We start from the raw sequence: 106,629 nt of genomic DNA on the forward strand, positions 1-106,629 counted from the left end.
ATGCTTTTATTTCAGATCATGAGATGGTATGTACACAACACTACAGCGAGATGAACAGAGACAGTTCGTGAAAGTATGCCTTATCTACGTTGAAGAACTAGTAAAATGATTGTCAGATACCTCTGCAGCGTAGGCTACTTAGGTAGGCTAGGCTAGCTAACTAGGATGACTAAATACAGCACAGTATGGGGAGCACATAGATAACATTAGGTTTGGCTGGCAGACTGCTACTGCCTGAGCAGAAATTATGACTTTAAGGAATGAAAAACAAAGTCATCAAATAAAAGTAATTTACACAATTGAAACAGTATTATTTAATTATAATTTTCTATTGATGTCCTACCCAATGTGGACCTGACAGAGACAATGGAATATCTTAAATGTTTTGGCAATTGAATAGCATAAGCATAAATGCTCACTATCCTTGGCTTTGGAATTTTCATAAAAGCTTTATTTCATAATGTATTTCATGTTTAAAAGAACACATTAAATTTGGACATCGAAAAATGCGTTAATTGTCTTTCATCTAGGCACCACTTGGATACCATCATCTACTGTACCTGCCCATTGTCCTCATCTGAAGCACTTCATTCCCAGGGTCATGTTAATGGATAACCAAGGTATCTGACCATCCTTACTTTAAAAAAAGTGAAAGACTGAACAGGCCTCCAGCAGAAAGTAAATAGCAGCTCTTTATTTCACAATATCATATACATTACCAAAATAATCAAACAGCACACATTTCCTTACATGTCAACAAACATCATTTCTTTCTTGCAATAGTGGAGAGTTAGTTGAATAGAGTTTATTTCATGACCGAGTGGCTCATCTGTCTACAGTAGGTATTTATCCTAACATGGTGTCTTGTTATGACGCACAACACCCTCGCTCAAACCAGTGATGTCACACCTGAAGGAAAAACAACCAAAGACAAGGTCAATTCATTTGTAAAATAACAATCTGCAAATCATATTCCAAAACAGTTAGTATTTATCATTTTCTGAGCCCTAAGTTGATTTAAAAATGAAATAAAGCACAAGCACATCCATGTCTTGTGTTGAAATACACATAGCCAAGTCTTAACTTCTAAATCTGACTAATACTGTATCTTATGGTTATACCACAGAATTATAGATCATTCTTTTGAGCAGAAATTGAGTAGACTTGCATGTTCTATTTATTCTAAGTCATTGGTTTAACCAAGTGTCCTGTGATACAATTGGGTGTTCATAATTCCTAGCTACCAATCATTAAGGAGAGCCTTACCGTGTGAGCCCTTGCACTGTTTGAGCGCCTCATTGAAGCCCTCACACAAGCTGAGGTCAGCCTGAGTGGTGGCGCAGTCCAGGAACTGTCGCACCTCAAACATGCATGGGCCCGGCTGGGATGAGGCAGGTCGAGGGGCCTCCTGTAATGGCACAGACATACCCTTAATAAGTCACCTGTCAAAGGTACTGTAGACATCTGCATTACCATTAACAAGCACTGATTTGACTACAGTGTGACAGACATTATCTAAATCTCCATGCCATCTCAGGTACATTACGCAAGATTTCCACCTGCCCTTTATATCTATGATATAGTAGTGAAGTGCAATTGCTTGAAGAATACAAATATTCAACACTGTTGAAGCTATAAAAGTGCTAGTTTACTGAAGAGTGACAGGTTCCAAGCTGTATTCTTTCATGTAAAATCATTTCTGCATAGTTCACCTTTAAACTGGTTCTGCAGAGATTTCATAGGACAGTATTGACAAGCTAGCTTAAAAATGTTGCTTGTGTATCTAGAGCCTTCCTTTGCTATGGCTAGGCCTACATGATAGTCAGCATCCAAAACTGCAAGGGCAGGTTGACATGATTTAATACTTAGCGCAGTCAAATTCATAAACTATAACATAGAATCAATACAACAACCACTTGTTGGAATCATGGCACTTTTCAAGACATCCCATGCTTCCTTTAAAACAATAGATCCTTCATTGTTTGCAACTATTAGGTATAGATATTGTAACACTGTCAGCGCCAGATGATGCTCTGTTTTCGTCTAGACTCAATGTCTGACATCAAGGAGTCTAATGTGACTCTTCTTGGGCGGCAGGCAGCGGGGAAGCTAAGAGCGTTAGGCCAGTAACCGAAAGGTTGCTGCTTCGAATCCCAGAACCGAATAGGTGAATCTGTCTGTGCCCTTGAGCAAGGCACTTAACCCCAATTGCTCCTGTAAGTCAGGCTGGATAAGAGCGTCTGCTAAATGACTGAAATGTAAATGTAGCTAGCATGAGCTCACTTAGCTGAAGAAAGGAGTTTGGGCTTTCTAGGGCAGGTCTAGTTCTATTTTCAGAAATTCTATCAAGGAATCAAACTGCAACATATCAAACTGCGACGTCACATTTTTAAATACCCAAGATCCCGCCATCTGTTTTTTGCACACTTAAGAGAGAGTTCTTTCGGTTCTTCAACCACACAATACTGAATGTCCAACAACATTGTTTGGTTACATTTTAAAATGCAATTTGAAAGCTGAAGGGTCAAATCACTTAGGGCAGTAGCTTATCTTCACCATGGCTGCCAAAGTCAGTAATGCCTCTTAGAGACATCCTCTGCTGTCCAACAGCCACACCAAATTTGGTACTGTCAGAACAGACAGAAACAGTACATCTTATTTTGGGCTGTTGTTCTTTCCAGACAACATACCTACATTCAATTTGTTTGACAAAAAGGTAAGAATTTGGGATGACCTCACCAGTGCAATGTCCCAACCAGAATAGACCAAAACTTCCTTCTAGTCCATTGCTTTGGTGAAAGCAATAGCCTACAGTGAAAACTAATCTAGTTCTATCCCCTGTCAATGTTTCTGAAGAATAGAAAGCCATTTAGGAGTATTGTAACACTGCCTATTTCCGTTCACAGTTTCTTAACAGCCCCCTGACCTGCTCACCTGGTATGTGCTGGCGGTGGGACTGGCTGTGTCAGGGCTGCCACCACTGAAGGCGCCAGTGAGGGCACTGCCCATGACATGGCCCATGGCAGAGCCCACTGCCACCCCGGCCGCGGTGGTGGCCATCTGGGCCATCAGGCCGGGTCCTTGGGGTGCAGCAGGAACAGCCAGGGCTGACGGGGCTGGAGCGACTGGGGACGGGGAATTTTGGGACGGGGGATGATAGGTCGGAGCTGAGCTGGAAATATAAAAAAACACAATGAAGCCAACATGGCCTCTAAAACAGAACAGCTACATAACTAAAAGGGGGACGGGGGTCAGACTGATGCAACATCGTCACTCTGACATCACTTGCACTGATTACAATTGTTATTATGTTGCATCAGGCATCCCTGCACATCACCTGATACATTAGTAAGCAGCTGAGCTCTAATCATATAAACCCAAATAGATTACCATAATCTAGAATGAATACAGGCAAAACATCTTCTGAATGACAATAAGAAACAACATTTGTTGAAGTTGAATGGCATAACTTGGTATTTGGCTTGTGCAAACTTCACTAGGAAATGTTGACCTACCCAGTGCCCTTGGGGTCAATAACTGAAAAATGACAGGATCTCTGCTATTAGAAGTGTAAAAGTGATTTGGCAGTAGTTTAAGGCTGTATTTCTAAAACAGTTGTGTGTCATCCAATTACAATTGTTATATACTACAATAACCTGTAAAATGCTACGCAAACGTGGCTGTAACTTTGTAATTAAACCGTCATCTGAATCGGTTGCATAATCGTTGAAAACACATTACCTGGCTGGTGCCGAAGAACGACTGGCACTGCGACTTCCTCTTGCCATTTTTGATGCAGATGTTCTTTACCACTTCAAGCTGTTTCTGCCAAGGTAAACTTGTCGTCGTTTATATAAAGTGTCTTCTTCCAAGGGCTGTTGTAACGTGATTGGGTCTTGATGACAGCCTGCACACGTGCCAGTGACCTTGTGTGGATTGTCTGGAGCGCATGCGCATGTATACGAGTAGGTATAAGTAAAAATAACTTTAAAATGTGATTACCGATTTCCTGGAGTTCAGTACAACGATGCATTTTTTTTTTTTACAATCACGTTACAAACAAAATAGGTACTTTGTTAATTCTTAATTCTAAAACTCTGACAACAGTTGTAGAGAACAGGTAAACAGATTATGAAAACTTTCTAGACGTTTCTCTGACTGCATAATAAGATTAGGCAAGCATGACAAGCTTTCAGTGACGTTCCAGTGTCCCCAAATCTCTGTTGAACTAGCCAATCCCTTACAAAAAAATGCAGTTTTTAAACTGCAGTAAATGTGCAGTAACTGCAGTCGACTGTAGTATTTTGTACACAGTAATTGCAGAATAACTGCAGTTGAACTGCATTCTAATTGCAGTACACTGCAAAATTACTGCAGTAACAAAAACTGTGTTTTTGGACACAGTATACTGCACTCTGACTGGTCAACAAAGTATCTAGCTACACATACATTTTCATCAGAACCACATGCACACTAATAATTTGATATTAAACTGATTATGGCAGTAGGCAGATTATACAATAGTCATGTAACCACTTTACTCTGCTCATTTTAAATCAGTGTACGGGCAACATCAAAGTAAGCATACACCGATTAAACACGTGGTTTTCTGAGCAATCTTTCTAATTATTAGGACAAATAAACAACTTAATCAGCATTCCAGCAGTGTATTTGATCTGCACATATGCTAGCACCAGCCGAGCGAGCCTCCCTCTTTAATAAATCCTCTACAGGATCGGTGGGTCCCCCGCGGTACGGTTGAGCTAACGTAGGCTAATGCGATTAGCATGAGGTTGTAAGTAACAAGAAGATTTCCTAGGACATAGACATATCTGATATTGTCAGAAAGCTTAAATTATTTGTAATCTAATTGCACTGTCCAATTTACAGTAGCTATTACAGTGAAAGAATACCATGCTAATGTTCGAGGAGAGTGCACAGTTATGAATGAAAAAAGTTATTCATAAACCAATTAGGCAAATTTGGGCAGTCTTGACACAAAAATTATAACAGAAATACAATGATTCATTGGATCAGTCTAAAACGTTGCACATACACTGCTGCCATCTACATTGCGCCTGGGCTGGAATAATATATTATGGCCTTTCTCTTGCATTTCAAAGTTGATGGTACAAAAAAACGCATGTTTTTTCTTTGTATTATCTTTTACCAGATCTAATATGTTATATTCTCCTACATTCATGTCACATTTCCACAAACTTCAAAATGTTTCCTTTCAAATGGTATCAAGAATATGCATCTCCTTGCTTCAGGTCCTGAGCTACAGGCAGTTAAGATTTGGATATGCCCTTTTAGGCGAAAATGGAAAAAAGGGGCGGATCCTTATTAACGCGAGTTCGGAACATTGAGCTATAATAAGCTTCCTAACAAGTGGTTGTATGCGTTTTAGAAGTAGTTTTCGCATATAAACTTTAATGTCCGAAATCAGAATAAAATATGCTTCACAAAAATAACATGGTCGCTGTGGTAGAACGTCTATTTTGATTGGCCATTTTCTGCATTTATCAGCGTGGCATCAGGTTGCCTGATTTCAGATGTGTCCATGTAAACAGGATTATTAGGGAAATCGTTATTCTTGCAAAGCATGTAAACGTTTTAACCGAACTATTATATTAATCTGACTATCCACAATAATCGCATTATTGTGCGCATGTAACCGTACTCACTTTACTGTAGTCAAATAAGAAAATCTTCAATCGGTCATTCGCTGATGTATTGCCTTTGATGGCCACTTGATGACGCTGAAAGTCTAGCGGAAAATAAGTCAATCCTCAGCAATTTATCAAACTGTAATTAAACGAAAGAATATGCCATTTCAAGGTTCTGTAATATAATAACAACTCCCAAGTTGTTAATTATCATTTATTTGTAATATGTGTGTTCTGTAAAACCCATTTTGAAGCATATTAAATTGTATTTGTCACATGATTCGTAAACAAGTGTAGACTGACAATGAAATGCTTACTTACGGCCCTTCCCAACAATGCAGAGAAAAAATAGAAAAATAATAACACGAGGAATAAATAGACAAAGATTAACGATAACTTCGCTATGTAGACAGGGTACCAGTACCGATTAGATGTGCAAGGGTAAGAAGTAATTGAGGTAGATATGTGCATATAGGTAGGGGATAAGTGACAAGGCTGCAGGATATACTGTATAATACACAGTAGCAGCAGCATATGTGATGAGTCAAAAGAGTTTAATCCATCTCAGTTAAGCACTTGTTTTGTTTATAGAAACCCATAATGAATGCGATGTTTATAATGTGCTGTACTGCAATCTTGGCCAGACAGAAAAATAACTACAGTAAGCACATATTGTATTAGGAGAAGGTAGAAAGTATGGTTCAGTATAAACACAAAGAGTGATGAAAACAAAACGTTCCCTTAAGGCTTAATCTTAAGCATGGATGGCTTGTAAATATTTTTCCATACATTCTTGCAATTCAAGCCTCTGAGGTGGTTGTGAATGCCTGGAGAGAGTCGTCGCCATAGGAGACACATTAATTAAACATCAGTCGGGTATCGTAAGTAAATTGAACCTGTGGGCTGCAGGAAAAACGCACAAGCAGACAGAACCATTGTTTGATGTGTTTTTGGTACAGAGCAAACCAGCATGTTTGCCTCTCATCTATAATGATGGTGGGTAATTGGTGTCTCTGTGTATGTGTCTCTGTTTATTTTCTTTGTGCCGTGGTTGATGTATTTACAGGGGCCCAATTCCATTGGGATTGCACTTGTCTGTAACCTTTGACCTCTTTATCCTTTTGCCATATTCATTTGCCACTTGTGTCCTGTTTTGTGATTTTGATGAGGAGCACCACCACAGTTACACAATACCCCCATGGCTCTTAGAGATTTAATATTGATACTGATAGTAAGCCAGGCACTTTTCTTCAATTCCAAGTGCCTCTAACCCTAGGAAGCTCTTTGCTACCTTCTCCTCCCTCCTGAATCCTCCTCCCCCCTCCCTCTCTGCGGATGACTTCGTCAACCATTTTGAAAAGAAGGTTGACGACATCCGATCCTCGTTTGCTAAGTCAAACGACACCGCTGGTCCTGCTCACACTGCCCTACCCTGTGCTTTGACCTCTTTCTCCCCTCTCTCTCCAGATGAAATCTCGCGTCTTGTGACGGCCGGCCCCCCAACAACCTGCCCACTTGACCCTATCCCCTCCTCTCTTCTCCAGACCATTTCCGGAGACCTTCTCCCCTACCTCACCTCGCTCATCAACTCATCCTTGACCGCTGGCTACGTCCCTTCCGTCTTCAAGAGAGCGAGAGTTGCACCCCTTCTGAAAAAACCTACACTCGATCCCTCCGATGTCAACAACTACAGACCAGTATCCCTTCTTTCCTTTCTCTCCAAAACTCTTGAACGTGCCGTCCTTGGCCAGCTCTCTTGCTATCTCTCTCAGAATGACCTTCTTGATCCTAATCAGTCAGGTTTCAAGACTGGGCATTCAACTGAGACTGCTCTTCTCTGTGTCACGGAGGCTCTCCGCACTGCTAAAGCTAACTCTCTCTCCTCTGCTCTCATCCTTCTAGACCTATCTGCTGCCTTTGATACTGTGAACCATCAGATCCTCCTCTCCACCCTCTCCGAGCTGGGCATCTCCGGCGCGGCCCACGCTTGGATTGCGTCCTATCTGACAGGTCGCTCCTACCAGGTGGCGTGGCGAGAATCTGTCTCCGCACCACGTGCTCTCACCACTGGTGTCCCCCAGGGCTCTGTTCTAGGCCCTCTCCTATTCTCGCTATACACCAAGTCACTTGGCTCTGTCATATCCTCACATGGTCTCTCATATCATTGCTATGCAGATGACACACAATTAATCTTCTCCTTTCCCCCTTCTGACAACCAGGTGGTGAATTGCATCTCTGCATGTCTGGCAGACATATCAGTGTGGATGACGGATCACCACCTCAAGCTGAACCTCGGCAAGACGGAGCTGCTCTTCCTCCCGGGGAAGGACTGCCCGTTCCATGATCTCGCCATCACGGTTGACAACTCCCTTGTGTCCTCCTCCCAGAGTGCTAAGAGCCTCGGCGTGACCCTGGACAACACCCTGTCGTTCTCCACTAACATCAAGGCGGTGACCCGATCCTGTAGGTTCATGCTCTACAACATTCGCAGAGTACGACCCTGCCTCACACAGGAAGCGGCGCAGGTCCTAATCCAGGCACTTGTCATCTCCCGTCTGGATTACTGCAACTCGTTGTTGGCTGGGCTCCCTGCCTGTGCCATTAAACCCCTACAACTCATCCAGAACGCCGCAGCCCGTCTGGTGTTCAACCTTCCCAAGTTCTCTCACGTCACCCCGCTCCTCCGCTCTCTCCACTGGCTTCCAGTCGAAGCTCGCATCCGCTACAAGACCATGGTGCTTGCCTACGGAGCTGTGAGGGGAACGGCACCGCCGTACCTTCAGGCTCTGATCAGGCCCTACACCCAAACAAGGGCACTGCGTTCATCCACCTCTGGCCTGCTCGCCTCCCTACCTCTGAGGAAGCACAGTTCCTGCTCAGCCCAGTCAAAACTGTTCGCTGCTCTGGCACCCCAATGGTGGAACAAGCTCCCTCACGACGCCAGGACAGCGGAGTCAATCACCACCTTCCGGAGACACCTGAAACCCCACCTCTTTAAGGAATACCTGGGATAGGATAAAGTAATCATTCTACCCCCCCCTTAAAATATTTAGATGCACTATTGTCAAGTGGTTGTTCCACTGGATATTATAAGGTGAATGCACCAATTTGTAAGTCGCTCTGGATAAGAGCGTCTGCTAAATGACTTAAATGTAAATGTAAATGTAAAGTCAATACACAGCACAAGGTCTGGGAAAACAAGGGCTAAAGACATGGCCTGTCTATTTATGCATTCATTTAGAACTAGCAGCACATTTAATGTAAGCTCACGGGATCAGTCGGCTTTGCAAGGCTAATGGGATTGGTGATTCAGGGAATTTATTTGAGACTGTTACATCTCTTATCAGGTAGACGTGCTTACTCATCTCAATGACTTGCAGCTGGGCTACAGCATTAAAGCTACAGTCTGTGATTAGAAAAACAACAAACTGGAGTCCCCACCATGCACTTGTTTTGGTATGCATCCCAAATCCCAGACTGTACAGACATAGGATCTTCATTTGTGCCAGTTTGCTACAGCAAGAAAATAATGCCTCAGGATCAGAACATTTTAATTATTATGTGGATTATAATGCATGGACATATTTGTAGGGGTTGATACCTTTCTCGTAAGGGAAAATCAAGTCTGAAATTTCAAAGTGGAAATTAGAAACTTCAAAGGCCTTTTTAAACCTCAAATATACTACACGTTTTACATTTCCTGCATTACAAGAATGTTCTCCTGCAATAGGGTGATCAAATTAAGATCCTAAATCTGTACACAGCACAAGGTCTTTATTTAGAACTAGTGTCCAAAGTTACTCTGTGGTTATGTAGCCTATAACTGGACTAGTTCATTTCTTCTCAGTTTGTGGCATTGCTTGGGGTGTTTAATCGAGGAGGAAATTAGTAGGATTTACCCACTTTTAGTTTTCTGAGGTTTGGGATGGTATTGGTGATCCAGGGCATTTATGTGAGACTATTACATCTCTTATCAGGTTGACATGCTTAGTCATCTCAATGACTTGCAGCTGGGCTACAGCATTAAAACTACAGTCTGCGATTAGAAAAACAACAAACTGGAGTCCCCACATCGCACTTGTTTTGGTATACATCGCAAATCCCAGACTGTAGCTTAACCAAACGCCAAGATCACAAGTGTGTTGAACCAAAACCCAGTGATGCTATATGGAGTGTGACCAAAAACATCCCCTTGAGTGTGATATCAAATGCTGATGTTGATAAGTTTGCTTAAACCAGCAACTATATCACAGGTGCTGAGTTTCACAAGTGATATGTTATCATTAGAGAATAATCCCATTCCCTTCACATGACCACAGTGCCTCCCCACAGAGAATGACTCACAAAGGCTTACAGGCTAATAAACTAGTCAAAAGGCCCATAAGCCATCTCTTTCAGTTAGACCAGCCGGTGGTGACCAACTCCTGGCCATGAGACCACCTGGTACAAAAGAGAGAGAGTAATTCTGGTTATAAATAACCGAGGGACTTTTGATGTGTTGACTCTCCATATGAGTAAACCTCAAAGATTCCCCCATGTAGGGCAAATGGGGAAATACCAAAACATTGAGAGATGAAGACAACAGTTAGCCTACTGTAGCACGTGATTGATGAGCTTCAGTGGACCATAAAAGACTTCACTAAGCATATTGTATTCCTCACTCCCTCCTCGGTGGACAGGAACTGCATTGTATTCACTGAAGCACTAAACAACAGAAGGTGCTTAAGGCCATACTGTGACATCACTCCTGGAAAAGTATGTGTACTGTACTGTATGTGTCAGTGGGGCTGCATGCCTGGGCAACATCTTTTCATGATCACAGTGCAATAAAATAATCATGCCAAATTCACAATCCTATTTTTTGCCATGGACCGCTACCTCTCCAGCTGAGCGAGCCAGCTGCACCCCCAATCTATACCCCGGCCCCACATCCCCTCCCCTCGTCTCAGCCCCCAGGTCCTTTCTTGTGGTCAGCGGCACACAGGCTGACTGGGGAAGGGGAGTGGGGCCAGGGGGGTGATTAGATCCTCAGGGGCGAACTTTCATGTTGGAGCCCATTCCCTGTTTTACTGAGCCTCTGGGGGCTGGTTGGAGCGGCGTCTGTGGCGGGACCACTCTCTTATGGTCTGGCTGGAATTTGAGAGAGCATGGAGACCCCATGTCATTAAAAAGGGCTGACATTAGCACAAAGAAAAAACCCACTGGCTCTGTGCAAGGCAGCGAGAACCAACTCACTCTCAAAGCAACACCTCAATGAAAGGTGTCCTGATTTGGCTTGATGGTAGTGGAAAACCTCTCCCTACTCATCTCAAAGCGACATTGGAGGCTGCTGAGGGGAGGATGGCTCATAATAATGTCTGGAACGGAGTGAATGGAAACCATGTTTTTTTAAATGTATTTGATACCATTCCACTGATTCCGCTCCAGCCATTACCATGAGCTCATCCTCCCCAATTAAGGTGCCACCAACCTCCTGTGCAAAGCACAACACTTATGGGTGGATACCTGGTGGACACACACACACACACACTTACTGCAAAACAGAAACACCAACAAAAGAATGGGAAGAATACATGGGTCCTTTGTTGACGTTTTAAAAGCAGCATCACATTAACACAATAACCTCGAGGTTCTTGCTCCCGGTTGGACGTGGAAGTTACAACCTTGTTATTTCTTCACAGGCTCCTGACAGATTAAAAAGCTTTATGTGAAATGACGGCTTCAGGTATCTGTTTTGGTAGCATTTTGCCCAATGTCCTCCAGCACAGTTTTCATTGTAAACCTCCACCTTTTCTCTTGACCTGTTTACCTCCATTTATAATGACTTCAGAACAGGAACAATTTATAGGTCTGAAGTTATTTCTTTGCAAAGTCTTATGTTTGTGTTTTCTGCTCATTTCTTTGGCAGACAGTTACAGGCTCAATGTTCAGATAAAATAACAGAATTCCACCAACCTAGCTAATCCCCATGTCAAGCAACCGGCTCCGAGGCCCGTATGACCCATGAATCCCCTATTGCTGCACCAAAGTTGAGATGACACATAGGCCTCCCTTGGATAAAGGTTGAATAAAGGGTGATAAATAGTTTAAAGGTGCTACGCTGAATTAAGACAGTATACGGGAAAAGGACCTGAGGGGGTTGAATAAGGGAAATTCATGTCTTTGAAGACTGTCTGAAACATAATTACTTTATCATACCCTTGCCTCCATTATCTCAGCTTTTTATGACTTAATTTGAGAATATTGACCCCAATGAAATACATAAACTGTCAAATGAATCAAATGCATATGGAAAGCTGTGGCATTAGACCTGAGACCCATTCCTATTACAAACAGAGATTTGCAGGTTAGTTGTAAAGTGTCTGAAATACCATATTTGACTCATAGCCACTAAAGCCATTTCATGAAAGGTCTCATTTGATGACAGTTAACACTGAATAGATAAACTTTTGCCTACAAGGCTACCTGAGGGTAACGTCTAAGATCACAGGTGCAATTTACAAGAGTACCACATGAATCCATAGTATTCAATAGGTCTCTTGAAAGATGTATTTTATTCCAGAGACTAATAAATGTTGAATAAACAGGGCAACATAATAACAAATATAAAACAAAGTTGTTTCTGAGACAGGGTATGGGAATTATACCACACTTGTTTCACTTCAACTGTGTAAAACAAAATGGATTCCACAGCACCATGGGACCGATTTATAAGCTTTTATGTGTCTGTAGGATATGACATTTGTGAATCACTTGAACTGCTATTACCTGTGTTGGCACTTTTTCTGAACATTCCCTCTGGGTTAGCCCAACAGAAAGATGTCCTAAAAGAGACCAGATGGAAAAGACCCTCAAATCCTCAGCTTTGGGTATTAGATCAATCATTTTAAAAGCAAAAGTCTCATGTCTTATTGGATTTGATGCAATTGGTCCCACTATCGTTCTAACAGTTGTTTCCCCTCCTCTCTTCCTCTCTCTGTCTCTCTGTAATTGTGTAGGTAGAATTACAACAATGTTTACCTGCACAAAGGGAATTCACACAGGTGTCCTGTGTGAATTTAAGTATGCTCCCTCTAATTCTTTCGCTCTCCCTCAGGACTACCTGGCCTAATGCCTCAGGACTACCTGGCATAATGACTCCTGGCTATCCCCAGTCCACCTGGTCGTGTTGCTGCTCTAGGGAACCCTGACCGCTTAGCCGGACGTGCTACCTTGTCCCGGGCCTGCTGTTTTCTACCTTCTCCTCCTCTCTACCGCAACTGCTGTCTCGACCTCTGAATGCTCGGCTATGAAAAGCCAACTGACATTTACTCCTGAGGTGCTGACCTGTTGCACCCTCTACAACCACTGTGATTATTATTTGACCCTGCTGGTCGTCTATGAAAGTTTGAACATCTTGACTAACAATCTGGCCTTAAATGGCCATGTACTCTTATAATCTCCACCCAGCACAGCCAGAAGAGGACTGGCCACCCCTCAAAGCCTGGTTCCTCTCTAGGTTTCTTCCTACGTTCCTGCCTTTCTAGGGAGTTTTTCCTAGCCCCTGTGCTTCTACATCTGCATTGCTTGCTGTTTTGGGTTTTAGGCTGGGTTTCTGTATAGCACTTTGTGGCATCTGCTGATGTAAAAAGAGCTTCATAAATACATTTGATTGATTAATTGAATTACTTGCATGATCTGAATGAAAATAACTCTCAGATAACTGAAAACTGAAAAGTCGGTTGGTTTGCATTTCAGAAAACCACTCATCAAGTATACTCTCATCCAAAGGATTATTACTGTAATAATAACCACATATTTAAATTATAACAATATGTGCTCTGTTTGAAACAATTTTTCAACCAACACCATCGCCCGTATTCATGAAACTGGGCTGAAGAAACCCTTTAGAAGGCAACCTTTGGTTTTATGACCTTGTAACTTAACCCAGGCATTAGGAAACTTGAGCCACAGCCTGGTCTGTGGGGGACCATTATCTCAGTAAACTGTGCCTTTGGAACTGGATGGCTGCTATTAATAGTTTTTCACTGTTTGTCACTATTGAGTCATTCAGGGGAAATCCGTCCCTACAGGCTCGTTACCTACCTACCTATGTGATCTGGTGTGTGTGTGTGTGTGTGTGTGTGTGTGTGTGTGTGTCTGTGTGTGGTGCAACAAGATAGCTACAGCAGGAGGAAGACAATAGGAACATCTGTATCAGCGATAATACAGGTATATTTTGCAATATCACGGCAAATGAGATTCAACGATATGACATGACATGAATAGGAAACCTTTACATCTTTTGGGAACCTTTTTGTGCTGTCTTTGTTTTGCCAATCCTCTTTGGGAAACACAAACACAGTTAATTGGCAGTAAAATGACATCCAGGTGTGAAGGAAAGCAAGCAGAGGGATGTCCAATCCACTGTTGATGATCAATGAACACTGAAGTGGACAAAGGGCTGGCTTGGAGAGGTGTGATTAACATGTGGTCAGCTTTAAGATCCTCTGATGAACAACACCGAGCCCGCTGGAGGAAGTTTATGGATGTCTGACGACTATAGAAAGGCCATTGAGGTCGGTCCACTAGCCACCTTGACCTGGTTGCCCCCCCATTCTAACTCGTTAGCCTGTTCTTCACTGTTGAACTATCTCTGGACGAGGTATTGCTTTGTGAGGTCTTGATTGGGCTTAATCGGTGCTTGAACATTGCTCTAATGACCGGCTAGCTATTATTCGAGTCAAGTGCAGCCAAAGCCAGGTGCGGGTGAATCACACAATTTATTTCAAAATGAGTAGATGGCAGTTGAGCAGCATGGCGGAGCACGGAATCTAATGTATATAACAATATGATTGTGTATCATGGTGATTTTTGATGGAACTACAATGACCTCACTATTTATCTATGGCTCTGCTTGAACTTTGTGACTGCATCAGTCAAAAGAGGATGGCTTTCCTCTGCTCTCTTTAAGGCTTCTTTCAAGAGGATGAACTGAGCCTTTTTTCGTAGTTAAAGTTTCTATGGGACAAAACAAAACAAACTCCCAACTAAAGGTTTTATGGTGGATTGATGGATTTTACACAGTTCTGACAGAAGAAGAGGAACCTTGAACCAAACTTACCACAATCTACTGTGAGGTTACCTATCCAAACATCCAAAGTTTGGGGGTCCAGTATTTACCAGCCCCCTCCACCCCTGCTGGACACGCACCTGGTTCCCCAAGAAAATATAAAACACTTTTGTTTTTTCTCCTTTTAAACTGGTTATCGAGTCAACCGGTAATTTGAGATGACTCAACTTTAGTGTTGTTCTCTGGAAAAAAAAGGAAAGGGGAGTTTTTATGTCTTTTTAGGGAAACCTGCCAGCGATTAAGCCGGACAGCATGCCTCTTTGCTCTACCGTCCATTTGGGCCCATAATTGACCATAAGTGGGTCCTTATGGGTGAGGGGTGTTGCGTGGCAGCTTGCCTGTCCATCTGGCTTTGTTGTGGCTAGCAGGCCCAATAGATTCCCAGGTCCAGCAGCCCGATCCAGGGGATTGGGGTCAGGGGAGAGAGTTGTGTGTGGGGGGGTTAAGAATGACAAACTGGCTTGGCTGATCAACCCAAAGCTGCACCTGACAATAAAGGGCAGGAAAACCATTAATTAACCACAGGCCAGGGTGACTCAGGGGTGCGATTTCAACTGGGTCTCAGTTACTAGGTCATCCATCTCCAGAGGGGTGAGAGGGAATTTTAAGAGGACAGAATCGTCTGAGTTGCCACTGGACCATCAGTTGCATTTACTCTGCAACCAAGAGGTGGTGCTGGCTTGCAATGATAACATATCAGTAGTGAGGTGATGGTGTAGGAAAAGGCTTCTGGGGAGACACAGACAAGGAGGAGCACAGTGACCTATTCTTCTGAACAAGGTTCACTATACCGCCCTTCTAGCCTTTAGCCCCCTTGCTGCCACACCACTCTAAAGTGTGGATCCACTTCAAGGTTTTAACAAATCAAATCAAAGTTTATTGGTCGAGTACACAGATTTGCAGATGTTATCGCAGGTGCAGCGAAATGCTTTTGTTTGTAGCTCCAACAGTGCAGTAATTAATACCTAGCAATCAAAAATAAATACAAATAAAAACACAATACACACATAATAAATAAAAGAAAGAAAGAAATATCAGAACGAGCAATGTCAGAGTGCGGAATATAATGTATAAGTATATGATGGTGTATAGACATTATGGACAGTATATGAATAGAAAAGGTGTGTACAGCAGTAGTTATATAGAATGAGCCTTGACTAGAATACAGTGTATACATGTAAACATGATTAAAGTGACCAGTGTTCAATGACTATGTACATAGGGCAGCAGTTTCTAAAGTGCAAGGTAGCGTACCGGGTGGTAGCCGGGTAGAGTACCGGGTGGTAGCCGGGTAGTAACAGTGACTAAGGTTCAGGGCAGGGTACTGGAGGCCGGATAGTGGTGACTGTTTAAAAAAAAGTTGCGTGATGCACCGGTGTGTCAATCTAAGTTACATAATAAAAAAATCCCCATCAACATCCGTCAGTTTAAGCTAGAGATATCTGAGATATTGTCTCAATCCACCGCATCCGCCTATGTTGCACTTCCTCATCTGTGGTGAAAGGTGGCAGAGCTATAGTGGTGTTAGTCAGACCATGAGACATCCTGAAAATCGGTATTTTCACGAAAACGTCTGTAGTGCCCGAACAAACTAATATGACCCCACTGTGGAAAGGGGAGATTCTCACAAACACAATGGTGTTCTCCGTTTTGATCTACGACCCCCACAAGTGTCCCCACCCCCCAGCTTTGATGCACCTGTACTGTCTCCACCTTCTAGATGGCAGCAGGGTGAACAGGCTGTGGCTCGAGTGGCTGAGGTCCTTGATGACAGGGGCGAAAATCTGATATCAACTTTGGGGGGGACAATTACATGACATTTTCTCAAGAGCAATTCCTGAGGGGGACACCAAAAGTAGTGCTGTAACACATAGCCTACATTGTAATATGGTAAATGTATATTGAGGAACCAAAGAAATAAGGTGTTTGCCGTACTCCTAACTACCGGTACCCAAAACTACACAACTATTCACAACAGCAATACCATTGCCTTTAACAAATCTTAGTTCAGTCACCAGTTTAAGTTGAGAGTGGGGGTATCCATGGCATTTTCCAATTATGTTCCTATTTTACAAGTAAAAAAAATGGAGAACCTTTCATAATGTTGCCAAACAAAGACTCAACAAACTTACCTGAGACTCCCTGTCTCTGACAGTACCTGCATATCTGTCCCCAACTCTGCTGTCTGTGTGCCATCTGTTGCCTGCTCTGCCTAATGACATCATTGTGAAACATTTCCATTAGAATTTCATTTCTTTCTTATGAACATTTTATCAACTAGTCTTTGAGATATTAGGCTACTAGGGTTCTTACTTTGCGTTTTGGTGTACTGAAAAATACTCTGATGTCCGTCTTTTATTTTTCTGCCATTTATCTACCTGGCTGGCTGGCTACACACACACACAGTGTGTTGGTTATTTACAGTAGGAGATGGGCTTCTATCATCTTATCTTTTATCATTCTATTTGGGCTTCGATCTAAAAGGTAGCTAGCAAATGTTAAACGGATTAAAATGACAAGAGTTGACAGCTGTATGAGTTCACCATTTACACAACATATGCTGCAACCTTTTGTAATTTTAATAGTTTGTTTCATATTGGCTGGCTTCCAACAATAGCTGAATTTGCAAAGCTTGCGAACACCAATTCAGTTTCAGTGGTGTTTGCTATAATCTTTGCTACCTGGGTTAAATCAGTTTATCGCTAACCTTATCACAGGGACTTTGAAGCACTAACTTACGTCATCTGCATGCTGATCTCGGAATAAATTGACCATAGCAAAGATTCCATCTTTGACGAGGCCACATAAATGGAATAGGTACTAGCTAGCTTAATAGTTAATATTTGCGCGCTAGCTGTGCATATTCAGCTAGTGTGTGTGCGCGATTGACTGGATTAACCTCACGTCAGTTACGTTCATTGAGTGCCTTTCAGACAGTGGCTACGACCCCTCTGTTACCTTGCCAGTGGATCAAACCATTGTGAGGAAAAGGGTGGGGGGGTCGCAATCTTTTGAAACTTAAAAACGCGCTGTTAAGTGTCTATAATCAGCACAATTGCTTTCATTGCGTATTATTAATATTATTTAAATTACATAGTTATGTTTCAGTGATATATTGGGGGGGACAAATCATATTTTTCCCAGGATGGGGGGGTCGTGTCCCCCCCGCGATTTCCGCCCCTGCTTGATGATCTTCTTGGCCTTCCTGTGACACCGGGTGCTGTAGATTCCTGTGGGCTCCTGAGTGGCGCAGCCTGTCTAAGGCACTGCATCTCAGTGCAAGAGGCGTCACTACAGTACCTGGTTCGAATCCAGGCTGCATCACATCCAGCTGTGACTGGGAGTACTTTTGAGTGGTGCGCAATTGGCCCAGCGTTGTCTGGGTTTGGCTTGGGTAGGCCGTCATTGTAAATAAGAATTTGTTCTTAACTGACTTGCCTAGTTAAATGAAGGTTAAATAAATAAAATACATTGAAAAAATCCTGGAGGGCAGGAACTGTGCTGGGCTGACCGAGCCACCCTCTGGAGAGCTGTGTGGACGGTGCAATTGCCGTACCAGGCGGTGATACAGCCCGACAGGATGCTCTCAATGGTGCATCTAAAGATGTTTGTGAGCCTCTCAGAGGCCAAGCCAAATTTCTTCAGCCTCCTTAGGGACATGACGGATTGCAGCTAATAACCGAACCGGCCTCCAACCATAAAGACCAGGTAATAAACTCTTAACCCAGTGGCCTGTTTGTTAGAGAAGAAAATAGTTGTCTTCTCCATTAGCGGACATCTCAAGTTCATACAATCACAGGGGGAGATTGACTGATGAACTCGATGGGGAGGCCCATGTCTGGTTTGTGGTGTGACTGGTCTGTGGTCAGGGTTCACCAGCCACACAGAGAGGGAGGTGGGGGGGGTTAGGGTTAATCACTAAAGACCCTTGGCGAGCCGGAGTCCATCAAGACCAAGAGAAGAAGAGGACACAGCTGACCTAGTCTTGACATGAGCAGAAGAACATTGTAAACATTGTGTAGTCTTTTTGTAGTCTTATTGTTCCCCAGGGGTTTTGCTTGCTAGCTCACCTTCATTGGACAGGGCTTGGGCCCCTGGGGACGTTAGGAGGACTGTATTTAGCCTCTTTCTTACAGAACGGAGGGAATGTGGCAGTTACAATACAGTTCAGTTTCAATTAGCCTGTTTCCAGTAAAGATATCCTCTCAGCACAAGGATTCTATTGGATATTGAACATCGTCTTGAACAGTTTAGTGATACCCACTGCCAAGAGCAATATGAGATCAATTAGAAGTGTGTATCTTGGCTTGCCGCGAGCTGTACATTTAGTCCCCTTCACCCCCTCCACTTTAAGTCTGCATCCAGACGCATGCTGCATAATTACACAAGATCCTTTGTTAAAATGATATACAAAGAAACAGTGTTTGATTAGTGATTTGGCTGGGGTTCTGAAGAGGGAAATTTATATAATTTGATTTATAGGGGGTTAATACCAAATTCTCGATTGTAACGCTTAACCTCATAGTATAATGGGGAAGATTGGATTGACATAAGTCTGACTGTCACTGGAAAACTTGATGCTGGTACCTTTAAAAATGTTCTAGAAACTTTTCATGATACTGTAGTGACCCTCAGCGGGTATGGTGGGCAAGCTGGCAGCATCAGTCATGAAAATTGTTTATGGGGTTGTCATGGTAATAGAAGTGTGTGTGTGTGTGTGGGGGGGGGGGGGGGTGTTCAAAATAGGTTTGTGGGGATATAACTATCTCTCTCTTGTGATTATCTCTCTGGGGAGATACCTCCCGCTGTACTGTGATTTATGGCTAGCTAGTTCAGGCTGGGTTTGTTGTTTTGTGCACCTCCCCTTTACCCTGTGCAGTGTAACATTAAAATACCTGTTGGCATTAACTGTATTTCCCTCGCTGTCCGTTTGTTATTTAAGCTAGTAAAGTTATAGCTAAGATCGGGAAACCTATAAATGCCACAGTACCTTGGTGGAAATCTTGGTGGATGGTTCAGTGGAATGCTAGTTGGTGTTTTTTGGGGGTACATTTTGTTCAAGGGTAGATCTGTCCTCTGGGCAGGTTTGTGGATAACCCTTATTGAACCATTCACTAATGTTTCCAGTTCCACTAAAGTTTCCTGAGAAGTGTCAATACCTGCACCCATGGTTGGGCAAAGATAGTCTGCATCAACATTCATCTTGTTACAAAATACTTCATAGGCTACCACAAAAACAGAAAAAGTCACTTTGCATGTAACCATCTTGAGTTATTAAAACAAATCTCAATCAAAGTAGCCTATAAATGAAGATTAATAAACATGTTATGAATTGCATATGTGACCAACCTATCAAACCCTAATGGTTTACTCTGCGCCTAAAGAGCACATTAACTGAGTTGATGCCTATACCCCTAACCCTGGGATCTTTCAGGTCAGAGTTCTGAAAAGGTTTACAAGGCTTCTTGCACATGAGCATTGATGCAGCGGGAAACGGGTTAAATCACGTGAGCGCCTGTGTACTTGGCTTGCCACCGAGGCCCATAAAAAAGTGTAATTTGAAGAAAGAGAACAAAGAAATAAGCGAGTATAAAATCCCCCTGCGAGACACATCTCCGTCATTCCCTGACTCCACTTCATCCCGCTCACATCCTCCGCCCTCTCTCTCTATACCCAAGGTATAGCGCGGTCAAACTGAGAGTCCGCTCCGAATCAAAAGATGATGCCGTCTCTTTGGTTTTTCTGTAGCATCTTTGCGTTGCACCTCTTGCTCTGCGTTCATTCTCTGCCAGTACCGGAGGGGAGAGACAGCAACAGGTACAAAGCCGCGGCGGTGAGTGACGATATAAATGCAGATGATGTGGAATTATTTTACATTTTGCAGAGCAAGCGCGTTTTATGAGTCTAAGTTATGGAGTATGTGGGTCCAGACTCACTGTGTGTGTGTGTGTGTGTGTGTGTGTGTTATTCTTTTGAGAGAGAAAGATCAGAAGAAAGAGAGGGTAGCCTACCCATTGGGTAAAAACTGGTTGAATCAACGTTGTTTCCATGTAATTTCAACAACAAAAATGCTATGTGTCATTTTTTGACCAAACTGTTAACTTCATAATGTAAATCAAAAGTAGACATTGAATTATGTCTGTGCACACAATGAGTACCGTTTACTTGTGAAAGAGTGTACTAAATCAGTAACTTTGTTCCGCAACAATTTACAGGTAAAGTGCCTGCAGAAAGTATTCATATCCCTTGACTTGTTCCACATTTTGTAGTGTTACAGCCTGAGTTCGAAATGAAAAAGTGAAAACATGTTTTAGAAATGTTTGCACATTTATTGAGAATGAAATACAGAAATATATAATTGACATAACAATTCACACCCCTGAGTCAATAATTTGTAGAAGCACCTTTGGCAGCGATTACAGCTGTGAGTTTTTAAGTTTCTAAGAGCTTTCCACATCTGGATTGTGCAACATTTGCGCATTATTCTTTTCAAAATGATTCAAGCTCTGTTAAATTGGTTGTTGATCATTGCTAGGCAACCATTTACAGGTCTTGCCATCAGTGGCGATTTTAGCATGTAAATCTTCGTGGGGCAAACAAAAAAAATGTGTGATGGATGCCAGCAACGCCATAACACAACACTAAACAATAACATTAGTTGGACTATAACGGTGACAAACGGTGCCCACAAACTGTTAGGGCCTAAAGCTGTCCCAACAGCAGAGTCCCAACAGCAGTCCCAACACCTTACCACTGCTACAGTTCATTCAGCCTCATTTACTGCCTCATTTACAGCCTCATTTACTGCCTTTTATAAAAAACAGAGCTGATATGGCTGACTTGCTTAATGTGGTTTCTAATGACAATTGAGATGTTCAAACTATGGTATAAGGGGACTACAAGCGGATAAGAGGCGAAATCCGTCATTTCGATTATGACAATAATGAGCGAGAGATGACGGACGTAACAGTTAATCAATATAACTATTTGTTCAGCACTTTTTAAACGTACAGCGACATAATTCAGAACATGGGCCGTTCTTACACATAAACAGACAATGAAATCTCTTAGAATATTCGATGATTACATTTCTCTAAAACAGTTTATAGGTAAACAATCACACACCGGCCACGAACGATGTGTTTACAATACCGCGTTGGTGAAAATAGACCAAATGATTAGGATGAGGCACATTGGCTACTAACAGTTCACTACACAACATACACTTAGTATTACTTTCTTAACTACAGTATACATAACGTTATCTATCTGGCATCCTACATCATTTATGAAGCAGTATATCCATTTTTGGACTCACGTTGTTGTGATGTGCTTGAACAGGAAAGTGGCGAGGCGGTCCATTTTGGACACATGTTGTAATCAAAGAGAAATATGCCGGATTTACAATTCTGTGTTGAGTGGCCGTTCAACGCGTATTTTCCCAGTCTTAGCTCGTTTTCCCGAGTTCCCAGTTGTCTTGAACTCACAGTTAGCCACTGATTCCTTCCCAAACCACTCGTTGTTGGATTTGCGATTTCCAATTTGTTGTGTAATGTTTATGTCCAATGGCCGATTAGCACCAAGACGTTGTATCTCTGATTTCTCTTCATATGACAAAGATCGAAAGGGATTTGATTGTCGACTTGATTCATGGTGAGGACTGCTAGCTTGCTAGCTAAGATGTTGAAAGTATGATGTTGACATGATCAGTCCAATCAAAGCTCCTGTACATATAACCCGATTTGATGTCATTCTGTGGACAATGACCTTGAGCCTTCTTGGATGGGCACTTCTAATATAACTCTATTGCAGAACCCAAGGGGCAACATTTTTCGAGCTCTAACCTTAGAATTGGGAACGAGTACTGTCCCATGAGTGACAGAAAACTGAGCCAATCAGGCGCAACACTCTTTATTTTCTGCAGGCTAGCCCCACCACCACCACAGAAATCACTGAGCATTTTTGAAACACCTGCATTTTGGAGCTGCCTTACTCAATAAAGCAAACAAGAGACAATGTTTGTATGCAGTTTTATCAACTCAATGACGTTTTTTTTATTTATTTTTTTACATTGTTTGCAAACTGATATGTGACACATATTAATGCTAAAATAACAAGCAAAACAGGGAAGGCCCCCCCATTTTTGATTTTGTATTTACTTTTTTAACTAAAAGTGTGGGGCTCAAATGACGGATCGCCACTGCTTGCCATAGGTTTTGAAGTAGATTTAAGTCAAATTGTAACTTGGCCACTCAGGAACATTCATTGTCTTGGCATTGTGTTTTAGGTAATTGCCCTGCTGAAAGTTGAATTAATCTCCCAGTGTCTGGTGGAAAGCAGACTGAACTAGGTTTTCCTCTAGGATTTTGCCTGTGCTTAGTTCCAATCTGTAAAAAAAATGTATCCTGAAAAACTCCTAGCCCTGAACGATAACAAGCATACCCATAACATGATGCAGCCACCACTATGCGTGAAAATATGGAGAGTGGTGCTCAGTAATGTGTTGTATTGGATTTGACCCAAACATAACACATTGTATTCAGGACAAAAAGGGAATTGCTTTGCCACATTTTGTGCAGTATTACTTTAGTGCCTTGCTGCAAACAGGATGCATGTTTGGGAATATTTTTATTCTATACAGGCTTCCTTCTTTTCACTTTGTCAATTAGGCTAGTATTGTTGAGTAACTACAATGTTGTTGATCCATCCTCAGTTTTCTCCTATCACAGCCATTAAACTCTGTAACTGTTTTAAAGTGTCACGTGTGCTCCCTCTGGCCTCTAGGTCACCAGGCTGCTCGTTACCTGTCACCATCGTTACGCGAATCAGCGCATTATGACACTCACCTGGACTCCATCACCTCCTTGATTACCTGCCCTATATGTCACTCCCTTTGGTTCCTTCCCCAGGCGACATTGTTATGTCTGTGCGTTGTTCGTGGTTTCTTGTTCTGGATTATGTTACGTTTATTTATTAAAACCCTCACTCCCTGAACTTGCTTCCCGACTCCCAGCGCACATGTTACATAAAGTCACCATTAGTGAAATCCCGAGCGGTTTCCCTGGTCTTTGTAATTTAATCTTTGTTGGAAATTCACTGCTCAACTGAGGGACCTTACAGATAATTGTATGTGTGGGGTACAGAGATGAGGTAGTCATTCAAAAATCATGTTAAACACTATTATTGCACACAGAGTCCATGCAACTTATGTGACTTGTGAATTTATTTTGGCGTGCCATAACAAAGGGGTGGAATACTTTTACATTTTTTAAAATCTTTATTTAACTAGGCAAGTCAGTTAAGAACCAATTTTTATTTACAATGACGGCCAAACCTTAATGATGCTGGGCCAATTGTGCGCTGCCCTATGGAAGTCCCAATCACGTCTGGTTGTGATACAGCACAGGTTTGAACCAGGGTCTGTAATGACACCTCTAGCACTGAGATGCAGTGCCTTAGACATCTGCACCACTTGGGAGCCCTGGCTCAAGACATTTCAGCTTTTCATTTTTTATTCATTTGTAAAATGTTTGAAATATATCATTCCACTTTTACATTATGGGATATTGTGTGTAGGCCAGTGACAAAAAACATCTAAATGTAATACATTTTAAATGCAGGCTTAACACAACAAAATGTGGAAAAAGTCAAGGGGTGTGAATACTTTCTGAAAGCACTGTATGCATGATCAATGTTTTTTATTATTTTTTATTATTGGCTGCATGTCAATCAACTGGCGCTGAAATACCCTAATATGTTAAGCCCATGCTCTCTTGAAACATGGGTTTCAACTTAGGTTTCGTTTACATTTAAGTTATTTAGCATACACTCTTATCCAGAGCAATTTACAGGAGCAATTAGGATAAGATTAAGTGCCTTGCTCAAGGGCACATCGATTTTTCAACTAGTCGGTTCAGGGACTCAAACCAGTGACTTTTTAATTACTGGCCAACGCTCTTAACTGTTAGCCTAATTGCCGCCCCATTACCGCTAGATTTAGATATTCAGGCGAACGTGTCATTTCTCTAAAAGGTGTGTGTGCCTATGTGTGTGTGGGAGGCTGAAGGTGACCAGAGTGGAATGTTGACAGAGCTTGTATGCCATTGTTGTAACGAGTGCGCTGAGAGTCAGGAAGCAAGTTCAGGGAGTCAGTGTTCTAAGAAATAAAAACAATGAACATGAAACAGAGTCAATAACACCTGAGGAAAGAACCAAGGGGAGTGACAGATATAGGGAAGATAATCAAGGAGGTGATGGAGTCCAGGTGAGTGTCATGAGGCGCAGGTGCGCGGGATAATCAGCAGCCTGATGACATAGAGGCCAGAGAGGGAGTATCCGTGACAATTGTATGAATACTTAGGATGCAACCTACTTTCTCTATGATTTGTAAGACCTTGACAGCCCTCAATCTTTCCAATTGGTGGACAGACATGACAAAGGAGAAGCCCTACACACAATGTTTGCCTCTTGGATACACATTTCAGATTGGCGCTGGGCTCTGCACAGTTGGCGACAGCATCAAGTGGCTCTTTGCTGAGAGAGAGAGAGCAAACATAAGGACTCTGATTTGTTTATATTGAAAGGGTGTGGGAGGGGTTTGGAATGCTTCAGACCATTCAGGTGAAAAATACTTATGTACTAGGGTCCGAACTCAAGTAAAAGTCTCCACGCACCGGATAGGTGCCGTGAAAAGTGTTGTTTTACAGGATCAGCCATAGTAGTACGGTGCCACTGGAGAAAATTAGGTTTAAGTGACTTGCTCAAGGACACATCAGCAAATTCTTCACATTGACAGCTCGGGTATTCAAACGAGTGACCTTTTAGTTACTTGCCAAATGCTGTATCCACTAGGCTACCTGCCGCCCGAGATAGTGTGTGTCAGTGGTGCATGCAGTCAATTTGTTCCCTGCTGTTGACAAAGCGCGAGAGAGGGAGATTATGCAGGCTGAGGCAAGTCATCTGGCATCTGGTGCAGAATAACAAACCCCTATGTCTGCTGACACAGGGAAAAGGGAAAGAACAAGATAGCTGCTGCGCTGAGAGAGCCGGCTCACCTCCGTTGTGTCTTCCATTGTGCGTTCTTCTCTATCACAACTTCCCTTTGTGCTGCCAAAAAAGGCACCCCCAAAAGCATCTGAGAGTGCAGTTGGTTGGAATCAAAGTGACTGTCAATAGTATAGTCGGTAGGGATACAGTTAAGTTGTTTTCATGCAAATATGACCACCAAATATAAAGCGAGACTTGTGTTCAAGGTTTCCTTGCATACCATGCACATACACTATAAATACAAAAGTATGTGGACACCCCTAGTGGATTTGTCTATTTAAGCCACACCCGTTGCTGACAGGTGTATAAAATCAAGCACCCAGCCATGCAATCTCCATAGAAAAAACATTGGCAGTAGAATGGCGCCTTTCCAACAAGTCAGTTTGTAAATCAGGCCTTCATGGTCAAATTGCTGCACAGAAACCACTACTAAATGACACCAATAAGAAGAAGAGACTTGCTTGGGCCAAGAAACATGAGTGATGGACATTAGATTGGTGGAAATCTGTCCTTTGGTCTGATGAGTCCAAATTTGGGATTTTTGGTTCCAACCGCCGTGTCTTTGTGAGATGTAGAGCAGGTGAATGGCTAATCTCGGCATGTGTGGTTCCCATCGTGAAGCATGGAGGAGGAGGTGTGATGGTGTGGGGTTGCTTTGCTGGTGACACTGTCAGTGATTTATTTAGAACTCAAGACACACTTAACCAGCATGGCTACCACAGCATTCCGCAGCAATACGCCATCCCATCTGGTTTTAGCTTAGTGGGACTATCATTTGTTTTTCAACAGGACAATGACCCAACACACCTCCAGGCTGTGTAAGGGCCATTTCATCAAGAAGGAGAGTGATGGAATGCTGCATCAGATGACCTGGCCTCTACAATCACCCGACCTCAACCAAATTGAGATGGTTTGGGATGAGTTGGACCACAGAGTGAAGGAAAAGCAGCCAACAAGTGCTCAGCGTATGTGGGAACTCCTTCAAGACTGTTGGAAAACTATTCCAGGTGAAGCTAGTTGAGAGAATGCCAAGAGTGGGCAAAGCTGTCATCAAGGCAAAGAGTGGGTACTTTGAAGTATCTAAAATATAAATATATTTTGATTTGTTTAACTCTTTTTTGGTTACTACATGATTCATATGTGTTATTTCAAAGTTTTGATGTTGTCACTATTATTCTACAATGTAGAAAATTGTGAAGATAAAGAAAAAACATTGAATGAGTAGGTGTGTCCAAACTTTTGACTGGAACTGAATATATTTTAATATTTTACCCCCTTTTTGATCTTGTATCATCGCTGCAACTCCCCAATGGGCTCAGGAGAGATGAAGGTTGAGCCATGCGTCCTCCAAAACATGACCCGGTTCTTTATGCCCACCCACACCAATTTGCTGGAGGAAACACTGTTCAACTGATGACCAAAGTCAGCCTGCAGGCACCTGGCCCGCCAGAGCGCAATGAGCCAAGTAAAGCCCCCCCGGATGACACTGGGCCATTTGTGCACCGACCTACGGGACTCCCGGTCACAGCTGGTTGTGACACAGCCTGGGATCAAACCCAGGTCTGTAGTGAAACCTCAAGCACTGTGATGCAATGCCTTAGAACACTGTGCCACTCGGGAGGCCCTAGCACCAGAATTGTTTGTTGGGAGCTACATGAAATGTGTTTCCATGGCCGAGCAGCCGCACACAAGCCTAAGATCACCATGCGCATTGCCAAGCGTCGGCTGGAGTGGTGTAAAGCTCGCCACCCTTGGACTCTGGAGCAGTGGAAACGGGTTCTCTGGAGTGATGAATTATGCTTCACCATCTGGCAGTCCGACGGACAAATCTGGGTTTGGTGGATGCCAGGAGAAAGCTACCTGCTCGAATGCATAGTGCCAACTGTAAAATTTGGTGGAGGAGGAATAATGGCCTGGGGCTGTTTTTCATGGTTGGGCTAGGCCTCTTAGTTCCAGTGAAGGTAAATCTTAACACTACAGCATACAATTCAATTCTAGATGATTCTGTGCTTCCAACTTTGTGGCAAAAGTTTGGGAAAGGCCCTATCCTGTTTCAGCATACAGAAATGGTTTGTTGAGATCAGTGTAAAAGAACATGACTGGCCTGTACAGAGCCCTGACCTCAACCCCATTGAACACCTTTGGGATGAATTGGAACGCCGACTGCGAGCCAGGCCTAATTGCCCAACATCGGGGCCCGACCTCACTAATGCTCTTGTGGCTGAATGGAAGCTAGTCACCGCAGCAATGTTCCAGCATCTAGTGGAAAGCCTTCCCAGAAGAGTGGAGGCTGTTATAGCAGCAAAGGGGGGACCAACTCCATATTAATGCCCATGATTTTCGACAAACAGGTGTCCACAAACCTTTGGTCATGAAGTGTATGTTATAGTCTACAAACAGAGTGGGTACTTTCTTTTCAAATAACTTTGCTGATTTTGACTGAATGATAAACAGACAAAGGTTACCATGGCAAAGCATAGATTAACGGTTAGAGGGCAGTCACAGACATATGACTAATGGGGAGCATGCCGACGCTCCTTAAAAACCTGTCAATTGAGAAAGAAGTATGGTTGAAAGCAACGCTGGCAGCTCCGCTTTGAAATAAATGCTACTGAGAATTATCTAGTGGTATCTGAACATGTAGATGCTTGTGTAGATACTGTAATTTAAGCTCAGGAGGTGCTATACTGGAACTTGGCAAGTCTACATTCGCATCCCATCATTTTTCAGAGACTGAACCGTAAAGCTTGAGAGACTTCGTGAGATACTTACATGTATTTTACAATTCAAGTCATTGGAAGCAGGATAAGTAATTAAGTCAAGGTTCCAAAATGGGTCTGTTGGAGTAGTCTGACGTAGTGTGGCAACATAGACAGAACTGTGAGTTCACCAGAGAGCTCTTAAAATATTCCCTAAAGTTGTTGGAACGTTCACTCATGAGATGAATCTACACTACAGAATTAGTTTTGAAACCTTTTCGTTTTGAATTCTTTCATTGTTTCCTTTGAGACACACAGACTAGTGAGCCAGAACCCAATGTCTAACTGGGAAACATTGATTTGACGATTTGAGGAATCTCTTCACCCCAAGCGAGACCTGCCATCAACATACTTTTCCTAAGCAGTGGTCTTTGGTGTTGCAACCAATTCATTCTTCGCTAACAAAGCAACTTAGATACACCATTGTCAATGCCTCATTCTTTCTCTCATTTCCCATCATATTAAATCCTCATCCTCTTCCTGCTAAACCATTTCTTCACTCAGTGTAATCACTTATTTTGTGTGTACAACCTCTCAAGGCGTGCAGAATGCAGCTCTCTGGGGCTCGTTGTGTATAAATATTTATCCTCGATGGATTTCCTCCAGCGTGCACATTCTTTATCTTTTTGGCCTACTTGTTATCTACCAAAGGGTGTCTGAGTTAGTGGGGATAGTGCTCATACAGTGCATTCAGAAAGTATTCAGACACCTTGACTTTTTCCACATTTTGTTACGTTACAGCCTTATTCTAAAATTTATAAAAATGTTCCTTCATCAATCTACACACAATACTACATAATGACAAAGCAAAAACAGGTTTTTCAAAATGTTAGCAAATTTATTTAAAAACTAAAATATTACATTTACATAAGTATTCAGACCATTTACTCAGTACTTTGTTGAAGCATCTTTGGCAGCGATTACAGTCTCGAGTGTTCTTGGGTATGACGCTATAAGCTTGTCACACCGGTATTTGGAGAGTTTCTCCCATTCTTCTCTGCAGATCCTCTCAAGCTCTGTCAGGTTGGATGGGGAGCGTTGTTGCACAGCAATTTTCATGTCTCTCCAGAAATATGTTTGATCGGGTTCAAGTCCGGGCTCTGGCTGGGCCACTCAATGACATTCAGAGACTTGTCATGAAGCCACTCCTGAAATGTCTTGGCTGTGTGCTTAGGGTCGTTGTCCTGTTGTAAGGTGAACCTACGCCCAAGTCTGAGGTCCTAAGCGCTCTGGAGACAGGTATTCATCAAGGAACTCTCTTTGCTCCGTTCATCTTTCCCTTGATCCTGACTTGTCTCCCAGTCCATGCTGCTGAAAAACACCCCCACAGCGTGATGCCACCACCATGTTTCACCGTAGGGATGGTGCCAGGTTTACTTGAAACGTGCCGCTTAGCATTCAGGCCACAGAGTTGAATATTGGTTTCATCTGAACAGAGGATCTTGTTTCTCATGGTCTGAGAGTCTTTAGGTGCCTTTTGGCAAACTCAAAGCGGGCTGTCACGTGCCTTTTATTGAGGAGTGGCTTCCTTCTGGCCACTCTACCATAAAGGCCTGATTGGTGGAGTGCTGCATAGATGGTTGTCCTTCTGAAAAGTTTTCCCATCTCTAGAGAGGAACTCTAGAGCTCTGTCAGAGTGACCATCGGGTTCTTGGTCACCTCCCTGACCAAGACCCTTCTCCCCTGATTGCTCAGTTTTGCTCTGGGAAGAGTCTTGGTGGTTCCAAACGTATTCCATTTAAGAATGATGGAGGCCACGGTGTTCTTGGGGACCTTCAATGCTGCAGACATTTTTTTGGTACCCTTCCCCAGATCTGTGCCTCTCCACGATCCTGTCTCGGAGCTCTACGGACAATTCCTTTGACCACGTGTTTTTTTTTTCTTATTTCTTCTTTGACAGCAACTCTGTGGGCCTAGTCGTAAAGATTTGTCATTTCACTTTTAAAATGTATTGTGCCATAAACACAACCAGTCATGATGTTTTCATCTGATTATCAAACATTCACGTCAAAGGGCTCCTTTACTAGGCTACCTGCACACGTTCATCCACTCACAACATATTACCAGCCTCCAAACAGTGGTGAATGGAAAGAGACATCTGTTATTCAAAACACCACAAAGTGTCATAACATTTGCCGATTGTCATTAGGTTAGCATTTATGCGTCCACTGCTGTCCTCGCGGGTCTCAGTGTCGGCCACTCATCGCTGCCTTGGCAAAATGTCTGTTTTTCTCGAAACCACGTCACATTTTGGATCGTAGGCTATAACAGCCGTTTTCAAGTCCATTTGCAAATTTTTCATGCCTCTGACTGGTACGGCGTACCCCCACGATTTATTTTGCCAGGACGCCGTACCAGACCGTACCGCCTTACTTTCACCCCTTGGTTCTAATCTACAGTAAAGCAATCTTTAAATTTCAATTGGAGCCCGACCGATATATCGTCCGATAATTCCAGCGATAGCTGATATTCAATAAATGCGATGAAAAAAAGAATCTCATGCTGATCTGAACACTTGCAACCATTCTCATGATATGTCATTATTGTCACAATGTAAGAAATCAACATAACGTTTTTTGTTTTTTGTTGTTGTTTAACGGTATATCGGCAGATATATCGGTATCGGTAAGTTTTGTCCCCCATAAAATCATAATATGTATCGGACCCCATAAAACTATCGGTCGGGCTCTAGTTTCAATTGAAGACCAATTGTTTTCAGATTGGCATGGTAACAGCATCATAAGTCACTTTCATGACAAACTCCTTTGTTGTACACCAGACAGACATCCAGATGTTGTCTATGATCAGGATGAGAGGGAATTTTCTAACACCTGCTTCCCTCACTCCAGCTGTGTGTTCAGGGTATGAGGTAGGGATTGGGGGTGGGTAAGGTGGCGGTTTTTAGTGAATGAATGACATAGACAAAAGCCCCTTTTATAGCAACAGACGCCACCAGGGAGATTACCCCACAGAGCCATGGTCTGTAGGCGGGCACATTTTGTTGTCGTGTTTCACCGTTAGCTGTGGTTTGCCAAGGTGAGCAAGACACAGCTATCCAGAACTGTCCTGTAGGGACATGTCAGCTCTCTTTTCCTGGGTTTTTCCCCAGTTTCCATCTGACAGACTGCGGTACTGTGTTGTTCGACCTCATTGGATCTTTAAGCCCGTTGTTGAAATGCAACCCAACATCCACCACCACATGCTTGACTAAAACCAGTCACTTAGTCAGTTCTATTGGACTACTGTTGATTCCAGTTCAGCTGATTTCATCAACCAATCTGTGTGCAGTATGATGTGGTGTTTCCCAGGGTTGGGCTTTATTCCATCTGAACTCAATTCATGTAAGAAATACATGTGCATACAAATCATGAATGGGGAAAAATGTGGAGCCATTTAGGGTTATGTCAAGTGTTGAGTCTAGACATGATGATGCAAGAACAGATCAGTGACCACCATCCTACTAGAACAAAAAGTTACCACAGGCTACAAATCAATTAATTGGGTTTTGTATAAAATCACAAAAATACCTTCATTCAAAACTAAAATGTTTGTGTAAAAGTATATCTCCCTGAATATGTGAAATATTTTCCATTTTAGGTTGAGAATAAACTAAGGCAGTGTTTTCCAAATGGAGGGTTGGGACCTATTGTTTGGTCACAGTAAAAACCTTCTAGGCTGCGGTTCAAAGTTGGGACTTGGCTACAAATGTGGTATTCTTAATGTTAAGTGAAGGAAAGTAAAGTAAGGATAGAAGTCAATAGGCTATAGTTGGGTGATGTCTCCAAAAAGTTATCATATCTCAGGCTATCACAGACCAAAACATTGCTATCAGGTGATAAATACATCTGGTGTAAATCTGCCAGCGGCATACAATGCTTCACATAGAATGGGGCAGTCCTCAGTTTTTATGGGGCAGACCTAGAGTTTGGCTTTCTCTCTTGCACAAGTACTATGTGTTCTCTAGTGTCTTAGTCAGTTGAGGCCTGTAAATGTAGCCTATTGTCTGCAAATCTGAACAATGACATATTGGGCCTTTCTTTGAAACTCACACCCAACTAAGAAAATCAAACCCATGCATCACTCCCTCACATAAGGATGACATCTGGTCCAATGTCACCTGTTTCTAATAAGCATGGAACTTGTAACTCCCATTGGACCAAAAATATTTCAAGCTCTTGATGGTCCTGAGTTATGAGTAATTAATTCATCTGCGTGTGGTTGTTATGAGCACACTGAATTAGAGGTCGACCGATTAATCGGAATGGCCGATTAATTAGGGCCGATTTCAAGTTTTCATAACAATCGGTAATTGGTATTTTTGGCCACCAATTTGCATTATTTTTTTTTTCTTCACTTTTATTTAACTAGGCAAGTCAGATTAAGAACACATTCTTATTTTCAATGACGGCCTAGGAACGGGGGTTAACTGCCTTGTTCAGGGGGGATTCGGGGATTTGTTTTTGCAACCTTCTGGTTACTAGTACAATGCTCTAACCACCTGCCTTACATTGCACTCCACGAGGAGCCTGCATGGCAGGCTGACTACCTGTTACGCGAGGGCAGCAGGAAGCCAAGGTAAGTTGCTAGCTAGCATTAAACTTATCTTATAAAAAACTATCAATCTTAACATAATCACTAGTTCACTACACATGGTTGATGATATTACTAGTTTATCTAACGTATCCTGTGTTGCATTTAATCGATGCGGTGCCTGTTAATTTCTCATTGAATCACAGCCTACTTCGACAAACGGGTGATGATTTAACAAGCGCATTTGCAACAAAAAAAACACTGTCGTTGCACCAATGTACCTAACCATAAACATCAATGCCTTTTTTTAAAATCAATACACAACTATATATTTTTTAACCTGCATATTTAGTTACTATTGCCTGCTAACATGAAATTGTGTCACTGCTCTTGCGTTCATTGCCTGGCTCGTTGCGAACTAATTTGCCAGAATTGTACGTAATTATGACATACCATTGAAGGTTGTGCAATGTAACAGGAATATTTAGACTTAGGGATGCCACCCGTTAGATAAAATACGGACCGGTTCCGTATTTCACTGAAAGAAAAAAACGTTTTGTTTTCGAGATGATAGTTTCCGGATTCGACCATATTAATGACCTAAGGCTCGCATTTCTGTGTGTTTATTATATTATAATTAAGTCTATGATTTGATAGAGCAGTCTGACTGAGCGATGGTAGTCACCAGCAGGCTCGTAAGCATTCATTCAAACAGCACTTTCGTGTGTTTTGCCAGCAGCTCTTAGCAATGCATTGCGCTGTTTATGACTTCAAGTCTATCAACCCCCGAGATTAGGCTGGTGTAACCGATGTGAAATGGCTAGCTAGTTAGCGGGTGCGCGCTAATAGCGTTTCAAGCGTCACTCGCTCTGAGACTTGGAGTAGTTGTTCCCCTTGCTCTGCATGGGTAACGCTGCTTCGAGGGTGGCTGTTGTCGATGTGTTCCTGGTTTGAGCCCAGGTAGGAGCGAGGAGAGGGACGGAAGCTATACTGTTACACTGGCAATACTAAAGTGCCTATAAGAACATCCAATAGTCAAAGGTATATGAAATACAAATCGTATAGAGAGAAATAGTCCTATAATAACTACAACCTAAAACTTCTTACCTGGGAATAATGAAGACTCATGTTAAAAGGAACCACCAGCTTTCATATGTTCTCATGTTCTGAGCAAGGAACTTAAACGTTAGCTTTCTTACATGGCACTATTACTTTCTTCTCCAACACTTTGTTTTTGCATTATTTAAACCTAATTGAACATGTTTCATTATTTATTGATTTTATTGATGTATTATATTAAGTTAAAATAAGTGTTCAGTCAGTATTGTTGTAATTGTCATTATTACAAATAAAGAAAAGAAATCGGCCGATTAATCGATATCAGCTTTTTTTGGGGGCCCTCCAATAATCGGTATTGGTATCAGCGTTGAAAAAACATAATCGGTCGACCTCTATACTGAATAGCTGACAACATGCTGGAGGGCTGTTTTCTTCTCATTAGATTTGGCCAAGTCTCACAAAGATGCTATTTTGGCTCTGCTGGTGAGTGGTTGTTCTCACCGTAGTTAGCATTTTTTCATCATGAATCTTGTTCTGGAGGCAGCTCTGCAGAGTGGTCACTAGCTGGCACAGCCACAATATCATAACATTTGATTGAACTTGAAGAGAGATATGTGGGAAGGCTTCCTCATTCAAAGGCTGAAAAAAGCAGAAGTGTACCTGGTTACTTATTATGTTAGATCGTACAACTGATAGACATAAATGGGATTCCTCTCTTAATGTCCATCTGCAAGGTTTGGAATGATGAGTTTTAGCAAAGAAGGTAGTGTGTACTAGTCCCTGATCACAACATCCAAGTCTTTCAAGCCTTTGTGAAAATGCACCACTGCATCAAAGCCTCTCATGTTAGACTTTTAATGGCCATTTAAAAATAGCTTGTTCACAAATTACAGCTTTTAAAAGGTACCCTTAGGCTGTCGGACGCGGAAGCATTTTTAAGACCGTTAAAACAAGAAAGAAACTACAATTCACCCTATTTCACCTCTACAACTGTCATCCCCTCCCCCCATAGAAAAAAGCCAGAGAAGGAAAAGTTTCCAAGCCTTCACAGCTGCTTTTTAGGAAACCAGTAAACTGTAATAAAGCGAAGCCAAAGATAGAGCAAGGATAAAGTGGTGAGAGGGTTCAGCCGTCCCCCCTTCCTCTGACCCCTCCCTGTCCTCCACCCTATCATCTCTCCACCCATTCAATTGACAGACCAATTCCCTCTAAATTCTCTGGAGGAAATTGACTAATAATGGCTTGGAGATTTATCTGGGTCCCGGAAGCCCAGCTCCTTCTGAGGTTCTCTATTAGAACGTTAAAGTAATGTACCATGCTGCCATTTACTGTGATGACAATGTCTCGCCATGCAGCTATCTAAAAACATGAATTCTATTTTCCATTTGATTTAGTTGAATGTAATTTTGTTGGTAGCCTAGATGTATGTGATTTTGTCAAAACAATAGCTTAATTTACATTCTTTGAATGGTACTTAGTTGCACATACCTCTTTTCACAGGGATGGCCTCAGAAGACTCACCCATATGGCCTGAAGAAGACGACAAGATTTGATCAAACTCAGGACACTCTGAAGGAACCATTGCACCTGTCGGGAGGTGTCTATCCAGAGACTGTGTTGCCATGGAATGGCACAGAGTCGGTCTGGAATCGGCCTCGCTGTGGTGTTCCAGACTATCCTACTCAGAAGCAAAGTGGCATCTCGGACTACCACATGCAGAAGGGGGGCACATTTGGAGGAAAGCAGCGGCGGAAGCGCTTCGTTGTCTTTGGGGGGCGCTGGGACAAGACTGACCTCACCTACAAGTAAGGTTATTGTTCTTTGGTCGATCTAAACCAAGTATTCCCAAACTGGGGTATGCGTACCCCCAGGGGTACGCCAAATAAAAATGTGATTCACATAAAAAATAAAATAATAATAATAATAATAATAATAATAATAATAATAGTATTTTAGAAGAAAAAAAATAAAAAAATATCTTCACATTTTCAAACAGGACATTTATATTTTCCAACGGGGCTATACATTTGGGTGAAGTTTTTTTCCCGCCTGAGTAGCCTCATTTCACTGCCAAAAATTAAATTAACCATCTAGTGTTCAGTTAAATAACAACACAATGTCAAACACAGGTAGCCTAGTCAAATAATTAACATCCAATCACATTAACTGTTACTCTCTCGCAGGAAACTTTCACTCTTGCGCAGACATTTAGAAGCGAAACATGACAATTTGAGAAATAAGCCACAGGAGTTTTTTGACCGAGAATAAAGACGACTTTCGAGTAGTAAGACATGTATAAAAGCAACAGATACCATTAATAAGAAGGGGCTAGAAGCGTCTTATGGTGAGCTACCGAGTGGCTAGGACAGGCAAGCCCCATACTATTGTGGAGGACTTAATACTTCCTGCTGCCGCGGATATGGCTGGGACAATGTTTGGGGAAAAGGCCCAAAAAACTATACAGACAATGACTTCATCAAACAACACTGTTTCACGGCGCATCAGTGACATGGCAGAAGATGTTTTGAAACAATTACTGCTTTGCATACAAGCCAGTGAATTCTATGCGTTACAGCTGGATGAGTCAACAGACGTGGCGGACCTGACACAGATCCTGGTATATGTCCGTTATGTTTATGGGGGGTCAATTGAGGAAGACATCCTCTTCTGCAAACTACTGGAAACCAGGGCAACATGAGAGGATATTTTTAAAGTACTGGACAGCTTTGTGACATCAAATGGACTTTGGTGGTCAAGATATGTTGGTATCTGTACTGATGGTGGAAAAGCCATGACAGGGAGACATCATGGAGTGGTAACGCGCGTGCAAGCAGTTGCTCCCGACGCCACTTGGGTACACTGCAGCATCCACCGAGAGGCTCTTGCTGCCATGGGAATGCATGACAGCTTGAAAGACGTTTTGGACACTACAGTGAAAATGGTTAACTTTGTTAAAGCAAGGCTCCTAAACTCTCGTGTATTTTCTGCATTATACAATGATATGGGCAGCGACCGTGTAACGCTTTTATAACATACAGAAGTGCGCTGGTTATCAAGGGGCAAAGTATTGATATGTTTTTTTAAATTGAGAGACAAGCTTGAAGTTTTCTTTACTGACCATAATTTTCACTTGTCTGACCGCTTGCATGATGACGAGTTTCTCACACGCCTGGCCTATCTGGGTGATGTTTTTTCTCACCTGAATTATCTGAATCTAGGATTACAGGGACTCTCCGCAACTATATTCAATGTGCAGGACAAAATTGAGGCTATGATTAAGAAGTTGGAGCTCTTTTCTGTCTGCATTAACAAGGACAACACACAGGTCTTTCCATCATTGTATGATTGTTTTGTGTGCAAATGATATCAAGCTTACGGACAATGTCAAATGTGATATAGCGAAGCACCTGAGTGAGCTGGGCAATTACGCAGGTATTTTCTGAAACGGACGACACAAACAACTGGATTCGTTATCCCTTTCATGCCCTGCCTCCAGTCCACTTACCGATATCTGAATAAGAGAGCCTCATCAAAATTGCAACAAGCGGTTCTGTGAAAATGTTATTTAATTAGAAGCCACTGCCAGATTTCTGGATAGGGCTGCGCTCAGATTTTCTTGCCTTGGCAAATCACACTGTTAAGACACTGATGCCTTTTGCAACCACGTACCTATGTGAGAGTGGATTCTCAGCCCTCACTAGCATGAAAACTAAATACAGGCACAGACTGTGTGGAAAATGATTTGACTAAGACTCTCTCCAATACAACCCAACATTGCAGAGTTATCTGCATCCTTTCAAGCACACCCTTCTCATTAACCTGTGGTGAGTTATTCACAATTGTTGATGAACAAATAAGGTTTTATATGTAAGATGGCTAAATAAAGAGCAAAATGATGGATTATTATTATATTTTCTGCCCTGGTCCTATAAGAGCTCTTCGTCACTTCCCATGAGCGGGGTTGTGACAAAAACTCACACTCATTCTTATGTTTAATAAATGTATCGCATAGTGTGTGTGTGGCAGGCTTACAATGATGGCAAAAACAACATTTGAGAGTGTGCTGACCCTGGTGCTAGAGAGGGGTACGCAGCTGGAGGTTGAATGTTTGAAGGGGTACAGGACTATATATTTTTTTATTAGTATTTTTTTATGTAAATCACATTTTTATTTGGTGTACCCCCGACGGGGTGCGCGTACCCCAGTTTGGGAATACCTGCTCTAGACATATCCATGCATTGCTTTTTCACTGGGATCTGCTTTTCCTGAGTTTGCTCTGGAATTTTTATACATGGCGTGCAAATTCAAGAGGTTATCACTGATATCTGTAGTTTAGCCAGCAAGGACAGAGACACAAATGCAACCCCTGTCACAGGAAGACTGGTTTACTTATACAGTACACTGGCTGGCAAAGGCCGCCACTGGCTGGCAAAGGCCGCCACTGGCTGGCAAAGGCCGCCACTGGCTGGCAAAGGCCGCCACTGGCTGGCAAAGGCCGCCACTGGCTGGCAAAGGTTGCTACTGGCTGGCAAAGGCCTCTACATTGTTCTGAATGAAAGGCGGGTAATGTGTACATCATATGTATCACGCTGGTCCCCAACCCAGCACCTCAGCTTATTTTATATGCTCAAAATCAAGAATCATTTGGGTTAGGCCACCCAGGTTACAGCTACTGAGAGGAGAGAGGAGCCTTTACACTGAAGCCAAAACTTCTAAAGAGACACATTTCAGTGAATGATAATTGACTTTGTTGTAAAGGATAGGCTGCCCAGTCTATGTAGATGTGTATTCAGTGTTTGGCTGAGTTCATGTTTTTGATAGAATTTCAAACCAGACATGGCAGAAAACTAGGAGGCACTACTTCAATTTACTTTGGGATTTCTTTGCCTTTGAAGCACCTTTTGATTGACACGGTGACCTCGTGCCCTCGGGGTTATCTGCACTCCTCCCTGTGTTTGGACTGCCTCTCCTCTTCCATTAAAGTCAAAAGACGGGCCACACCAGACATTTGCCACCCACCCCCTCTGTCATTTGGAGTCGGGGGGTCGCGACCTGAAAAAACACAGCCATTTACAAGACAGTGTCAGAGCACTCAAGCATGTTACAGCAGAGCAGCCCACATGCTTCCTGTTGTCTCCACATACAGCTCAGTAGGAACAGGGCTGGAGAGGGGAAAGGTCAAGCTAATAGTTACTTCCAGAGGAGTGTTATCAGAAGAGCAACACTGAGTCTTTGTTACAGAAAGCTATTTCCTTTTCAGCACGACAGTAAGTGTCACTCGTATTTTTTTCATAAGTCCACTGTTAATACAGGCCCAAAACATTTCAAGATATAGGATTTCCAAGAAGCAAAGTGTCACTTGCCACATCATGATGATGCCTGTGGGAAGTGTCACTTTGCTTCTTGAAAACTTGACTGCTGACATGCTAAACATTTTTGGGACTGTATTAAAGAGATGCTCCGGTACTTTTGGATAATTTTTAGCCAGCAGTTCTGAAAGTAGCACTCATGAGCCAAAAAATTGCTTAAGTCACATATGTGCAGATATGTGCGCCACGTCATCTCTCTCTCTCTCTCTCTCTCTCTCTCTCTCTCTCTCTCTCTCTCTCTCTCTCTCTCTCTCTCTCTCTCTCTCTCTCTCTCTCTCTCTCTGTGTCCACTGTGCCGTTGGGCCCGCCCTACAACTTCATTGGATAACGCTGGGCAGGCCTCTTGCTGGCTGTCCCTCAAATGTGAGGGGCTGAAGCTCATTGGCTTAAACTCAAATTGCTAGGGTGCTGACCCATGTGGAGGTAAAAATGTAGGAAACATGGCGCGGCACATCTACAAGAAAACAATTGCTTTCAAACTAGGGATTTTGTGGCTAATTGAGGTAAAGCAGTAATTCTGCTCAAAGCAGGATGTTTAAAAAATACTTTTTTTAGTTGTCAAAGTACCGGAGCATGTCTTTATCAGTGGACTATTGAAAAAAATACAGAAATATAGTTTTTGAGTGGATTTTTCCTTTAATGGCGTAGAATTGTTATATTATGTTGTATGAAAAGTGAGCTTATGTTTTCATGTGAAAAATGCCATATGTATTGATCAAGCGTAAAAATGCTGTGTATGATCAACCACCCTTCCCCAAACAAACACCAATATATTGCATCATAAGTCATCATTACTCATGATCCCTTTGAGGTAGCCACTTACTCAGTGTCCCTAAGTATAGCTTCATTGTCATTTTGCTGATTGTCAACAGGCACTGAACCTCCCGTGCCCTGCACTCCCTCTCACACAAAATCATTTCTGCACACACAGCTTTTCAAGAAAGGAACAAATAATTGTACGATTGTACAGTACTGTAGGGGTGTGTACTGTACTCTGCTGGCTCATCACATTTTTACCTCAGGAGACACACAACAGCACAGAGCTGGACCTGCCTCTTTTGGCCTGCGAGCCAGCAATCAGCACTGTTGTCCCCGCTCTGGTTCCACTCCTCTTTTCCCAGAGTGGCTATGGTGAGGGGGATCATTACCAGGCCAGCGTTTTGCTGCCTCCTCTGTGATGACTAATAATAACGGGCCGTAGCATTAGCAACACAGTGACTGTTCCACATTCTGGAACTGAACTCCCAGGGCACAGGTTTAATGGGTGTCTGCTGCAGGCGTCGGGGGCTGTGGTTAGAATCGGGCCCCGGCATGCATCCACCGTGGCAGGGTTAGGGAGGTTGTTGAAGTAGAGTAGGGTAATACAGCAACAGCACAAGGTTGGCCTCTCCTGTCTGGGCATGTATGTAGAGCCTCCACACAATGAGGCGCAATCCATTTCTACAACCCCCGCCCATTCATTATGAAATCTAAAATGAAGAATAAAAGTGATAGCCGCCATGGCTGGTATCCAGGGAGGCACCAGGGGAAATGTCTGCAGGGCAGGGGGGTAACGGATTGCAACAGAAAGCGGGGGGGGATTGTACTGGCGCCCACTGAGAAACCCATAATATGCAACATGAGACGGACATTGAGACTGAACATGTCACGGTTGTTTAAATGTCCTCCATGGGGTGTCGCCTGGTAATAACAAGCGCTGCCCTTTCTGTCTGTCAACGCCTGTCATAATAATGCAGGTCCTACTGGTTGGACGGACGCACACACAACCTCTGTCAACTCAGCATTCAGCCTTGCTGCATGGTAATCCACAACAACTGTGAACAAGTTAAAGTTATGTTTCTATGTACTGCACATTACCTATGCCTTGAATAAATGAAGTATGAATCCAAATACAACAGGTGTACCCTTTACCGTGAAATGCTTACTTACGAGCCCTTTCCCAACAATGCAGAGTTAAAAAGTACGAAAATGTGCAAATAAAAATAGAAAATAATAACGAGGCTATGTAGAAGGAGTACCGAGTCAATGTGCAGGGGTACGAGGTAGTTGAGTTAATATGTATATGTATGGCTATATGTATGGCTATGTAGAAGGAGTACCGAGTCAATGTGCAGGGGTACGAGGTAGTTGAGTTAATATGTACATGTAGGTAGGAGTAAAAGTGACAAGGCAATCAGGATAGATAATAAACAGAGTAGCATCATTGTACGTATGTGAAGAGTGTAAAAATGTGTGTGTGGCGTCAATATGCATGTGTGTGTGTGTGAGCATGTGTGTTTGTGTTGGAGTGTAAGTTATTTATTTTATTTTTTCGTTTAACTTTTATTTAACTAGGCAAGTCATTTAAGAACAAATTCTTAAGTATGCGTGAGTGTGTGGGTAGAGTCCAGTGAGTGTGTGGGTAGAGTCCAGTGAGTGTGTGGGTAGAGTCCAGTGAGTGTGTGGGTAGAGTCCAGTGAGTGTGTGGGTAGAGTCCAGTGAGTGTGTGGGTAGAGTCCAGTGAGTGTGTGGGTAGAGTCCAGTGAGTGTGTAGAGTCAGTGAGTGTGTGGGTAGAGTCCAGTGAGTGTGTGGGTAGAGTCCAGTGAGTGTGTGGGTAGAGTGCAGTGAGTGTGTGGGTAGAGTCCAGTGAGTGTGTGGGTAGAGTCCAGTGAGTGTGTGGGTAGAGTCCAGTGAGTGTGTGGGTAGAATGCAGTGAGTGTGTGGGTAGAGTGCAGTGAGTGTGTGGGTAGAGTCCAGTGAGTGTGTGGGTAGAGTGCAGTGAGTGTGTGGGTAGAGTGCAGTGAGTGTGTGGGTAGAGTCCAGTGAGTGTGTGGGTAGAGTCCAGTGAGTGTGTGGGTAGAGTGCAGTGAGTGTGTGGGTAGAGTGCAGTGAGTGTGCGGGTAGAGTCCAGTGAGTGTGTGGGTAGAGTCCAGTGAGTGTGTGGGTAGAGTCCAGTGAGTGTGTAGGTAGAGTGCAGTGAGTGTGTGGGTAGAGTGCAGTGAGTGTGCGGGTAGAGTGCAGTGAGTGTGCGGGTAGAGTGCAGTGAGTGTGCGGGTAGAGTCCAGTGAGTGTGCGGGTAGAGTCCAGTGAGTGTGTGGGTAGAGTCCAGTGAGTGTGTGGGTAGAGTCCAGTGAGTGTGTGGGTAGAGTCCAGTGAGTGTGTGGGTAGAGTCCAGTGAGTGTACATAGAGTCAGTGCAAGAGGGTCAGTGCAAAACTAGGTCAATGCAAATAGTCCTGTTCACAACTGTTCAGCTGTCTTATGGCTTGAGGGTAGAAGCTGTTCAGCCTTTTGGTCTCAGACTTGGCACTACGGTACCGCTTACCGTGCGGTAGCAGAATGAACGGGTCTATGGCTTGGGTGGCTGGGGTCTTTGACAATTTTCCGGGCTTCCACTGACACCGCCTGGTATAGAGGTTCTGGGTGGCATGTAGCTCGGCCCCAGTGATGTACTGGGCTGTCCGCACCACCCTTTGCATCCGCCTTGTGGTCAGATGTCAAGCAGTAGCCATAACAGACGGTGATGCAGCAAGTCAAGATGGCAGCTGTCAAACTTTTTGAGGATAGGTATAATTTTTTTAATGATTCTGCATAAAGAGTGTTGGTTGGTTAGTTGGGTCAGTATGCAAGCAAGCACCTATCATAGTCTTTGTTCATGTTGCTGTATACTTAAGTTTATTACTCTTTTGTCGCTGAGAATTTTCCTGCATTGCAGAAAATGCAACTTGTAGTGTATTTGACTTGTGGTTTCCACTTGAAAATTTCAGACTTGATTTGCCCTAACAAAAAATGTATCAACCCCTTCAAAAATGTTCATAATTTATAATTCACATAATAATTCACATTTCCTGTTGCTGTAGGATTATTTACCTTCTGTAGCACACTGGTTCAAATTAAGATTCTACATCTGTATGATTGAACCATGCCATCATGGTGATCTGGCATTGTGCAGACAGTTAATCCATACAACCCATTCAGCAACATATTATATCAGATCCTTTTGTTGATGTGGGACGTTTGACAGCTCCAACCCACCAGTCAAGCTGGGTGGCATTAGACTGGGCCTTGCACCCACTTTAGAGAGGCTTCTTTCTCACAACAACCAGATTATCCTAGACCAAGGTCACCCCGTGGCCCATGAAGCAACTAGAGAAGGGTGGCACTCACTTTGCCCCCCGCAAAAGAGGATTATGGGTAGAACACAGATGGCGATCGCGCTGGTGGTTTCTGATGTGTGTGTGTGTGTGTGTGTGTGTCTCACAGGATCATGCGCTTCCCCTGGCAGTTGAGTAATGAGAAGGTCCGTCACATCTTGCAGGAGGCTCTGCGTGTGTGGAGTGAAGTCACACCCTTGAAGTTCAATGAGGTCAGCAGTGGGAGAGCTGACATCATCATCGACTTTACCAGGTAATAATCATACTACAGGTTTAGGATCTTAATTTGACCAGTATTTTCGTAACAAAATAGATCAACGCTGGTAGACGAGAAGCAGGTACAGGGAGTGAACTTCTAATTAACAATGGACAAAAAACAGGACATGACAGCGTCTGGACATGAACACATAACGACATTAATGCAGACACAGGGAACAAACGAGGGAGCAGACAGTTACAGACAGGGCAATCAACAAAGGGAAGGACTCCAGGTGAGCCCAATGAGCGCTGCTGCGCGTAATGATAGTGACAGGTGTGTGTAATGAAGGGCAGCCTGGCGCCCTCGAGCCCCAGAGAGGGAGAGCGGGAGCAGGCGTGACAATTTTAATGTTTAGTTTAGTCCATAATGTGGCTTGGTCGATGGTTAGACTATTAGCTGGCCATAATTAGGCTACATGAAAAGTGCAATACTGTAAATATAACAGTGTGTGTTAGTGTGGGTTTTCAGTGAATTTATGTAAATCACAAAGCTCATCTGCATTTCCTGTGGCGCAGAACACTCTGAGAACCTGAGGCAAGCTTGGGATGAACTCTATTTCAGCTCACTTATTTCAGAAAATCTATTGAAATTCCAGTCATGCACTGGAAAATGTCTTGTTGATTTCTATTCGTTTTTCAATGTACTTTCAATATAACAGCATTACTGGTCATATGACTCAGTGTGGCCATCATCAAAATTATTGGTATGTCTTGTATCACTTTCCTGACTCACTCAATATGTCTGTGTTTATCTGTGAAGCACTCAACCTTTACTATAAATATTACTAATGCTAACACACAGGACATCCTATTTCATCTGTCTAGTGCTTCTTATCAGGTTCATCTTGTTGACTTAGAGAGTTGAAGTTCTCATCTTATCAGACAAAAACACAAGGACCTTTTCAAAAGAGAAGTTGAGGGATTAGCGTTGATGGTTGTACAGATAATCAGCTTTGCTGTTGGACATTCATACAGCTATGTTCATGGCTTGTTATCTGTTAGGGAAAGAGGTGGGAAATAAGGGAGTGGTGTTACAGCTAGTACAGGTGTAGCATTTCTCACAGGCCAACACTAGTGTTCAGTTATCTCGGTCCAATCACCAACCTTGAGGGCAATTTCTATTTACTCAATCAAATCTAAAAATGTGATGCAGGTGTGCATGAATTTGTGAATGTCCATTTATCTTCAAAGAAGTGTAATTCCTGAATTACATTTCCTAATTTGGACCCTGAACTCACCAACTCAGTTAAACTGAGTTGAATTGACCCCAACCATGCCCATCTCTCATCCATGTCTATAATAAGCCATGCTCATGGACGAATCACCCCCCCCCCCCCTCCATCCTGAATGCACTTGAATGTTACAAAGCAGGACTTGTTTGCTACGGATTATTTGAATGAAAATCCTCAGGGCACATTTCTTCGACTCTCAATGGATTTGTTGTGTTGGCATGAGCACAACAGCATCACATTTCCTTGTTTTAAATGACTGCAGCTTTAGAGTATCCACCTACACACCAGACCTATATACATGTTTCTTCTCTCAGACGATACTGTATCCGCCCTCGAGACCTTTGCCTTTGTAAGTAGAGATTAACTGACGTTCTGTCTCATCCCGCTGCGGAGTTCATTTTTCCAAGGTAATGTACAGAACAGAGGTGTTTATCCTGCTTATACCAGTTGTAAAATAAAAAAATACTAAAGGACATATTTACCGGAAGAAATAACATGTTTTCGTAGATATTACAATTTTTTGGTCTTTTTTATAAGTGAATTCATACTTTCTCATCATTTGACCCTACGTTAGTTCTATCACTATGCAGGCTGGCAACATTAATTGGATTTAATCGCTGTGGTATGAGCCATAACTCAATGCCCCCACAGTGTGATGGGTCTGAGCGATGGCATAGTTTAGGACCTTGCACCTTATATCAAAAAGATGCCTCAGTAATGACATGATGTTCAGTTACTGTACTAGGTTGGATCTTGACATTGAGAGGGTTATGGAGCCCCAAGATTTATTATAGACCCAGATTTTTTACTGTCTGCAATGACAGCATTACTTTGATTATTTACTGTACAGAAGGTCCATGGAGCCTACTTGAATATCGGAGCAGAAAGGAAAGGATCAAATGTCAATTTCCCCTTTGAATGCATCTTCATTAATGTTGAAATGGATACATGGATGCATACCTTGTATATAAGCAACAGTACAAACATAATAACAAACATATGGGAATCAGATTTGTAAGAAGCCCATAAAGCAGGGTTCCCAAACTGGCGGCCCGCGGTTGGTTTTACTTGGCCCCCCAAGTTTTCTGAGCAAAGAAAATGTATATTTATATATTTTTTTTTATACTGAACAAAAATATAAACGCAACATGCAACAATTTCAACAATTTTACTGACTTACATTTCAAATAAGGAAATCAGTCAATTGAAATAAATTCATTAGGCATGAATCTATGAATTTCATATGACTGGGCAGGAAGCCCAAACAGTTGGGAGCCAGGCCCACCCATTGGGGAGCCAGGTCCAGCCAATCAGACTGTGAGGTTTTCCCGATAAAAGGGCTTTATTACAGACATAAATACTCCTCAGTTTCATCAGTTGAAGAAGCTGGATGTGGAGGTCCTGGGCTGGCGTGGTTACACATGGTCCGTGGTTGTGAGACCGGTTGGACATACTGCCAAATTCTCTAAAACGATGTTGGAGGCGGCTTATGGTAGAGAAATGAACATTGAATTATCTGGCAACAACTCTGGTGGACATTCCTGCAGTCAGCATGCCAATTGCACGCTCCCTCAACACTTGAGACATCTGTGTGACAAAACTGCACATTTTGTGTGACAAAACTGAACATTTTAGTGTGGCCTTTTATTGTCCCTAGCACAAGGTGTACCTGTGTAATGATCATGCCGTTTAATCAGCTTATTGATATGCCACACCTTTCAGGTGGATGGGTTATCTTGGCAAAGGAGAAATGCTCACTAGCACAAAATGTGAGAGAAATAAGATTTTTGTGCATATGGAACATTTCTGGGATCTTTTATTTTAGCTCATGAAACATGGGACCAACACTTTACATGTTGAGTTTATATTTTTGTTCAGTATAGAATTTTCATAGTTTGACATAAAAGACAGTAAAAACACCAGGAAATCAGCTCCAAGTTTTCTATTCCCAAGTATTCCCACGCATAATAGAGAGACGTGATCGTATACAAATCTAAGCAAGGTTTGAAATGATCTGTTTGGGATTCTTGCAGTCAAATTGCAGTCTACAAATTATTTGTAATTAAGTTCCGGGCCCTCCGACCATCCGCTTAAGAATAAAATTTGCCCGCAGCTGAATCTAATGCCCTAAAGAACTTGGTCTAAAATAAAATGGCTGACCACCCTGCCTTGTGCCTCTGTGTTTGTTGTGTAGGTACTGGCATGGTGACAACCTGCCTTTCGATGGTCCTGGAGGCATTCTGGCCCATGCTTTTTTCCCCAGAACTCACCGGGCAGGCGACATCCACTTTGACTATGATGAGAGTTGGACAGTGGGAAACAGCATGGGTGAGTGAATAGCAGAAATAACCTATTTAATTTACCGGTCTATAGCAGTGGAGGCTCCTCGCAGGAGGAAGGGGAGGACCGTCCTCCAGAGTGAATTTAATAAAAATAAAAATAGTGAAACATTAAAAAAGATACATCTATACTAAATATGTTCACGTCACCAAATAATTGATTAAAACGCAATGTTTTGCAATAAAGGTGTACAGTAGCCTCAGCAGCAGTTTGTAGGGTATCACCATGGTGTTGCCGGAGGACAGCTTCTGTCCTCCTCTAGGTACATCAATTTCAATACAAACCTAGGAGGCTTATGGTTCTCACCCCCTTCCATAGACTTACACAGTAATTATCACAACTTCCAGAGGATGTCCTCCAACCTATCAGAGCTCTTGCAGCATGAACTGACATGTTGTCCACCCAATCAAAAGATAAGAGAATAAATCTAGTACTGAAAGCATAAGCTACTGCTAGCTAGCACTGCAGTGAATAAAATGTGGCGAGTAGTTGACTCAGAGAGAGAGAAAGACAATAGTTTAACAGTTTTTAACAAATTTCTTCCAAAATTAAAGAGAAGCAAGAGAGCGAGAGAGAGCTAGCTATATTTGGTTGTATTATTTTTTTACTTTCACTTAGCTAGCAAATGCAGCTAGCTAGTTTAGCCTATTCAAACACTCGGCTCAAACAGAGAGGGATGCTATGTTTACTAGCTGGCTATGGCTATCCAACACTGGAACTCTTCCAAGTAAAGGTAAGCTTTTGGTTTTATTAATTTATGATTGTAGTGGCTAATGCATTAGTTCTAGTAGCTATGGTGACTATGACGTGGCAACGATGTAGGCTGTGTGTCGCGTTTAGCGGTCATGATATGAAGGTTTGGCTTGGAAAGGTTTTTTCGCCTGGTCTACAAGGGAAGGGAAAAGGTGAGAGGAGGAGAGCACGTAGATAGTAGTGAGAAATAATTATATATACAACGAGCAAAGAGATCATGTTGTTTTTATGTGGCTGCTATGAAAGTGAATGTGTTTGTGTGTGATCAGGGGTGTATTCATTCCACCGATTCTATCGAGGATAAACATTTCTTAAACGGAAGCAAATGGAACGAAACGGGGATAAACGTACCTGAATTTTTCCAATAGAAACTCACATTAGCAACTCTTGGACTAATGATTACACCCTAGATCAGCTAAATGCAGGCAAGGCGATTTTGAATGTGTCAATGTCTGTCACTTTGATTACTCAAAATTCTCTCGACCTGTGCACCTACACTGTAAACTTCCATTCATAGGCTAGGTTGTAGCTACCTCATGATGGATATAGGGAAAATGTGAGTATCATGTAGTAGCCTAAACCTATCGATGTTACATTGAGCTGGGTGAATGGAATAAGAATGAGAGTCATCCAATATGCTGTAATAGGCCATCTCATGAAAAACATGATCGTCCTCTCTCATCTTAAACAGCACCGGTCTCCAGGTAGTAGTTTATAAGTGAAGATACTGAACAAACATTGCTAAAGATACTTGCCTAAATCTTGCTCAGGCAAGTATGGTTGATGCCCTCTGTCTCAATGTCACTGACCCTTGTCCCATGGTGGTCCTGCAGGCACGGATCTCCTGCAGGTGGCGGCCCATGAGTTTGGCCACGTCCTCGGCCTCCAGCACTCCCTGGTCGACGGAGCCATCATGTCCCCCTTCTACAGCTTCTCCTATCCCCTGGAGCTGAGCGACGATGACAAGCAGGGCATCCAATACCTGTATGGCCCGCTGCGAAAAGCCCCGCCTGTCATCACAGAGACCAATGAGATAGAAACCACTGTGGTGAGGACTGAATATGACAAGAAATGAATAGAAGTTCAACTTATCAGTGAACACATCCATTGTTGGGAGCAAATAGGTAACAACTGGAATATTAGTAGGTTAATACGCAATGCTCGTTTCAGTGACTCAATTTGTTGAGATTGAAGAAAGTTTCCAGGCTGAGTTGAGATTCCGCCATTTAGATTTTGCATGACATAACCTGTGCTCACTCTGTATCTTTCTCCATGACTTGGCCACAGCCGGACCCCTGCAGGACTAACTTTGATGCCGTGTCCATGATCAGAGGGGAGATGTTCTTCTTCAAGTCCCGCTACGTGTGGCGTATCCGTGATGGCCAACTGCAGGCAGGGTACCCGGCGCTAGCAACACGCCACTGGAGGGGGATCCCCGACAACATCGATGCGGCCTACGAAGACAAGACTGGAAACAGCTGGTTCTTCCAAGGTGGGTTCCACCATAGAAATAGAATACCTGCCATAGTCTGGGGTTTTACCCATTGTAATGTGTATTTCTATGGGCTCCACTGCTCTGCTGGTAGCAGTTGATTTTGAGCTCTGATATTTGGCAGGCGTGGTAAGGAGTACAGAAGTAGCTCATCATAGGGCAATGTGTCTAATTGTTTTTAAATTAGCTATTTTTATGACAGGACAGTTCAAAACAGACAGGAGAGGCCCAAAGTGAGAGTCAAACCCCTGTCGCCAGCGCGTATGTGTGGTCCAGAGTCGGGACCTTAGAGCGCAGTACCAGACTCTGGCATGTTGGTAGCAGTTCCGAGTGGGACCATAAGTGTTTCGCTTTGAGACAGCCATTTTTCTGAAAGTCAGACACAGGAGACTTCTGAGGGGAGGACGGCTCATGATAATGGCCAGAACAGAGCAAATGGAATGGCATCATACACCTGGAAACCATGTGTTTGATATATTTGATACCATTCCACTGATTCCGCTACAGTCATTACCACGAGCCCATTCTACCCAATGAAGGTGCCACCAACCTCCTGGGAAGTCAGGTTTGGTCAAACTTCTAAAAAGAAAGAATTTGACAGCAGATCACCAGAGGGGTAAATGTAAAGTGATATTAGTTGCTTCACACAAACAATCCACGGCTTAACGACTCTGCTCTGGTTTAGTTTATTTAAACAGCGTTGATCATAGTGATGACAGATGGCAGAAACATGGTCTAGTCTTGCAAGGGTGTATAGTGTGTGTGTGTGTAGATATACAATTGTCTGCGTGTGCATGTGTGCAAAGGCGTGTGTGTGTGAGTGCGTGTATGTGTCTCTTTTTGTGTCTGTGGATGTGTGTTTTTTTATTGGTGTCTAAACTCTCCACCTCCCACCAGGGCTCAGCCAGTGTTTGGGTGGGCCAATTAGGCCTAGCAGTTAGCAGAAGCTCCTATAAGCACAGCAGCAGCAGTAGGGAGAGAGAGGAAACAGCAGCAGTAGGGAGAGAGAGGAAACAGCAGTAGGGAGAGAGAGGGAACAGCAGCAGTAGGGAGAGAGAGGAAACAGCAGCAGTAGGGAGAGAGAGGAAACAGCAGCAGTAGGGAGAGAGAGGAAACAGCAGTAGTAGGGAGAGAGAGGAAACAGCAGTAGTAGGGAGAGAGAGGGAACAGCAGCAGTAGGGAGAGAGAGGGAACAGCAGCAGTAGGGAGAGAGAGGGAACAGCAGTAGTAGGGAGAGAGAGGAAACAGCAGCAGTAGGGAGAGAGAGGAAACAGCAGTAGTAGGGAGAGAGAGGAAACAGCAGTAGGGAGAGAGAGGAAACAGCAGTAGGGAGAGAGAGGAAACAGCAGTAGTAGGGAGAGAGAGGAAACAGCAGTAGGGAGAGAGAGGAAACAGCAGTAGTAGGGAGAGAGAGGAAACAGCAGTAGGGAGAGAGAGGGAACAGCAGTAGTAGGGAGAGAGAGGAAACAGCAGTAGGGAGAGAGAGGGAACAGCAGTAGTAGGGAGAGAGAGGAAACAGCAGTAGGGAGAGAGGGAACAGCAGTAGTAGGGAGAGAGAGGGAACAGCAGTAGGGAGAGAGAGGGAACAGCAGTAGTAGGGAGAGAGAGGAAACAGCAGCAGTAGGGAGAGAGAGGGAACAGCAGTAGTAGGGAGAGAGAGGAAACAGCAGTGGGAGAGAGGGAACAGCAGTAGTAGGGAGAGAGAGGGAACAGCAGCAGTAGGGAGAGAGAGGGAACAGCAGCAGTAGGGAGAGAGAGGGAACAGCAGCAGTAGGGAGAGAGAGGAAACAGCAGCAGTAGGGAGAGGCACTCCTAGAAGTAGGGAGAGAGAGGAAACATCAGCAGTAGGGAGAGAGAGGGGACACCAGCAGTAGGGAGAGAGAGGGAACAGCAGCAGTAGGGAGAGAGAGGGAACAGCAGCAGTAGGGAGAGAGAGGGAACAGCAGCAGTAGGGAGAGAGAGGAAACAGCAGCAGTAGGGAGAGAGAGGGGACACCAGCAGTAGGGAGAGAGAGAAAACAGCAGCAGTAGGGAGAGAGAGGAAACAGCAGTACTAGGTCCATTCACCAGGTACATGTTTCAGCCTGAGCATCTGGTTTATATGACCCACCGTCTACCTAGCACAGATGTCGTCCCTGACAGCTGATACAGGCTCTGGTCCAGAGGGGTTGGGTTAAATGCGGAAGCCACATTTCAGTTGAAGGCATTCAGTTGTACAACTGACTAGGTATCCTCCTTTCCCCCTTTCCCTTTCTTATATTATTTAATCCCCCTAATAGTTAACATTAGGACTGACTAGGCTAATCCCAGATCTGTGTCTAAAAAGACATGTGACATCATCAACAGGCGACAGTTACTGGGTGTTTGACGCGGAGAGGAGGATCACGGGGCCGGACTCAGTGCGTCGGCTGGGCCTTCAAGTGTCGGACATCCAAGCAGCTCTCATGTGGGGCGAGGACAAGGCCCAGAAGACCTACTTCTTCAAGTCAGGCACCTACTGGCGCTTCAGCCCTCTGGAGAACCGGGTGGACACAGCACACCCGCGTAGCATGCAGGACTGGAGGGGCATCCCCAAGGACATTGACGCAGCCTTCCAGGACCGATATGGTGAGAGTCAGAGATATACAAAAAGAGTCAAAGGCAAAATGTATTTGGACAGGATCCATTATGTTGTGTTGTGTTCCCAGTTTTATTGATAGCAAGCATGTGGATATCTCTGAGTATTGTGTGTTTCTGACAGTTTGTGTGTGTGTGTGCATGTAACCTCATGGTAATTCCATTTAATTGCGTTGAGCTAATTGTTGACCTCCTAACTTCCTAATAGGCTTTGCTCATTTCCTGAGTGGGAGACAGTATTGGAAGTTTGACCCCGTGGAGGTGAAGGTTCTGGAAGGATACCCCCGCTATATCGGCATGGACTTCTTTGGCTGCCCTGCTTCCTTTTATCGATAAAGCCAGGAAGAGTCCATATCGCCCCAAGAGGTGAATGGAATATCAGGGCCATCTTTATTTTTTTGCTCTTAAGACTAATGTTGTTCCACTGGGACATTAGACTGATACAATTACATCATTGTGTAACATAAACAGGATGACTGTTGATTTTGGTCTACTGGAGGTCAGGACTTGATGCTATTGGTTGAAACCGTCATTATGACCCCAGTCTGAGGTCCGGGGCAGTCTGAAGACCAATAGAAATAGAGGTCATAATTCAAAGGGTGAATTGAGTACATTTAGTTTCATCATCATCCACAATATGATAATAGCTGGTTTGAAATCGATGCACACTGTTTGAGAGATTCGTTAAAGAGCGACCGGCCAGCTAACAGAAAAACAATGTACGCAACTGGTATTTGTAAATGGACATTTTCGTTCAAGATAAGTAACTTCAATACTTTTGTTCACTATAATCATAACCCAATTTTAATCAATAGGCAGCTTTTTCTCAAGACGAATGCTTACCTCTGCATCAAATAATAAGTTGTGGTATGCGATATGTTTTTATTTTTTCAGAACAATACCTTTTGTAACTGTCTTTAGCCTCTGGTACATACTATTTAACAGTGGCATTTAAAAGTAACATTTTACATTGGCTCATCATTTCAAATCCGTAGGAACAGTCTAGTTCCAGTAATATTTCAATACTCTATGAGTACTTTTCTCTATGAAGGGAAATGTGAAAACAATTCTACCTCATATTCATCATCTCTAGCACTAACCCCAACATCAACATATGTGAAAATGGCGCGTTTCTATGTTTTGTAGTAAAAAAGATAGAGGAAGCTTAAGTGTGTCACATGACATCATCGGTGTGCATCATGTGATTTTTAACCAATTATGAGTAGGCATTGCCTATTAATTGTCTACTAATTGGTTGATGATGTCATTGGAAACACTTATTTTCCTCTATCTTTTTTAATACAAAACATAGAAAACCACAATTTTCACATACAGTATGTTGATGTCAGGATGGTGCTGGAGATGATGAATATGAAGTAGAACATTTTAGATATGTCCCTTTTAAAAACTACAACCGGTGCACTACAAAAGTGAGGTGATAGTTCCATGTTTCTTATTGGTGCTCATCGCCCTTTCCATCGACAGCCAATGATACTCTTCTCAGGAAAAAGTACATTTAACAAACTATACCCTCTGAATTGTTTTTTTTGCTTGATGTTTAGCCTTGATTCTTATTTATTGCTGTTTATGTGTTGTCAAAAATATTTTACCCACAGATGAGTCTCAAGTATTTATCTGTGCAGTCCTGCTTTCTTTTCTGCCATTGTTTAGACAAAACCCATCAGGTGGCAGTGTAAACCTATTTGAGAGGGACACACATTTTCTCTCCGGCCTCACTGAGCTTTCTATTTCACACACAGCTGCTAAAACTGACTCAACAATGAAGATAAAGATGTACCTCAAATAGAGGGCTTTATCTTTAACAGTTAAAGGGATATTTCACTCCAAAATCAATGTTTGATAGACATTTTTATACCTCAAAAGTAGGCCATCTGTTTTGTAGATCCAGCCATATGCCACTATCCAAAATGAATGGTGTTGATGCATATAGCTGGAGGAGTGTAGATTCATCTTGACATTAGACTAGTTTTTTTTGGTCTGAAAAGATCTGACAAAGTTTGATTTGGCGGTATAACGTCCCTTTATTGATGTGATGATTTTACAGTGGTGAAAGCCAAGCATTGCATATCCAAAGTTGTCACGGTGATACCTCATCAGGTAAAACGTCCTTCAGTTCTTTTACAAACTGCTCCTTCCAAGATGGTGCTGTAAACCTTATTCATGTTGTAGCGTGGAACCATTTGTCATGCAGCTAGCCTCAATTGCTAGTCATTGATGCTTCAATGTATCAGTGCAGGCCACTGATACCATTTCCTCACTCTTTTTGATATATTGTGATGTCATTGACTGCAAGATAACTATTTCATAAAGCTTGCACTGGTAGTTTTGGTGTCAGAGCATTGTCTGTAGAATTATGTCTCGTAAACACTGTTTTTTTTTTACCATGTATCCTGCATAACAACCTGACCATTTATCTTTCCTAGAATAGTTTTTTTAACCGAAATATATATTTACTATGTAAATCATTTAGTATAAATTCTTTGGTACCAATAAAAAGCCTCTTGGTTTAAATGAAATGAAATTTTGTTTGGTGAATGAAATGTTTCACTTGCATACACTTGCATACAGTAACATGCCATGTTTTGTTGAAAACATCAATTCCGTGCCACAAAATGCTAACATTTCAGTCTCGTATAGTGCTGGATCAGTATCAGTAATGTTATTAATCATTGCAACATAATACATGTAGATTGCATCAGCTGCATGATATTGAAGTACAGACAATGTAAGGATTGTTCTGGACTAATGCGGACTGCGCTCATGTTTTTGTTTATGAGCTGGGGGCCCAAAGCCTTCATCCTCTAAGTGCCAAAGCAGGTCTGGTACCAATCTATCCTCCTCACAGTGTTGGAAATGGAACCCGGCTGTTCCATGCTCCTCCCCTGCGGACCACATTCCACAACCATGTCATCTCTGGCCCCCAACGCCACCAATTTGTTACGTGTCAACGGCTCTATGTTTTGATTGGATATTTCTGCTCATAATCAACTTTGAGAGATACAATTATCTTTATTTCCCAAACACAACAACACAATTGTTTTTTTTTGTCTTTTTAACAATTTAAACATAGGCCATGTTGTTACCTCATATCCCAGTAATAATGCCTTGCTTTAGGACTGGGAAGAAAACACTGCAATTGGCTCAACCATTGGCTCAATTTACCCCAAGGCAAACATTTTGACTATATTAGCCCACACAGCTACAAGGAGGCATTTTCATGCTAGGTTTAGGACCTCATATTGAAGCTTATAGAGACCCCAACTGATGTATAGAACACTCTTAAAATGATATACTTTGGTTTAGATACATGCATCATGAAACCTCTAAAACTCTAGTACCGAAAAAAAAATAATAATAATAATGAAATGTATGAAATGTATGCATTCACTACTGTAAGTCGCTCTGGATAAGAGCGTCTGCTAAATGACTAAAATGTAAATGTAAACACTAATTTGATGACTTTTTTTTTAACCTAACTTGCTTACTTTTTCCATGTAGTTTTTCCTTCACAGACTCCTTGAAATGATGACGTCTTCCTAAATATTTGGTCAAATGGTTTTCTAGAAACAAGGGTGACTCAACTTAACCTTTTGGCTGAATTTACCCCACTCTCCCCTAAATCCCTATCATCCTTGTGTAGGATGATGTCACTTGGCATAGTGAAAGCTGCAGGAAGTCCAAAAAAAGAGACTATTACTTAAACTTTGCGGCCATCGCAGAGCGAGGCTGAGTTGAATAACTGTAAACCTGTATGCTGCCAGTATTCTTCCCTGTTAACTAAAACCTTCTGCCATAAACAAAACAGAGTGGGGGTTGAAAAGATGATAAACGGTAGTTGAAAGGATTAGCCTAACTCACACATACACACTATGGAAAAGTGGTGGACAGAACCTGACAGAAAGCAGAAATGAATCGAAGCGTCCTTTCTTTTATTATCCATATGTGCCTTACAGTAAATATCCCTCCTTTGATGTGGGCAGCAGGAGAACAAGCAGATGCTCTCAATACAAGCCATTCCTTCACTCTTTTCTCTTTCCTTAAACTTCAATGTCTTTTCCTCAATACGTTTATAGTGGCTGAGCTCTCTCATTAGGCGGTGACTGCAAGGGCTTACAAGGATTGCCAAAGGCCCCTTGTAAGATTTGGATATGAATACAACAATGCACTGAGGTGGATAACTGATGGGTCAGATGGGGAGGGAACAGGAGTAGGCTTGGTGCCTTGCGAGATAGTGTTGGTTTTGGACAGTTCAAACAATCATTTGAGTCCACACTGTACAGTATATTGCATCACATTCTAAGGCATAAAATGATAAAGCACAAAACTAGGTTTCTACAGATTTCTGATATACACTGAGTGTACAAAACATTAGGAGCACTTTCCTAATATTCAGTTGCACCCCCCCCCTTTGGTCCAAACATACCAAGACAGTCATGAAGAGGGCACGACAAAACTTTTTCCCCCTCATGAGACTGAAAAGATTTGGCACAGGTCCCCAGATCCTCAAAAGGTTCTACAGCTGCACCATCAAGAGCATTCTGACCGGTTGCATCACCGCCTGGTATGGCAACTGCTCGGCATCTGACCGTAAGGCATTACAGAGGGTAATGCATATACCTATATACCTATATACTAGGCCGTGTCAGAGGAAGGCCCATAAAATTGTCAGACTCCAGTCACCCAAGTTATAGACTGTTTTCTCTGTTACCGCACGGCAAGCAGTACCGGAATGCCAAGTCTAGGACCAAAAGGCTCTTCAACAGCTTCTACCCCCAAACCATTAGACTGCTGAACAATTAATCAAATCGCCACCGGACAATTTACATTGACTCCCCCTCCCTTTTGTACACTGTTGCTACTCGCTGTTTATTATCTATGCATAGTCACTTCACCCCTACCTACATGTACAGATTACCTCAACTAACCTGTACCCCTGCACACTGACTCGGTACCGGTGCCCCCTGTATATAGTCTCGTTATTGTTATTCTTATTTTGTTACTTTTTATTATTACTTTTTATTTGAGTCTACTTGGTAAATATTTTCTTAACTCTTCTTGAACTGCACTGTTGGGTTAAGGGCTTGTAAGTAAGCATTTCACGGTAAAGTCTACACTTGTTGTATTCGGCACATGTGACAAATAAAGTTTGATTTGGCCCTCAGAACAGCCTCCATTCGTCGGGGCATGGACTACAAGGTGTCAAAAGCATTCCACAGGGATGCTTACCACAGTTTTGTCAAGTTGGCTAGATGTCCTTTGTGTGGTGGACCATTTTTGATACACACGGGAAACTGTTGAACGTGAAAAACCCAGCAGCGTTGCAGTTCTTGACACACTCAAATCGGTGCGCCTGGTACCTACTACCATACCCCGTTCAAAGGCACTCTGAATGGCACACATACACAATCCATGTCTCAATGCTTTAAAATCATTTAACCTGTCTCCTCCACACTGATTGAAGTAGATTTAACAGGTGACATCAATAAGGGATCACAGCGTTCACCTGGATTCACGTTCTCAGTCTATGTCATGGAAAGAGAAGGTGGTCCCAATGTTTTGTATATTCAGTGTAGATCAGTTTTTACAGAATTTCACAATGCAGTCCAGATCCTTTCATTAGGAATGTCTCCGGAAGGGAATATGGAAAGACAATAAGGCACTGAAACAGCGTAAACCACAATACTTCACCTTCACCCCTCATCACTCTCTGTGCCGGTCACTGTGGAGCATCACAAGGAGATACGCCTTTAGAAGTGAACCCGAGTTATTGCTAGTATCCTGCACTTGTCCTTATGGTGACACTGAAGAGAGAGAATCATATCTGCATGTCGAGCAGGAGGAACGCAGCCCGAGGATACAGCAAGCCTGTACTGGCTCAGACACATACACATGACCCCTAACCTCTGCTATTTTATACATGCATTATTCAGGCGGCAAGAGGACATTGCCAAGTTCCTAAAAGTTCAGCTATGTACAGTTACAGTTTTAGAGTGTATTATGTGAGCAAAGGAGGAAATTAGATGGGGGGGGGGTACTTTGGGGAATAGGGAGGCCTTTCAAGTTAACATTTATTTCAATGGATGTTGTTTCAATCATTCCAAAACATGTATTTCTCAGTTCTCATGGTGCTCACTAAATTGTTATGCCATGGCCAACGTAGCTGCAGTAATGTCAATTTGTGCTTCAAGATTAAATTTGCAGTTGATCTTTTTATTCATTATGGTATGAATTACCACAATGTATTTGGTTCCAAAAAACGAGTGTGAATTTGAATCTATTTTCAATGTTTTGAGTGAAACAGATGGCTTTCGGAACTAGCGATGTAACCATTTTCCCCAAACCAGATTCAGATGACTTCCTATGAGTTTGATGGGGTTCTCTTTCTTTCTGTTTCGCTTAGGCAAGCATTAGTCATAGATCTGTCATCCTTTTGTGGTCTGCTTCAACCAATCAAGCATACAGTAGGAATCTGAGCCCCCAGATGCTGAACGATGGTTCCAATAAGAGCCATCCTGTCTGTGTGGTATGAAGCCAATAGGGGAACTCCATGGCCTAGATTAGGAGGACCCATAGGGGATATAAGACACAGGAAAGACCCCACTTTCAACTACTCTGAGCAGAAATGTTTTTTGGCCGTGTTACAAGGCTTTTAATGCCAGTTACAGAAAGATGCGTCTTCGTTATTCATATTAATTCACATACTGGTTTGTCGCTAATGAAGAAAGTGGACAGGTATAATGCGTTAGATGTTGTAAGCATGTACAGTATGAGCATTTATGTCATAAGGCTTATATTATTTCGCAATACTCTTTAAAATGGCAGTTCTTTAGTCAGTACAAGACATTGAAAGGGGGTCATACATGTTTATGACAAGTATAACAATGCATTATAACCACAATGCATTATACCCGTTAGCTTTGATGTTGTGTTACCAGCTGGTCTATTCTTTAACAAACACAGCTAGTAAAGTCGTTTTTCTCCACATTTATGTAAAATTAATCTGGAGATACTCAAATGCATTTACAATGCCCTTGGAGGCATGTCAAGTGCATACTAGTGTGATTTCCTGTAGTTTAGCATGAAACTTACAATGTGGTGAATGACACACAGGAACGTCCAAATATCTGAAACAGCCCTTACAGCTCATTCATCAGTGCCAACACTGCCACCAATGAAAGAAATGGGATCGGTTGCCAAAGGATTGTGGTTTTTTGTTAATCTTTTCAGTTTCATGTGAACGATCTCCAATTGCTGGACCGTATAAAAGATATGCCATCTTGAATTTCAAAAGGGTCACACTGGAAAATCTTACCCTGAGAACACAATATCTGAAATGTGAAAAGTGTGAGTATAGAGATTAGTCCCCATTTAAGCTGATTAAACTGAACCAGAGTTAAAAGTATGTTTAACCAAGAAACCATGCAGATTCAGCACTTCAGTATGGGAGATTAGGTCACAAGGAAGAGCTTGAGCGAACTGAAGAGAAACAGAATCGACTCGCTGGCCTTAAAGCCACACAGACTGAAGCAAATCTACTTTAAGTACCTCACAGTGACAATGAATAATAGCCCACTGTTGACGATTGTAGAGCAACAAACTAGACATTTGTAATGAAGTCTATGGCATTTTATTAAAAAAGGAAACAAAACAAAAACGTTGACTAAAAGTATCAGCACCTTTACAAAAAGAAAGCACAATACATAAGTTTACATTATTTGCAAGAGTTGAGTCTGCTCGAGTGTAACATTAGTTTCTATTAAAACGGACATGTCAGTCAGTCGTCCATCTGCATTGTCCATCAAGAGGGATACGAGTGCACCAAAACAGCATTACAGTTTGAGCTCACTTAGATGGTGAGTCCGTAGAAACAACAAAGGCTACAATTCATACGGACCCATACACTCTACCCATGGCACCTTTCATTTACCACCTCGTCTCATCAGAGATGAGTAGCGGCTTGAACCACTACAGGGACTTGGATTCGGCAATAGAAATGGATAAGGCTCCTTCAACAAAAGTCTCTGTTCCTGGATCAAATGTAATTCTTGTAATTAATGGAATTAGGTATGTGACAAAGGTCCTGGATCAGTGTCCAGAGGACATGACAGCCAAGCATAGAGTTAGTTAACATTATGGGGGCTGTAAGAAGGGATCAGTGGAATGCCTATTGTTGAGTTTGTGTGTGTGTCTCTCTCTCAGAGGGCCCATTGGGGTTGACCGTTTGTTGACCAGAGGCTCTGTAGTAGCTTACTGCTGCTTCTCTCTACCAGGCAGGGGCAGTGTTGGCAAGTCGTCTCATTCGTCTGAAAGGAAAACACATGGAATTGGTTATTATGTGGCCGATGACAGATCGGCTGGATGAATAGAGAAGATTCTTAAATGCGGAATCTGATGACGTAGGACAGGGGCTGTCATACCGCTGACCAGATACCCTATTCCAAATTAGAAACTGGTTTTGCCCAGAAAAGTTTTCAAATGGTCTGACTGGTGCAGACCAAAAGCAATGTGTCTGATTCTGAGGCAAAACCATCTCGTGGTTTCTTCCTCAACCTTCCAGTTTACTGGTCTGTCTAACGTCTGGGCAGCCCACTTTCTTTAATGATCTCTTCCTAGAGGACAGGGTGGGTTCTAATAAGTTCCACTACAATGCTCCTTCGCCCATTAAAAGGAATACTACACACAAAAAACATATTTTAGTATTTTGTTCATTAAAACAATCCCCAAAAAATGGTGCATGTCAGCAGTCAAGTTTTCAAGTTACAGAACAGTATAGAGCAAAAACTCATGATGATGCGTGTTCTATCTTGAAAACCTCATTGATGACATACACAATCATTTGGACTAATGAACAAAAAAGGAAACTTGAGCGTAGGATTCCTTTAAGCCCTTCTACAGCAGTGGACAGAGACAAGGAGAGGGCACTAGTTGTAAAGGAAGGCTCTATGTCCATGTCTTTCTGTGAGTCCTCCCATCTCCTCACCTCCTTCTCAACCGTAGAAGGTCCAAGGTCTCTCCCCTCGAACCTTCTTCTCCAATGGGTTTTGAGAAGTAGGCAAGTAGAGAGGATGCGAGGAATCAAAAGGAAAGATGAATTGAGAAAGAACCCCGGTTTTGAATGGCAGGCCATCTCTCTCTATTAGCTGGCATTCCTGTCAGGTTTTGAATGGCAGGCCATCTCTCTCCATTAGCTGGCATTCCTGTCAGGTTTTGAATGGCAGGCCATCTCTCTCCATTAGCTGGCATTCCTGTCAGGTTTTGAATGGCAGGCCATCTCTCTCTATTAGCTGGCATTCCTGTCAGGTTTTGAATGGCAGGCCATCTCTCTCCATTAGCTGGCATTCCTGTCAGGTTTTGAATGGCAGGCCATCTCTCTCTATTAGCTGGCATTCCTGTCAGGTTTTGAATGGCAGGCCATCTCTCTCTATTAGCTGGCGTTCCTGTCAGGTTTTGAATGGCAGGCCATCTCTCTCTATTAGCTGGCATTCCTGTCAGGTTTTGAATGGCAGGCCATCTCTCTCCATTAGCTGGCATTCCTGTCAGGTTTTGAATGGCAGGCCATCTCTCTCCATTAGCTGGCATTCCTGTCAGGTTTTGAATGGCAGGCCATCTCTCTCTATTAGCTGGTGTTCCTGTCAGGTTTTGAATGGCAGGCCATCTCTCTCTATTAGCTGGCGTTCCTGTCAGGTTTTGAATGGCAGGCCATCTCTCTCTATTAGCTGGCATTCCTGTCAGGTTTTGAATGGCAGGCCATCTCTCTCTATTAGCTGGCATTCCTGTCAGGTTTTGAATGGCAGGCCATCTCTCTCTATTAGCTGGCATTCCTGTCAGGTTTTGAATGGCAGGCCATCTCTCTCTCTATTAGCTGGCATTCCTGTCAGGTTTTGAATGGCAGGCCATCTCCCTCTATTACCTGGTGTTCCTGTCCTGGTCCCTGATCTTCTTCTCCATCTCTGCGTCTGTCAGGGTCTCCAGCAGGGGGCACCATGTGTCAGCGTCACCTGTGTTGCGGATGGCGATTTCCACCGTAGGCAGGGGATTCTCACTGCAGGAAATTACATCAGAGCGACAGGTAATCAAAGACACAAACGAGGAAGAGAGCACCCAGGATGGCACATGCTGCAGTAATGGTGTGTTGAAGAAGTGGAAGAGCAAATAAGAGGCATCTTGGGGGAGAAAAAAAAAACAGTCGCTCTTGTGGGTTAGTCCCATTTTGATGAGGAATAGACATACCCTTCATACAAAGGGACAAAAATGTGACTTATTGGAACTTATTTCTACCATGTATTTTTTTTTTCACGCACAAGATGCCATGTAAAAGTAGAAAAGTAAAGCACACTTAACCAAAGCATTGAAACAGTCATAAAGCAGCCATCAATCAAAAGCTGCTCGGACCACTACAGCATTTTACATACCTCTAATCAAAATGCCTACAAAACATTATTATTCCACCTGGTAAAAGGGATTCAAAATAACACATTCAATTTCAGTTTGACAAATGAAGAACTAGGACAATAGATAAGGCACCAGTGGAACTGTTTTGTCTGATACTTCCTGGGTTTCTGAACCTCTCCCTACGTAGTGACAATAAGCCACACAGTACTTGACTATCCTTTCCACTCTATGTGCAGACTGCAGTTTGTAGACAAACCAACAGCGATAACTACAGTTTTCCCTGACTTGGCAGAAACAGAATACCTCATACTACTTCATAGGTTTTACTCTTCATAAACAGTTCATAGGGTTTCCATACTGGGGGGGGGTGTCCTGCAAAGTTAAGGAAACAGACGAGAGAGAGAAAGAGATATAAAGTGTAAATGTACTCAGCTTCCCAGGGCCGACCGTGTCAAGAGAACGTGGGTGGGTGGTAGAGGGTTAAGCTTGGGGGAAGAGGGGGGGGTAGTTCAAGTAATTCAAAAGCATATTGACCTGAAATCAGACCTATAAGGGACAGACAAGTGGGGGGAGAGAGAGTAGAAAGAGAATTAATTTGCAATGCAAAACAAAAAAAGCCATGATGATGATGTTAGCTAAACTCCTCATTTCCCATTTACACACAATCAATGGCTTGAAATGACCCGAAAAGCATTTGCATCAGGGTTTGGCTCAAAACCAAAACCAGTTGAATGTAAATCGTTTACTAATAAAAAATCTGCCATTTCACAATTTGTTAAATGTGCTTTTTCCAGTTCATTTCATGAAATCACCATTAATGAAATGGAATTGAGCCCAACACTGATTGATAAGCAGGTCCCAAATGATCCAAAAGTCCCAAATGAACTGAGCCAAGCTGATGGGATGAGACAAACCATGCAAGGCAGAGTGGGAGAGGAGCACATACACAAACAAAAGGGCTGTATGTCTGTGTCACTGGCAGGGGGAAACCTATACAACGTTAAGATATTCAATTTGTAAAACGAATGCCATTACACGCTACAAGGAACCGTTTCAGGGTTCAAATGGCTGGAGAGTACTACTTCAACAGATGAGGGGGTAGCAAGGTTTTTGTTTTGGTGGGAAAACACATGGTACTCGTGCTTGTAAATAATGGATGTGTGTGTGTGTTTGTGTACTCAGTGATGTAAACAGGACGCAGGCAGTCTATGTGTTTGAAATCTAAATCCACTTTGTGAGTCACAGGTAAGCAGCCAACTGTTAAACCCTCCACACAAACACCTTAACCTGACCCCAGTCCATGTCACTGAGATACAGAACATAGTAACATGAAGTGAACTAAATGCATCCTGGCCTCATTCCAGCAGCGTTCCATGATGCAGGCGACCACACATCTTGAGTATTTAAGACATGTATTCTACAGGACAGAATGAGACTCTGGGGAATGCTGTGTTTAGGCTGAAAATGTGTGTGGGTGTTGCGACAAAGACACTGCAAGCAGAATGTGGACAGGTATTTCTACCACTTCAACTTTCAATTCCATCAGTACTCCGGGCAACGCATAGGACATTAATATGTCTGAACGAGCATGAGTGTGTGAAGGTTCTTGTCTGGGCGGGTGTCCTGTGTGTGTGTTACCTGAAGGCGTACGTCCTCTGGTGCCAGCTAAGCTGGCCGCGGATGCTATAGGCGATGGTGGTGACAAACTCTCCTCCCAGGCCCAGCTCGGAGCACAGCTTGAGGGCAAACGTCTCCGGAGAGTTCTCCCTCTCCGACATGTCCCACTCAAACTGGTCCACCAGGGAGATGTTCCCCACGTGGATATTCAGCTGAGGCGCACACACACACACACACACACACACACACACACACACACAAAACAACAGTTTAAAGAGATACATTATGTATCCGAGTGATGTGACAAAGAGTGGTCTCAAACTGGCGGCACGTGGGCCAGATGGAGACACTGAATTTACTATTGAGATGGTCTTTGACCTTTGCAGCAGTGAAGTCTCTGGTGTGTGTGTGTGTGTGTGTGTGTGTGTGTGTGTGTGTGTATAAAATCCACGTTGCGGAAAACACGGACGGAATCAAGGAAATCCAGACATTAAAATGGAACATTTAAAAATGTTTTGAACTAAATAGTCAACTTAGAAAAGCCATTAAATTTGTCGAAGTTAATCATAAGACATGAACAAAATGCATAAGTTATTTGTATTTTCCTGTAACTTTCTGAAAGGGCACAGGAATGCCCATCTGTGTGTGTTTTGTGGTGCTCGTATGTCTGGTTATCACCCTGTGCAGCCGTTAGCGATAATGCTAATGATAACCATCTGCTGGTAGATGGAAAGGCTTTCCCAAAAACCTTGTCAATCATTTTTTTCACTACAAAGCAGCCTATGCCTACCTTGGAGAATGATTAGAGCCCGACTGGTAAATCGATTAATGGCCGATATTAGCCTTTCGCATAAATATTTGTATCGGCCTTTATTCCACAGATAAAAGCGTTGATATTATATACATAGGATAAACAAATACGTCTGCTCATTTGTGTTAAACATTTTTATATTTCAATGGTTGCCTGAAGAGGGCGCTCAACGAGCTGCTCATTGAACATTCAGTCCTAGGTCACAACGTGAAAGAGAGTAGACATGGTGGTTTTACAGTGAGTAGCATGCCACAGCCAGCGTATTTGAATAAGTAAATAATCAAAAGTACACTTCACCAAGCAAGCAGCCCTGTCCTCATCATATTCGCTTAGTTATAGATCCTGAACAGTTATTCTGAAAAGTTCTCTCTCTCTCACGGCTACCAGGAAGTTTGAAAAGAGGCTGAGTGGGCGGGGAGCTTATTTTGACAGAAATGTATGTCTTGACTGACAGCTCTTTGAAGCGCCTACAGTGCATTTGGAAAGTATTCAGACCCCTTGACTTTTTACGTTACAGCCTTATTCTAAAATGGATTAAACAACATTTTCCCCTCAATCTACACACAACACCCCATAATGACAAAGCAAAAGTGTTTTTTAGAAATGTACGCATTCATGATTTGGAAAGGTACACACATGTCTATATAAAAAGGTCCCACAGTTGACAGTGCATGTCAGAGCAAAAAACAACCCATGAGGTTGAAGGAATTGTCTGTAGATCTCTGAGACAGAATTGTAACGAGGCACAGATCTGGGGAAGTGTACCAAAAAATGTCTGCAGCATTGAAGGTACCCAAGAACACAGTGGCCTCCATCATTCTTCAATTTAATAAGTTTGGAACCACCAAGACTCTTCCTAGAGCTGGCTGTCCGGCCAAACTGAGCAATCTGGGGAGGGGGGGGGAGGGCCTTGGTCAAGAAGGTGACCAAGAACACGATGGTGACTGACAGAGTTCCAGAGTCCCTCTGCGGAGGAACTACCTAGCCAGCAAGGTAGTTCGCTTAGCTAGCTAGCAACCTGTGCAACTTTTTATTTTACCTTTATTTAACCAGGTAGGCTAGTTGAGAACAAGTTCTCATTTGCAACTGTGACCTGGTCAAGATAAGGCACAGCAGTTCGACACATATAACAACACAGAGTTACACATGGAATAAACAAACATACAGTCAATAATACAGTAGAAAAAAATAAAATAAGTCTATATACAGTGAGTGCAAATGAGGTAAGATAAGGGAGGTAAGGCAATAAATTAGCCATGGTGGCGAAGTTAATTACAATATAGCAATTAAACACTGGAATGGTAGATGTGCAAGTAGAGATACTGGGGTGCCAAGGAGCAAGATAAATAAATGAATACAGTATGGGGATGAGGTAGTTGGAAGGGCTATTTACAGATGCAGTGATCTGTGAGCTGCTCAGACAGCTGGTGCTTAAAGCTAGTGAGGGAGATATGAGTCTCCAGCTTCAGTGATTTTTGCAGTTCGTTCCAGTCATTAGCAGCAGAAAACAGGAAAGAAAGGGGGCCAAAGCAGGAATTGGCTTTGGGGATGACCAGTGAGATATACCTGCTGGAGCGAGTGTTACGCGTGGGTGCTGCTATGGTGACCAGTGAGCTGAGAACTCTATCAGAGAAGCAGTTGGTGAACCAGGCCAGGCAGTCATTTGAGAAACCAAGGCTGTTGAGTCTGCCAATAACAATGTGGTGATTGACAGAGTCGAAAGCCTTGGCCAGGTCGATGAATACGGCTGCACCGTAATGTCTCTTATTGATGGCGGTAATGATATCGTTTAGGACCTTGAGCGTGGCTGAGGTGCACCCATGACCAGCTCTGAAACTAGATTGCATAGCGGAGAAGGTACGGTGGGATTCGAAATGGTTGGTATGTGCCATCTCCCTTTTGTGCCAACACTGGACTGGCGCCAAAGTGAACACTCGTCCTTGATACAAAAAGAACACTGCTACTGTCTGGGCCTATTACGTTAGCTGGTGGGATTATTTAGTTTGTTTCTACAAATCTGCAAAAAGCAAGACAGTTGGTGCAGAGCTATCATTCAGGCCATGTGCTTGCATTCACGAGATAAGTAGCTAACATTAGTGAGCTAGCTAAATTAGAATGTGTGAGTAAAACCAGTACAGCAAGCATTTGCCTGCATAAATGTTCAGTCATCAGTGCATGACATTTGCAGTTTAACTCTATAGCCAATACCTTTTGTATTGAATTACGGTGTAATGTACATATGGTTTCTGTAAGGAAACACTGTCGTAATGAACAGCTAGCTTGCGCTTGATCTAATGTACCCTCACTGCTAGGTTGCCATAAAGTGTGTTACTTTTGACTGTTGTAAACACTAGTAAATCTACTCAAGACAAATGCTGACACCTAGTTACGAATGGCATGTTACTGCATTTCAATGCTTATTTGTGAACAGTGCAGTTTCAGATTGACTTTGGAGACAAATTTAAATTAATTCATCCAGCCACCCCTTGTGGTGGTTTAGCACAAACACTTTTGCATACTTCTTATCCACTGCCATAGATACACATCTTTTAAGTTGTACCTAAGAAGGTAAACTAAACATGTTTTACTATCGTATTTAGAGGTGGATATCCTGTAAGCCACAAATAAAATGTTCTTAAATAATTTGTAACTTAATATTTAGTTAAGAAATCAGAGTATCTGTTAATCCTTTGGAGCACAATGTGTAAAAGATGTTTTATGCTTTTCTCCACCTCAAAAAAAATAAAAAACGGGAGATAGTTGCTAATCGTGACTTTTGCTTCCCTAAAATCAGTATCAGCTTCCCTAAAATCAGTTAAAAAAAAATATCACATATTGTTCGGGCTCAAAGAGTGATATCATGATTATTTGCATAAATCCAGTGCAGATTTGTTTTCCCAATCTCTGCAATTACATGAGCGCTACAGAAACACCGCTAACCAAACAACGGTCTCTGGCTGGTGGCACTGGCATTAAAGGGTAACTAGACCCAAAATGTGAACTACATCATATTTTTCCTAGACATCAAAAGTGGTCTCGTGAAGTGGTTTAAGCATTGTTGTGGACTAAAACAAACTTCTGTGATTTTGAGAGTGAAAATCTGAAAAAAACGAAACAAAGAAAACGGAATCATGCAAAAAATATACAACTAATTTTATTAAGTCCCTAGTGTGAGTGTGTACCCACCTTGATGATCACCCTCTGGTCGGTCTGCTCGTCCAGGATGCTGTCTGTGGGGTAGGACTCTATCTGCTGGCGGATGGCTGAGGCAATGGCCGGGACGAAGGCCAGTGGGTTCAGGTCCAGGTCGTCACACAGGATCTCTGCAAACATCTCCGGGGTCATCAGCTTCTCTGGAGGAGCGGGAGAGGATGGTGGGAGAGGATGGTGGGAGAGGATGGTGGGAGAGTGAAGGGGTGAGTCTCAATAGTCTAAAGAGGCTTCTTCATCTACTTTCAGAGAGTGCAGGGGTGAATCTCAATACTCTATGAAGAGGCTTCCTATGTGTATGTTAATGCATCTTCAGATCAGTGTACATAAAACAAAGGGTTCACAAGGATATTTCAGCTTCCATCAATGTAATTGTCTCAACGTCAACAGTGAAGAGGCAACTCCGGGATGCTGGCCTTCTAGGCAGAGTTCCTCTGTCCAGTGTCTGTGTTCTTTTGCCCATCTTAATCTTTTCTTTTTATTGGCCAGTCTGAGATATGGCTTTTTCATTGCAACTCTGCATAGAAGGCCAGCATCCCGGAGTCGCCTCTTCACAGTTGACGTTGAGACTGGTGTTTTGCGGGTACTATTTAATGAAGCTGCCAGTTGAGGACTTGTGAGGCATCGGTTTCTCAAATTAGACACTAATGTACTTGTCCTCTTGCTCAGTTGTGCACCGGGGCCTCCCACTCCTCTTTCTATTCTGGTTAGGGCCAGTTTGCGCTGTTCTGTGAAGGGAGTAGTACACAGCGTTGTACGAGATCTTCAGTTTCTTGGCAATTTCTCACATGGAATAGCCTTCATTTCTCAGAACAAGAATAGACTGCCGAGTTTCAGAAGAAGTTCTTTGTTTCTGGCCATTTTGAGCCTGTAATCGAACCCAAATGCTGATGCTCCAGATACTCAACTAGTCTAAAGAAGCCCAGTTTTATTGCTTCTTTAAATCAGCACAACAGTTTTTAGCTGTGCTAACATAATTGCAAAAGGGTTTTCTAATGATCAACTAGCCTTTTAAAATGATACACTTGGATTAGCTAACACAACGTGCCATTGGAACACAGGAGTGATGGTTGCTGATAATGGGCCTCTGTACGCCTATGTAGATATTCCATAAAAAATCTGCCGTTTCCAGCTACAATAGTCATTTACAACATTAACAATGTCTACACTGTATTTCTGATCAATTTGATGTTATTTTAATGGATAAAATGTACTTTTCTTTCAAAAACAAGGACATTTCTAAGTGACCCCAAACCTTTTAACAGTAGTGTATATATATATATTCAAAAATCTTGCATCTTATTTTCCACCATTAACAACTAATATGCGTAATAATAATCGACAGTTCACACAAAGTATTGTTACCTTTGACCATTGCATTACATTTTTGTCAAGCAATTATTTTAGCAAACAATTATTGTGATTCATCCTATATTGTCCCTAACATCCTTACCCCGTAGCAACAGATGTGGGATACACACACACTCAACCCCTTTCCCCCACAATCAACCATAAGCTCAGATGCTCAACAGTTGTTCCATCCCAGAGCCCAACTCAAGAAAGGACTTGATTTACGAATGCATATACAGTTACAGCTGTTTGAGAAAGCATGCAAGATTGAGCAAAATTGGCAAGAATGGTGAGATTCTTGCCCCCCCTTCCCCGCCTGTTGTGACCATTTTCCCAAGCATCTCTGAGCAGTCAGACCTTTTGATTATTTTGTACCGCCAGGGTCACAATAATTTGCTCCCTCTCTGATTGTCCGAGTGTGACCCCCTCCCCATGGGTTACTGCAGCTAGTGTCACCAGCACTGCCACTACCTGGGTGGAATACCCACCGACTAGGTACAAGGTCATCAAGGTTCTCATTAGCAGCTTTGAGAATTTCCTTGTATATTATGCTCGTCCATCAGGGGGTTCTGGCTTTGTAGGACCAACCCTGCCAGGCAGACTCAGAATCTTGAGGGGGCTGTGCTACCTCTATTAGGTCTCTGTCCACATTCCTCTTTCTGTTTTGGCTGCATATAGGCAACTTACAGTAAGCCCATAAAACAGATAAAGACTTCTCTTTAGTGATGGGCCGCTCAAGTGGGTGTCTAGGGTATAGGCTTGGGGACCGTTCCATCATGACAGGAAAATAAATAACTTAAACGTATAACTTATTTTAAAATGTATATCCCTCATCTGCACAAAATTGAAAGCTCTCTCTCGCAACCCCTGCTCACAGACATACATTGATTCTGGGATACACAACCTTTTCCTTCCTTACTCACTTAATACCACACTTTTCCAAACACAAAAACACACGCCACACCTTCCATCACAATACATCCACACATACTGTGCCATATGTCTTTTGTTTGCTATGCTTATCTCCACCATGTTGAGTGCTTGTGTTCCAATTCGTTATATTTATTTTGCTATATATCCTTTCTTCTAATAGCGTCTTATCCATTTATAAAATACTATAAATAGAAAGTTCAATAATTATTTTACTACATTCCCTATCTTGAATCGTATAGTGTAGTTGTAGTTTATTTAACAATTACTTAATTGTAATTGCTTTTCTATTAATTTTTTTAAATTATAACAATCCCTACCATGGCTAGTATTTGGTGTTCCATTCTTCGACTCCTCTATGAGAACATTGTAATTTTTAGAATAGCCACGGAGTGGTCTTTGATTCTCGGAACATTTGGTTGTCAATATACAATTTATTGACTACGAGAGCTACATGCTTCCCTTTTAATCTATTCTCAGGAACTTCTCTTTCTTGAATACCAACCAGTATGTACTATATTCTCTCATAGATCTAGTCTGTATGTCAAGTAAGGCTTCTCTCAGAAAGATGTTCTCCTTTTTAAGTTCATTAACGTCTGTTTCTCTCATTTCTATGGTAAGCCACTTTAGATTAATGAGATGCAGTGTGGCTTTCTTTTGATGCCGGTTCTGTTACAGGCAACGATTCTACAGCCTTTTAGGTTGTTTTCACAATAACACCCTTAACTAGAGTTTTTTGCTCTAAAGCAGTCTTCCGCCCGGCGGATGGAGAGTGGAGCAGTACCGTTCATGTTCCAGGTGAACGCATCTCTGAGCTTCTGCCCATCGATCTCCATGTCCAGACGGATGGGAACCAGCACCTCGGCCTGAGACGCGTTCTCGTGGATCACCGCCGGGTCGTGGTCGTCAAAGCTTTGCAGAGGGAAGAAGACAAGGTGTTAGACTAAACTACAGTCTACGAAACGTTAGTACGACATTTGTTGGCATTCCAGTCATTGGAGACCCCATTAAAGACATTTATCGTGAACAGCAGGCTCTAAAACCTACCGCTAATTTAGCTTATACTCACTTCCAACAGGTCATTGCTAGCAAAAGATGAATCCAATCAGCGTCATTGTACAGCGGTGGCCATATTTGATACACCATTGGGAATGATGAATTGATGCTTATCACATGGGAATTCTTTGTCTCTCTGTCAGCATTCTACTAGCCTGGTGGTCTAGTCTGTTTGTACATTAGCCAACTCCTTTCTGTGTTTGTTCATTTGTCATGCTAACCATATGTATGGCTTGGCAACAATAGGAGAGTTGGCTCCACACAAAGAATTGGCCAGGGTAGTAGTCTACGCATTCTAGTAAAGTATTTTTAGTTCTGTGTTGGACCCCAGGAATATTAGCAGACTTCAGGACTTCAGCTAATGTGGATCCTAATAAAATTATAAACTGGGTGGTTCAAGCCCTGAATTCTGTTTGGCTGACAGCCGTGGTATATCAGACCGTATACCACGAGTATGACAAAACATGCATTTTTACTGCTCTAATTACATCGGTAACCAGATTATAATAGGAATAAGGCACCTCAGGGGTTTGTGGTATATGGCCAATATACCACAGCTAAGGGCTGTATCCAGGCACTCCGCTTTGCGTCATGCATAAGAACTGCCCTTCGCCATGGTATATTCGTCATATACACCATACCCCCTCGTGCTTTATTGCTTAATTCAACAATGGCAAATTCTATTGTCCTTCCCAATTGGGTGGACTGTGAAAGATTCAGGGATCTGTCTGCTCTACTGATTTGTAGGGTATTTCCCAGTCTAGATGTCCATCAACACTAACATTCAGAGTGCAGCGTGCACAACATGCACTGTTCAACAGACCACATCTGTGCCAGAGAAAGGAGATGTTCACTAAAGAAGCCACAAGATGGGTCTCACCAAAACCACAGCAAAAGGAGCAATGCTTTGAGCCAGACATGCTTACGTTGTGTTTTCAAGGTCTTGAATAAAAGGAAGATGTGATTTCTAGCATTGTATAGGCCTTTTGGAGACTGTGTCAACTGTTGACAACCTAGCTGGGAAAGTGATACTAGGTCTACATTCTTTTAAAAAGGATTCAAAACCCACAGAAGTGGTAGACCTCCGAAGTAAACAACTGTTGTTTATTATCCCACCCTGTTGCCTTAGCAACTTAAGCTATACGAGGTGAAAAGGCATCACTGTTTATTCACCCAGTTTGCGTCACTCTTTGTTTGTTCAAATAATTTTGTTATTTAGGCCTACATTTCACAAGTTAAGGGTGTCCTATTACAAAACGAACTTTTCTACCATCAGATAAACAAGACCCTAACATAATGGGGTATGTACTTCCCTATTTATTATCTAAACCGTAGTTACAAACGCAAACAGCAACTAAACAAAGATGTCTGCCTTGCAATTCCGGCATGAAAACAAGAACTACGGTCAGAGACCCTGCCTGTTGAAAACATGGCAACGGCACTTTAAAGCCTCCATCTTTCAAGGTCAGCAAAAAGTGCCCCTGTATAAACAGATGTGTTTTGATAAGTTCCAGTCACACAATGAAATGCTTGTGTGATCTAGACAAGTGGACTGTGGGAAAGGGGAGAGATGTTTTCATAGACGGTCATGTCAGGACAGGAGATAGTGGTTGCTTTCTGGAAGACCATCGGAAAAGCAGCTGATGATGAACGAGCAACTCTACGGAATGTAAAAACCAGAGGAGTCCCAGTGACCCTGGATGACCTCTGTCTCAGACTGCATCTCCTGAACCCCAAATAGCTTGAGAGCATGAGGTTGATACAGAGTGCGACTGAAGCATTCGTTCCATTTGCCCACACTCAGAAGGTTTCCCATAACGATCACGTCTATGCAGTCATCCATTCACTGATGAGAGCCGTTGAGCAAGCAGATCTGAGATTCATCATCTCGTGTGGACATATCGGGACTTTTCTGAAGGCTTATTTTCACAAGGGAAATGTAGAAAGTACCTTGCAGTGGTCAATGAGAAAAAGAGAAGACAGACAGTTCCGCAAGAGTCAGAGCCTAACCTGGCCTGAAAAATGCAGCAATGTTTCTCAATTTAGAAGACAAGATGCATTAAGACTATAAAAAACAACTCTTCGTTCTAACAATTTTTTAAACAAATCAAAACAGAACTAAAAAGAAGAAATGGACACATCTTAAAATGTTACGTAATTATGAACTCAAATTTATTGATGTGAAAGTTGGACTTTATTTTTGTAAAGTATATATATATATATGATTTTAAAATGTGAAAAACGTGCCCTTTATTTTTTATAATCTTTACGTCTATATAAATGGCACACAAGTAATCAAAGTTTATTTGTGGCTGTATTTAAATGAATACAAACACTGGCCAATGTGGGTGGGCTTTCCTCACCACAGGGGGAAGGTCCTCTTCTTGTCGCGGCCCATGCGGTTGCGGTTGATGGTGGTGGAGCAGGGAACAGCGTCCAGGTGGTGGGAGCTGTTGGGCAGCGTGGGGACCCACTGGCTGTTCCTCTTCCCCTTCTGCTCCCTGAGATGGACAGAGAAGTAGGAATTTTTGAAAATGCAATACCGTGACCAATGAAACCCATTTCGGTTTGTTCACACGCCAAGGTGCCTGTAGGCAGCTTGAAAAGGCACATTTTGCATACATACTCCCAAAATTTGGTAGTCAATATTGTCATGCACTAGATGTTATGCAGGACTCTTATGCAATTGGGGTGGCAGGTAGCCTAGTGGTTAGAGCATTGGGCCAGTAGGTTGCTAGATCAAATCCCCGAGCTGACAAGGTAAAAATCTTACGTTCTGCCCCTGAACATGGCAGTTCGTTCTGCCCCTGAACACTGTACCTAGGCCATCATTGTAAATAAGAAGTTGTTCTTAACTGACTTGCCTAGTTAAATAAAGGTTAAATAAATACAAACAAACAAAAAAATCATCCAGTCCGGCTCAGTTGGTAGAGCATGGTGCTCGCAACACCAGGGTTGTGGATTCTATTCCAATGGGGGACCAGTACGAAAAGTATGAAAATATATCCACTCACTAGTGTAAGTTGCTCTGGATAAGATAAGTGTGTCTGCTAAATGACTAAAATGTAAAATATGTAAATGCAAATAACAAGGAGGCATCACCTGAGGTAGGCCGGTGGTTCTGTGCTGATGGAAACAGCTTTGTACTTCTCATCGTTCCCCTCGAAGATCTCTTCACATTCAGAGGCCTTCAGCAGAGTCACACTTGTGGCTAAAAGTTATGTAACCATGTGTTGTGTTAATCCTTTTTTTGCACTAACTCACTTTACCCCTACCTAGATGTACATAGCTACATCAATTACCTACTACCCTTGCACATCGATTCGGTACTGGTACTCCCTGTATATAGCCATGTTATTTTTACTCGTTATTGTTATTTACCGTGTAATTATTCCTCGTGTCACCATTTCTATTTTTTATCTATTGTTAAAAAATGACAAATATGTGAGCAGTTAGTCTACACCTGTTTGTGAAACGTGACAAAAATGGATGCTAACGTTACTTGCTGTCTGTGCGAATAACAATAAAATACCTATTTGTGACAAGAGCGTATCACTCACCGTGCGATGATGCTACGATCTTCTTCCTCTCCTCTACTGAGGCTAACCTCCTCGAGAGTGATGGGTACCTTTTATACAGGGAGCCCCTGAACATACGCAGGTAGTTTCCAACCTGAGAGCAAGGAAGAGAGTCAGCTATTCTGGGCTTACTAGTAGAGTATAGGGCCCAGGCAGTCCAGAAACAACCCGAAGCCCTTACACGTCATGTAGCCAAGTAGTGACTGAGCACGTAGCTAGTTAGCCGACGAAACTCAACGATTTACGATTGTACATCGTGGAGTTGAGTAGGCTTGTTAGTTAACCATGTATACAGTTGTCTACTTTAGTTAGCTAGATCTTGTTTCTGCCTATGATTCATATCTCCAATAGTGTTTGACTATAATATGGGCAGAGAGTAGCTGTTTGGAGTTGTTAAATGAACAATGTTGGGAGAGAACCACCCAGCGCACAACTCCAGACGGTCACAACAATACCTAACGTTAGCTTGATAGAAAGGAGTTTGTCCATTGAATGGGTCAATGGTGCGCTCAGTTGATTTTGTGCTTTCTACTACAATACACAGCATTATCGTAGGCTACACTGTAACTGCATGCAATATTGACCGTGGTAGTGAACTAACGTTAGTTAACTAGACATTGTTAATTCTGCAAAGCGGGATGTTAGCTAGTTTGAGCTCTAGCTAGCTGCTAACGTTAGCTTTCAGAACAGACACAACAATGCAATGGCACAGGCTGATGATGGCCCAAATGCTGGCTGCCAGTACGCTGTGTTGCCAGCTAAATATTCCCGTTATCATACAGCTCATACATACCTCTGATCCAACCATGTAAAAGTCTCCATCTTGCTCTAACTGAAATTTAATCGGTTTCTGACCAAAGGTTTTGCTTAACGCCATTTTTACAGTCGCTAGCTAGTAACAAAGCTCCACAGCGCATGCTCACACTGCCATGTTTAAAAGTGTCAGTTCGGCGCCAAGGTGCGATGTCTTGTGAAGATAAGATAAAAACATATAAAAACTGTATTTCTATGGTCTATAACCTGGCATTTGACCGGTGATAAAATGTTTGCCAAACATTTTTTTTTAAATAAATGTAGCTACCACCTTTGTGGAGAGTTGGTGGTCTAATGAAACTTGTGCATCTGTGACTGATTCTTTGTAGTGTCAGCTGTATTTGGGTGATTGTCAATTTCGGACAGTAGACTAGCCTTCTTCCTTCAATAATAATAATAACGTATTTTAATCAATGTTTGACATATTTACCCCTCATAAACTACACTTGAACAAAATGATCATCAATCTAATGTGTAAAACCACAGATCATGCCTTTATAAGGTAATTGACATTGTAATATTATGGTCTGCTGCCAATTTCACGTTTTTATTATAAAAAAATGTATTTGTAATTTATGTATGTATACTGCACATGCTAGCTAACTACTGCCTACTGTAAACAGCCCATCTGTAAACAGCCCATCTATCTACCTACCTCATCCCCATACTGTATTTATTTATTTATCTTGCTCCTTTGCACCCCAGTATCTCTACTTGCACATTCATCTACTGCACATCTACCATTCCAGTGTTTAATTGCTATATTGTAATTACTTCGCCACCATGGCCTATTTATTGCCTTAATTTACCTAATTTGCACTCACTGTATATAGACTTGTTTTCTTTTGTTCTACTGTATTATTGACTGTATGTTTTGTTTATTCCATGTGTAACTCTGTGTTGTTGTATGCGTCGAATTGCTATGCTTTATCTTGGCCAGGTCGCAGTTGCAAATGAGAACTTGTTTTCAACTAGCCTACCTGGTTAAATAAAGGTAAAATAAAACATTTAAAAAATAACTACCAGGGTTGGGGAGTATCGGATTACATGTAAGGGATTACAAAAAACGGTAATTGTAATCGGTTACATTACCAGCAGAAATATTGTAATCAGATTACAGATACTTTTGAAAAACTAGATGATTACTTCGAGGATGACTTTTAAATTCGGAAAGGATATTTGCGAGAAAAAACATATTTGACACTTCCCTGTTTTCTCAATGACATTCAAATCAGCATTGAAAAAATAAGCAAATTGAAGTTTGTTCCACCTGAGCAGTGATAGAAAATGTACCCAATTTTCATACATCATAAAAGTAAAGATACCTTTAAAAAAAGTCACCCAGTAAAATATTACTTGAATAAAAGTCTAAAAGTAGTTGGTTTTAAATGTACTTAAGTATCAAAAGTAAAGTATAAATTATTTCAAATGTCTTATATTAAGCAAACCAGAGAACACGATATTCTTGTTTTTAAAATTTACGGATAGCCAGGGGCACAGTTCAACACTCAGACACAATTTACAAACGAAGCAGTTGTGTTTAGTGAGTCTGCCAGATCAGAGGCAGTAGAAGAGCGTGAACAATTTCCCTGTCCTGCTTGACATTCAAAATGTAACGAGTACTTTTGGGTGTCACGGAAAATGTAAGGAGTAAAAAGTACATTATTTTCTTTAGGAATGTAGCGAAGTAAAAGTAAAGGTTGTCAAAAATATCAAGAGTAAAGTAAAGTACAGATACAGAGTATTTTTACTTAAGTACTTTACACCACTGCACCTGAGCGAGTCTGACCACAAGTCAGAGACCACTATGATGACACACCAAATGTGTCTGTTATAATCTCCACCCGGCACAGCCAGAAGAGGACTGGCCACCCCTCATAGCCTGGTTCCTCTCTAGGTTTCTTCCTAGGTTTTGGCCTTTCTAGGGAGTTTTTCCTAGCGACCGTGCTTCTACACCTGCATTGCTTGCTGTTTGGGTTTTAGGCTGGGTTTCTGTACAGCACTTTGAGATATCAGCTGATGTAAGAAGGGCTATATAAATACATTTGATTTGATTTGATTGCTGGTTCGCGGGAAAAGAGTAGGAATAGGCTTTTGTAAACTACAGTTCAAGCTATGTCTTCCAACGGTGCGACTGCTGTCGGTATCCAAAGATTATCCAAATTGAATAAATGCTTGGAGGTAAGGATGACAGCACTGGTGTAGTCTATGGCGATGCTTATTATTGATATCTACATAGGCATTGATGTGAATCACACTGCTGCTCTCTCATTTAGCTATTTGCGCCTTACAGAATGTGGTTGTTGTGGATGGCTGTTCACAAATCTAAATGTGTATTTGAACCCAATAATGGTTGAATTAAAGAAGTTTAAGCTGCCTATCAATCATTGTTTTTGAAACCAGTGGACAGCCACTGAAAAATGCACTGTTGCAACAGCTGCATAGTGCGGATCAAAGCTTTTGGAATAAAAGTGGGGCTTTTATTGCTCTATCTAATTCATGCTGATAAAAAAACATCCATAGGCCTAATGGATACATGCTCAGACTTGCACACTTTTGATAGACTTAAAGGGCTAATCTGTAGTTGCTGCATCCATTTTTGGATTTATAAATTATATATATACACTAACGTTCAAAAGTTTGGGGTCACTTAGAAATGTCCTTGTTTTTGAAAGAAAAGCATATTTTTTGTCCATTAAAATAACATCAAATTGATCAGAAATACAGTGTAGACATTGTTAATGTAAATGACTATTGTAGCTGGAAACGTGAGCAGTGATATACACATTAGACATGGCAAAATATATAGAATTGCAAGAAAATTAGCTTTAAAACGGCACATTTTTCTTGGCACCCAGTGGCAAAATTTTTAGAATTGTTGGAAATAAGCTTTAAACCTGCAACATTCTCTCTACCAACAAGAGGGGTGTGAACAGTTTGTGCTTGTGCCCATAGAATTAGACGTGGTGTGTGCACAAGTGTGTTCCCCAATGCTAGAAGGGGGACCCCAATTGAAAAAGTTTAGAATCGTCTGCTCCGTAGGAATGAATGGAATTGTACAGTATTTCAACTCAATGTTTCAAGAACAAAATTACCTGTATTTAAGTATTTTTTTGTTGTAGTTGGGGCAGTAACATTATAACTTTCAAAATGTATACTTTAAGGAAAATGTTTTTTATTATTTTGTATTTTTATGTTTAGCTCACTTAATGTCATTTAAAAGTATGCATTAATATGTGTGTAAAAGAATAAACATGGCCAAAAGAAATGTAGACATTAATACATGCATTTCTATAGCTTAAAAAAAGTTTTCGCGTGGGGGAGTGCCAAGATTGAGGTGTTGTGACTTGAAAACAGCGCCCCCTGTTAGTCATCTAGTGTATATATATATATATATATATATATATACACATATATATATATATACACACACACATTTTTCCCCGTACATTAAACAAATGAAGAATAAAAGCCCTCTCCCCTTTATCTGTGGTGATTTCTTTGTTAGGTTACAGCATTACAATGACGTAAACACAACACTTGAAATCTGTGAGTGGTAGTTTTATTTAACCTTTTTATCAGGGAGTCATACTGAGACCAAGGTCTCTTTTACAGATAAGCCATGAATTACACAAATTACAGAAAATACACACTGAACAAAAATATAAAGGCAACATGTAAAGTGTTGGTCACATGTTTCATGATCTGAAATAAAAAATCCCAGACATTTTCCATACACACAAAAAGCTTTATTCTCTCAAATGTTGTGCACAAACTTGTTTATATCCCTCCTTTGTTCATATTTCTCCTTTGCCAAGATAATCCATGCACCTGACAGGTGGGGAATATCAAGAAGCTGATTAAACAGCATGACCATTACACAGATGCACTTTGTGCTGGGGCCAATAAAAGGCCACTTTAAAATGTGCAGATTTGTCACACAACACAATGCCACAGATGTCTCAAATTTTGAGGGAGCGTGCAATTGACATGCTGACTGCAGTAATGTCTACCAGAGCTGTTTCCAGATAATGTCATGTTTATTTCTCTATCATAAACTGCCTCAAATGTTGTTTTAGAGAATTTGGCAGTACATCCAACTGGCCTCCCAACCACAGACCACGTGTAACCACGCCAGGCCAGGACCTCCCCATCTGGCTTTTTCACTGGGATCGTCTGAGGTGGGTGGGGGGTGATGAGGAGTATTTCTGTCTGTAATAAAGCCCTTTTGTGGGGAAAAACTCATTCTTAGCTATCCAGTGGGTGGGCGTGGCTGCCAAGTGGGTGGGCCTATGCCCTCCCAGGCCCACCCATTGCTGCACCCCTGCCCAGTCATGTGAAATCCATAGATTAGGGCATTTGAATTGACGGATTTCCTTATATTAACTGTAACTCAGTAAAATCTTTCAAGTTGTTGCATGTTATATTTTTGTTCATTATAAATACAAAATGCAAGCAGAAAGAAAAACACGATCATAAAAAACAAAACATATTCATCAGTAATAAGGTCCTCAATCAGCTTTCTGAATTGCCCTAGAAACACCAAAACATTGTTCCACAAATAAGGCGTAAGAAAAGGTGATTTACCTAACTCAGTAGATTAGAGACCAAAGGAATTTCTAGAGTTCACCTCACTGAGCCCGGGTGTGGTAACTTGTATGTCTAAAGTTTGATGTTTGGTACAGTGAGATTGCTATATCCAGGAAACCTGATTTAATACCATCAGTAGATACACATTGAGTTCTATCTAGTGATTTTTAAACCAGTTACATGCAGCCTGATCTAAGACAATTGAGGAAAGCATCTGAATTAGCAGTGAGTGTCGCCACTCAGTTTTAGTTTAAAATGTTAATGTCACATGCACAGGATACAGCAGGTATAACACCGTACAGTGAAATGCTTAACTTATGAGCTCTTTCCCAACAATGCGCAATAAACGTTAATATAGATAAGAAATAGAAATATAGATATGAAATAAAGCACGTGAACTGCGAGAGAAGAAATAGAAAAGAAACAGAAGAATGTAGTTAAAGTATACTATATACAGGTGAAAGGAGTTAAGGTATACTGTACAGGAGAATGCAGTTAAGGTATACTGTATACAGGAGAATGCAGTTAAGGTATACTGTACAGGAGAATGCAGTTAAGGTATACTGTATACAGGAGAATGCAGTTAAGGTATACTGTACAGGAGAATGCAGTTAAGGTATACTGTATACAGGAGAATGAAGTTAAATTATACTGTATACAGGTGAGTGCAGTTAAAGTATGCTGTATACAGTTGAGTGCAGTTAAGGTATACTGTATATATGTGAGTGCAGTGCCAATATCATTGTTACAATGTGCAGGGTTACTGGAGTGATTGAGGTAGGAATGTACATATAAACAAGGGGTAGCCCTTTCCTGCAGTCAAACGACCTAGTGGCCTGATGGGTGGAATGTTATTCATCTTTTTCATAATTTCATATTTAATAGAACTTTATTTTGTTTTAACCTGAAAAAATCTGGTGTTTCTACATCAAACATTTTTGTTAAATTTCAGACTTTTGTGATGTATATAAAGTGTAATATTGGGATGCAAACTCAAAATTGAATATATTTCAACTCCATATCTGACATGGTACAGATGTCTTCTTTTTTTAAGCCCATAAACATGTGTGAGGTGTATACTTTTGTTTCAAGGTAGATTTGTTGAAGACTACCAATAAAGACTTTGTGTGACCCTGATTTAGCCCACTGCAGTAAAAGGTTAAAGTGGCTGGCAGCAGGATAAATAATCCTGACAAACAATATAGCAGCATCGGATGGTAATATGAATCCCTATAATCAATCAATCAATTATGGCAGCAGCATATGTGGTGCGTGCATGGTAATGAGTGAGGGTGAGTGTATGTGTGAGGTGTCAGTGGGGAGTGTGTGAGCATAGGTGCATGAGTGTGTATGTTGGTATGTGTGTATGCGTGAATGTGAAGAGTGTCAGTGTAGGTGTATGTGGCTAAGTGGTAGAGACCTGAGGATGGGCATAGAGTCCGTGCAGGTAGTCATGGTGGATAGTCTGTGGAAGAGAGAGGGCAGGGGTAGTCAGCTATTAAAGTTTTATGCTATTAAACAGTCTTATGGCCTGGGAAAATAAGCTCTTTTGGAGCCTGTTGGTCCTCAACCCGATGCTCCAGTACCACCTGCTGGACGGGAGCAGAGGGAACAGTCCATAGCTCGGGTGGCTGGAGTCCTTTTCAGGCCTTTCTCAGACACCGCCTGGCATGAATGTCTTGGATGGCTGGGAGCTCAGATGTCTGTGTCAGGTAGAGACATGCTGTCGCCTAGTGGATAAATAGTAGAACTTGAGATCTCTGAAATGTAATTACTTGTTTAATAATAATTTCATGGGCGCTTATATCATTCCTATTTCACAAATGTAGAAGTGTGCATTACGATGCATGTGTGAATTGGAAATGTGTTATTTGCATATCCCAACTCTCCCTGATACACCCTCAGAGAGTGGGATCATTTATTTATATAACCTTTTTTTAACCTGTTAAGGACAGACGTTCCGCTAGCGGAACCCCTAGCCAACAGCCAATGGCATCGCACGGCGCGAAATACAAAACCAACTAAAATACCACAATTCAATTTTCTCAAACAATCAATTTTACACCATTTTAAAGACAAGACTAGACAAGACTTAATCTAACCACATTGTCCGATTTCAAAAAGGCTTTACAGCGAAAGCAAAACATTAGATTATGTCAGGAGAGTACCCTGCCAAAAATAATCACACAGCCATTTTCAAAGCAAGCATATATGTCACAAAAACCAAAACCACAGCTAAATGCAGCACTAACCTTTGATGATCTTCATCAGATGACACTCCTAGGACATTATGTTATACAATACATGCATGTTTTGTTCAATCAAGTTCATATTTATATCAAAAAACAGCTTTTTACATTAGCATGTGATGTTCAGAACTAGCATACCCACCGCAAACTTCCGGTGAATTTACTAAATTACTCACGATAAACGTTTACAAAAAACATAATTATTTTAAGAATTATAGATACAGAACTCCTTTATGCAATCGCGGTGTCAGATTTTAAAATAGCTTTTCGGCGAAAGCACATTTTGCAATATTCTGAGTAGATAGCTCGGCCATCACAGGCTAGCTAATTTGACACCCACCAAGTTTGGTGCTCACTAAACTCAGAATTACTATAAGAAAAATTGGATTACCTTTGCTGTTCTTCGTCAGAATGCACTCCCAGGACTTCTACTTCAACAACAAATGTTGTCTTGGTTCGAAATAATCCATAGTTATATTGAAATAGCTCCGTTTTGTTCGTGTGTTGAGGTCACTATCCGAAGGGTGACACGCGGGCGCATTTCGTGACAAAACATTTCAAAATATTCCATTACCGTACTTCGAAGCATGTCAAACGCTGTTTAAAATCAATTTTTATGCTATTTTTCTCGTAAAATAGCGATAATATTCCAACCGAGCGACGTTGTATTCATTCAAAGACTGAAAGAACAAAATGGAGTAGTCTCGTGGACGCGCATCTCCAGTGTCACTGTCCCCAGGCAGGCCAGTAACAAATACTCCTGCTGTTCTTAGCCCAGAGACTGCAGGGGCTCTCATTCCACTTTCTGGCGCCTTCTGAGAGGCAATGGAAGCCTTAGAAAATGTCACGTTACAGCACAGATGCTGTATTTTTGATAGAGAGGCTACAGAAGGACAATAAATTGTCAGACAGGGCACTTCCTGTATGGAATCTTCTCAGGTTTTGGCCTGCCATATGAGTTCTGTTATACTCACAGACACCATTCAAACAGTTTTAGAAACTTTAGAGTGTGTTCTATCCAAATCTACAAATTATATGCATATTCTAGTTTCTGGGCAGGAGTAGTAACCAGATTAAATCGGGTACGTTTTTTATCCGGCCATGAAAATACTGCCCCCTATCCCAAACAGGTTTTAACTAGGCAAGTCAGTTAAGAACAAATTCTTATTTTACAATGTCAACCTACCCCGGCCAAACCCTCCCCTAACCCGGACGACGCTGGGCCAATTGTGCGCCACCCTATGAGACTACCAATCACAGCCGGTTGTGATACAGCCCAGAATCGAACCAGGCTCTGTAGTGACGCCTCTAGCACTGAGATGTAGTGCCTTGGACCGCTGCGCCACTCGGGAGCCTTTAATGGCCAGGGTCTGCCATTATCAATGGCGACCCTGGAGCAAGCGCTTTGTTCAAGGGCCCAATGCTCTAACCGCTAGGCTACCTGCTACCCTACTCATTTACTGATCTCTTTAATTCAAAGTCATATAATTCGACATAACCTGACATGCAAGCGTTTTTTATATAAAATTGTGGATCTGACTGTTTTCATAATATTTTTTCTAGTAAACAATCTCAATCAAAACTTTTTCAAATAACTTTTTGCCGCGCTGCAGAAGGCTAGGTAAAAACCTTGGCTTTGCGTGAGGAGGAAGATACAGAAGAGAAAGCTATGATGTAACCTCGAATATATCTAGACAAAGCTTTTGTCTGTGATGTCAAAGTCACTGCCACTGTAAAACTGCAATAAGAAATTGGCATATGAACTGTTTAGCTTATTTATTGTTTATTTATTCATGACTCTAGCATCTTGGGTTCCTACTAGTTTGACTTATGACAAATTTATTAGCCTAATAAAGGATGCAAGACAGTGACGACTGATGAGGGATCAAAGTAGCCTCTCCTGTGTGCCTCCATAAAAACCTATTTGTGATGTCATAAAGGTAGTCCATGATGTAGCACGTAGCCCTAAATTAACAGAGCCCGCAAATATTGTCCTCCAATCATCCTCACTCGATTTGGATCAGTGTGAATTACGGGGGCCCAGGGTGGTAACAGACCCCCTGAATGTTTCGAGTCACCTAAATACAACATAGTAAAACTTTGGGAGGGGGTCTTTCAATTATGCTAATTTAACCATTCTCCTATTTATTTAAAATGCAATTCAAATTGTATTTGTCACATGCGCTGAATACAATGTAGACCTTAATGTGAAATGCTTATCTACAAGCCCTTAAAACCAACAATGCAGTTTTAATAAAATAGAGTTAAGAAAATATTTACAAAATAACTAAAGTAAAAGAAAATTAATAAAGTAACATGATAAAATAACATTAATGAGGCTATATACAGGGGGTACCGGTACTGAGTCAATGTGCGGGGATACAGGTTAGTCGAGGTAATTTGTACGTGTAGGTGAGGGTAAAGTGACTATGCATAGATAATAAACAGCGAGTAGCAGGGGGGGGGGTCAATGCAAATAGTCCAGGTGGTCATTTGATTAATTGTTCAGCAGTCTTATGGCTTTGGGGAAGAAGCTGATAAGGAGCCTTTTGGACCCAGACTTGGCACTCCGGTACCGCTTGCCGTGTGGTAGCAGAGAGAACAGTCTATGACGGGTGACTGGAGTCTTTGACATTTTTTGGGGTCTTCCTCTGACACCGCCTAGTATATAGGTCCTGGATGGCAGGAAGCTTGGCCCCAGTGATGTACTTGGCTGTACGCACTACCCTCTGTAGCGCCTTACGCTCGGATGCCAAGCAGTTGCCAGACTAGGCGGTGATGTAACCGGTCAGGATGCTCGATGGTGCAGCTGTAGAACTTTTTGAGGATCTGAGGACCCATGCCAAATCTTTTCAGTCTCCTGAGGGGGAAAAGGTGTTGTCGTGCCCTTTTCACGACTTTCTTGGTGTGTTTGGACCATGATAGTTTGTTGTTGTCACGAGCGGAATTAACAGTTTAAGGAGTGAGTCAAGCGCAGGAGACTGAGGTCCGTGAGAACAAACTTAATTTAATTAATTCACGGGCAAGATTCATATACAGCTGGGAGCATAACAGTCAGAAAAAATGACTAAAAGAAGCTCCGCTCAAAAGGCAGACGGGGCGCAGCCCGGCAACCCTAATGCCTATATAATAGAAGTAACACCACACGTAACAACGAACAATCCCGCACAAATCCTAGCTAAACACAGACAGACTAAATACCCCCCCACTAATGACAAACACAAAACAGGTGCAATCAACAAACAGACATAACTAATAGACACTGAAACACAGATCGGTGGCAGCTAGTAGGCCGGCGACGACGACCGCCGAGCGCCGCTCGACCGAGGAGAGGCGCCACCTTCTGTGGATGTTGTGACAGTACCCCTCCCCTGACGCGCGGGTCCCGCAGCGCGCGGACGCCGGCCTCAGGGACGACCCGGAGGGCGAGGCGCTGGGCGATCCGGACGGAGGTTGTGGAAATTCCGCAACATGGCTGGATCCAGAATGTCCCTCGCCGGGATCCAGCACCTCTCCTCCGGACCTTACCCCTCCCAGTCCACGAGGTACTGTAGGCCCCCGACCCGACGTCGGGAGTCCAAGATGGCCCGGACTGTGTACGCCGGGGCCCCTCCGATGTCCAAGGGGGGCGGGGGGACCTCCCGCACCTCAGCGTCCTGCAGCGGACCAGCTACCACCGGCCTGAGGAGAGACACATGAAACGAGGGGTTAATACGGTAATATGTAGGAAGTTGGAACCTATAACACACCTCGTTTATTCTCCTCAGGACTTTGAATGGCCCTACAAATCGCGGACCCAGCTTCCGGCAGGGCAGGCGGAGGGGCAGGTTCCGGGTCGAGAGCCAGACTCTATCCCCCGGGTTAAACACGGGGGCTTCACTGCGGTGGTGGTCAGCGCTCTCTTTGTGTCGTTCTCCAGCCTTCTTTATACACTCCTGGACCGCATTCCAGGTCTCCCTAGAGCGCTGGACCCATTCCTCCACCGCAGGAGCCTCTGTCTGGCTCTGTTGCCATGGCACCAGGACCGGCTGATACCCCAACACGACCTGGAAGGGTGACAGGTTAGTAGAGGAGTGGCGCTGAGAATTCTGGGCCATCTCGGCCCAGGGTACGAACCGCGCCCACTCCCCTGGCCAGTCCTGGCAATATGACCGCAGAAACCTGCCTACATCCTGGTTAATGCGCTCTACCTGCCCATTACTCTCGGGGTGGAAACCCGATGTCAGGCTGACCGAGACCCCCAGCCTCTCCATAAACGACCTCCACACCCTGGACGTGAACTGGGGACCCCGATCAGATACGATATCCTCGGGCACCCCGCGGTCTGTAGGGCCGTAGGAAGACCGGACAACGGAAGCAGACGGCAGGACTTCGCGAACCGATCCACAACAACCAGGATCGTAGTATTTCCCTGAGATGGCGGGAGATCCGTAAGGAAATCCACCGAGAGGTGAGACCAAGGTCGTTGTGGAACAGGGAGGGGCTGTAATTTCCCTCGAGGCAGGTGCCTAGGAGCCTTGCACTGGGCGCACACCGAACAGGAAGAGACATAGTGTGTTACATCCTCTACCAAGGTGGGCCACCAGTACTTCCCCCTCAGGCCTCGCACTGTCCGTTCCACCCCAGGGTGACCCGAGGAGGGTAGAGTGTGGGCCCATCGGATCAAGCGATCGCGAACACCCAGCGGAACGAACTTCCGACCCGCGGGACATTGAGGTGGAGTGGGTTCGAACCGACCCGCCCGCTCAATGTCCGCATCCAGCTCCCACACCACCGGTGCCACCAGACAGGAAGCAGGGAGTATGGGAGTGGGATCGATGGTCCGCTCCTCGGTGTCGTAGAGACGTGACAGTGCGTCGGCCTTCCGGTTCCGAGAACCCGGAATGTACGAAAGGGTGAACTGAAACCTCATAAAGAACATGGCCCACCTGGCTTGACGAGGATTAAGTCTCCTCGCTGCCCGGATGTACTCCAGGTTACGGTGGTCGGTCCAGATGAGAAAAGGATGACGTGCCCCCTCAAGCCAATGTCTCCACACTGTCAAAGCCTTGACCACGGCTAACAACTCCCTGTCCCCCACATCATAGTTGCGCTCCGCCGGGCTCAGCTTCTTAGAAAAGAATGCGCAGGGGCGGAGCTTCGGAGGAGCGCCCGAACGCTGCGAAAGCACAGCTCCCACCCCAGCCTCGGACGCGTCCACCTCCACTATGAATGGCAAAGAGGGATCCGGATGCGCCAGCACCGGAGCGTTGGTAAACAGAACCTTCAGACGACGGAAGGCTCTGTCCGCCTCTGCTGACCACCGCAATTGCACCGGACCCCCCTTCATCAGTGAGGTAATGGGAGCTGCCACCTGGCCAAAACCCCGGATAAACCTCCGGTAATAATTGGCGAACCCCAAGAACCGCTGCACCTCCTTCACAGTGGTAGGGGTCGGCCAATTACGCACAGCCGTAACGCGGTCATCTTCCATCACCACCCCTGTGGTGGAAATGCGATATCCCAGAAAAGAAACGGCTTGTTGGAAGAACTCACATTTCTCAGCCTTGACGTATAGGTCATGCTCCAGCAGCCGCCCAAGCACTTTACGCACCAGAGCCACATGCTCGGCGCGAGTGGCGGAGTAGATCAAGATGTCTTCGATGTACACCACCACCCCCTGCCCGAGCATGTCCCTGAGAACCTCGTCCACAAAGGATTGGAAGACGGTGGGAGCATTCTTTAACCCATATGGCATGACGAGGTACTCATAATGGCCCGATGTGATACTAAATGCGGTCTTCCACTCGTCTCCATCTCGGATACGCACCAGGTTATACGCGCTCCTGAGATCTAGTTTGGTGAAAAAGCGCGCCCCGTGAAATGACTCCACAGCCGTAGCAATGAGAGGTAGTGGGTAACTGAACCCCACTGTGATAGAATTTAGACCTCTATAGTCAATGCATGGGCGCAGGCCTCCCCCCTTCTTCTTCACAAAAAAGAAACTCGAGGAGACGGGTGATTTAGATGGCCGAATGTATCCCTTTCTCAAGGATTCAGTGACGTATGTCTCCATAGCCACTGTCTCCTCTTGTGACAGAGGGTACACGTGACTTTTAGGAAGGGCTGCGCCAGCCTGGAGGTTTATCACACAATCCCCCTGTCGATGGGGTGGTAATTGAGTCGCCTTCGTTTTACTGAAGGCGATAGCCAAATCGGCATATTCAGAGGGGATGTGTACAGTGGAAACTTGGTCTGGACTCTCCACCGTGGTTGCACCGATGGAAACTCCTATACACCTACCTGAGCACTCCCTCGACCACCCCTTAAGAGCCCTCTGCCCCCATGAAATCTAAGGATTGTGAGAGGCTAGCCAGGGAAGTCCCAGCACCACCGGAAATGCCGGGGAATCAATAAGGAACAGGCTGATACGTTCCTCATGACCCCCCTGCGTTACCATGACCAGTGGCACTGTTTCCTCCCTCACTTGGCCAGACCCTAGTGGTCGACTATCTAACGCGTGCACGGGGAAGGGTTTGTCCAGTTTAACCAGGGGAATCCCTAACTTATCAGCAACACTTCGGTCCATGAAACTCCCAGCCGCGCCTGAATCGACTAGTGCCTTATACTGGGAGTGAGGGGAAAACTCAGGGAAGAAAACAGAGACATACATGTGGTCGACAGGGGGCTCTGGGTGAGGCTGGTGCTGACTCACCTGGGGGGGTCGATGGAGTGCTCTGCCTGCCATCTGAGTTCCCGGGAGAACCTCTCCAGCACCGGTCCGCAGTGTGTCCTCTACGGCCACAGTGGGTGCAGGAGAGGCCCCCCCCTCCGGTCCTCCTAGCAGCAGTCCCTCCAAGCTCCATGGGCGTTGGAGCAGGAGGGATGGGAGGTGGAATGAATAGGCCCCGATCGGAACGTCCCCGGGCAGCTAGCAGGTTGTCCAGCCTGATGGACAAATCAATCAACTGGTCCAGCGTGGTGGTATGGTCCCGGCAAGCCAGCTCCCGGCGGACGTCCTCACGTAGACTACACCTGTAGTGGTCAATCAGGGCCCGCTCATTCCACCCCGATCCGGCGGCTAGAGTCCGGAACTCCAGAGCAAAGTCCTGAGCGCTCCTCGTCTCCTGCCTCAGATGAAATAATCGCTCACCCGCCACCTTGCCCTCCGGGGGATGATCGAATATCGCCCGGAAGCGGCGAGCGAACTCTGGGTAGTTGTCCTTCGCTGAGTCTGGGCCCTCCCAGACGGCGTTGGCCCATTCCAGGGCTCTACCCGTGAGGCACGAGATGAGGACGCTCACCCTCTCTTCATCGGAGGGAGAGGGCCGGACGGTCGCCAGGTACAGGTCCAACTGGAGCAAAAACCCCTTGCACCCAGCGGCCGTCCCATCGAACTCCCTGGGAGCCATTATCCGTATCCCGCTTGTACTGGGTTCGGTTGGATTCGGTAGGGGCGCAGGGTGATGAATTGGTCCTGGTGGGGGTGATGGAGCGACTCGCTCCCAGCTCTCCAATCGGGTCAGCACCTGGTCCATGGCCGTGCCCAGTCGCTGGAGGAGGCTGGCATGTTGGGAGACTTGTTCCTCCATTGACAATGTTCCTGTCCCTGCTGACTCCATAAGTGGTGCGGGATTCTGTCACGAGCGGAATGAACAGTTTAAGGAGTGCGTCAAGCGCAGGAGACTGAGGTCCGTGAGAACAAACTTAATTTAATTAATCCACGGGCAAGATTCATATACAGCTGGGAGCATAACAGTCAGAAAAAATGACTAAAAGAAGGTCCGCTCAAAAGGCAGACGGGGCGCAGCCCGGCAACCCAAATGCCTATATAATAGAAGTAACACCACACGTAACAACGAACAATCCCGCACAAATCCTAGCTAAACACAGACAGACTAAATAACCCCCCACTAATGACAAACACAAAACAGGTGCAATCAACAAACAGACATAACTAATAGACACTGAAACACAGATCGGTGGCAGCTAGTAGGCCGGCGACGACGACCGCCGAGCGCCGCTCGACCGAGGAGAGGCGCCACCTTCTGTGGATGTTGTGACAGTTGTACTGCTACAGTGGTAAATATTAAAATAAAAGCTTATTCCAAATTAAACAAACATAATTACGACTTACTGTATGTCTGGATTTGAATAAAGCTCTGATCAGCATGAACATTCAAACGTGATGCTACCTGAGCCTGATGAGTCATATATTAAATACATTTTATGAGCCCTACATTAACAATATTTAATGAGCCCAAGCCCAAATTATTGTCCAATACATATATGATTCATAGGCTACTGCACATTACACACAGAAGCCGACGAGTCGGCTGAGGCGTGGGAGCCTGACGAACCGGCACAGGCGTGAAAGCCTGACGATCCCACTGAGGCGTGGGAGCCCGACGAACTGGCTGAGGCGTGGGAGCTTGATGGGCCGGCTGAAGCATGACGTGGGGTGGGCGCCTGACGAGCCCACCAAGGCAAGAAGACCTCTTGAGCCAGCTAAGGCGTGGAAGCCCGACGAGCTAGCTGAGGCACACCCGGACCCGACGTCACCAACCAAAACAAAAACCAAAACTCCCTGATACTTCTTTTCGTGGTGTCAGCATTCTGTAAGGATTGACGCTGGTAGAGACGATAAGCAGGTACAGTGAGTGAACATTTAATAGGAACAGGACAGCATCTGGACATGAACACATAAAGACATTAATGCTGACACAGGGAACAAATGGGGGAGCAGACAGTTATATAGGGGGTATTAAACAAGGAGGTGTCCAGGTGAGTCCAGGTGAGTCCAATATTGCGCAGCTGCACGTAATGATGGTGACAGGTGTGCATAATGAAGAGCAGCCTGGCACCCTCGAACGCCAGAGAGGGAGAGCGGGAGCAGGCGTGACAGCCTACAAAGTAAAAAGTATAGGCTAGCGAATTTGATTTCAAAATATAGCGAATTTGATTTTGAAATATAGTAGGGCCTATTTGGATAATTAGTCGGCTGACGCATATACAGTGCATTCGGAAAGTATTCAGACCCCTCGACTTTTTCCACATTTTGTTTTACGTTACAGCCTTATTCTAAAATGGATTAAAAACCCAAATGGGTTTCATTGGTCAAAGTCTTACATTCTCAAATCTCCCCATTTCTCTGTGCATCTCAGGGAGCAGAAGGCGAAGAGGAACAGCCAGTGGGTCCCCACGCTGCCCAACAGCTCCCACCACCTGGACACTGTTCCCTGCTCCACCACCATCAACCACAACCTCATGAAGAGGACCTTCACCCTGTGGTGAGGAAAGCCCACCCACATTGGCCAGTGTTTGTATTCATTTAAATACAGCCACAAATAAACTTTGATTCCTTGATTGCTTGTGTGCCATTTACAGTGCATAAGGAAAGTATTCAGACCCTTTCACTTATTCTACATTTTGTTAATTTACAGCCTTATTCTAAAATTGATTATATTGGATTAAATTAAAGGTTGAGTCATGCGTCCTCCGAAACATGACCCGCCAAACCACGCTTCTTAACACCCAGGATTGTGTCGAGGCACAGATCTGGGGAAGGGTACCAAAAAATGTCTGCAGCATTGAAGGTCCCCATGTACACAGTGGCCTCCATCATTCTTAAATGGAAGAAGTTTGGAACCATCGAGGCCGCCTGGCCAAACTGAGCAATCGGGGAGAAGGGCCTTGATCAGGGAGGTGACCAAGAACCCGATGGTCACTTTGACAGAGCTTCAGAGTTCCTCTGTGGAGATGGGAGAACCTTCCAGAAGGACAACCATCTCTGTAGCACTCCACCAATCAGGCCTTTATGGTAGAGTGGCCAGACGGAAGCCACTCCTCAGTAAAAGGCACATGACTGCCCGCTTGGAGTTTGCCAAAATGAACCTAAAGACTCTCAGACCATGAGGAAACAAGATTCTCTGGTCTGATGAAACCAATATTTAACTCTTTGGCCTGAATGCCAAGTGTCACGTCTAGAGGAAACATGGAATCATCCCTATGGTGAAGCATGGTGGTGGTGGCGGCATCATGCTATGGGGATGTTTTTCAGCGGCAGGGACTGGGAGACTAGTCAGGATCGAGGGAAAGATGAACGGAGCAAAGTACAGAGAGATCCTTGATGAAAACCTGCTCCAGAGAGCTCAGGACCTCAGACTAGGGTGAAGGTTCACCTTCCAACCGGACAACAACCTTAAGCACACAGCCAAGACAACGCAATAGTTGCTTCGGGACAAGTCTCTGAATGTCCATGAGTGGCCCAGCCAGAGCCCGGACTTGAACCCGATCGAGCATCTCTGGAGAGACCTGAAAATAGCTGTGCAACAACGCTCCCCATCCAACCTGACAGAGCTTGAGAGGATCTGCAGAGAAGAATGGGAGAAACTCAAATACAGGTGTGCCAAGCTTGTGGCATCACACCCAAGAAGAATCATGGCTGTAATCGCTGCCAAAGGTGCTTCAACAAGTACTGAGTAAAGGGTCTGAATACTTATGTAAATGTGATATTTCAGTTTATTTTTAAAATAAATTTGCAAAAATTTCAAAAAACCTGTTTTTGCTTTGTCACTATTGGGTATTGTGTGTAGATTGATGAGGGGAAAAACTATTTAATACATTTTAGAATAAGGCTGTAACCTAAAAAAATGTGGAACAAGTCAAGGGGTCTGAATACTTTCGGAATGCACTGTATATAGATGTCCTAGCTTACCCTTTTCAGGAAATACATTCAATGCAGTATTATCCTTACATTTAGCTAATTAATGATGGATTATGCATAATAAGCGTTTAACTTATAGCCTCTTGTCTCTTGCTCATTACGCAATCGTATTTTGGATGCAATTTCAAGGGAGTTGATGGAGAGAGAGATAGAGAGACTGTGAGAGTGCTCGCATGTGCACTGATTTAAAGCAACAATATTTGAGTGATAGGCGTTTTAAAACTTTGCAGCTGCAATTAAAAATGTTTTTATCTTTAAATGAAAAAACAAGTTGACCCCCGAAAGCCAGATGGAGATGGGTAAATGAGACGTGCATTCAGTCTTTATATTACTCTAGCTTAGGCTATACTGCAGCAAATGTAGGCCTACGTCTACATGCATTGTGAACTACACTCTATAATGCGATGGGCTGTCTGCCCCCACCCTTTGATTCATCATGCAGAGGGTGTAGAGCAGCCAGATTTAGACATTGCATATAATTTCATAGTTCACATAAATAATTTATTATAATTTACCTGTTTCTCGCAGTTATTTATCCCTGGGAAAAGGGAGTGGTTTTGGGCGCTAAATCCCATGTCAATCTCGGTAACCGGGTTCCCACCATTCAACCCTATTCCTTTCCTGTTCTGTTGTCTTCTTCTGTGGTCACAAGCACAGTAAGTGCTGAAAAGCTGGTGTAGTCTGCCTGTAATGTTTTGACTACTTATGCACTATACAAACAAGCAGTGGTGGAAAAAGTACCCAATTGTCATACTTGAGTCATTTCTATGAAGGTACCTGTACTTTTACTCAAGTAAAAGTGAAAGTCACCCAGTAAAATACTACTTGAGTAAAAGTCTAAAAGTATTTGGTTTTAAATATACTTAAGTATCAAAAGTAAAAGTATAAATCATTGCAAATTCCTTAAGCAAACCAGACAGCACCATTTTTTTTAACTGATAGATAGGCGCACAGTCCAACACTCCAATATAATTTACAAACGAAGCATGTGTCTTTAGTGAGTCCACCAGATCAACAGTAAGGATGACCAGGGATGTTCTCTTAATAAGTGTGTGAATTGGACAATTTTTCTGTCCTGCTAAGCATTCAACATTTTTAATTTTTTTATTTCACCTTTATTTAACCAGGTAGGCCAGTTGAGAACAAGTCCTCATTTACAACTGCGACCTGGCCAAGATAAAGCAAAGCAGTGCAGCAAAAACAACACAGAGTTACACATTGGATAAACAAACGTAGAGTCAATAACACAATAGAAAAAAATGATATACAGTGTGTGCAAATGTAGTAAGATTAGGGAGGTAAGGCAATAAATAGGCCATAGTGGCATAATAATAAAAATTTAGCATTAACACTGGAGTGATAGATGTGCAGAAGATGATGTGCAAGTAGAGATACTGGGGTGAAAAAAAGAGCAAAAATAAATAACAATATGGGGATGAAGTAGTTGGGTGGGCTATTTACAGATGGGCTATGTACAGGTGCAATTATCGGTAAGCTGCTCTGACAGCTGATGCTTAAAGTTAGTGAGGGAGATATGTCTCCAGCTTCAGTGATTTTTGCAATTCGTTCCAGTCATTGGCAGCAGAGAACTGGAAGGAAAGGCGGCCAAAGGGGGAGTTGGCTTTGGGGATGACCAGTGAAATATACCTGCTGGATTGCGTGCTACGGGTGGATGTTGCTATGGTGACCAGTGAGCTGAGATAAGGCGGGGCTTTACCTAGCAAAGACTTATAGATGACCTGGAGCCAGTGGGTTTGGCGACAAATATGAAACGAGGGCCAGCCAACGAGAGCATACAGGTCGCAGTGGTGGGTAGTATATGGGGCTTTGGTGACAAACATGGATGGCACTGAGTGTTGGAGATTATTTTGTAACTGACATCGCCGAAGTCAAGGATCGGTAGGATAGTCAGTTTTGCGAGGGTATGTTTAGCAGCATAAGTGAAAGAGGCTTTGTTGCAAAATAGGAAGCCGATTCTAGATTTAATTTTGGATTGGAGATGCTTAATGTGAGTCTGTAAGGAGAGTTTACAGTCTAACCAGACAACTAGGTATTTGTAGTTGTTCACACACGGTAGGGTTCGAAATGGTCGGTGATCTGTTTGTTAACTTGGCTTTCGAAGACTTTAGAAAGGCAGGGCAGGATAGAAATAGGTCTGTAACAGTTTGGGTCTAGAGTGTCGCTGAGATCCTGGTTGAAGACAGCAGATGTGTATTTAGAGGGCAGGTTGGTCAGGATGATATCTATGAGGGAGCCCGTGTTTACGGATTTAGGATTGTACCTGGAAGGTTTCTTAATAATTTGTGTGAGATTGAGGGCATCTATCTTAGATTGTAGACCAGTGAGCTGAGATAAGGCGGGGCTTTGAGTGTTAAGCATATCCCAGTTTAGGTCACCTAACAGTACCAACTCTGAAGATAAATGGGGGGCAATCAATTCACATATGGTGTCCAGGGCACAACTGGGGGCTGAGAGGGGTCTATAACAAGTGGCAACAGTGAGAGACTTATTTCTGGAAAGGTGGAAAGTAGAAGCTTGAACTGTTTGGGCACAGACCTGGATAGCATGACAGAACTCTGCAGACTATCTCTGCAGTGGCCTTCCTAAGCCAGGATTCATACACGGTTAGGACATCAGGGTTGGCAGAGTGTGCTAAAGCAGTGAATAAAACAAACTTAGGGAGGTGGCTTCTGATGTTAACGTGCATGAAACCAAGGCTTTTACAGTTACAGAAGTCAACAAATGATAGCGCTTGGGGAATAGGAGTGGAACTGGGGGCTACAGCGCCTGGGATAACCTCGACATCACCAGAGGAACAGAGGAGGAGTAGGATAAGGGTTCGGCTAAAGGCTATAAGAACTGGTCGTCTAGTGCGTTGGGAACAGAGAATAAAAGGAGCAGATTTCTGGGCGTGGTAGAATAGATTCAGGGAATAATGTGCAGACAAGGTAGGATGTGAGTACAGTGGAGGTAACGTTGAGTGACGATGAGAGAGGTTTCATCTCTGGAGGCACCAGTTAAGCCAGGTGAGGTCTCTGCATGTGTGTGGGGTGGGATAAAAGAGCTCTCTAAGGCATGTTGAGCGGGACTGAGGGCTCTACAATGAAATAAAACAATAAAAACTAGCCAAGGCAGCAGTAGACAAGGCATATTGACATTAGAGAGAGGCATAAAGCAATCACAGGTGTTGATTAGGACAGCTTAGACAACAATGGGTAAATGGCGATGAATTGGCAGAGCGGGTCAGTTAGGTACATACAGGGCCTGAGTTCGAGGCTGGGGCCGACAGATAAACATAATGAGGTACCGTGTTATTGAAACAGTCCAGGGGGCATCAGCTGTGTAGCCGAGTGATCAAAGGGTCCAATGAACAGCAATAGGTGAGTCAGGCGAGTGGACACGGGGTTCAGAAAGCTAGAGGGCCGGGGCTAGCAGATGGTTCTTCGGAGACATCGTAACGGAATAGCCTGTTGAGACCACATCGGGTGATTACATCAGACCAGTCGTGATGGATCGTCGGGGCTCCGTATCGACAATAAAGGGCCCCTTTAATGAGTACTTTTGGGTGTCAGGGAAAAGGGTTCTAACCATGTGTATGTGACAAATACAATTTTATTTGAAAATGTATAGAGTAAAAAGTACATTATTTTCTTTAGGAATGTAGTGAAGTAAAAGTACAAGTTGTCAAAAATATAAATAGTAAAGTAAAGTACAGTTACCCCAAAAAACTACTTAAGTAGTACTTTAAAGTATTTTTACTTAAGTACTTTACACCACTGCAAAGAAGTAGTAAAAACTACCTGAGTACTACTGATAGGCCTGTGTAGTAAAGCTGTTGTGTTTTGACTAGTTATTTACTACCAACATCAAGTAGTAAAAATACTGTACTTACCTGATTACTACTGTAAATACTACTGTTTTCCTACTGAACACTACAAAACTATACTTGTGTATCTTGAGTAGTGCATAAACTATGCATTCACAACACAATTCCTACAACGCTCTACTCAGAAAATGCCTTAAATTCCGTGACCCGGAAGTGAATGGGGAGTGGGCGGTATTTTACGTGGGGGTGACAGGAGTAGTGAGGTTTGTCGGGATTAAGGTTAGTTAAAAGAGAATAGAGCAGTATAGATATGTCGTGACCGGCCTCACATTCCAGTTCAGTAGGCTGCGGTGTATGCACCTGTCAATTGGTTGCGATTCGCCTTTTTAGTGTTGCTAACGACACGCTGTTTTTTGTTCCAGTGCTAGCAACCAGGGTCCGTTCATATATAGCTCAGTGCTAGCAAGCTCGTAATTCAGGTAAATAGCAAACTGAATTTGCATGCCCTGAACATGTCTAAAATACAGCTGTTGAGAGGGTTTCTCAACCAGCGATTAACAGCGGCTGCTGAGGAGATATTCGAGGTAGTTGAACAAACGATAGCAGAGTACCAGGAAGAATGTTTCCGTACAAAGGAGGAGAACGTCCGTTTACAGAAGCTGCTGGATATCGTCATTAAACCTGAAATTAAGGTACACCGAGCAGGTTTGTCGCTTTAACTGTCATTTTCTGTAAATAATCCTGTTTTCCAGAAAGCGGCACTCGAAAATTCCTCTAGAAAGGAATTATACCAGTTTATAGGCAAATTGATAGGGTTCTAACGATGAATTTAGCCTTAAGATGCCTTTGGGAAACCTGTCCCAGATCAACAGACCAATGGTTCTAACGGTACATTTATCCTTAAGATGCCTTTGGGAAACTGGTATATAGCCTAATTCCTTGCTAAAGATGAATTTTATAGTACAAACCTAGCCCTAACTACCTTTAGCGCATATTGACGATAGTATCAAAGACAGCACAGTATGTTTGGTGGACAGTACAGTGGTGTCGTGACCCGGAATGATACGCTGGGATGTTGGGCTGTTTATTAAGTTTGAAGGGTGAATGTAGCACATGACGATGTGTGAACTGTACTCAATAGCTGGCATATGAGTGGCACGACCGGTGGAGACGCTTGAGGGAGTGTGTGGTACTCTGTGAAGCAGAGGTCCTGTGGTCAAGCCAGGTATGTGCCGAATAGGGAGGAAGTGGTACCCGCTAAGCAAGCAGCGTGACATCCTTTAAGCGCCACTGTATGTTTAGAAACTCTGTGATAGTATCTTATGACCGGGGGCGTTTTGTTAAGAGCCTCGACACTTGCTCTAAACATTACGACACATTGCTTGCAGTACAGTTTTGAAAACATAAGTAATGTACAGTATATTTCATATCAGCGTGAATTTTTTAAAAATAAATAACGGTTAAATTACTACACACCTTTAGGGTTAGATTTCCCACATGGTCATATTTCCATGTGATAATGCTTGTTTTAGGGAAGACAGGTGGAAGACAGTCAACGTTCTGCTAATTAGCTATCTGTGTCTGATCATCTGTGTGTAAACGGAAGAAGGACGCCACAAGCTGGCGACCGAAGTCGCATATGCGCCCGGCCGCCACACGGAGTCGCTAGAGCGCGATGGGACAAGGACATCCCAGCCGGCCAAACCCTCCCCTAACCCGAACAACGCTGGGCCAATTGTGCGACCCCTCATGGGTCTCACGGTTGCGGCCGGCTGCAACACAGCCCGGGATCAAACCTGGATCTGTAGTGGTGCCTTAGACCACTGCGCCACTCGGGAGGCCTTGTAAATTGATTTTGATGTAATATGAAGGGATGTTTTGTGGACCCCAGGAAGACTAGCAGATGCTTCTGCAAAAGCTAATGGGGATCCAAATAATCATAAGACTATAAGGAGTAAGGTTAGGTAGGCTCCTTTAGTCCATTATTGGGCTAGTACAGGCCTAGGCCTAGGCCTAAATCCAGCATTTGTGGTTTCATCCTCTTTTTTTCTTCTCTCCAGACCTCCAGCAGCTCATTGTCTCTAAGGAAGAGGTTCCCCCTGAGCAGCAACACTGTGAGAAGGAATGGAGCCCCAATCTGGGGCAGGAGGTTAAAGAGGAACAGGAGGAACTCAGGACCAATCAGGGGGAAGAGCAGCTTCAAGGGCTGGAGGAAGAGTTCATATTCTCTCCTGCCTTTGTGAAAAGTCACTATGATCAGGTTTCAAGTTGGACCTCACATTTCCCCAGCACCTCAAATGAACAGATCAACACAGAATCTGATGGAGAGGACTACAGATTATTAGAACCAACCAGTGACTCCCAGACTCTCGCTGCAGTTAATCTAGACTGTTCTGTAGCTAACTCCATGGGTTCTCTAGTTTGTCATATGAAAATGCATGCGAAGGACGCAGACGATAGTGGTGTGTGTGAAAAAAACTTTCATTCCACGGAGAGTATGCAAGATCACCTCCAAACTCATATTGACACTAGGTTTTCTTGTGATGTTTGTAGTAAATGTTTCACTATGAGTAGTAAACTGAAAATGCATATGAGGTGCCACAGACGGAATCTACTTCCATGCCCTTTTTGTGGTAAATATTCCAACAGTGCAGCTAATCTGAAAGTACACATCAGGACCCACACAGGTGAGAAACCTTATCAGTGCCGTGATTGTGTGAAATGTTTCAGCTGTAAATCTAATCTGAAAAAACACATCAGATGTCACACAGGGGAGAAACCGTATCATTGTCCTGACTGTGGCAAAGGATTTACTCAGAGTGCCCATATGGGTATGCATATGAGGATTCACACAGGGGAGAAACCACATAGCTGTAGTGTATGTGGCAGGTCTTTTAGCAATGGCCCTCATCTTAAAGTGCACATGAGGACCCATACAGGTGAAAAACCATATAATTGCAGTCTTTGTGATAAATGTTTTAGTAGTCATTCTGGTCTGACAGTTCACACAAGGACTCACACAGGGGAGAAGCCATATATATGTCCTTTATGCAAAAAAGGCTTTACATCAGCAAGTAATTTAAAGGCCCACAAAAAGCGCCATACTAAAAGTAAAAACTGTGTAGGTGTTATGGTTGTGGCAAATGCTTCACTACAAAGGAGTGGGAATAAATGAAAATGCTTTGTGGGGGAAAACAGCACCATTGAGGACTGAGAGAGACATTGTAGCTACAATCTGTGAGAGGATATATGCCTCAGTATACTGCTCTTGGTTGAGTAAGATGAGACTGAATTAGTTTTTTAACTAGCGGAACATTGTAAGAAGCCCACATGTCAAACAGAGATCAGTTAGTGGATTTCTGAGCAACAGGAGTCACTGCCCAGTACCCATCATTAGGCATAATCTGATAGCCCAGAACAAATCCTACATGCATGGACCCATCTGATTCTGGGTGCTGTGTGTTGGTGTTGAAATCTGCACATTTCTTTTTCATGTATAGTTCTACACATATTGTTCTTGTGGTCTAAAAATGTACCCACTGTATGTTATACATTTTTGTATTTAGTGCCTAGAGGTTGTAATTGTCCAGAAGGTATCACAGAATAAATGTCTGTTTACATTCAGAAGAGTTTCTACCTGGTCTATTCTTTCTCGTCTGTCATGAGCATGTGTTTCATGATCATAGCATTTTATCTATGCTGTGAATGATAATTTGCACAACTCAACAATAATCTGATTCAATGAATACAAACAGTCATATTTGTAATGTTTCATGCACACTTAATAAGCTACCTACAGTGCCTTCGGAAAGAATTGAGACCCCTTGACTTTTTCTACATTTTGTTAGGTTACAGCCTTATTCTAAAATTGATGAAATTGTTTTATTCCCTCAATCTACACACAATACCCCATAATGACAAAGCAAAACAGGTTTTTAGAAATGTTTGCTAATTTAAAGATAAAAAAAATTGAAATATCACATTTACATAAATATTCAGACCCTTTACTCAGGTTTTTAGAAATGTTTGCTAATTTAAAGATACATGTTTTTATCTTCAACTTTGTTGAAGCGCCTTTGGCAGCGATTACAGCCTCGGGTCTTCTTGGGTACGAGGTTACAAGCTTGGCACACCTGTATTTGGGGAGTTTCTCCCATTCTTCTCTGCAGATCCTCTCAAGCTCTGTCAGGTTGGATGGGGAGCTTTGCTGCACAGCTATTTTCAGGTCTCTCCAGAGATGCTCGATCGGGTTCAAGTGCGGGCTCTGGCTGGGCCACTCATGGACATTCAGAGACTTGTCCCGAAGCCACTCCTGAAATGTCTTGGCTGTGTGCTTAGGATCATTGTCCTGTTGGAAGGCGCTCTGGAGCAGGTTTTCATCAATGATCTCTCTGTACTTTGCTCCGTTCATCTTTCCCTCGACCCTGACTAGTCTCTCAGTCCCTGCCGCTGAAAAACATCCCCACAGCATGATGCTGCCACCACCATGCTTCACTGTAGGGATGGTGCCAGGTTTCCTCCAGACGCTTGGCATTCAGACCAAAGAGTTCAATCTTGGTTTCATCAGACCGGAGAATCTTGTTTCTCATGGTCTGAGAGTCTAGGTGCCTTTTGACAAACTCTAAGCGGCCTGTCATGTGCCTTTTACTGAGGAGGGACTTCTGTCTGGTCACTCTACCATAAAAGCCTGATTGGTGGAGTTCTGCAGAGATTGTTGTCCTTCTGGAAGGTTCTCCCATCTCCACAGAGGAACTCTAGAGCTCTGTCAGAGTGACCATCAGGTTCTTGGTCACCTCCCTGACCAAGACCCTTCTCCCCTGATTGATCAGTTTGGCCGGGCAGCCAGCTCTAGGAAAAGCCTCGATGGTTCCAAACTTCTTCCATTTAAGAATGATGGAGGCAACTGTGCTCTTGGGGACCTTCAATGCTGCAGACATTTTTTGGTATGCTTTCCCAGAGCTGTGCCTCGACACAATCCTGTCTCGGAGCTCTATGGACTATTCCTTTGACCTCATGGTTTGGTGTTTGCTTTGACATGCACTGTCAACTGTGGGACCTTATATAGACAGTTGTGTGCCTTTCCAAATCATGTCCAATATATTGTATTTACCACAGGTGGACTACAATCAAGTTGTAGATCAATGGAAACAGGATGCACCTGAGCTCAATTCAGTCTCATAGCAAAGGATAAGGTAAATAAGGTTCTGTTTTTTATTTTTAATACATTAGCAAAAATGTCTGTACCTGTTTTCGCTTTGCCATTATGGGCTATTGTGTGTAGATTGCTAAGGATTTTTTTTTATTGAATCCTGTAACTGATTAAGGCTGTAACGTAACAAAATGTGGAAAAAGTCAAGGGGTCTGAATACTTTCCGGAGGCTCTGAATATACCAGCATCTAACATATATATATATTTTTTTATCCCTCCCAATTTCAATTATGATCTTGTCTCATCGCTGCAACTCATTGCTGACCCCGGTCATCAGCTGAACAGCGTCCTCCGAAACATGACAGGAAGCTAGCCACACCAATGTGTCGGAGGAAACACCGTTCAACTGGTGATGGGGGTCAGCCGGCAGGCACCTGGCCCGCCACAAGGAGTCGCTATGGCACGATGTGCCAAGTAAAGCCCCACCGGCCAAACCCTCCCCTAACCCGGACGATGCTGGACAAATTGTGTGCCGTCCTAGGGGAAAGCCCACAACGGCCGGTTGTGGCACAGCCCGGGAATGAACCCGGGTCTGTAGTAATGCCTCTAGCTCTGCGATGCAGTGCTTTAAACCGCTGCGCCACTCGGGAGGCCCACATTTAACATATTCTAATGGCTCATGAAGAGACTTTTGCCCGTCTAAATTCAACCCCTGCACTGAAGAGCAATATGCCTACAATTCCAAGAAGCCAGCATGGGAAAGGTGGACTGGATATTTACTATCTTGGTTATTATCCAATATCCACAAGTAAAAAGGGAGCTCAATTTGGAAATAGGCACTTGACTGAGTTTGCAGACTGATGGGGGGCTATGACAACTTTATAAAGATCATCCTCTATCCAGCGGTTCTCAAACCTCCCCCAGCCGATCCATGTATTTGAGTTAACACACCTGATTCAACTTGTCAACTAATGCTGCGTTCGTAACCAAGTGGGAGGTGGGAATTTACCAGTTGTGAAGTCGTAAATACCAGTTGGATGCATTCACGTGCTTTGACCTTGTTGAGAAATGCAGATTGGCTAAATGGCCAACAAGCAGCATAAACCATAAACTAAAAGTACAGCTATCATGCTTGTTAACAAATTATAGTGTTCAAACAATAAATGAATAGATTATTTATTAAAACAATGTTTTGTTACATTTAACTGCTGAATATGCTGTTGTCGAGGTCATTTCGTTAGTAGGTGACGTTAGATGTGGGACAAGTGTGAGCTCAGGACGATAGACGAGTTTCCTACTAGTAATTACAAGTTGGATTTTTCCCACTCGTGTGGTAAATTCACAATTGGTTATGAACGCAGCATAATCATCAAGCCTTACATGAGGTGAATAAGGTGAGCTAGTTCAGTGCTACAACAAAGTTGTGAAATATCTGGAGGTCACAGATGAGAGGTTTGAGAACCACAGCACCATGCACTGGTTCACGTATGGGAAACTCCAGTCCTCGGCGGCCTGATTGCTGACATACTTTTGCCCCAACCTCAGCTAACACACCTGACTCTAGGGTACACTGTGGCCCCGTCCGACGATACCCCCGGACAGGGCCAACCAGGCAGGATGTAACCCCACCCACTTTCCCAAAGCACAGCTCCCACACCACTAGAGGGATATCAACAGACCACCAACTTACTACCCTGAGACAAGGCTGAGTATAGCCCACGAAGATCTCCTCCACCGCACAAGCCCGAAGGTGTGCAAAACTGGACAGGAAGATCACGAGTTGGTCGAGTCACAGACAAGTGACGCACCCCTCCTAGTGATGGCATGGAAGAGCACTAGTAAGCCAGTGACTCAGCCCCCGTAATAGGGCCTGTGGAGAGAGTGGAGCTGACCAGGCAGAGACAGCAAAGGCGGTTCATCGTGCCAGTGCCTTGCCGTTCACCTTTGCACTCCTGGGCCAGACTAGACTCAATCAAAGGACCTACTGAAGAGATGAGTCTTCAGTAATGACTTAAAGGTTGAGACTGAGTCTGCGTCTCTCACATGGATAGGCATACTATTCCATAAAAATTGAGCTCTATAGGAGAAAGGCCTGCCTCCAGCTGTTTGCTTAGAAATTATAGGGACAATAACAAGGCCTGCGTCTTGTAACTGTAGCATACGTGTAGGTATGTACGGCAGGACTAAATCGATGAGATAGGTAGGAGCAAGCCCATGTAATGCTATCATCGGACGGGGCCACAGGCCTGCTGTCTCCTTGCTGTCCCCAGTCCACCTGGTCATGCTGCTGCACCAGTTTCAACTGTTCTGCCTGCGGCTATGGAACCCTGACCTGTTCACCGGATGTGCTACCTTGTCCCGGACCTGCTGTTTTCGACTCTTTCTACCGCACCTGCTGTCTTGACCTCTGAATGCTCGATTATGAAAAACCAACTGACATTTACTCCTGAGGTGCTGACCTGTTGCACCCTCTACAACCACTGTGATTGTTATTATTTGACCCTGCTGGTCATCTATGAACGTTTGAACATCTTGGCCACGTACTGTTATAATCTCAACGCGGCATAGCCAGAAGAGGACTGGCCACCCCTCAGAGCCTGGTTCCTCTCTAGGTTTCTTCCTATGTGCCTGCCTTTCTAGGGTGTTTTTCCTAGCCACCGTGCTTTTACATCTGTATTGCTTGCTGTTTGGGGTTTTAGGCTGGGTTTCTGTATAGCACTTTCTGACATCGGCTGATGTAAAAAGGGCTTTATAAATACATTTGATTGATATGCACATGTTTGGTATAGAACAAATAAATTTTTCTGGACACTGGAGGAAGTCTGCCTAAATATTTTGGTTTCATTTTCTTAAGACACTCCAGGGACCTCATTTATAACCTTTGCATAAATTGAACACATAAATATCTGCATGCCCATTTCTGAAAAAACTGCACATCCACAAAAATATTGACATGTATAAACTTGGTACATGCCATAGTCCTACATACGCATGTTTCGCGCTATAAATCAGACCTGTCGTAAAACGTGCGCCCGCGAACTAGCCCATCATAAACCTTTTATGGTGACAATAACACCCTTATTTGCTTTATACTTTGGAGGTGTTGGAATTAGGCCAAGACAATGGCAAACTTGATCAAATGTCTTTGGAGATGTTGGCAGAATCTTTATTTATATTTTGCAGTGACATTTGCTGTAGGCCTATCTGACCATTTCTGAAAGACAAAAACAATTGCAAATTGTTGTGGACCTGTAAACAGATAGATTGAATGCAATTATGTTTTGCATTCACCTTTTCTGGAACCTAATTATTCTGCACTGCCTACGAATTCTGAAACCAAAAATAAACTACAATAGGTCTACTTACAGTGGTAGCCTACACACTCCAATGCAAAATATCAACTGTCTGTTCACCTGCATTTTATAAAACGCACGCCGTGTGGTCTGCATAGAGCAAAATAGGTTGCTTGAAATAGCTTATCTATTTACTACTGTGAAATCGGTCCAATTAAATAAATGGGAAGAATGGTAGCCTATCCTAACTTGTTGTAGGCATATAAGCTATTTCGCGAGTCTCCTATGAAACCATCACAGTCAGAAAAGGTGAGGATTTTATTCTGCAATGATCATGGAAATTAAATAAATAATAGGAAATATGCCTATTTCTATACTGAACAAAAATATAAATGCAACGTGTAAAGTGTTGGTCCTGTGTTTCATGAGCTGAAATAAATGATCACAGACATTTTCCAGAAACACAAAAAGCTTATTTCTCCCAAATGTTGTGCACAAATGTGTTTATGTCCCTGTTGGTGAACATTTCTCCTTTGCCAAGATAATCCATCCATCTGACAGGTGTGGCATATAAAGATCTGATTATAACAGCATGATCATTACACAGGTGCACCTTGTGCTGGTGACAATGAAAGGCCTCTAAAATGTGCAGTTTTGTCACACAACCCAATG

The 106,629-nt window shown here is 43.2% G+C and overlaps 4 protein-coding genes and 1 long non-coding RNA gene across 7 annotated transcripts; 2 read left to right on the forward strand and 3 right to left on the reverse strand.

Annotated features, from left to right (window-relative positions):
• Positions 1-674: 674 nt before the first annotated feature.
• On the reverse strand, positions 675-3,940 carry LOC106570486 (coiled-coil-helix-coiled-coil-helix domain-containing protein 10, mitochondrial). The gene is made up of 4 exons (XM_014142892.2): positions 3,742-3,940; positions 2,935-3,172; positions 1,267-1,408; positions 675-909 (listed from the first exon to the last, which is right to left on the reverse strand). Exons 1-4 carry the CDS (start codon positions 3,786-3,788, stop codon positions 890-892), a joined length of 447 nt encoding a protein of 148 aa, XP_013998367.1. The 5' UTR covers positions 3,789-3,940; the 3' UTR covers positions 675-889.
• Positions 3,941-20,334: 16,394 nt separating this feature from the next.
• mmp11b (matrix metallopeptidase 11b) lies at positions 20,335-54,909 on the forward strand. The gene is made up of 8 exons (XM_014142878.2): positions 20,335-20,614; positions 35,676-35,980; positions 43,787-43,930; positions 47,362-47,495; positions 49,094-49,308; positions 49,548-49,752; positions 52,098-52,358; positions 52,576-54,909. Exons 1-8 carry the CDS (start codon positions 20,501-20,503, stop codon positions 52,701-52,703), a joined length of 1,506 nt encoding a protein of 501 aa, XP_013998353.1. The 5' UTR covers positions 20,335-20,500; the 3' UTR covers positions 52,704-54,909.
• Positions 54,910-59,999: 5,090 nt separating this feature from the next.
• LOC100380734 (SWI/SNF-related matrix-associated actin-dependent regulator of chromatin subfamily B member 1-A) lies at positions 60,000-76,423 on the reverse strand. Of its 2 annotated transcripts, XM_014142854.1 has the most exons (10): positions 76,126-76,423; positions 75,315-75,426; positions 74,857-74,965; positions 74,118-74,255; positions 71,483-71,610; positions 68,395-68,561; positions 64,419-64,609; positions 63,315-63,326; positions 62,299-62,430; positions 60,000-60,691 (listed from the first exon to the last, which is right to left on the reverse strand). In XM_014142854.1, exons 1-10 carry the CDS (start codon positions 76,207-76,209, stop codon positions 60,652-60,654), a joined length of 1,113 nt encoding a protein of 370 aa, XP_013998329.1. In that variant the 5' UTR covers positions 76,210-76,423; the 3' UTR covers positions 60,000-60,651. The 2 variants fall into 2 exon arrangements, with proteins under 2 accessions (XP_013998329.1, XP_013998340.1); XM_014142865.1 differs by lacking the exon at positions 63,315-63,326.
• A 10,178-nt stretch (positions 76,424-86,601) lies between these two features.
• LOC123726217 (uncharacterized) lies at positions 86,602-97,729 on the reverse strand. Its single transcript, XR_006758573.1, has 3 exons — positions 97,582-97,729; positions 96,997-97,156; positions 86,602-86,665 (listed from the first exon to the last, which is right to left on the reverse strand). It is a non-coding gene; the product is annotated as an uncharacterized lncRNA (long non-coding RNA).
• Positions 97,730-97,919: 190 nt separating this feature from the next.
• LOC106570461 (zinc finger protein 239) lies at positions 97,920-101,139 on the forward strand. Of its 2 annotated transcripts, none has more exons than XM_045693255.1 (2): positions 97,920-98,207; positions 99,576-101,139. In XM_045693255.1, exons 1-2 carry the CDS (start codon positions 98,028-98,030, stop codon positions 99,756-99,758), a joined length of 363 nt encoding a protein of 120 aa, XP_045549211.1. In that variant the 5' UTR covers positions 97,920-98,027; the 3' UTR covers positions 99,759-101,139. The 2 variants fall into 2 exon arrangements, with proteins under 2 accessions (XP_045549211.1, XP_013998302.2); XM_014142827.2 differs by having other exon boundaries at positions 97,930-98,220.
• The last annotated feature ends 5,490 nt before the right edge of the window (positions 101,140-106,629 follow it).

Source organism: Salmo salar, chromosome ssa01 (assembly GCF_905237065.1).
Source record: "Salmo salar chromosome ssa01, Ssal_v3.1, whole genome shotgun sequence".
Lineage (NCBI taxonomy): Eukaryota > Metazoa > Chordata > Actinopteri > Salmoniformes > Salmonidae > Salmo > Salmo salar.

What these genes read in the sequence shown, in the direction of transcription:
- LOC106570486 (XM_014142892.2), bottom strand. Translation starts at nt 3,788, where the DNA reads ATGGCAAGAGGAAGTCGCAGTGCCAGTCGTTCTTCGGCACCAGCCAG. An exon ending in CGTTCTTCGGCACCAGCCAG is followed by an intron (nt 3,173 to 3,741) that starts GTAATGTGTTTT and finishes TTATATTTCCAG; the next exon opens with CTCAGCTCCGACCTATCATC. An exon ending in CCACCGCCAGCACATACCAG is followed by an intron (nt 1,409 to 2,934) that starts GTGAGCAGGTCA and finishes GTGCCATTACAG; the next exon opens with GAGGCCCCTCGACCTGCCTC.
- mmp11b (XM_014142878.2), top strand. Translation starts at nt 20,501, where the DNA reads ATGATGCCGTCTCTTTGGTTTTTCTGTAGCATCTTTGCGTTGCACCTC. An exon ending in ACAGGTACAAAGCCGCGGCG is followed by an intron (nt 20,615 to 35,675) that starts GTGAGTGACGAT and finishes CTCTTTTCACAG; the next exon opens with GGATGGCCTCAGAAGACTCA. An exon ending in AAACAGCTGGTTCTTCCAAG is followed by an intron (nt 49,753 to 52,097) that starts GTGGGTTCCACC and finishes CATCATCAACAG; the next exon opens with GCGACAGTTACTGGGTGTTT.
- LOC100380734 (XM_014142854.1), bottom strand. Translation starts at nt 76,209, where the DNA reads ATGGCGTTAAGCAAAACCTTTGGTCAGAAACCGATTAAATTTCAGTTA. An exon ending in GATCGTAGCATCATCGCACG is followed by an intron (nt 74,966 to 75,314) that starts GTGAGTGATACG and finishes CATAACTTTTAG; the next exon opens with CCACAAGTGTGACTCTGCTG. An exon ending in GACCAGGACAGGAACACCAG is followed by an intron (nt 60,692 to 62,298) that starts GTAATAGAGGGA and finishes TTTTCCTTTCAG; the next exon opens with ACGAATGAGACGACTTGCCA.
- LOC106570461 (XM_014142827.2), top strand. Translation starts at nt 98,028, where the DNA reads ATGTCTAAAATACAGCTGTTGAGAGGGTTTCTCAACCAGCGATTAACA. An exon ending in AATTAAGGTACACCGAGCAG is followed by an intron (nt 98,221 to 99,575) that starts GTTTGTCGCTTT and finishes TCTTCTCTCCAG; the next exon opens with ACCTCCAGCAGCTCATTGTC.